Source organism: Erythrolamprus reginae, chromosome 8, assembly GCF_031021105.1.
Source record: "Erythrolamprus reginae isolate rEryReg1 chromosome 8, rEryReg1.hap1, whole genome shotgun sequence".
NCBI lineage: Eukaryota > Metazoa > Chordata > Lepidosauria > Squamata > Dipsadidae > Erythrolamprus > Erythrolamprus reginae.
In genome coordinates this window covers 45986024-46130202 of record NC_091957.1, presented here as the reverse complement: position 1 = coordinate 46130202, position 144179 = coordinate 45986024, and the positions used below count along the sequence as shown (strand labels likewise).

Here is a 144179-nt window from a genome sequence, read left to right as displayed (position 1 = left end):
GCCACTGAAGCTGACTGTAGATCTGTAGGTCAGTGGTTCAAATCTCATCACCGCTCAAGGTTGACTCAGCCTTCCATCCTTCCGAGGTGGGTAAAATGAGGACCCGGATTGTGGGGGCAATAGGCCGGCTCTGTTTAAAAAGTGATCTTGCTAACATGTTGTAAGCTGCCCTGGGTCTAAGGAGAAGGGCGGCATAAAAGTCAAGTAAATAAATAAAATATTCTGTATATAATTTTTTCATCAAATTTACAGTACACAAACATCCATCATATACCATATTATCAAGACATCCCCAATTATATATTTCTATCCAAAATGTCATGAGTTGATATTTTGATTTCCTTGGTTTGCTCCGTTTATATTTTTATCTCCAGTCTGCTTTCCTTCTATACTTCTTTCATACTTTCATAGTAATAGTAATAGTGGTACTCATTTTCGTCTAAGCTGCAGTTTTCTAAAAGGCAGGTTCAGCATTCTTCCAGCCAGAGTAGTGCTGAGACCAGAATAAGGATGCTGTAAAAATGTTTATTTTGATTTACAGGTTTACAGGTTAATTATTGATAGGGAATCGATAGCTGCAGCGAAGACATCTCAATGGTGTTACTTCCAGCAACCCCCCCTGAACTCATTCTCAGCACAGCAAAATGCAAACTCTGTTGACTGTAAAGTCCAGAAGGCTAAAAACAAAAAGGGAGCTATTTTGGGAAGAAAATTAGAGGCAGAAGAGGCGGAAGCTGCACTCTCATTCATTCCCCTCGTCGTAATTGTGTTCTCACTGCTACTTTCTGTAAAGGAAGCGAGACTTGTTTTCGATTTTGCTAGCGTGTCGTCTTTAGAATCCGCGACCAATAATTTAATGTCTCATCCGTGCCTGGGAAGAGCTCCTGGCATTCCATTGATTGGATGGCTTTAGGAAAATGGATTTCTTTCTGCAAATTCATTTCCCATAGCCATAGCACTTAAATGTATATACCGCTTCACAGTGCTTTACAGCCCTTCCTAAGCGTTTGACATAGTCACTCTATTGACTCTAACAATCTGGGTTCTCATTTTATCAACCTTGGAAGGATGGAAGGCTGAATCAATTATTTATTTTATTTTATTTTATTATTTTATTTTATTTTATTTTATTTTATTTTATTTTATTTTATTTTATTTTATTTTATTTTATTTTATTTTATTTTATTTTATTTTATTTTATTTTATTTTATTTTATTTTATTTTATTTTATTTTATTTTATTTTATTTTATTTTATTATTTTATTTTATTTTATTTTATTTTATTTTTTTTATTTATTCATTCATTCATTCATTCATTCATTTATTTATTTATTAGATTTGTATGCCGCCCCTCTCTGTAGACTAACCTTGAGCCAGGCAGAATCGAACTGCTGGCAATTGGCAGAATTGTCCTGCAATATGGCATTCTAGACTCTATGCCACTATGCCACCATGCTACTACCTTAATCATTATCCATTATCCATTTCCCACAACAGTTCATAAATTTTGAGGCGCAGTGGTGCAGTGGTTAGAACGCAGTACTGCAGGCTGTGTTTGCTGCCTGCCAGCTGCCTGCAATTTAGCAGATCAAATCTCACCAGGCTCAAGGTTGACTCAGCCTTCCATCCTTTCGAGGTGCTTAAAATGAGGACCCAAATTGTTGGGGGCAATAGGCTGACTCTGTAAACCACTTAGAGAGGGCTGTAACAAGTATTGTGAAGAGATATATAAGTGCTAATGCTAAATTTCACCTTACACAAAGTCATTTTTCCTTTTGGCATTTAGGTCTTCTTCCCAGATTATCAGAAAGAACCTGCAAAGTTCAAGCAACTCTAAGCAGAACATAATACTGTAATAATAATAATAATAATTATTATTATTATTAGTAGTAGTAGTAGTAGTAGTAGTAGTATTAGTATTAGTATTAGTATTAGTATTAGTATTAGTATTAGTATTTATTAGATTTGTATGCCACCCCTCTCCGAGGACTTGGAGCCTCTCAGAGATAGGAACCTTATGTAGCCCATCAACTCAATGTTTGGCCTTAACTAACGTTGGATATTCATGCTGCCTTATTCCAACATCTCACATGACTGCTGGGAAGTAGTTAAAAGCTTTCCAAAGTCTGATTGACTATCCTCAAGTGGTGCACCATTAATAGTGTATCGTGGGGCCACACCTAAGGGGAAAGTCCAGAACAAGGTGCAACGTCGGGTTGGAAATTCCCTAGAAAAGGACAGAAAGGTGGAGGAAAAATCCACAAGGAAGTTTCTTTCAACTTCCTTCTTAAAATGATGAGCCGGGGTGGCGCAGCAGGTAGAGTGCTGAACTGCAGGCCACTGAAGCTGACTGTAGATCTGTAGGTCAGCGATTCAAATTTCACCACCGGCTCAAGGTTGACTCAGCCTTCCATCCTTCCAAGGTGGGTAAAATCAGGTCCCAGATTGTGGGGGTCATATACTGGCTCTGTTAAAAAGTTCTATTGCTAACATGTTTTAAGCTGCCCTGAGTCTAAGGAGAAAGGGCAGCATAAAAATTGAATGGATGGATGGATGGATGGATGGATGGATGGATGGATGGATGGATGGATGGATGGATGGATGGATGGATGGATAGATAGATAGATAGAATAGAATAGGATAGAATTTTATTGGCCAAGTGTGATTGGACACACAAGGAATTTGTCTTGGTGCATATGCTCTCAACGTACATAACATAAAATATACAGTTAAAAATAGATAGATAGATAGATAGATAGATAGATAGATAGATAGATAGATAGATAGATAGATAGATAGATAATGCTGGGGGGTTTTGTCTTTATCATGGCATTGCTAAACCACCTGAAAATAGGACAAGAAGCAATGGATAGAACTAATCAAGGAGACAATCAATCTAGAAATAAGGAGAAATTCCTGACAATGAGAACAATTAATCAGTGGAATGTCTTGACTTCAGAAGTTATGGCTTCTCCATCACTGGAGATTTTTAAGAAGAGAATGGATACAGTAGTCCCTCGCTATATCGCGCTTCACCTGCCGCGGCTTCACTTCATCGCGGGTTTTGAAGTCAGCTTCATTTGAATGATTTTGCCATACAAACAAGCGCTAGAATCCCCCAGCGGGACTCCCAAATGATGAGCGGGGCAGGGACTGAGCTCCGGCGGAGGCCCGTCCCCTTGTTCAATCCCCCTCGCCAGTGCCGAAAGGAAAAAAAAGAAAGGAACGCGACGCGGCGGGGATTTCCAGACTGGGCTCGAGGGCGGGGCAAGGCAAAAAACACAACATTTGGCCAAACTGCTGCAAAGAACAGAGTAAGTAGTAGTGGGGGGGAAAGGTTAGCCGGCCGTTGCTCGCCTCCAGGCATCCGGAGCTGGTGGGAAGGAGGATAAATTCCCCATCGCGGATTTCACCTATCGCGGCAAGGTCTGGAACGTAACTCCCGCGATAGGTGAGGGATTACTGTATATATTTCTCTTAAATGGTATAGGTCTCCTGTTTAAGCAGGGAGATGGACTCAACCTTTCTAATGCCACAACCCCTTAATACAGTTCCTCATGTTGTGGTGACCCCCAGCCATAAGTCTAGTGCCAATTCTCCCAACAGAGCTTGACGCTGATTGGCAGGAAGGTCAGAGGGACAACCCCACTGTAAACGCCTGATTGGTCGGATTGTAAAAATAGGTTCCAAGGCGCCAGAATGGAAGCTTTAATTCTTAACACCATGGGAGATTTGTCTTTTTTCATAGTCTTTGGTGATCCCTGTGAAACAGTCGTTCGACCCCCAAAGGGATCCCGACTCCCAGGTTGAGAACCACTGGACTAGAAGATCTCCAAGATCCTTTCCAAATCTGTTATTCTGAAAAACCATCATTTCATCTGTGATTTACGCTGTTAACCGTTGTGCCGCGTGACTTACTGTTATCATTCATGACTTATTTATATATAGTCTTGCCGGAAAAGAGAGCCAACTAAGTCCACAGGGTAGGGGGTGGGGGGTTATTTTCTCTGCAAAACTCAAATCCGATGCATAGATCAAGATCAAGTTATTGCAACATGATATCTGCTGGAAAATATCGATTGGTTTCCTTGTAAGGCCATTCAGAACACGACAGAATTGTCATTAGTGCTGTTTTTATTTGACAAACGAGCGGCTCGTAGAAAAAGAAGAAAAAGAAAATAATTTGTCTTCTGCCTCATGTATCCCAGCGGCCGGTCAGGTCACACAGAATCGGCCTTCTCTACGTACCGTCAGCCAGACAATGCCATCTGGCAGGCCCTGGGGAAGAGCCTTCTCTGTGGTGGCCCCTGCCCTTTGGAATCAACTCCCCCCGGAGATTCATATCACCCACACTCTCGTAGCCTTCCCTAAGGCCTTAAAAACGCACCTCTGCCGACAGGCCTGAGGCCACTGAATTTTAACGTCTATGATTGAATGTGGATGATTGGTTTTTAAATGAATTGGGATTTTAGAATATAAATTAAGTCAGATTTTTCATATGCTTTTAGTATTGAGGTTTTTGGAGTATTTTAATATTAGATTTCTCCTATGTTTTGTATTTGCTTTGAGGAGAAGGGCGGCATAGAAATCTAATAATAATAATAAATAATTAGCTGTTCTGTCTTTTGCAATAGAGAAGATAATACACCCAAACCTGACTTTGGGGAGCCACCAGCCAGAATGTTGTCGTTGTTAGTTGCGAAGTCATATCCTACCCATCACGACCCCATGGACAATGTTCCTCCAGGCCTTCCTGTCCTCTAGCACAGTGTTTCCCAACCTTGGCAAATTGAAGATATTTGGACTTCAACTCCCAGAATTCCCCAGCCAGCATTCGCTGGCTGGGGAATTCTGGAAGTTAGAATCCAAATATCTTCAAGTTGCCAAGGTTGGGAAACACTGCTCTAGCATTATTGGATCAGGAATTCAAGTCATAGAAGAGCCAACTTTGCCTACCTCTGGTCTAGGCCTTCTTGTCTTCTATCATCCTCTGGAGTCCATTTAATCTCACGCCGATGGCTTCAGTGACTCCATCCAACCACCTCGTTCTCTGTCCTCCCCTTCTTCTTTTGCCCTCAATCGTTCCCAGCATCAGGATCTTCTCCAGTGAGTCCTTCCTTCTCATTAGGTGTCTCATTAAGTCTTTGAGTTTCATCTTTAGGAGCTGGCCTTCTAAAGAGCAGTCAGGGTTGATCTCCTCTAGGACTGACTAGAGGCTATGCCGCCTCCGAACTGATTTAACTGTTGTTCATAAAATCATACATCACAATGTACAGTGTTCCCTCGATTTTCGCGGGTTCAAACTTCGCAAATAGCCTATACTGTACCACGGTTTTTCAAAAAATATTAATTAAAAAATATTTCGCGACTTTTTTTTCTATACCACGGTTTTTCCCGCCCGATGATGTCATACGTCATCGCCAAACTAATAATTTTTGCAAATAAATAACAAAAAAAATATTATTAATAAATAATGTTTATAAATATCAGGATCACTAAGTGTTTTATTCAATGGTGAGTACCAGTAATAATGGTGAGTAAATGGTTGTTAAGGGAATGGGAAATGGTAATTTAGGGGTTTAAAGTGTTAAGGGATGGCTTGTGATACTGTCCATAGCCAAAAATGGTGTATTTACTTCCGCATCTCTACTTCACGGAAATTCGACTTTCGCGGGCGGTCTTGGAAGGCATCCCCTGCAAAAATCGAGAGAACACTGTACTCCCTGTCAGCGACTACTTCACCTCTAACAACAACAACACAAGAGCAGGCAACAGATACAAACTAAATGTAAATCACTTCAAACCAGACTGCAGAAAATACGATTTCAGCAATAGAGTGGTCAACGGACTCTGTTGTTTCTTCCCCCAGTCCCAAAATCTTCAATCTTACATTATCTACAATAGACCTCTCCAATGTCTTTTTTATCTTTTCTATCTCTATTTTATTCTTACATTATGTTAAACATACAATACAATACTATATTTATTTTATTTATTTATTACATTTGTATGCCGCCCCTCTCCGCAGACTCAGGGCAGCTCACAACAGCAACAGAAAACAATATATAATACAAATTCAATCATTAGAAAGCTAAAAACCCATAATTTAAAAACCATGCAAACAACATACCCTACATAAACAGTATAGGCCTGGGGAAAATATTTCAGTTCCCCCATGCCTGACGGCAGAGGTGGGTTTTAAGGAGTTTGCGGAAGGCAAGGAGGGTGGGGGCAGTTCTAATCTCAGGGGGGGAGCTGGTTCCAGATGGTCGGGGCCGCCACAGAGAAAGCTCTTCCCCTGGGACCCGCCAAATGGCATTGTTTAGTCGACGGGACCCAGAGAAGGCCAACTCTGTGGGATCTAATCGGTCACTGGGATTCGTGGGGCAGAAGGCGGTCCCGGAGATATTTGTATGACTCTTCGGAGAGGGGCGGCATACAAATCTAATATATTATTATTATTATTATTATTATTATTATTATTATTATTATTATAAACAAACAAACAAACAAACAAACAAATAAATAAATAAATAAATAAATAAATATTATCTTGCAGTCCATGGGACTCACAGGAGTGTTCTCCAGCCCCATAATTCAAAGACCTCAATTCTTTGGCGCTCAGCCTTCCTTATGGTCAAGCCTTCACAGCCATATATTGCAACTGGGAAAACCAGCCAGAAAATAAAATTGCTAAAAAGATAATGACATGATGAAGGGAAGCAAATTCCTGGACTATCCCCAAAATATCATACAGGGAGTCTGTATTAAATGTATATGTATCTTGCAAAAAAACCAAACAAACTCAACTTTTACTTTTAAAAGCATTTTGTTTCATTGAGGAGTTTTATAAATAGCTTAATGATAGGTACAATGCCAGTCAAATTGGACACCCAAAAGACAATGGTCAAATTTAAAATCAAAGTTACAGTTAACGTTGTTGACTGGTCTCTATTCCACAGAAGGATCTAAATGGATCCTCACAGTACTCCAGGATCACTGGGAATGTGGAGAAATCTAGAAGATAAGAACATAAGAAGAGCCATGCTGAATCGGGCCGAAGCCCATCAAGTCCAGCATTCTGTGTCACACAGTGGCCCACCAATTGTCCATGGGGATCTTGAGTAGAAAGAGAAGGCAAGACCCTCCCTTTCCCCTGACCCTCAACAAATGGTACTCAAGGGAATCCTGCCTGCCTCAATCAACATAGAGGCGGCACATGGACATCCATTTCAATAGCTACCGATACACTTGGCATCCATGAATCTATCTAATCCTGCCTTGAAGCTACCCAGGCTGACAGCTGTCACAACCTCTTCTGGAAGTGAATTCCATAAACCAACGACCCTCTGGGTGAAGAAATATTTCCCTTTATTTGTCCTCGCTTTCTTACCTATGAGTTTAAGGGAGTGCCCCCTCGTCCTCGTATTGTGTGATAGACAAAATAATTTTTCTCTATCCACTTTTTCTATCCCATGCATGATTTTATACACTTCGATCAAGTCCCCTCTTAAGTGCCATCTTTCAGGGCAGAAGAGACCAAGGCATTGCCTACCAGAACTACAATTTGAAATCTTGCGAATAATCATTCCATCTTCTACCTCTGAAGGCTCATGAAGCTAAGATGAAAAGGAGATAGGCAATGCCTAAGGGAATCTATAAAGAAATGGGAATATCCAGTGAGTAAAATTTGGGTATTTGCTTAGCTTACGATCAATTCCTTATGTTGAGGAAAACAGGCTCCTTATGTAAATCAAGCCAGCAGTGAAAAGGAGTGTACTGTATTTGATAAAAGTTACAAGCCTCAGTTTTTCTCAGATCTTTGGATAAAAATTTTTTGCTAAGCATTTGTCTGCCACCTGCTGTTCAATTAAGTGCTTAAATTAAATACAGTACTAAGAATTCAATTGCCAGTCTAAATGCCTTCGTTAGTAAATCAAACCCAGTTGAGTAAACTTTGTAAATGATTTTATGCAGTACTGCAAGCTTAATTTTAAGAGACCTCAAAAATTTTGCTTTCTTCAAAAGCAGCAAGTGTTTAGTAAGCCTGACATTCTTTATCCTACTCTTGGATTTTTCTGCTTCAAGTACAATTGACTTACAATCCTTGCCTTACAACAACTCATTTAGCAACCAAAGTTACAAAGTTATGATTGTTTTTCACAGTTACAACCTTTGATGCATCCCCCATGATTATAATAATTAACATTAATATTTATTAGATTTGTATGCCACCTTCTCTGAAGACTCGGGGTGGCTCACAACAACAATAAACAACGCAGTGCAAATCCAGTAATTAAAACTATAGCTAAAAACCCACTATCATTAAAAAACAGTCAATACTACCCAATCATAACCACACATAAATCTTACCAGCCAAAAAGGGATAAAATTGCCCAGATTCCAAGTCACCAATCGTTTGATGTTTCCATTCATATCTCCTGTGATTACTGCTCGAAATTGAGTGCTATAAGGAATAGAATAGAATAGAATAGAATAGAATAGAAGTCCCACCTCTGCCGGCAGGCATGGGGGCCGTGAGTGTTGAGATGGTCTCCAGCTGATATTATGAATGATTGAATTGGATGAATGTGTATGACTGTATATGGGGTTTTTCTAACTTTTTTTTAGTAATTTTGTATAATTCTTTTGAACATAATTTAGATTTCTTTATATACACTGCTCAAAAAAAAATAAAGGGACAACACAATAAAACTCCAAGTAAATCAAACTTCTGTGAAATCAAACTGTCCACTTAGGAAACAACACTGATTGACAATCAATTTCACATGCTGTTGTGCACATTCAACTTCGTACAGAACAAAGCATTCAATGAGAATATTTCATTCATTCAGATCTAGGATATGTTCTTTGAATGTTCCCTTTATTTATTTATTTTGGAGCAGTATATATTGTTCCATTTATAATGTTGCACGCCGCCCTGAGTCGTTTCGACAAGGGCGGCATAGAAATCTAATTAATAATAATCTATACAATATTTTCCCCACCGTCTCTTCCGCTTCTATCCCTGCTCTTATATCTTAAATTGTATACTAATAACAAAAGATTTAAGTGCCAAAGCCCTCTGCAACAACATAGCCAAGAAGGCTTCTAGAGTTGTAAACCTAATCCTATGTAGCTTCTGCTCTGGCACTCTCACACTGCTTACCAGAGCTTACAAAACTTTTGCCAGAGCCATCCTCGAATACAGCTCATCTGTTTGGAACCTATATCGCACCTCAGACATTAACACCCTTGAAAATGTCCAAAGATACTAAACCAGAAGAGTCCTTCACTCCTCCACTCGAAACAGAATGCCTACAAGACTAGACTTTCAATCCTGGGTCTAGAAAGCCTAGAACTAAGACGCCTTAAACATGATCTAAGTATTGCCCACAAGATCATATGCTGCAACGCCCTGTCTGTCGGCGACTACTTCAGCTTCAACCACAACAACACAAGAGCACACGACAGATTTAAACTTAATATTAACCGCTCCAAACTTGACTGTAAAAAATATGACTTCAGTAACCGAGTTGTCGAAGCGTGGAACTCATTACCGGACTCCATAGTGTCATCTCCAAACCCCCAACACTTTACCCTTAGAATATCTATGGTTGACCTATCCAGATTCCTAAGAGGTCAATAAGGGGCAAGTACAAGTGCACTAGAGTGCCTTCCGTCCCCTGTCCTATTGCTCTCCTATATCTCCTATTCCTTTCTTCTATTCCAATATCTCTTCTTCTATTCTTTCATTGATATGTTCTATTACTATATCTTTTTTTCTATTCTTTCATAGATATATTTTACTATGAGTATCTCCTCTATAACCTTCATCATGTATTTTACTATGTGTGTGTATGTATATATAGATACATACATACGAAATAGATCTATCCTAGTCTCCCTTAATTGTGTATTGGACAAAATAAATAAATATAAATAAAAATAAATAAATATGGCAGATGTCACCTTGCCAACGGTGTGAAAAATAAAAGTAGGACACTAGGACCCAGAGGCGGCTGAGCCAAAGAGGCATCGCTGCTTTGTGTCAGCCTTCCGCTCCCCCCACTACCACCGTCTCCTTCCATGGTGAATGACTGACCATCCTTTGACATAGCCAAGGGACCATCGGACCAATTCGGGAAGCCGCAGCATCCTGATCCGAATGGCCTCCCCTCGAACCGTCACCATTGTTGCCCTTTCGGTGGCCCTGGGCCTCTTCTTTGTCTTCATGGGGGCCATCAAACTGACCCCCCGGCTCAGCAAGGATGCCTACAACGAAATGGTGAGTAAATACAGTTGTGGTAGTGGGGAGACATCTTTGCCAGCCCTGTTATTGTGGGAGATTGGGCACAAAAGAAAGCAACGATTAGGAGTGGTGCAAAAATTAAAAAAAGGAATATACCACCCAACCTTCCCTTTCGTCTTCCTTGGCTCAGGAATCTTTTCCCGTCTTCCATTTGCGAGGTTTTTCTTTTGGCGTTCCCTTCTTCCTTTCTTTAAAAAATTAATTTTTAATTATAACAACAGATACACACTACACAAAGGACACAGTGATGTGGGCTCCCACCACCCAACGTCATTCATTCAGACCCCTCCACCGAAATGAGGGTGCACTGATTTATATTATTTTAAACCAAGAACATTACCATGTTTACAAATTATAGGATGATTCCAGTTTATTCTTTAGAACTCGGTCTCGAATGCTACTAACCCTAAAACCTCTAGCCCCGTCCCATCTTCCCATCAGTTTTTTTTCATGCATCGTATTCATTTTTGTATCCATAATTTCAAACCGAATGTGTTCAATCATGTACCGGTACCAATTTTGTATTGTCCATTTTGTTGCATCCTTCCAGCCTAAGATTATTACTGCTTGGGCACTTTCTATAGCTGCTTCCTTAATTTCTCTGAATTCACTCATATCATCCCTTATTACTAATACTGCTATTTCCTTTTGTAATCACCCGTTTTATGTTTAACGTCCTATTAATTTCGTCTTGCACCTCTCTCCAGAATTTCTGCACCACCAAACACTCCCAAAACATTTGCACAAACACCCCTCTCTCCTGACATCCACGCCAACTGGCAGCCTTAACATTTCGATAAATATACGCAAGTTGTGCAGGTGTGTGATGCCACTTATGTAAAATTTTTCTCCTCGGTTCTCTAACCCTTGTAATCCTAAGGCAATTTCTCCCCTGCTCTCCGATGAAGAGGGAGATATAACTGGTAGACTGCAAAAAAAGAAGGGAAGGAGAGAAAGCAGTCGCAGAAGGCTAGAAAGGCAGAAAGGACCTCCTTATTACTTATTTCCAAGAGGAAGCAAGGTAGATATCTCCGCGACCGCCTTCTGCCGCACGAATCCCAGTGACCGGTTAGGTCCCACAGAGTTGCCCTTCTCCGGGTCCCATCGACTAAGCAATGTCGTTTGGCGGGAACCAGGAGAAGAGCCTCCTCTGTGGTGGCCCCGACCCTCTGGAACCAGCTCCCTCCAGATATCAGAGTTGCCCCCACCCTCCTTGCCTTTCGCAAGCTCCTTAAAACCCACCTCTGTCGTCAGGCATGGGGGGATTGAAATTTCTCTTCCCCCTAGGCTTATAGAATTTATACATGGTATTCTTGTATGTATGAGTGGTTTTTTTAAATTGGGGTTTTTTAGATTGTTTTTAATATTAGATTTGTTTACATTGTCTTTTTACATTGTTGTTAGCTGCCCCGAGTCTTCGGAGAGGGACGGCATACAAATCTAAATAATAATAATAATAATAATAATAATAATAATAATAATAATAATAATAATAGACATGATTTATTAACGGTTTTGGGGTCGGAAGGGGACGAGGCAGCACTGGGCTAGTGATGGATGGTTTTACCAGATGCAGAAGAGGTCTTCCACACTTAAGTTGTTGCTTATTAGGGTGAGGAATAGGGGCCCCACAGCAATGTAAAAAGATCCCTCCACCCCAACCACCTCCCAGTGTTGTTGCGACAGACTCACAAATATAGTCCCCATTATTTGGCTTCAGTGTTCCTGAGAACCTGTTACAGGCAACCACATGGCTCAGGTTGCCTTGCAGCTCAACGGCATTGTAACGTTCTCCCTCAGAGAAGCTTCTAGAAAATGACAAATCAGGGTCTCTCGTCAGCTCTGGACTATGGAGCTGAAAGGAAGAGGCATTCTTTTGTTTTTTCAATCAGAAAGTAACTCTATTGCCAGCTATTACTATGTATTTTTTTTAAGGAATCAGGTGAGGGGATTCAGTTGTGTAAAAATGCAGATAGTCAAGCCCCAAAGGGGGGGGGGGGTGTTCGGTCTCTTCCAAGAGGTCGTTCATAATGCAGTGGTGTTCACTCATATGACATTATCAGAATGGCCAGACTTGTAATTTCTGGGAATGAACAATAGTACAACTTTCTAGCATTGTCATCTCATCTCATCTCATTTCATTTCATCTCATCTCATCTCTCCTCTCCTCTCTTCTCCTCTCCTCTCTTCTCTTCTTCTCTTCTCTCCTCTCCTCTTCTTCTCTCCTCTTCAATTCTCTTCCCTTCCCTTACATCCATTCTCTCTTATTTTCTCTCCTTCTCTTCTCTTCCCTTCCATTCTATTCTATTTTCTTCTCTTCTCTTCTCCTCTCTTCCTCTCCTCTCCCCTCTTCTCCATTCTCCATTCTATTTTCTCATCTCCTCTCCTCTTCCATTCTCTCCTCTTCTATTTTATCTTCTCTATTCTCTATTACTCTTTACTCTCCTCTCCTCTTGTTGGTCTTAAACATCACATAAATGACTCTTTGTCAAAGCTTGTAAACTTCAGGTCCTCTAGCATGGTCATCTCTTCTCTTTTCTTCTCTTCTCTTCTCTTCCCTTCCCTTCCCTCCTCTCCTCTCCTCTCCTCCCTTCCCTTCCATTACATCCATTCTCTCTTATTTTCTCTCCTTCTCTTCTCTTCTCCTCTCTTCCCTTCCTTTCTCTTCTATTTTCTCCTCTTCTCTTCTCCTCTCTTCCTCTCCCCTCCCCTCTTCTCCATTCTCCATTCTATTTGCTCATCTCCTCTCCTCTTCAATTCTCTCCTCTTCTATTTTATCTTCTCTATTCTCTATTACTCTTTACTCTCCTCTCCTCTTGTTGGTCTTAAACATCACATAAATGACTCTTTGTCAAAGCTTGTAAACTTCAGGTCCTCTAGCATGGTCATCATTTCTCTTCTCTTCTCTTCTCTTCTCTTCTCTTCTCTCCTCTCCTCTCCTCCCTTCCCTTCCCTTACATCCATTCTCTCTTATTTTCTCTCCTTTTCTTCTCTTCTCCTCTCTTCCCTTCCATTCTATTCTATTTTCTCCTCTTCTCTTCTCCTCTCTTCCTCTCCCCTCCCCTCTTCTCCATTCTCCATTCTATTTGCTCATCTCCTCTCCTCTTCAATTCTCTCCTCTTCTATTTTATCTTCTCTATTCTCTATTACTCTTTACTCTCCTCTCCTCTTGTTGGTCTTAAACATCACATAAATGACTCTTTGTCAAAGCTTGTAAACTTCAGGTCCTCTAGCATGGTCATCTCTTCTCTTTTCTTCTCTTCTCTTCTCTTCCCTTCCCTTCCCTCCTCTCCTCTCCTCTCCTCCCTTCCCTTCCATTACATCCATTCTCTCTTATTTTCTCTCCTTCTCTTCTCTTCCCTTCCATTCTATTCTATTTTCTTCTCTTCTTCTCTCCTCTCTTCCTCTCCCCTCCCCTCTCCTCTTCTCCATTCTATTTTATCCTCTCCTCTCCTCTTCTATTCTCTCCTCTTCTATTTTATCTTCTCTATTCTCTATTCTCTTTTACTCTTTACTCTCCTCTCCCCTTTCCTCTTGTTGGTCTTAAACATCGCATGAATGACTCTTTGTCAAAGCTTGTAAACTTCAGGTCCTCCAGCATGGTAATCTCTCCCCTCCTCCCCTCCCCTCCTCTTGTTACAGTCTTAAATATCACATGAATGACTTGTAAACTTCAGATCCTCCTTGGGTTGTCCCCCTCCCCCTTTAACTGATAAGTGTTACCTTTATTTGTATATCCAAGACCTTGATACCATGGGTCAGCTGAACTGCTTTTTTTTTTAAATTTTAATTAATCATATTTGCGCTGGTGTTATAACAAATATTCCTTTCCCTAATGGTTGTAGGCATCCGATTCAGACCACGTAGTATGGTTCGGTTTTGAGTTATGTGGCATAATCTCTCCATGATTTGCAAAACCATGTTTGGAAGCATAATGCGATGTAGGGGTTCAGTGGTGGCTAAACTCTCAAATGATGGGCTTGGCACATGGTATAAATCTGGTCATTGGGGCCAACAGAACGACGGAACAAATTGTTGGCTTCTGTGATGAATAAATGCCTCTTGGGCAGGTCCATACCTCATTTCAGCTAAGATACTAGTGCTTGTTTGAGATTGAGTCAGTGATGGGCTCCTAAAGGTATGGTCAGATATGCAGTACCAATAGCAAAATTTTGATCAGGTACATAGTACCAGTAGCAAAAAAATGATTTTTTTTCTCTTTCTCCCTTCTGGGCTCTGGGTATGTTTTTCCTATCGCAGTAAATGAGGTTGAATGTGTATAATTTTAGAAGAGTTGTATGTGCGTGTGTGTACATATACTTTATGTACAGATTACCTCCGGAACCGCCTGCTACCGCACGAATCCCAGTGACCAATAAGGTCCCACAGAGTTGGCCTTCTCCGGGTCCTGTCAACTAAACAATGTCGTTTGGTGGGCCTCAAGGGAAGAGCCTTCTCTGTGGCGGCCCCAGCCCTCTGGAACCAACTCCCCCCGGAGATTAGAATTGCCCCCACCCTCCCTGTCTTTCGTAAACTACTCAAGACTCATTTATACCGCCAGGCATGGGGGAGTTGAGATATTCCTTCCCCCTAGGCCATTACAAGTTATGCATGGTATGTTTGTGTGTATGTTTGGTTTTTATAAATAAGGGGTTTTAGCTGTTTTATTATTGGATTGTCACATGCTGTTTTTATCATTGTTGTTAGCCGCCCCGAGTCTGCGGAGAGGGGCTGCATACAAATCCAATAAATTATTATTATTATTATTATTATTATTATTATTTTATTTTTTTATATATATATAGTAGATAATCAGGGTTGGGCTATTGCCCAGACGGGGGGGGGGGGGCGTAGTGGGGCAGCAAAAATGGAGCACCACCCCGGAGCACTCAATTTGCATTGAAAGATGTTGAAACAAAATGCATAAGCCACGCCCACAGTGTGGTAGTAAACATTTTGGTAGCCCATCCCTGGATTGAGGGTACAATATTACATGCCACTGTGATTTGAAAGGCTTCAATTTACTGCGTGAAAACAGTGTGCTATAATACTCACTAAACCATAGTTAAGGGTATCATAGCTTAGCATGTTACATGAGCACGATGATACAGTGGTTTTTTCAGTGCCTTGCTTATAAAAGGAGGATGTTTACCACTGCAGATTTTCAGATGAAACTTAATGGCTCTGTTTTCTTCATTTTCCAACTCCTTATCTGGAAAAAAAAAGTGTTTTACAGCTTTAAGAAGTCCGGGTTGCTTTTCCATATTTATAGCTGTGCATCATTTTTTAAAAATGGGTACAAGAATTCCTCTCTGCAGTTGCTTTACAGACACAAACACACAGAGAGAGACAAAGACAGAGACAGGGACAGAGAGAAATTGATTTGCCCACCTAATCCGATTTGTTTTAGAAACATAGAAACATAGAAGACTGATGCCAGAAAAAGATCTCATGATCCATCTAGTCTGCCCTTATACTATTTTCTGTATTTTATCTTAGGATGGATCTATGTTTGTCCCAGGCATGTTTAAATTCAGTTACTGTGGATTTATCTACCACGTCTGCTGGAAGTTTGTTCCAAGGATCTACTACTCTTTCAATAAAATAATATTTTCTCATGTTTATTTATTTATTTGTTTGTTTGTTTATTGTTAGAGTTGAAAGGGACCATGAAGGTCATCAAGTTGATCTTTCCCCCAACTAATTTCAGATTGTGTCCCCTTGTTCTTGTGTTCCCTTTCCTATTAAAAACACTTCCCTCATGGACCTTATTTAACCCTTTAACATATTTAAATGTTTTCTTGGGATTTGATGAATTAGGTTTTGTTTTTATCCCATTTCCATTCTTTAAACTGTACACTGCTTGGTCAAGGACTGTAATAACAAGAGCCTGTTCACAACCTTAGATTCTTTTAGATTGGAAGCTGGGGGCCTCTCAGAATATAGGGCATTTATTGCTGTAGACAAATCCCGAGTGAAGGCAAAGATGAATCATCTCCAGGCAGTTCTCAGGAAAGCCGCCTACCAATGAAGTCAGAATCTCAGCTACATTCAAAACAGATCTTTCTTTCAAAAAAAACAACTGATAGTAGCACAGCTATCTGGCCTTTTGGTTTCTCTGGGCTGCATTGAGTGAAGAGAAATCATTTGGGTCACATATAAAATACAGTTAACAAATTTACCTCTTTTTTTGTCTATTTCTTATCTCATGGAGCCAATTACTAGCAGTCCAGGGCCACCTGCCATGAGCTGTGGGTTGGACACACCTGCTCTATGTGCTCCGCATAAATAGTCCAAGTGGTTTTCAGTAGCTCATATATTTGACAAAGGTTGTTCATAAACCATCCTTGGGAGCTGAAGAAATTATTTTATTACTGGTATTAGCTCATTCATCTATCCATCCATTCAGGATTATCTTCTGACTATACCAATGCAAGCGTCCATCCAACCATCCATCTATCCAGCCACCCAATCATCCATTCCAAGATTGTATACTTATACCAATGCAAAAGTTCATCCATCCATCCAAAGATTGTCTACTGACTATATCAATGCAAGAGTCCATCTAACCATCCATCCTTCTATCCATCCATCCTTCTATCCATCCATCTGTTCTTCTATCCACCCATCTATCCACCCATTCATCCATCCATTCCAATATTATCTACTTATACCAATTTAAGAGTCTGGGTGTCTGTCCGTCTGTCCATCCATCCACCCATCCATCCTTTTATCCATCCATCCATTCCAAGACTGTCTACTTATACCAATGCAAGAGTCTGTATGTCTGTCCATCCATCCATCCACCCACCCATTCCAAGATTGTCTACTGACCACACCAATGCAAGAGTTAAGTAGGGGAAGTTCTCCATCCGGTGAAGCTAGAATCTAAGACCTCCTTCATCTAGACTAGGCCTTCTACCACTGAGCTATGGTCCTCTTCTCCAACCTTATCATGCAAAATACTAACGGAAGATCACTTTGTTCATTACTGTCCATTATCTCATAATGTTTCCTGTTTGACTGGATCCAAGCTGATCCAAACTGTGCCCCCTCTACTTCCCAAGGGTGACATAATAAAACTATAACTCGGGCCCAAACCAGTCACAAATGCTGTGCTCGTATTCTTTTGCTTGCAGAAGCGGGCCTACAAGACCTACGTGAGGGCGCTGCCCATGCTGAAGAAGTTGGGGGTCAGCTCCATCATTCTCCGCAAGAGCATTGGAGCCCTGGAGGTGGCCTGCGGGATTGTCATGACCCTGGTCCCGGGCCGCCCCAAAGACGTGGCCAACTTTGTGCTGCTGCTACTTGTGTTGGCCGTGCTCTTCTTTCACCAACTGGTGGGCGACCCACTCAAGCGTTATGCCCACGCCTTGGTCTTTGGCATCCTGCTCACCTGCCGCCTGCTGATTGCACGCCAGCCCGAAGACCAGCCGCCGGAGAAGAGGACCATGACGGTGAATGGGGAAGAGCAGCAGTTGTTGGCCGACGTAGCCCCAGAGAAGAGCAAAATCAAAGTCTCCTAGTTGGGTGCATGGGACCTACGGACCCACTTTGACAAGCTCTCTGTGCAGAATAACTACAGCAGAACCAACCTGTTTCCTTTTTTTTGTCCTTGATTGATTGGTTGGTTGGTTGGTGGGTTGGTTGATTGGTTTTGGAAAGGGTTCCGTTTTGGAGCATGGGGAAAATCCTTCAAGGGGCCGGTTAAATTTCGACCTGGCTTACGCACTCTTCCGAACCTTCGAGAGCTGCCCTCTGCTATATAGCCCTCCGCCACTTCCCACACACCAGTGTGTCATCGTCACGTTATTGGATCTAAAACAAAAAAAATCAGAAATAAGTGTCTCTTTGTATTGAGTGTGTAAGTGTCCACATGCATCGGTGTTTGTGTGTGCATGGGTGTGAAAGAGATGGACAGCTGAATTGCTTTGCCTAAATTGCTTCCGTGCCAAAATGCCGTCCTTTGGAGTCAGAAAGCCCGGTGGGGTGTTAGGAAGGTTGGGTATTCCCAGTGTGGATTTTGCTCATTCACTTTCCTGGTTCATCTACGCCAGAAGTAGGCAAAGTTGGCTCTTCTATGACTTGTGGACTTCAATTCCCAGAATTCCTGAGCCAATCATGCTAGCTGAGCAATTCTGGGAGTTGAAGTCCACATGTCATAGAAGAGCCAACTTTGCCTACCCCGACCTACGCCAAGCAATGCATGTCTCCACCCTTTCTCGGTTGATAGTAAAAGATCTTGCAGAGACAAGAATCAATCCACCAGGCCTCTTCTCTCCCAAATCTTGTCTGTTGGTTGTTGGCAAAAGATCAGGGGCTACAGTGGTACCTCTGCTTATGAACTTAATTCATTCCAGCACCAGGTTCTTAAATAGAAAAGTTTGTAAGAAGAAGCAATTTTTCCCATAGGAATCAATGTAAAAGCAAATAATGCGTGCGATTGGGGAAACCACAGGGAGGGTGGAGGCCCTGTTTCCTCCCAGGAGATTCCTAGAGAGGCCCTATGGAGGCTTCTTCCTGTCTTTTCCGGTCCTGTTTACTCCCAGGAGATTCCTAGAGAGGCCCCATGGCAGCATCTTCCTGCCTTTTCCGGTTACAGTTTTGGAGGCTCGGGTTTGTAAGTGGAAAATGGTTCTTGAGAAGAGGCAAAAAAATCTTGAACACCTGGTTCTTATCTAGAAAGGTTTGTAAGTAGAGGCATTCTTAGGTAGAGGTACCACTGTATATTCATATCTGTCCCCCATGTAAATTTGCTTCTGTAGCCATCCACTCTTACTCACAATAAACACAGATTAAAGCAGCGTTTTGCAACCACGGTGGCTTTAAGATGTGTGGACTTCAAGTCCCAGAATTCCCCAGCCAGTCCAGAGTTGAGCCACAATGCTTCCAGGTGATGCTAAGAGCACGATCAATTTTTTCTCTTCTGCGAAGGTCTCTCTTCTTAAGCCAAGACATTGTGAACTCTCTGGGAAGGAGAGGTTTTTTTATTGTTCAGCTTGGGAGGAACACGAAAGGCGAGTCTCAGCTATCAAGAGAAATATACAGTTTTAAAAGCTATATATATATATAAATATAAATATATGTGTTGCTTTCTTCATATTGTCTGGTTTGCATACCCCGACCTCCCAGCCCTTGTCCAATTTATAAAAAATAAAGTTTTGGAAATTTGGAGGAAATTTGCTTTTTAAAAAATAAAATATGGGACGTTGCAATTCTTCACGTATATATTGGCACCACCACAAAAATGGTGGGTTGCTACTGGTTCACTTCAGTTCAGGTAAACTGGTAGTGGTAATGGTGGGAGGCTGCACCCACCTATCCAGACATCATCATGATGATCTGTGCAAGCGCAGAAGCAGTGCAAGAGAGAGCGAGAGAGCGAAGCGAGCACAGGTGTGCAAGAGCACATCTCCGAACAGGTAGCAAAGGTAAGTGAAACCCATGACTGCACCATATGTATTTATCATGCCTTGTATTGTTTTTTGAATGACAGGAAGTAGAGTCGAGAACCCCGACAGGTAGCTGTTCTCAATTCTGTTTGAACATATTGAAATCTGTTGAAGTGAGATCTGAGAAGATCTGAGAATAAGCCCTAAAAGCAATGTCTCTAAATGAAAAACAGCCATAGTCCAAGGTGTTTGGAAGAATATGACGTATCCATTATGTATGGCAGTGTTTCCCAACCTTGAAGTCCCAACCTTGAAGTCCAAGGTTTTTTTTTGTCCTTGATTGATTGGTTGGTTGGTGGGTTGGTTGATTGGTTTTGGAAAGGGTTCCGTTTTGGAGCATGGGGAAAATCCTTCAAGGGGCCGGTTAAATTTCGACCTGGCTTACGCACTCTTCCGAACCTTCGAGAGCTGCCCTCTGCTATATAGCCCTCCGCCACTTCCCACACACCAGTGTGTCATCGTCACGTTATTGGATCTAAAACAAAAAAAATCAAAAATAAGTGTCTCTTTGTATTGAGTGTGTAAGTGTCCACATGCATCGGTGTTTGTGTGTGCATGGGTGTGAAAGAGATGGACAGCTGAATTGCTTTGCCTAAATTGCTTCCGTGCCAAAATGCCGTCCTTTGGAGTCAGAAAGCCCGGTGGGGTGTTAGGAAGGTTGGGTATTCCCAGTGTGGATTTTGCTCATTCACTTTCCTGGTTCATCTACGCCAGAAGTAGGCAAAGTTGGCTCTTCTATGACTTGTGGACTTCAATTCCCAGAATTCCTGAGCCAATCATGCTAGCTGAGCAATTCTGGGAGTTGAAGTCCACATGTCATAGAAGAGCCAACTTTGCCTACCCCTGACCTACGCCAAGCAATGCATGTCTCCACCCTTTCTCGGTTGATAGTAAAAGATCTTGCAGAGACAAGAATCAATCCACCAGGCCTCTTCTCTCCCAAATCTTGTCTGTTGGTTGTTGGCAAAAGATCAGGGGCTACAGTGGTACCTCTGCTTATGAACTTAATTCATTCCAGCACCAGGTTCTTAAATAGAAAAGTTTGTAAGAAGAAGCAATTTTTCCCATAGGAATCAATGTAAAAGCAAATAATGCGTGCGATTGGGGAAACCACAGGGAGGGTGGAGGCCCTGTTTCCTCCCAGGAGATTCCTAGAGAGGCCCTATGGAGGCTTCTTCCTGTCTTTTCCGGTCCTGTTTACTCCCAGGAGATTCCTAGAGAGGCCCCATGGCAGCATCTTCCTGCCTTTTCCGGTTACAGTTTTGGAGGCTCGGGTTTGTAAGTGGAAAATGGTTCTTGAGAAGAGGCAAAAAAATCTTGAACATCTGGTTCTTATCTAGAAAGGTTTGTAAGTAGAGGCATTCTTAGGTAGAGGTACCACTGTATATTCATATCTGTCCCCCATGTAAATTTGCTTCTGTAGCCATCCACTCTTACTCACAATAAACACAGATTAAAGCAGTGTTTTGCAACCACGGTGGCTTTAAGATGTGTGGACTTCAAGTCCCAGAATTCCCCAGCCAGTCCAGAGTTGAGCCACAATGCTTCCAGGTGATGCTAAGAGCACGATCAATTTTTTCTCTTCTGCGAAGGTCTCTCTTCTTAAGCCAAGACATTGTGAACTCTCTGGGAAGGAGAGGTTTTTTTTATTGTTCAGCTTGGGAGGAACACGAAAGGCGAGTCTCAGCTATCAAGAGAAATATACAGTTTTAAAAGCTATATATATATATAAATATAAATATATGTGTTGCTTTCTTCATATTGTCTGGTTTGCATACCCCGTCCTCCCAGCCCTTGTCCAATTTATAAAAAATAAAGTTTTGGAAATTTGGAGGAAATTTGCTTTTTAAAAAATAAAATATGGGACGTTGCAATTCTTCACGTATATATTGGCACCACCACAAAAATGGTGGGTTGCTACTGGTTTACTTCAGTTCAGGTAAACTGGTAGTGGTAATGGTGGGAGGCTGCACCCACCTATCCAGACATCATCATGATGATCTGTGCAAGCGCAGAAGCAGTGCAAGAGAGAGCGAGAGAGCGAAGCGAGCACAGGTGTGCAAGAGCACATCTCCGAACAGGTAGCAAAGGTAAGTGAAACCCATGACTGCACCATATGTATTTATCATGCCTTGTATTGGTTTTTGAATGACAGGAAGTAGAGTCGAGAACCCCGACAGGTAGCTGCTCTCAATTCAGTTTGAACATATTGAAATCTGTTGAAGTGAGATCTGAGAAGATCTGAGAATAAGCCCTAAAAGCAATGTCTCTAAATGAAAAACAGCCATAGTCCAAGGTGTTTGGAAGAATATGACATATCCATTATGTATGGCAGTGTTTCCCAACCTTGAAGTCCAAATGAAGTCATTTGGACTTCAACTCCCAGAATTCCCTAGCCAGCAAATGCTGGCTAGGGAATTCTGGGAGTTGAAGTCCAGATATCTCCAAGTTACCAAGGTTGGGAAACACTGATGTATGGTATATAATTTGTAACATATGCTCATGACATCACGAGGCACATGAGGCCACTGGAGGCCTGTGACCAGTAATGGGCTCCTACAGGTATGGTCAGGTACACAGAACCTGCAGAAAAATTTTGCATTTTTTTTTCTTTTTTCCCTTCTGGGCATGTTTTTCCTATCGCAGTAAATGAGGTTGAACATGTATAATTTTAGAAGAACTGTGCGTGCGTGTGTATGTGTACATACACATACAGTTTATATAGTAGATAATGTGCATTTTTGTGTGCCCGTGTGTAATATGTATGTACACATATAGCATACATACATAGAATTAAATAGTACATTTTGGATGTTCAGTAATAGTAAATGGATAGGGAAATTGTATCTCTTTGACGCGAGGAGAGGCCAGGCACCCTAACCCTAAACCAAACCCTTGACATGAGTGATATCAAGTTGGCCACCTTTAAGATAGTCACATGACCTTTAAGCCACTCCCACCTGGCCACATGGCTGGCAAGCCACACCCACAAAATAAGCCACACCCACAGTGTGGTAGCAAAAAAAAAAATCAGCCCTACACTGCCTGGACCATAGAGGTATGTAAAAATATGGGGCTAGATTGCCGGTTATCCCAATGAACGAGATTGGCAAATATTCCTTCCAGGAAATCACTGTAAAAATGACTTTGTGATCCTTGGTCACGTTGTCATGCATCAAAGATATAAGATTCTGTGCAAGCATCAGATATTTTTCCACATTAAGATTGAATAATATTCTCTGTGGATATGTGAAACAAGGCTGCCACTTCTTTCCACTAAATACTGATGTATGTTCATATCAAGATTAAGAAGGAAAAGCAAGTCTGAATTTTTCAATTCCATCTAAAGAATATTGCCCAATATCTCAAGAGATTCAAACAACTTCATCTACAGAAATAAATTCATATATTGTCTCAGTCATCACAAAATAATCAATTTTCTGTGGTGAGTTCATGTCATTCAGGATAACAAAGGTTAGACAATATCACAGAAATGTAGAGAAGAATATTTGGCCAAAAGTTGTGATGGCTTTTATTCACAATGTTTTTGAGACATGCTGGACAAGATTGCTGTCCAATGTACTGAAAAGTTTGCCCTTGTATGCAGATAAGCATTTGCTATAGTTTAGGCCTAAAAGCAATTGAATTGCATAATTTCAGTCTTAAATCAAATTGAACCTGACACACCAGGTATAAAATATAGAACAGAATTATATTCAGAGAGTGCTAGCCAATATTTAATGAATGTTTGGTCATTTAAAAAAACCGATTAATAATATTTTAAATGTTCAGCGTATAGAATATTTTCTGCATTTTGGGGGAAAAAAGACATTTTAGTGTATTCTCGTAAAAAGATCTCATGTATTGCAATCCTATATATGTTTTCTCATAAGTAAACTTCACTGGATCTAATGGGGTTTGTTTCTATACTCCTGCGTTACTCTTTCAGTGTCCAAAAGCTTGCTTTTTGAGGATAACCCAAGATTTAAGTAAAATTGGAATTTGGGATTAGAGAATTAAAGCAAATTGGTCTTTAGCAGATTCTCTGTGGATTTCTGTAAAAAAGCCCAGCTTGGTAATCCTGCTTATGAAATCTCAATACAGAGAGTCCTCAACTTGGGGACAATTGAGCCCCAAATTTTTGTTGCTAAACAAGACATTTGTTAAGTGATTTTTGCCCCATTTTATGACTTTTCTTGTCACAGTTGTTAAGTGAACCACTGCAGTTCTTAAATGAGTAATATAGTTGTTAAATGAATCTGACTTCCCCATTTACTTTGCTTGTCAGTAGGTCACAAAAGGTGATCACACGACCCCAAAGGTACTGCTAACCGTCATAAATATGAACCAATTGCCAAACATCTGAATTTTGACCACATGATTATAAGGATAACGGGTGAGAAATTAGGTTTTCTGTCTCTAATGAGAGAGATTAAAAAACAGTTTTACTTGGTGTTGTGGTTAGCTCTGGCCCAGCCCCTGCCCCAAGGACTGTGGATGTGGGGGAGACATCCACATACTGCAGGCCTGTTTTGCCCCCGGTGGAATCTGCTGATGAAGACTCCTCTGACCAAGAAGACATGAGTGACAGCGAGGAGGAGAGTCTGGCAAACAGCTCAGAAGGAGATCAATTATCTAGCTCCTCCTTGGATTCGGAAAAAGAGTTAATGATACAGCCACGCATGAGGAGAGCGATGCATAGGCAACAACAACTGAGAGATTATTATAAAAGAAAATGAGGCCATCTGTGGTTGGGTGGGGCTGTGGTAATTAGTGAGGCTGCTATAAGTGGCAGCCTGTGGGTTTGGCCATTGTGGAGGATTATCTGATCATTGTGTTTCATGCCTGCTTTGCTGACTTTGATCTTTGTGTGCTGATTTTTTCCTGCTTTGAAACTAAACCAGAGCAAAGTGTGTTTCACTTTGTGAAAGAAGAAGGACTGTGAATTGCCTCACAGCTGCAAGCTAAGTATCACAGAACTGATAAGGGACTTGTACAAATTACCAATTTGTTTGGAGACAAGTGCTCTTTGCTATACAAAAAGAGTGCTCTGTTTATTTGCATTTTTCAGTATAAAGAACATTGTTTTGAATTTTCAAACGTGTGTGTGTCTGAAATTGTAGCTGTGCATTTTTGGGAGGATTCTACCAGAGAGCTCGACAGAACACTTGGCCTCAGATCCAGCTATTTTGAATTAAAAATGTCTTTCTCCTCTAATAACCTGGATGTGTTGACTGGACAGGAGGAGCTGTTATCCATCATATTTGGTGAGTATCAAGTGGCTGCGGTGATGAAAACTTGTTGGATTGCAATGACCCTAATCTCGAGCCATACGCCAGAGATTAATACATATCTGTTGGAGCATCTGGTTGGGGAAAGCTGCTTACAAAGAATGTTCCTCCTAGAGCTTGATTATTTCACTTTTTATTCCCCTTTTGTCTCAGAGCTTCCAAATTCTAAGCTTTTTGGAAAGAGAAAAGAAGGAATGAAGAAGCCGGTGTCCTGTATTACTATTACAATATAGCCACAGATAACACCAATCTGATACAAACAGTCCGGAAAATACAGCTGAATACAGCTCATCTGTCTGGAACACACAACACTAGAAAATGTCCAAAGATACTTTACTAGTTGCTCCTCTACTCGCAACATTATACCCTATGCAATTAGACATACAATGCTAGGTTTAGAAAGTTTAGAACTACATCGCCTTAAACACGACCTAAGCATAGCTCATAAAATCATCTGCTACAATGTCCTTCCTGTCGATGACTACTTCAGCTTCAACCACAGCGATACATGAGCACACAACAGATACAAACTTAAAGTAAACCACTCTAAACTCATATTTAGTAAACAAATAGTTGATTCATGGAACTCACTACATGACTCTGTGGTAGCGGTCCCCAAAGTACGGCCCACTGAGACCATTTGTCCGGCCAGCAGGTGAGTGACACAACACAGTGTTCCATCTAATTTTCTATGAATAAAATGTGGTATTTTGTTAGTAACTAATATCAATCATCAAAAAAGTTGCAAAAGTTTTTTTTCCTAATTTTGTCATCCAGTTACATTCATTTTCTTTTAATTAAATTTCCTCCTTAATGATCCTTCAAAAAGTACACCAATTATATTTCTAACTTATTAACCATTATGCCAAAGTGCTTCCGTCTTTCTTTATTCATTTTTCTATAAGCCAAGAAAACCTACAATCAGATGTTAACAAAAGAAAATTAAAAACAAAACATAAATATACATCAATTTCATACTTCTTCCCCCCCCTCTAAATAGTACGCTCCCATTTTGTTTTTTACTTTAAAATAAGGTATGTGCAGTGTGCATAGGGATTTGTTCAGGGTTTTTTTATAGTCCGGCCCTCCAACAATCCGAGGGACAGTGAACTGGCCCCCTGTGTAAAATGTTTGGGGACCCCTGCTCTGTAGTATCATCACCTATTACCCCCCAAAACTTTATCCTTAGACTATCCACTATTGACCTCTCCCGATTCCTAAGAGGTCAGTAAGGGGCGTGCATAAGTGCACCAGTGTGCCTTCCGTCCCCGGTCCTAATGTTTCTCTCTTAGTAGTATCATGTATATAAACATTGTTATATCTTTGTATACTACCAATATGTACTTGACAAAATAAATAAATATGTTGAAAAGGTTTCAAACTTTATCTCTTATGTACTGTAACGAACATAACGGTGACTCTTAGTCATGAAATAAAAATAAATCTATTTGGGAGACAAATGACGGGTCTAGCAAAAATAAGAAAAAGACATCCACACTGACAATAAAGGTGAATATTGGCATACCATGATTTTTCCACTTCTAACATGACCATGAAATCTGTAGACCATCAGAAAGAAGGAAAAAACTAGGCTTTTGAAAGGCTGGGAATGATTGAGGGCAAAAGAAGGAAGGAACAACAGAGAATGAGGTGGCTGGATGGAGTAACTGAAGCAGTAGGTGTGAGATTAATTGGATTCCGGGGGATAGCAGAGGACAGGAAGGCCTAGAGCAGTGTTTCCCAACCTTGGCAACTTGAAGATATTTGGACTTCAACTCCCAGAATTCCCCAGCCAGCATTCACTGGCTGGGGAATTCTGGGAGTTGAAGTCCAAATATCTTCAAGTTGCCAAGGTTGGGAAACACTGGCCTAGAGGAATGTTATCCATGGGATCGCAATGGATCAGACACCACTTCGCAACTAACAACTGCAGAAAATTGGGGAGAATACCTTACAGCACCAAAAGCTGTTGCAAAAAAAAAAAAAAAAAAGCATTTAGAATATTTGAATAACACCAGGCTGCCCACCGAAGCATTGAATAGATTTTTTTTTTATTGGCCAAGTGTGATTGGACACACAAGGAATTTGTCTTGGTGCATATGCTCTCAGCGTACATAAAATAAAATATACATTTGTCAAGAATCATGTGGTATGACACTTAATGATTGTCATAGGGATCAAATAAGCAATGAAGAAGCAATATTAATAAAAATCTTAGGATATAAGCAACAAGTTACAATCATACAGTCAACATGGGAGGAAATGGGTGAAAGGAATGATGAGAAAAACTAGTAGAATAGAAGTGCAGATTTAGTAGAAAGTCTGACAGTGTTGAGGGAATTATTTGTTTAGTAGAGTGATGGCGTTTGGAAAAAAACTGTTTTTGTGTCTAGTTATCTTGGTGTGCAGTGCTCTGTAGCGACGTTTTGAGGGTAGGAGTTGAAACAGTTTGTGTCCAAGATGTGAGGGGTCAGTACATATTTTCCCCACCCTCTTTTTGACTCGTGCAGTATACAGGTCCTCAGTGGAAGGCAGGTTGGCGGCAATTGTTTTTTCTGCAGTTCTGATTGTCCTCTGAAGTCTGTCGGTCCTGTTGGGTTACAGCACCAAAACAGACAGTTATAGAGGTGCAGATGACAGACTCAATGCATTGATAAAACAGGTAAGTCCTCAATTTACAAATATAACTGAGCCCAACATTTCCATTACTAAGCAAGGCAGTTGTTAAATGAATTTTGCCCTGTTTTACAATCTTACTTGCTACCCGCTTTAAAGGAAACCCTGCACAGTTAAGCAAATCTGGCTTCCTCATTGGCTTGGTCAGAAAGTCACTAAAGGTGGTCACATAACCCGACACCACAATCATCATAAGCACACACCAGTACTCAAGCCTCTGAATTTTGATCACATGAGAGCTAATACTATCATATCCTAAGGGCTACTTCTTAATCCCATCCCATCACACTGGAGTCGTTATGTAGAATAGACTGGCCCATTAATTAATTTTTTCCTGAGTGCTTATTTGATCCCATGACAATCCTTAAGTATTGTACCTCATGATTCTTGACAAAATTTTTTTAATGTTCACTGAGAGCATCTGAACTAAAGACACATTTCTTGTGTGCCCAATCACACTTGGCCAAAAAGAATTCTATTCTATTCTATTGGAAAATGGTGGGGGGCTGAATTCCTTCCTTCTAAGGGAAATATTCTGCCCATTTAATATTTCCTAAAATATTTCATTTTTCTAGGAGAGGGGTAAAGTTATTCCTACAATAACTTTAACCCAGAGGTCTTCAAACTTAGCAATTTTAAGACTTGTAGACTTCAACTCCCACAATTCTCCAGCCAACGGTCTAAAAGTTGCCAAGTTTGAGGACTTCTGTTTATCCCCTTATTAAACGAATGGGTGCAAGTCGAATTGTATCTCTTGTGTACTTGTGGGGGGTGGAAAGGCGCCATCACCGAAGTTTGCAAAATATTCAAACTCAGCAATTGCTACTGACGCCCATACAGTCACTAAGAGCCAAACGCGGCAAGAATTCCCAATTAGCCATAGACCAGTGTTCCGCATGCGCACTTTCCCGTCCAGATTCCGCCAGGCTCTTTTAACATCTCCGAAGGCTCGGGTGACGTCAGACCCTTCTCCTTAGGCGTCTGAAATTGAGTCTAGACAGAAAGCGCGCCTGCGCATGCTCACGGCGAATTAATGACGCTCCGGGGGACAGCCGGCCATTTAAACCAATGTCAAGCGGTTCTGGCCGCACGGCCCCGCCCCTTCTGGTGTCAGGACGACGACGTGCGCCTGCGCGCGGGAGGCGGGGAAAAAAATTTGAACGTGAGAGCGGTTAAAGAGAGAAATTGGCCGCGGCGGTTGCTGTGACAGCGGAACGGCCTAGGTAGGCCCTAAGGTAAACCGGACGGCGGGAGTTGGTCGAGGAGGGCCCGAGGCCTGGCGGGAAGACTGTTTGAGCTCCGAAGGACCGGTCCCCGCGTGGGTTGTCTGAGGCGACGCTCCTTCTGCACGGTTAATTCTCAGCGTTCAGACGATAGAGCCTTCTGCGCCCAGGTAACGTTGGCCCAGGTTAGATTCTAGGTCTCAACCCCAGTATCGAAAACCTGTTGACTGGCTTTGTCTGAAGTAGTGTAGGCTCTCCTTGCCCAAGCAGGAGGTTGGAATGATGATATTTTATTATTTTTATTTATTGTTTATTGATTTTGTCCGTTGCACAATGAGAGTTATATTGGGTATACATATAGTAAATATATAATGAAGGTTATAGAGAATATACTCATACGGTAGTAAAGTATATCTAAGAAGGAATAGAAGAGAAGAAATAGGAATAAAACATATCAGTGAAAGAATAGAATAAATACAGTACAGGAAAGAAGAATGGTATAGGAGATATAGGAGAGCAATAGGACAGGGGAGGGAAGGCACTCTAGTGCACTTATGCACACCCTTTTAATAATAATAATAATAATAGTAATGGCAATTAATAATAATGATTAATAATAACAACAACAACAATAATGATGATAATAATACATTTGTGTGAGGAAAGTATATTGATGGATGCAAAGCAAGAGATTCTTATTGTAAAAATGGAATTGTACCCATATATGTTTGTCTGTCTCGTTTGTATTTTATGTGTATATACAGTAATTAAAAAATTCAACAATCAGCAACAATAACAATAACAACAACAGGGTTGGAAGGGGACGTTGGAGGTCTTCTAGTCCAACCTCTGCATAGGCAGGAAACCCTACACTACTTGGGTCAAGACAGATAGTTATCCAACATCTGCTTAAAAACTTCCAGTGTTGGAACATTCACAACTTCTAGAGGCAAGTGGTTCCATTGATTAATTGTTCTAACTGTCTCCTTAGTTCTAAGTTGTTTCCTTGTTCAGTTTCTACCTATTGCTTCTTGTCCTCCCCTCAGGTGCTTTGGAGAATAGCTTGACTCTCTCTTCTTTGTGGCAACCTCTGAGATATTGGAACACTGCTATCATGTCTCCCCTGGTCCTTCTTTTCATTAAACTAGCCATGCCCAGTTCCTGCAACCGTTCTTCATATGTTTTAGCCTCCAGTCCCCTCATCATCTTTGTTGCTCTTCTCTGCACTTTTTCTAGAAGACTAGAAGACCTCCAAGGTCCCTTCCCTTGTTGTTATTGTTAAGTTCTGGTTTGATTATGGGGTTTTGTGGGGGAGGGGGCGTTCCTTTACATTCGACCTCACCGGACTCCTAAAATCTGCCCCCTCCAAATATAGGAAAGAAACCTTGGAAGGCAGCCCAGGCCCCCCTTTTTTCCTCCTCTCTCTTGCAACCTTTTCCAGCCTGGTGCCTCTCTAGGCAGAGTGTGTACTACAATACCTATCATCCAGTTTTTGCCTTGTTGCGTGTTTTTTTTATTGTATGTCTTATGCAGATAACTCCTGTGGAGTGTTTTCTCAACCCCCCTTCTAGGGTTGCTGGGTCAATAGCAATAGGAAATAATAATAATAATAATAATAATAATAATAATAATAATAATAATAATAATAATCTAGAGAAATTTGCAGAATATGAAGATCTGAAAATCGAGCTGCAATGACTCTGGCATAAGCCAGTGAAAGTGGTCCCAGTAGTCCTTGGCACGGTAGGCGCAGTGCCAAAAGATCTCAGTGGACATTTGAAAACCACTGGAATTGAAAAAATCTCCATCTGTTAATTGCAAAAGGCTGTTTTACTGGGATCTGCGGCTACATCACACAGTCCTAGGTGCTTGGGAAGCACCTGACTGGTGATGAAATACGAAATCCAGCATAGTGATCTTGTTTGCTTTGTTGTATTGTTGATAATAATAATAATCGTATCAGGAACCAGCCAATGTAAATCCTAAGTATATAAATAACAAAGTTACAGTCATACAATCATTAGTATGAAGGAGGAGATGGGTGGTAGGAACAATGAGAAGATTAATAGTAGTGCAGACTTAGTGAATAATTTGACAGTGTTGAAGGAATTATATGTTTAGCAGAGTGCTGGCATTCAGGAAAAAAATGTACTTGTGTTTAATTGTCTTGGTTTGCAATGCTCTATAGTGTCGTTTTGAGGGTAGAAGTTGAAGCAATTTATGTCCAGGATGTGAGAGATCTGTAGATGTTTTCACAGCCCTCTTTTTGACTCATGCAGTATACAGGTCCTCAATAGAAGGCAGGTTGGTAAGCAATGGTTTTTTCTGCAGTTTAATTATCTTCTCAAGTCTGTATGCCTTGTTGAGTTGCAGAACCAAACCAGATAGTTATAGAGGTGCAGGTGACAGACTCAATGATTCCTCTGTAGAACTATCAGCATCAGACAGAAAAAACATTCTTTGTTGTGCTTTTTTTGATGACGTTTTTGATGTTTAGGTGTCCATTTTGAGATATGATAGAACTTAGACATTTGAAGGTCTGTTGTTATTGTTGTTGTTGTTATTATTATTATTATTTTATTCACACAAAAACAGCAATACACAGCAAATGAGATTTATATGCTGGATTTCGTATCACAATACCACAAGTCATTATTATTATTATTATTAGTTTAATTTATTTGCCGCCCAACTCCCCAAGGACTGTGGGCCGCTCACAACAAAGAGAACAACATCTAAAATAGAACAATTTTAAAAGACAGTTTAAAACCGATAATAAAACCATGCATATATTTTGTGGCCAGATCTAGATGTTGCATCATTTGATCAATGGCCCCAGGTGTGCCAGCAAAGCCAGGTCTTTACAGCTTTCCGGAAGGCCAGTAAGGTGGGGGCAGTACGGATCTCAGCAGGTAGTTGGTCCAGAGAACCGGAGCTGCCACAGAGAAGGCCCTCCCCTGTGGCCCCGGCAACTGACACTGTTTGCTGACTGGGCCCAGAGAAGGCCAACCCTGTGGGCCCTTATCAGTCCTTGGGAGCTATGCAGTAGAAGGCGGCCCTAAGCCATGTAGGGCTTTGTAGGTAATGACCAACACCTTGAATTGCGTCTGGAGACTGATTGGGAGTCAGTGCAGGTCGCGGAGAGTTGGTGTGATGTGGGTGTACCTAGGTGCACCCACAACTGCTTGTGCTACTGCATTCTGGACCATTTCTAGTCTCCAAATGCTTTTCAGGGTAGCCCCATGTAGAGCGTGTTGCGATAGTCTAACCATCAGGTGATAAGGGCATGAGTGACCGTGAGAAGAACCTCCTGATCCAGGTAGGGTCGCTATTAGTGCACCAGGCAAACCTGTGCAGAGGTCCCCTTAGCTACAGGTGTTGATCCAATCTCAGCTGAGAATCTAGAAGGACAAATTGGAAGCCCATTCTGTGGGGGGTAATTTTTCCCCTCCCAGAACCAAGGACCGACAGTCGGTATAGTCCTTCGGGAGCAATACCCACAGTCACTCAGTCTTGTCAGGGTTAAGTTTGAGCCTGTTAATTCCCATCCAGACCCTCACAGCCTCCAGGCCCTGGCACATCAGACCTTCCACTTCACCGTTGATAGTGTGTTTTCTAGTATTATAAGAGGTGATAGCATGGGAGAGTTTCTCGTAAGTCTACAATTTTGAAGTGTGTTCAGTTCCAGATTTTTCTGGTCACTCCACTATTTTTATTTATTTTTTTATTTTATTCATTTGTCCAATACATAAATACATAGGAAGAAAAATAGACATGTGATAATATAAAAGAGGATGAAAGTGAACTTAGAGGAGAGGATATATGAAAGGAAGAGAATATATATGATAGGTGAAAGAAAGGAAAGACAATTGGACAGGGGACGAAAGGCACACCAGTGCACTTATGTACGCCCCTTACTGGCCTCTTAGGAACCTGGAGAGGTCAATCATGGAGAGTCTAAGGGAGAAGTGTTGGGGTTAGGGGTTGACACAATTGAGTCAGGTAATGAGTTCCACGCTTCGATAACTCGATTGTTGAAATCATATTTTTTACAGTCAAGTTTGGCGCGGTTCGTATTAAGTTTGAATCTGCTGCATGCTCTTGTGTTATTGCGGTTGAAGCTGAAGTAGTCATTGACTGGTAAGACATTGCAGCATATGATCTTGTGGGCAATACTCAGTTTGTGTTTTAGGCGCCGTAGTTCTAGGCTTTCTAGGCCCAGGATTGTTAGTCTATTTTCGTAGGATATTCTGTTTCGAGTGGAGGAGTGAAGGGCTCTTCTGGTGAAATATCTTTGGACATTTTCAAGGGTGTTGATGTCTGAGATGTGGTATGGGTTCCAGACAGATGAGCATTAGTCTAGGATGGGTCTGGCAAAAGTTTTGTAGGCTCTTGTGAGTAGAGTGAGGTTGCCTGAGCAGAAGCTGCGTAGGATCAGGTTAACAACTAAGCTGGTTGTTCAACCTCCCATCTGTATGCGGATTCATCATGGGCTTGAATGAGTCCAATCATTATTGTATCATCTGAAAACTTAAGTAGTTCAACAGATAGATCGTTTAAGATGCAGTCCTTGATACATAGAGAGAAGTGTAGAGAGCACAGATCCTTGGGGGGCTCTTATGCTAATTGTACAGGTATCTGATGTGCTTCTGTTTAGCTTCACCTGCTGCTTCCTGTCTGTTAGGAAGCTTGTGATCCACTTACAAGTGTGTTTAGGTTCCACTAGCTGATTTAGTTTAGTTGGAAGTATGTCTGGTATGACGGTATTAAATACTGAACTGAAGTCTACAAAGAGGACTCTTGTGTAGGTCTTTGGAGATTCAAGATGTTATAGAATGTAGTTCAGAGCCGTATTAACACCATCATCTATTGATCTATTTGCTCAGTATGCAAATTGCAGGGGGTCTAATAGCAGATCCATGATGGTTTTCCGGTGGGACATCATTAGCCTTTCATGATGGCCTTTAGTTGGCTTTTGTGCTAGCAGGATGAGTAACCTGCCCCTAAAGATGGAAGGAGCTGGGAATCAGCATTAGCAGCAGGAAATAAAAAAATCCTTGGCGGGAGTCTATTGATTTATTTTATTTATAATATCATATTTCCCTGACAATAATAGTTGTCCACCTTCTGGCTAATAAAATCTACCTTTGTATTTAGCTGTGTTTGGCAATGAGCTTGTAGTTGTTAATGCTGTCATATATTGAATAAACGGATCATTTGTGCCTGTACCTATAAAATTACTCTTCAAAGCTTCTTGCTTTGCCTGTATGATTTGTTGATTTATATTTTCAAATGGGGGGGGGGAGCCAATTTTGCAAAGCTTGAAAAGTGTTTTTCTCTTCCAAATTCAGGGAATAGGGGCCTGAGTTTCTAGGCAACTTGCTAATCAGAAGGAAGTGAAATAATTTTGCACCCCAAAACAGAGGAAAGACTGGACTAGGGGAAATGTATGTATAACTTAACTTAATTTACAAACTTTATTGTCACTTGTGGATTAATTGCTATACAGTGATACCTCGTCTTACAAACGCCTTGTCATACAAACTTTTTGAGATACAAACCCAGGGTTTAAGATTTTTTTGCCTCTTCTTACAAACTATTTTCACCTTACAAACCCACCGCTGCTGCTGGGATGCCCTGCCTCTGGACTTCCGTTGCCAGCGAAGCACCCGTTTTTGTGCTGGTGGGATTTCCCTGAGGCTCCCCTCCATGGGAAACCCCACCTCCGGACTTCCGTGTTTTTGTGATGCTGCAGGGGAATCCCAGCAGCGCAAAAACGGGCACTTCGCTGGCAACGGAAGTCTGGAGGTGGGGTTTCCCAGCAAGGGGAGCCTCAGTGAAATCGCAGCATCGCAAAAACACAGAGGTCCGGAGGTGGGGTTTCAAGGACTTCGGTGGTTTTGCGATGCTGCAATTTCACTGATGCTCCCTTCGCTGGGAAACCCACCTCCGGACTTCCGGAGAAATCCAGAGGTGGGGTTTCCCATGGAGGGGAGCCTCAGGGAAATCCCAGCAACGCAAAAACGGGCACTTCAGCTGGCAAAAGGGGTGAATTTTGGGCTTGCACGAATTAATCGCTTTTCCATTGATTCCTATGGGAAACATTGTTTTGTCTTACAAACTTTTCACCTTAAGAACCTCGTCCTGGAACCAATTAAGTTTGTAAGCCAAGGTATCACTGTACTTTATTTATTTATTTATTATTTTTTATTCGGATGTGTATGCCATCCAATTCCCAAAGGACTCTGGGCAGCTTAAGCATTTTTATCTCCAGTTGTTGTTCTTAAGTTTATTCAGGAATGCATTCACATACAGTGATCCCTCGATTTTCGCGATCTCATTTTTCGCGAAACACTATATCGTGATTTTTCCCACCCGATGACGTCACTCTCTTCCTTCCTTTCTCATCTTTCTTTCTCTCTCTCTTTCTCTCTCTTGCTTCTTCCTCTCTCACACTCTCTTCCTCCCTCTCTCATCTCTTTCTTACCTTCTCTCTCTTTCTCTATCTCTCCCCCTCTTGCTGGCGGGCGGGCGAGCGGGGGCATCAGCGAGGAAGACCCAGGGAAGGTTCCTTCGGCCGCCCAGCAGCTGATCTGCTCGGTAGCGCAGCAGCAGCAAGGAGCCAAATCGGGGTTTCCCCTTTGCGTGGGCGGCGGGGAAACCCCGATCTTCGTCTGCTCGCTGCTGCTGCGCTACCGAGCAGATCAGCTGCTGGGCGGCCGCAGCAGCAGCGAGCAGACGAAGATCGGGGTTTCCCCGCTGCCCACGCAAAGGGGAAACCCCGATCTTTGTCTGCTCGCTGCTGCTGCGCTACGGAGCAGATTAGCTGCTGGGCGGCAGAAGGAACCTTCCCTGGGTCTTCCCCGCGGCCCACGCAAACTCCACCATCTGCGCATGCACGGCCATGAAAAAAAGGGCGCGCATGCGCAGATGGTGTTTTTACTTCCGCAACCCTACATCGCGAAAAATCGATTATCGCGAGGGGTCTTGGAACGGAACCCTCGCGATACTCGAGGGATCACTGTAGTTTGATTTCATCATAGCATTATTGTGAATTTATACCCTTCTTATGGTGGCTTTCTGTCTTTTCCAGGTAGTTCTTTCATGTGGATGCCACACTGTAATACGGTTGGACACAGCATTATTTCAGGCAAATGAAAATAACAGGCCCTATTGGCATTTCTATGTTTGAAAAGGATGAAGAGAGGAGTAGCGGCTAAAAAGGAAAAGCAGAATTTACTAGTGACTTCAAGTAAACAAACTGATATATCCGCATGGATAGCAAATGGCGGCCAAAGTACCCAGGAACATAAAGACCATAACATACCTTCCAGTGAAGAGACACAAAACACAGAGGATCCTCTTGAAGAAGCACTGACCTTTTTGACAAAAAGTAAGGATATTAGCGGGGCTAGGCGTTTAATGCTCTCAAACAAAGAGAACCCAAGCGTCTAAATAAATGCCAGGTGCCTTTCAGGATCAAAAAAGGAGACTATGAACCTGATAATGAATCTGAGTGTCACTACAGCCTTTCAGCAGGGCATTGTTTTCAACAGGACACAATTTTACTGTGTGCATCTTAGCGTAATGATCATCTGTTTTAATTAATGTTAAATAGGTTGCTTTATTCAAATACAATAACAATGATAAAGTATCTAATCTTGGATTAGCAACAGGTTTATGCCTACGGTAAATTGTGGCTGTTTTCAAATACAGTACAGTGTTCCCTCGATTTTCACGGGTTCGAACTTCACGAAAAGTCTATACCGCGGTTTTTCAAAAATATTAATTAAAAAATACTTCACGGGTTTTTCCCCTATACCACAGTTTTTCCCGCCTGATGACATCATATGTCATCGACAAACTTTCATCTGCCTTTAATAAATATTTTTTTATAAATAAACATGGTGAGTAATAATCTGAATGGTTGCTAAGGGAATGGGAAATTGTAATTTAGGGGTTTAAAGTGTTAAGGGAAGGCTTGTGATACTGTTCATAGTCAAAAATAGTGTATTTACTTCCGCATCTCTACTTCGCGGAAATTCGACTTTCGCTGGCAGTCTCGGAATGCATCCCCCGCGGAAATTGAGGGAACACTGTATTTGATTTTGATAGCATATATAAGAATGCAAATACATTAAAAAACACCTTACTACAGCATACATATTAAGCATATAGTCTTAATTAGAATAGATGTATAAGTTTTAATGTTCACTCAATAAAGTCCTTGCAAAAGGTTAATTTTTCCAATGGAGGTTCACTTTATAGGATATATTTTAGAAAGGTGTTTTTTTTAAATTGAGTTAAACTGGTCAATTCTGAGCTTTTGTATATGTGTTGTTTTTCTCTTGTGAAGTGCTCAGAGTCAATAAACATCTGGGTGGCCTCAAAATTGAATGAAATGAATAAATATGTTGGAGGGTAAAGCTTGATAGTGAAATAAGCAAGTGGGCAGATTCTTCTATGAGATGCCTGGTGCTCACGAAGAGCACTTTTATCTCACGTTTTGAATTTTTTTTTCTAGTTAAAGATCGTACTTCCCTGAAGAATGCAGCTTTGCAGAAACACTTATCAAGCGTTGAAAAGATTGCCCAAGAAAGAGGTTTGACTTCAGAAGAAATTGATGTCTTGCTGAATATAGCGCTCAGCGGCAAGTTTGGTAAAAGAAACAAGACAATTATATTCTCTCTCTCTCTCCCTCCCTCCCTCTCTCTCTCTCTCTCTCTCTCTCTCTCTCTCTCTCTCCCTCTCTAATGTGTTTCTACATTTTACTTGGGCATTTCAGTACTTAAACCTGATGAAAAATTAATATATTCCAGCTGAAATGATCAGCATTCGACTATTGAAGAACCTTATTCCCATTTCAACAATAACAGAAGACTCAATTGTTTCAGCTGTTTCATGGCTTTGTGTTGGCAAATGTTCTCGCAATACTCAGGTAACTTGGAAAGCATGTCCTGATATCTTGGGTCTTAATATTATTTTTACCAGTATGGCGTATCCTGTTGACATCTGCTGTTCTTTTACATCTTTCTGCTTTAAAAACTAATTGCATATGTACTATGAATCACATGAATACTAATTAATCAATTCCTGTTTTCTTTCCATTAGGTTCTTTTCTTAAAATGGCTGATAGCAATGTATGATTTGATTGATCATAAAGAAAAGATTAATGCGCTCTATGGATTCTTCTTCACCTTTTTACAGGATGAAAAATTGGTAAGATAAAAATTAATATGGGCTTTTAAAAAAAATAAGATTTCCTAGATACTGTAAAATGCAGAGCATTTCAGCTTTAGATGGAGTCTACATTGATAAGCCAACAAACTTTTTTGTCCTGCGATCCAAAGAACTACTATGTAAAGCCTAACTCCTTTCTTGGATTGTAATCAAAGATTTGGTTCTTAGCTGTTCAAAAAAGAATATAATTGTTAGGCTTAGCAAGGGAATTAATAGGCATTCTGTCTCCTTTTAGTGTGCTAGCCTAGTCATATGATTTAGCGCTTGCTACAACCCCTTAAGATGATTTTTTAAGGTACTGAAAGTCAAATTGTCCAATATAATGCCACTAATGTGTCTTAATTCTTTTTTTTTAAACGTGCTGACTCCTTATGTTGTTTCGGAGAAGTGTAAAGCATAGACTGTGCCCAATTATGTATTTATGTGATACTTTTTTTTTCTGTAGTGCCCCTTCGTCTGCCATGTGCTATATTTGCTGACCAGAAGAGAAAATGGTGAGATGATAATTAGAATCAGAATGTGTAATTTGCTTTCAAAGTATTTTTTCCTTAAAGCCTTTGAGTTACTACAGCTATTTTTTAAATTTTCATTGCTAGCTATTGACTTCTATTACCTGCAAAAGGTGTTCAACTCTCTATGATTATAACACATAGAATAAGGGAAGGTAGTCAATTTTGCTTGTATATGCTGTCCTAGCCTGAGTCTAGAATGTTCATCTTTTAGAATAAAAGTCCTTTTTCCTTTTTATATATAGCCTCGTCAAGGCCAGAATATAAAATCTTGAAACACCAAATAATTAGACAATGTTTATCTTTCTTCCTAGTGAAACCTTTCCGTGTGCGACGGCTCTTAGATTTAATAGCCAAGATGGTGAGTCATTTGAAACTAATGTCATGTGAAGTACAATTTATAAAATTTCAATTCATGTCTATGACGGGATAGCTTTTGTACAGGGCAAAAACTAATCAATATCCAATATGCACAACACTATCCATCTATCCCAATACCAAACTCATAGATATTTAAAAATCTAGTGAAAACAATAGATATGTTAAAGTCACTGGCATTATTATTATTATTATTATTTATTGGATTTGCATGCCGCCCCTCTCCGCAGACTCGGGGCAGCTAACAACAACAGTAAAACAGTACAACAAAATCCAATACTAAAAAAACAGTTAAAAACCCATTATATAAAAACCAATCATACATACAAACATACCATACATAAAATTGTGAAGGCCTAGGGGGAAAGTGTATCTTAGTTCCCCCATGCCTGGCGGCAGAGGTGGGTTTTAAGGAGCTTACAAAAGGCAAGGAGGGTGGGGGCAATTCTAATCTCTGGGGGGAGTTGGTTCCAGAGGGCCGGGGCCGCCACAGAGAAGGCTCTTTACCTGGGTCTCACCAAACGGCATTGTTTAGTTGACGGGACCCGGAGAAGACCCACTCTGTGGGACCTAACTGGTCGCTGGGATTCGTGCGGCAGAAGGCGGTCCCTGAGATATTTTGGCCCGGTGCCATGAAGGGCTTTATAGGTCATAACCAACACTTTGAATTGTGACCGGAAACTGATCGGCAACCAATGCAGACTGCGGAGTGTTGGTGTAACATGGGCATACCTTGGGAAGCCCATGATTGCTCTCGCAGCTGCATTCTACATGATCTGAAGTTTCCGAACACTTTTCAAAGGTAGCCCCATGTAGAGAGATTTACAGTAGTCGAGCCTCGAGGTGATGAGGGCATGAGTGACTGTGAGCAGTGACTTCCGGTCCAGATAGGGCCGCAACTGGTGCACCAGGCGAACCTGGGCGAACGCCCCCCTCGCCACAGCTGAAAGGTGTTTCTCTAATGTGAGCTGTGGATCGAGGACGACGCCCAAGTTGCGAACCCTCTCTGAGGGGGTCAATGATTCTCCCCCCAGGGTAATGGACGGACAGATGGAATTGTCCTTGGGAGGCAGGACCCACAGCCACTCCGTCTTGTCTGAGTTGAGTTTGAGTTTGTTGACACCCATCCAGGCCCCAACAGCCTCCAGGCACCAGCACATCACTTCCATTATCGTTACATGATTAGTAAATTACATTCTAAGAAATGTGATATAGCAATATAGAAAGCTAATGTTCTCGTGTCGTGGGTTATAATAGGAGGGCTTTACCTTCATCCTTTTCCAGCAATTAATTTTGGACTTGTTTTTGTTCTTATTTTTATTCAGGGATCAGAAGCTCCATTGGAAGCTCTTCTCTTAATGTATAAAAGCTTTGCTCCAAGCATGGTGCCTTCAAATTTGTTCCAAAGCACAAAGGTGAGAGAAAGGATGACTGAATGGAAGGGCTATCCTTTGATTTCTCTGAGAGAGGACTACTCCCAAGTTCATATGTTCTTGATGATTACAAGAAGGAATATATAAAGCAGTGTTCATTTATGTGTAGTTATAGCCTGAAGACCCAGGGAAGAGTAGTGATCAAACTTTGAAAGAGATGAAGACTCTTCCTGTACAATCCTTTCTGAAATAATCTCATATCCTAGTACCAAAGAGTTGGTAAATTGAGTACCATCATGTAAATTACTTCAAGGCACATCACTGCTTCACTAAATTGACGTGGGGTGGAGATATATAACTGGGCATCATCCACATATTGCTGATACTTCACCCCAAATTGTCAGATGACCTCGCCCAGTGTTTTCTTGTAGATAGTAAATAGGAGTGGGGAGAGGACCGAGCCCTGAGGCACCCTACAGACAAGGGGTCTAGGGGTCAATCTCTGTCCTCCTACTAACACCAATTGAGATTGACCAGAGAGGTAGGAAGAGAACCACCATAGGAATACACATGCATAGACATACAATGTTCCCTCGATTTTCCCAGGTTCAAACTTCACAAAAAGTCTATACCACGGTTTTTCAAAAATATTAATTAAAAAATACGGTTTTTCCCCCTATGCCACGGTTTTCCCCGCCCAATAACGTCATATGTCATCACCAAACTTTCATCCACCTTTAATAAATATTTTTTTAAAATAAACTTTAATAAATAAACATGGTGAGTAATAATCTAAATGGTTGCTAAGGGAATGGGAAATTGTAATTTAGGGGTTTAAAGTGTTAAGGGAAGGCTTGTGACACTGTTCATAGCCAAAAATAGTACACAGTGGTACCTCGGTACTCGAACGCTTTGGTTGTCGTACATTTCGGATACCGAACAAAATTTTCGGCAAAAATTTGCTTCGGTATCTGAACAAAAATTCAGATACCGAACAGCCACAGAAAAGTTTGTTTATTATCCGAAATGAAGGGACGGGGTGGGAAGGAATGGGAGTCGGAATCCGACACGCCCATCCTGGCCGCCCACTAAACAGCCTCCCAGTCGTGCTCCAAGCTGTAGGAAGGGGGGGGACTGCAATACCGGCAGTTTTGGGGGGCCTCCTTTCTTCAGTGGTTCGTCTTGTTCCCTTTAAGCAGCTACACCAACTTTCTCCTTCCCAACAGCGGCAGAGGCTTTCCTTCGAGCAGCAACAGCGCCGGGAACGTCAGCAGCTTCCCTTTCTCATGTCACGTTCCCGGCGCTGCTGCTGCTCTAAGGAAAGCCACCGTCGCCACCCCCGGGAAGGAGAAAGTTGGTGTAACTGCTTAAAGGGAAGAAGACGAACCACTGAGGAAAGGAGCCCCCCACGAAACTGCCGGTATTGCAGCTGCCCCCACCCTTACTACAGCTTGGAGTGCTTAGACCTCAGATCTTTATCCCATAGGAAATAAAGGAAATAGGGGCTGGAAACCAATTAAACCCATTTCCATTATTTCCTATGGGATAAATTAATTCGGTATTCGACCAAATCGGTTCTCGACCACACTTCTGGAACGAATTATGGTCGAGAACCGAGGTACCACTGTATTTACTTCCGCATCTCTACTTCACGGAAATTCGACTTTCGCGGGCGGTCTCGGAACGCATCCCCCGCGAAAATCGAGGGAACACTGTATACACAAACACACCCTGTTTAACACACTCTTGCTCATTTTCATGGACAACAGCAACTTTCATGTTCACCTCTTCTCAGATGCGATTTAAGAACACAGAAAACCTGTGGAAAACTGCAATTGGTAACATAAAGCAACGGAGTTGTGGCATTTCACCTACATTGCAACCAGTTATAACATTTCAGCCCCCAAAGAAAGTAAGTTACTTTAGATTGTATAAATGCAGTTAAATGTTATTGTGTGTCCATTTTTCATTGACGCTTTTGGTTTTATTGATAGTCGTTACCTTCTAGGCTATTCCTTAGATTGATTATAATTCACAATCAGTTTCTTTATTATTTGCCAAATCATGGTCCATTACAGTAGTAATTAATTTCTTCATGCTTCATCTTCCTCCCCGTTTCTCATCTTTTAATATTTACACAGATATTGGGCGGCATACAAATCTAAATTCTTTTTAATATGTTTGTGAGTGACATAGGGGAAGGTTTGGTAGGGAAGGTTTGCCTATTTGCCGATGCCTCTAAAGTGTGCAATAGGGTGGATATTCCTGGAGGCGTCTGTAATATGGTAAATGATTTAGCTTTACTAGATAAATGGTCAAAGCAATGGAAACTGCAGTTTAATGTTTCCAAATGTAAAATAATGCACTTGGGGAAAAGGAATCCTCAATCTGAGTATTGCATTGGCAGTTCTGTGTTAGCAAAAACTTCAGAAGAGAAGGATTTAGGGGTAGTGATTTCTGACAGTCTCAAAACTGGGTGAGCAGTGTGGTCGGGCGGTAGGGAAAGCAAGTAGGATGCTTGGCTACATAGCTAGAGGTATAACAAGCAGGAAGAGGGAGATTGTGATCCCCTTATATAGAGCGCTGGTGAGACCACATTTGGAATACTGTGTTCAGTTCTGGAGACCTCACCTACAAAAAGATATTGACAAAATTGAACGGGTCCAAAGACGGGCTACAAGAATGGTGGAAGGTCTTAAGCATAAAACGTATCAGGAAAGACTTAATGAACTCCATCTGTATAGTCTGGAGGACAGAAGGAAAAGGGGGGACAGGATCGAAACATTTAAAAGGGTTAAATAAGGTTCAGGAGGGAAGTGTTTTTAATAGGAAAGTGAACACAAGAACAAGAGGACACAATCTGAAGTCAGTTGGGGGAAAGATCAAAAGCAACGTGAGAAAATATTATTTTACTGAAAGAGTAGTAGATCCTTGGAACAAACTTCCAGCAGACGTAGTTGGTAAATCCACAGTAACTGAATTTAAACATGCCTGGGATAAACATATATCCATTGTAAGAAATAGTATAAGGGCAGACTAGATGGACCATGAGGTCTTTTTCTGCCGTCAGTCTTCTATGTTTCATAATAATAATAATAATAATAATAATAATAATAATAATAATAATATTATTATTGTTTAATTTTTTTAAATTTCTTCTGATTTTTTTCTAATTCATGCAAAAGCTCTGAAATTTTCTCTCCTGTTTTGTTCCTACTTTGAATTTCCATATGGAATCTCTTTCAGTCTCCCTCCCTTTCTCTCCATGTGTAAGGATGGAGATTACCCATTAAAGAAATCCTATTTAGAAAAGAGTAACTGAATTGAAGATGTACACATGTTGCATCACAGATTTAATACCTATGAATTGCTAGTGTTGGATTTCTGCTTTTTGTAGAAATGGAATTCAAAATTGATGATACCTGCGATTAACAGCAACTCCAATTGGTCAGCTGAGAGTTCAAAGGCCAATTGTATTGATTTCAATAGTCCTCCAAAATTCTTCCCAGTGCAGCATTTGCAGACTTTTCCCCAGCTTTTGGAAAACATCCATTGTTTAGAAGTAAGTGGCTGACATCAAAGTGAACAGAAACTATAAGGGATAGGAGTGCAAGTGATTGGGTTAACCCCCTGAAGCTTGTTAATACGCTACAATTATAAATGCCCGTCTAATGCAAATCAAATAATTCTAAAATGGATCACAGTTTTTAAAAGACTTGAAAGTCCATGCTAGATACAATGTACAGTGATACCTCGTCTTACAAACTTAATTGGTTCCGGGACGAGGTTCTTAAGGTGAAAAGTTTGTAAGACGAAACAATGTTTCCCATAGGAATCAATGGAAATGCGATTAATGCGTGCAAGCCCAAAATTCACCCCTTTTGCCAGCCGAAGCGCCCGTTTTTATGCTGCTGGGATTCTCCTGAGGCTCCCCTCCATGGGAAACCCCACCTCCGGACTTCTGTGTTTTTGCGATGCTGCAGGGGAATCCCAGCAGGAGAATTCCAGCATCGCAAAAACGAGTGCTTCGCTGGTAACGGAAATTCGGAGGTGGGGTTTCCCAGTGAAGGGAGCATCAGTGAAATCGCAGCATTGCAAAAACACCGAAGTCCTCGAAACCCCACCTCCGGACCTCTGTGTTTTTGCGATGCTGCAATTTCACTGAGGCTCCCCTCACTGGGAAACCCCACCTCCGGACTTCCGTTGCCAGCGAAGCGCCCGTTTTTGCGCTGCTGGGATTCCCCTGCAGCATCACAAAAACGGAATTCCGGAGGCAAGGCATCCGAGTGGCGGCGGTGGGTTTGTAAGGTGAAAATAGTTTGTAAGAAGAGGCAAAAAAAATCTTAAGCCCCGGGTTTGTATCTGGAAAAGTTTGTATGACGAGGCGTTTGTAAGACGAGGTATCTGTGAAAACGTGAACTTCTGTTAAGGATTATTTCAATGTGTATTCTCAGGTGTCTTTCTTATCTTAGGCAAGTTTTCTTTTTAATTCAAGCCAGAGCATGGGAAATATTTTCTAAACAGAACTGAAAAAGTAAATACCATTATGTTACTGTGGCAATTAAAGCAGCTTCTGAGTGGGTATTTAAAAACAACCAGGAAACAAAGTAGTATTAGCTCAACAAGGTTTATGGTGCCGTATTAATTGACAGTGTCGTCTTCTCCCGATTGCTTTCATAGCTTCCTTCCCAAATAGGCTCAGTGTTAGGAAATCACCTGTTGCTCCACTACATTAATTGTGTCAGAGACGATGTCGTTTACCAGAGGATGTACTATTGGCTTGGCCAAACCTTCAGGGAAGGTAAGAGAACTCATTCTTGTGGCTGCTGCTGTCTTAAGTGAAGTTAAATTACAAATGGCCCTCAACTTAACCATTAATTTAGTGACTGTTCAAAGTTACAACAGCAACGAGGAAAGTGACCTATGACCTTTTCCTACCCTTATGACCATGGCAGCATCCCTGTGGTTGCATCATCAGTATTCAGACACTTGGCAACTGACTGGTATTTATGACAGTTTCAGTGTCCCAGAGTCATGCGATTAGCTTTGGTGACCTGACAAGCAAAGTCGATGGGGAATGCAGATTCAATTAACAACCAAGTTACTAACTTAACAACTCTATTGATTCATTTAAGTGTGTGAAGAAAGGTAGTAAAAGGGGGTAAAATTCACTTAATGTGTTTCACTTAGCAATGGAAATTTGGGGCCCAATTGTTGTAAGTTGAGTACTATCTTGTATCAGGGTGTCCAGCAAACCTGGAAAACAGGGAAATCAGGGAATTATCAGGGAAATTGGCGGTTCGGGAAATATCGGAATTATCAGGGAATTTGTTAAAAAATGGAATAAATCAGGGGGGAAACCAAACTATTAAAATGTTTAAAAGTCAGGGGGAAATCGTGTTTTTTTTTTTAAAAAAAAAACCTGATCGCACTGCTTGGCAGAGTGAAGCAAAAATGAGCATGACTGTGGCAACAACTTGCTTCCTCAGCTACCGATATTTCTCCATGGCTTAGCCATTGGTATGACGTCACCTATGGCCGCACCTTAACTAGATCGCAAGTTACAGGGAAATATCAGGGAATTTCAAAATGCGTTCCCCCTGGATACCCTGTGTATGCTAAAACACATACTGTTGCTTGCACACATAATGGCTTGTTATTTCTCAGAGAGGGCAGAGAAGAAGAAAGGATTCTATTCAAAGAAGTGTTTGTTTCTGTTTCTCACTTGTAACGCAGAATGTCCTTGGACGAAAATTGAAAACCAGAAATATGAGCTCGAATTCAAAGAATTCTTGAACACAGTTTTGGAAGCTGAGTGCTTCTTGCAGGTTAGTTTAAGCCTTTCCCTACCGTCACTCCCAAAAGAATATTGTTGTCCTTGGCACCACCAGGGTATGTATTGGAATGGAAGCATGATCGAAACATTTAAATATGTTAAAGGGTTAAGGGCAGACTAGATGGACCATGAGGTCTTTTTCTGCCGTCAGACTTCTATGTTTCTATGTTTCTATTCTAGAGGGCACAGGATGGGGGCACGTAGAAACCTCAGCAGAATTGGGGGCAGTTGGGAAGGTTATGAAGGATATAGGAAGATATGACGGGAGACTGGGGTTGGACCACATGTAGCAAAGGCGGGCCAGGTGTTATACCAGTTCTTCATTCCAACTCCAGCCCTTTCCTTTCCTCTGATCTGGCTGCCCTTCTAGAAACATAGAAACATAGAAGACTGACGGCAGAAAAAGACCTCATGGTCCATCTAGTCTGCCCTTATACTATTTCCTGTATTTCATCTTACAATGGATATATGCTTATCCCAGGCATGTTTAAATTCAGTTACTGTGGATTTACCAACCACGTCTGCTGGAAGTTTGTTCCAAGGATCTACTCTTTCAGTCAAATAATATTTTCTCACATTGCTTTTGATCTTTCCCCCAACTAACTTCAGATTGTGCCCCCTTGTTCTTGTGTTCACTTTCCTATTAAAAACACTTCCCTCCTGAACCTTATTTAACCCTTTAACATATTTAAATGTTTCGATCATGTCCCCCCTTTTCCTTCTGTCCTCCAGACTATACAGATTGAGTTCATTAAGTCTTTCCTGATACGTTTTATGCTTAAGACCTTCCACCATTCTTGTAGCCCGTCTTTGGACCCGTTCAATTTTGTCAATATCTTTTTGTAGGTGAGGTCTCCAGAACTGAGAGGCTGAGTTCAGAGCAGAAGGTTCCCCTGTTGGAAATATGCCCAGCTTTGGTTTGGGTGGGGCATTAGCTGAGACTCCACAGTCAGTGTCGGCTGAGAATAAAAGCCCCCCCCCCCCCCCCCCCCATATCCCTATTATGTGGGGTCCTGTAAGAAATGGGTACTCTTTGCACTCCTATTTAACATCCCTAGGAAGCCACTGGGTGGGATTATTCATCACCATGGGGTAAGCTATCATCATGGAGATACCTCACCCCATGGCGTTGAATAATCTCCATGTTAGGTATCTCCTTCCCTGCCCAATGAAGTGATGCTGTTGATGTCTTGTCCCAGAGTGGACGATTAAGAACCTGCTGCCCAGGAGAAAGTAAGAAAATCTGGGTTTCCCTGATCAGAGTTTGTGCTTTCTCAGGAGGGCTTCTCGTCTTGTGAAGAGTTTTTGTACCGAAGCCTGCCCTTCTGGGATGGCTGCTGCTGTAGGTCACAAGTCCTGCAGATGATCAGTTGGATTCCCCTCAGCACCTTCTCAGGTACGTGATGCAGACTCAACCAATCTCGCCCTGTTCTGTAGTCGAGAACAGCTGGCTTCAAAATCACTCTTTTCCCCCCTTCCTTTTCAGAAATGAAGCCTTATCTCTGCAAGCCGTTGACACAGCTGTTTTTCACCTCATCACTTTATTTTAAGGTAAATGAAGGTTCCCCTGAACAGACATTTTGACACAACAAACGTCATGTATGCCACACTAAGGAAATATGCTGACTATAATTTTTCCGAACCATTAACAATTTTTTATCCAACCTGCAGGAAGCAATATTTGGGTTCACTGATTAACGCAGGGCTACTTATGCCAAAAGAAGCATGCAGTTTTCTCTTACATACATTTATGCAATGAGATAAAATCTCATGGGAGGGGAAGGGGAGAGAAATGGAAACAAATTGCCAATAGCAACAGCAAAAATACAAATCTAGTATCATTTAACTGAAACATTCCCTTTTTAAAAAATCTACCTGCTTTTATCATTTTACTGACCTTGCAAAAATGCTCTGTTTCTCTCTTTCTCCCTCTCCAAACTCCTTCCCATTCCTTAGTCTAGTCTAGTCTAGTCTAATGATAGCAAAGTTCCTTAAGATTGAATTGCAGTTATTCAATAGGTGGGTTTTTGTGTCCTTTTCCTTCTTCTATAGTGTGGTGTTCTTGAAAGCCTGAGGGACCTGCTGCTGAACTGGCTGAATTGGCACTTCTTGCAAGCGGACATGACATCTGAGTTAACTGCAGACGTCCTGTAAGTAATGTAATCTTTTAAAGAGGTTGTCCCACCTGCTTTGCACTGTTATTTCCAGCTGGGGTGGGAGGTGGAACACTCTTTCCAAGGTGAATGCTCATGCTTGTGTCTCATTCTGCTGCAGGAACACTTCAATTTCAAGCCTGGTTAATTCTACAAGAGAACTCATCCACTTTGTTGGCCGTCTCTCAACCATTGCCCTGCACTTGGAGAACAACTCTGCTTTTTTAATGCACTTTGTTCTGGATTTCTATGAAATAGTATGTAAGCTAGTCTCGCTGTAATTTTGTTCCTAGCGTTAAGATTCTAATAGATGTGTTGGATGTGTTTGTTGCCTTGAATTATTTGTAAAAATAATAAAAGGAAGGAGAGGGAGGGAGAAGGTGGAGAGAGAGATAGATAGATAGATAGATAGATAGATAGATAGATAGATAGATAGATAGATAGATAGATAGATAGATAGATAGATAGATAGAAAGAAAGGTAGGTAGGTAGGTAGGTAGATAGATAGAAAGGTAGATAGATAGATAGGTAGGTAGGTAGGTAGGTAGGTAGATAGGTAGATGGAAAGGTAGATAGATGGAAAGGTAGATAGATGGAAAGGTAGATGGATGGATGGATGGATAGATAGAAAGGTAGGTAGATAGATAGATAGATAGATAGATAGATAGAAAGGTAGGTAGATAGATAGATAGATAGATAGATAGATAGATAGATAGATAGATAGATAGATAGATAGATAGATAGATAGAGTGAAAAGGAAGGAAGGAATTTAAAGAGATTCAATCCCTTTTGTTCATGCAAACCCCATTATTTTTCCTTACGACAATGCTGCTGCAATTTCAGAACGATTGGATCCAAGGGAGCCTCAACAAAAAAGTTAATCTGTTTAGCATAGCAGTAAAAGCAACTAAGACATAACAACCAAACTATTACAAGCAACTATGGTTTAAAACTTTACTAAATTTCAAGCAAATAAAGTATCACACTTCATACATTTAGTATCTTGTGAGTGTTTTAAAAGATTCACACTATTAAGTAGCACCAACTGGAACGATCTACTCCAATAAGTAGATGGGGAAAAAGAACCTTCTAAAAGTTTCTGTACAGGAGAAAGCCCAATAGTAGTAGGCAATGTTCCCTCTAATTTTTTTCCGGTGTGGGCGGAAAAAGATAGTGTCTGAGCGACAGTCCCTTTGGGACTGGGCGGCATAGAAGTATAAATAGATAGATAGATAGATAGATAGATAGATAGATAGATAGATAGATAGATAGATAGATAGATAGATAGATAGATAGACAGACAGACAGACAGACAGACAGACAGACAGACAGACAGACAGACAGACAGACAGACAGACAGACAAGACAGACAAGACAGACAGACAGATAGATAGATAGAAAAAAATTCCCTTCTTTTTTTATTAAAAGAAATTAATAATAAAACAAAACCAAAATCTATTACTATTATTACTATCTTCTCTTTCCTCCTACTGCCGGCACCTCCCCGCACACACACACCCGCGGGCTGGCAGGGGGATGGGGAGTGCGCGCCCGTGGAAAAGGGTGCGCGCAGCTTACGGGAAACGCTGGTAATAGGCAATCTCATTACCCTATATATTTTTTAAAAGCTGTAGTAAATCTGTATTAAGTTTTGCTTCATGCTCAGAGCCCAGTGTGAATAGGTGGAGGACAAAGATATGACACACACTCTATTTTTATATGTAAATACTGTACTGAAATCCCTTCCCTATTCTAGGTATGTGACATGTTTCAGAAGTACAAGGTCCCTTTGGTTGTGATCCCTCCTGCAGGAGTTTTCTATCCAGCACTTCTCAGCATGGATTCTGTCACAGTGGATCAGCTATGCCACATTATGTTCAGGTACTGACAAGTGCCTTTGCTTTGCTTCGCTATGCTATTTTTATCTTTCAAGCCATCTGGGAGGCCATAAACTCTATGGTTAGGCCATAATCTCTATGGTAAAGCAGTGCAGGTAGTCCTCGACGTTACGACCCCACTTAAACCCAGAATTCATGTTTCATGAGAAATTTGTCAAGTGAGTTTTGCCCCATTTTGCCACTTCTCTTAACACAATTGTTAAATGGAGTCACTGCAGTGGTTAAATTAGTAACATGGTCGTTAAGTGAATCTGATTCCCCATTGACTGCTTGTGGGAAGGCCGCAACAGGGGATCACATGACTCTGCGACTCCGCAGCCATCCTAAATATGAGTCAGTTGCCAAGCGGTCAAATTTTGATCATGTGACCGAGGGGACTCTGGAACATAAGTGTGAAAAACAGTCACAAGTCACTTTTTTTAATACTGTTGTAACTTTCAACGGTCTCTGTTCTGTCGGGCTCTCTGGTAGACTCCTCCCAAAAATTCACAGGTACAAATTTCAGACAAATTCAAAACAATGTTCTTTATAATGAAAATTCACTTAAACTAAGACCTCTTTTGGTATAGCAAAGAGCACTGGTCTCCAACCAAACTGGTAATTTGTACAAGTCCCTTATCAGTTCTGTGATACTTAGCTTGCAGCTGTGAGGCAATTCACACTCCTTCTTTCACAAAGTGAAACACACTTTGCTCTGGTTTAGTTTCAAAGTGGGGGGAAAATCAGCACACAAAAAGTCAAAGTCAGTAAAGCAGTCACGAAACACAACGATCAGATAATCCTCCACAATGGCCAAACCCACAGGCTGCTATTTATAGCAGCCTCACTAATTACCACAGCCCCACCCAATCACAGGTGGCCTCATTTTCTTTGATAATAATCTCTCAGTTGTTGTTGCCTATGCATCGCTCTCCGCATGCGTGGCTGTATCATTAATTCTTGTTCTGAATCCAAGGAGGAGCTACATAATTGATCTCCTTCTGAGCTGTCTGCCAGACTCTCCTCCTCCCTGTCACTCATGTCTTCTTCGTCAGAGGAGCCTTCATCAGCAGATTCCACCGAGGGCAAAACAGGCCTGCAGCATGTGGATGTCTCCCTCACATCCACAGTCCTTGGGGCAGGAGCTGGGCCAGAGTTAACCACAACAGGTCTCTAAGCAAATTGTTTTAAGTTGAGGACTTCAGTTGGGCTGAGGTTGTGGAATACAGTGAGTTCTGTTCTGATGAAATCCATTTAGTTGTGTGAAGAGAGAATGCCATACATGAATGCATATCACTTAGCTAATTTAAGCAAAAGTCACAAACACATAGGCTGTGAATTATTCTGATTTTTCTTCAGTAGAGGAAGAGTATGCACGAGCTTTATGGTTGGCTTGTGAGACTACTCTCCGCCGGCCTCTCCAGCAGCCGAATCAGATGAACTGGCTTGGGAGTCAGGACCAGCATTAAGGCAACCTGATAGCTTCGAGGGGGAAGAGGGAATGGAGCTGCCAGAGATAGATACAGAGGCAGTGCCTGGGCCATCCATCAACCCTCAGATGGAGAGTCAAGAGCCCCCAGGTCTGGAGTTGCTGATGAGAAAGAGGAAGAACAGTGCCTGACGCACGGATGCGCACAAGGCAGAGGAGAGGAGAGCAGCGGAAATCTATGGGCTGATCCTCGGGATGGAAGAGCCACCGCTGCTAGTAAAGCTCCAGTGTAGGTCAGGATAAAAGGCAAGGGGTGGAGGTGAATAGGTGTGGCGGACAACTATCCATATCTCTGCCAGACAGATTTGTTAGCCTGCTGTGTGTGTGTGAGAGAGAGATTTTTTGCCAGGGCTGCTGGCCCTCCTAATAAAGGGAACATTTATTTAACTACAGAGGGCTGGTTGTGTTTGAGAGCCAGGTTAGAACAACTGTTACAATCCTACAGGCTCTCCAGGTATGGTGGGGCAATGAGAAAGGATGGATCTTCTAGACGTGGCGGAACAGTGAGGAAGTTGTTGTTTGTTTGTTTGTTTGTTTGTTTGTTTATTGGACTTATATGCCGCCCTTCTCCGTGGACTCGGGGCGACTTACAACATTTTGATAAAAAGATACAATATATAAAACATTTCTAAGCCAATTAATAGAATAATTAATTTTAAAATTATCTTAAAAACTAAACATTTAAAATCAAAGAGTCACATACATACTATCACATCGAATACATTCATTATTATTATTATTATTATTATTATTATTATTATTATTATTATTAATTATTCAATTTTTTTATGCCGCCCTTCTCCTTAGGCTCAGGGCGGCTTACAACATGTTAGCAATAGCACTTTTTAACAGAGCCAGCCTATTGCCCCCACAATCTGGGTCCTCATTTTACCCACCTCGGAAGGATGGAAGGCTGAGTCAACCTTGAGCCGGTGATGAGATTTGAACTGCTGACCTGCAGGTATACAGTCAGCTTTAGTGGCCTGCAGTACTGCACTGTACCTGCTGCACCATCTCGTTTCCACCCGACAGTGGGCCCTGTAGCCCATGACAGTTTGCCCATGCTTCCCTCCACCCTTGAGGAACCTCTGCACAATAATTTAACAATTCCCCACATTGCTTAGCAACCAACAAGTGGGAGAGCTGAAATTACAGTTGATGACTAAAGTGTTGATGTGGGCATCTCCCTTAGTGACCACTTCACTCAACAACAGAGTCTTCAGTCCCAGTTATGACCTTAGGTTGAGGGGCTATCTAAAGATATAAGAATTCTGCCTGCATGAGAAAGAAGCAAATTCTGCTTCAGAAGAGAAGGATTTAGGGGTAGTGATTTCTGACGGTCTCAAAATGGGTGAGCAGTGTGGTCAGGTGGTAGGAAAAGCAAGTAGGATGCTTGGCTGCATAGCTAGAGGTATAACAAGCAGGAAGAGGGAGATTGTGATCCCCTTATATAGAGCGCTGGTGAGACCACATTTGGAATACTGTGTTCAGTTCTGGAGGCCTCACCTACAAAAAGATATTGACAAAATTGAACGGGTCCAAAGACGGGCTACAAGAATGGTGGAAGGTCTTAAGCATAAAACGTATCAGGAAAGACTTAATGAACTCAATCTGTATAGTCTGGAGGACAGAAGGAAAAGGGGGGACATGATCGAAACATTTAAATATGTTAAAGGGTTAAATAAGGTTCATGAGGGAAGTGTTTTTAATAGGAAAGTGAACACAAGAACAAGGGGACACAATCTGAAGTTAGTTGGGGGAAAGATCAAAGGCAACATGAGAAAATATTATTTTACTGAAAGAGTAGTAGATCCTTGGAACAAACTTCCAGCAGACGTGGTTGGGAAATCCACAGTAACTGAATTTAAACATGCCTGGGATAAACACATATCCATTGTAAGATAAAATACAGGAAATAGTATAAGGGCAGACTAGATGGACCATGAGGTCTTTTTCTGCCGTCAGTCTTCTATGTTTCTCTATTAAAAAGAGCTTGAGGTCAAATGCCAATGGGCACAGCTTGCATTTTAAATATTGGAGTTTGAAAGAAACTTGTTGACTTAACTTGAGAATGACTCTTTGCAACCTATGCACTTGTTATTTTATACCCAGATATGATCTTTTCATTGCCTCCTCTTTTCCTTCCCTAAAATATTGTGCCAAGATCTGCTTTCTTTGGCCAAGAATCCTGGTCTCTCAAATTTGATAAACAGGATGGTTATAAAAATGAATTCCCAGTTGATGACTTACTTCTCTTAAAAACCTACTGTTGCCTTGGTTACTTGCTTTCGTGCTTTTTCCCCACAAAGAGGGACTGAAAGGGACAGCGTTGTCTCAGACAGTGATTTCGTACGCGTGTCTAAGCGATCTCTGCAGCCACCCTGTGAAATTAAGGGTCAACTTTTTAATATTAAACAGCCCTTGACAAACATCACGCTCATCAAATCCGATGTGATTTGATGGACAGATAACTGTCATAAAATTACAAGAATCGTCTTGGTGAAGCTTAAATCATTTGGACTCCAGTTTTAATTGTGTAGAACATAGTAATGTTAATTGGGGACACTGTGCCCTGTTTGTTAGTGGTCAGCAGAGAACTGAGTTTATTGAGGCCAACTGTGAATCTGGATTTGTTTTTACAAGGCTGGCTGCTCAACAATGTTGTTTTTCAGCAGTTTTTGCTTCTAGTACTTGGTGCCTGAGAATTCACCAGTTGCTGAATACTATGTTAGGATTCTTTAGCTTAGTTTCCGACATGGCATTGGACCAGAGTACCTCCGGAACCGCCTGCTACCGCACGAATCCCAGCTGCCGATAAGGTCCCACAGAGTTGGCCTTCTCCGTGTCCCGTCGACTAAACAATGTCTTCTGGCGGGCCCCAGTGGAAGAGCCTTCTCTGTGGCAGCCCCGGCCCTCTGGAATCAACTCCCCCCAGAGATTAGAACTGCTCCCACCCTCCTTGTCTTCCGTAAACTACTTAAGACTCACCCATACCGCCAGGCATGGGCGATTTGAAGCATCTTTCCCCCAGGCTTATTATAATTTATGTTTGGTATGTATGTGCTGTTTGGTTTTTAATTATGATAGGGTTTTTAGTTTTTTAATATTAGATTTGTGCCATTATTATATTGTTTTTATCGTTATTGTGAGCCGCCCAAGTCTTCGGAGAGGGGCGGAATACAAATCTAATTTTTTATTATTATTATTATTATTATTATTATTATTATTATTATTATTATTATTATTATTCCTCCCCGTCAAAAGCTGCATATAGTTCACCTGGAAAGAAGCATTCTGGGAGTTATGCAGAAAATTATATTCATTATATGGAGAAATAGATGGTGGATTTCCAGTTTCTATAGTGACAGAATGACGTACTGTTCCTCCATATGAGTACATCCTGCCTTCTGCATTAGATGCATAGACTGTTGGGTTTCACGGTTGTCTTATACATGGTGGCAAAGTGAATTACAAGTAGATGTGCAAGAGATGAAGAATAGAGTGGAGAATATAAGGAAAATAAAGAATACAAGGGTTAGGGAAATGAGAAGGAAAATTTATTTATTTATTTATTCATTTATTTATTGGGTTTGTATGCCGCCCCTCTCCGCAGACTCGGGGCGGCTAACAACAGTAACAAAACAGTATGATCCAATACTAAAAACAGTTAAAACCCATTATATAAAAACCAATCATACATACAGACATACCATGCATAAAATTGTAAAGGCCTAGGGGGAAAGTGTATCTCAATTCCCCCATGCCTGGCGGCAGAGGTGGGTTTTAAGCAGCTTACGAAAGGTAAGGAGGGTGGGGGCAATTCTAATCTCTGGGGGGAGTTGGTTCCAGAGGGCCGGGGCCACCACAGAGAAGGCTCTTCCCCTGGGTCTCGCCAAGCGACATTGGTTGACGGGACCCGGAGAAGATCCACTCTGTGGGACCTAACTGGTCGCTGGGATTCGTGCAGCAGAAGGCGGTCCCTGAGGTAATCTGGTCCGGTGCCATGAAGGGCTTTATAGGTCATAACCAACACTTTGAATTGTGACCGGAAACTGATCGGCAACCAGTGCAGACTGCGGAGTGTTGGTGTAACATGGGCATATTTGGGAAAGCCCATGATTGCTCTCGCAGCTGCATTCTGCACGATCTGAAGTTTCAAAGGTAGCCCCATGTAGAGAGCGTTACAATAGTCGAGCCTCGAGGTGATGAGGGCATGAGTGACTGAGCAGTGACTCCCAGTCCAAATAGGGCTGCAACTGGTGCACCAAGTGAACCTGGGCAAACGCCCCCCTCGCCACAGCTGAAAGGTGTTTGTCTAATGTGAGCTGTGGATCGAGGAGGAACCCTCCTCTGAGGGGGTCAATGATTCTCCCCCCAGGGTGATGGACGGACAGATGGAATTATCCTTGGGAGGCAAGACCCACAGCCACTCCGTCTTGTCTACATAAGTGGTATCACACACAACTTGCATACTTTCAGCAGAATGTTAATACTTGTTGGCACGTGTGTCAAGATAAGGGAGTTTTTATGCATATGTTTTGGGAATGTCCGGTAGTGCAGAACTTTTGAAACTTCTGCACTACCTAGAAGTGCAAGAGGACACTAATAGGATGTTAAACATAGGATGGATAATTACAAAGAAAATGGCGATACTAGTCAAAAGGAACGAGATGGGAGAATTTAGAGAAATAAAAGAAGCAGCGATAGAAAGCGCTCAGGTGGTAATAGTCCTAGGTTGGAAGGATGCAACAAAATGGACAGTACAAAATTGGTATCGGTATTATGGTGGAGCACACTCAGTTTGAGATTATGGGTGGATTTGGCCAGTGAAACTAATCTGCGGGAACTGATAGGACGATGGGACGTGAGGATATGTGGTGAATAGAATTCGAGACCAAGCTATAAAGAATTAGAGTTACTTTATAATATGTAAATAGATATATTGCTCTTGAGTTAAAACGGTATATAGAAAATATGCCCCCATTGTGGTGGAGGGATATGAATGTTGTCTGGTGGCAGGCACTTTGAACACTGAGCACATCGTTGTATGTTATGTGCATGTTATTGGTAATGTCCAGCCAACGAAGCAGTGGAAGTGATGGGCCGGTGCCTGGAGGATGTTAGGGCCTGGATGAGTGTCAACAAGCTCAAACTCAACCCAGACAAGACGGAGTGGCTGTGGATCTTACCTCCCAAGGACAACTCCATCTGTCCGTCCATTACCCTGGGGGGAGAATCATTGGCCCCCTCAGAGAAGGTTCGCAACTTGGGCGACCTCCTCAATCCACAGCTCACATTAGAGAAACATCTTTCAGCTGTGGCTAGGGGGACGTTTGCCCAGGTTCGCCTTGTGCACCAGTTGCGACCCTACTTGGACCGGGAGTCACTGCTCACAGTCACTCATGCCCTCATCACCTCGAGGCTTGACTACTGTAACGCTCTCTACATGGGGCTACCTTTGAAAAATGTTCGGAAACTTCAGATCGTGCAGAATGCAGCTGCGAGAGCAATCATGGGCTTTCCCAAATATGCCCATGTTACACCAACACTCCACAGTCTGCATTGGTTGCCGATCAGTTTCCGGTCACAATTCAAAGTGTTGGTTATGACCTATAAAGCCCTTCATGACACTGGACCAGATTATCTCAGGGACCGCCTTCTGCTGCACGAATCCCAGCGACCAGTTAGGTCCCACAGAGTGGATCTTCTCCGGGTCCCGTCAACTAAGCAATGTCGCCTGGCGGGACCCAGGGGAAGAGCCTTCTCTGTGGCGGCCCCAGCCCTCTGGAACCAATTCTCCCCAGAGATTAGAACTGCCCCCACCCTCCTTGCCTTTCGTAAACAACTTAAAACCCACCTCTGCCGCCAGGCATGGGGGAATTGAGATCCTCTTTCCCCCTAGGCCTTTACAATTCTATGCATGGTATGTATGTATGTATGTTTGGTTTTTGTATTAATAGATTTTTAATAATCAATACCAAATTACTATTGTACACTGTTTTATTGTCACTGTTAGCCGCCCCGAGTCTCTGGAGAGGGGCGGCATACAAACAAACAAACAAACAAACAAATAAATTAATAAATAAATAAATAAATATAAAAATCAATTAAAATATATATTTTTTAAAAAATGTTGTTTTATACAGTCCTCGACTTTCAACCATTCATTTGGTGATCTGCTCAAAGTTGCAACGGCACTGGACAGAGGATACTTTTTCCCACTTACAACATTGCAATAACCTCAGATCATGTGATCAAAATTCAGTCGCTTGGCAACTGATTCATGTTTATGGTCGGTTGCAGTGTCCTATCGGATCGCCTTTTGTGACCTTCTGACAAGCAAAGTCCCTTAACAACTTTCCATAAAGCCAGACAGGAAAAATTTCTTGATGCCTGAAAATGTTGGGAATGGGGACCAGCAATACAAGTAGCCAAGAAATCAACTATCTTTCTTTAGCTAACGCTTATGGGTTGGAATTTTAGCAGCCCCGTTTGGAGTTTAAAAAAATAGTCAAACCCCTTTTTCTTTGTTTCTATTTTAGGTATCGAACCAATTTGATAGCTGCAAAAAAATACCGACACTCCAAAAAGGTACAATAAAACAAGGCACAACTCTTGCTATGTCACTACCACAATATGATCATTAGCTTTTCTTGGTCTTACTTTTCAAATTTGTTCTCCGAAATTACTGTACCTGTTCAAAGATTCCATTCTTTTTTTTCCCCCTGACTTGGGCTGAGAAAGCAATTTCTGTCTTTTGCCTTTTCATACAATCTGTTATTTCTGTAGGTAATGCAAACAGTTGCTTTTAGGAAGGGTGAAAGAGCTATTGCAAACCTTGTCTTCCTTGATCCTCTCAGGCAATGCTGCAGATTAAGTATAGCAACCAGATTTGCCAAGAATACAACCAGTGTATAACAAGCATGGTCGGATGCCTATGGACCTCAAACGTCTTCGACACAGATGCCCACCCTCAGGGGATTTATATGGAGCCCAGAGTGCTAGAGAAGACCTTGGTGCAGGAATACAGAAAGGCCTTGAACATAGTGTACCATCCGGCCTTCACAGGTTATGCTATGCTCTTCATGCAGCAGGTAAATGGAGATTTGATGTTTGAGGACCATCCTCCCAATTTTGTTTGCACCTAAACCTTTGTTGTGTCCTTCACTAGTCTTCGTTGGGTCACACTTTATTCATTGGCATATTGTGGTTGAACTGCAACTATGTTATATAATCTCAAACTTTCATGTACTAAAGAATGAGTTTGACTTTCTCTTTATAGTTTATGTATGTGTTTGTGTGTGCTCATGCGTGCAAGATAGATATAGGAGTAGGCTCCTGGGGGTTCAGGCAATCCTCTAACCAAGGATTGCCAGGGTTCAGCGAACTCCCAAATGCCACCCTGGTTGGCCATGCCCACCCTGCCCTCCCAATAGTTGCCACACAGCCTGTTCATCATTCCAGGTAAGGGCAGGGTCCATGCGGAGGATCTCGGAGGGTAAAAATGGGCCTACGAGAGATCTGGAAACTGGCCCGTTTCCGTCCTCAGGAGTCTGGGAGAAGCTGTTTTCATCCTCCTGGAGGCTTGAGGAAAGCCTGGAACCTCGGGAGGTAAAAAAACACCCTATCCTCCCAGCTGTGGTGCAGGTGGCCGACTAGGTCACATTCGCCATGACCATGCCCACCCAGCAATGCTAAAAGATCTGAAGTCCACCCCTGGATATATGGATGGATGGATGGATGGATAGACAGACAGACACAGAGAGAGAGAGTGATGCAGTAGCCTAGAGATGGAGCTCTCACTTCACAATCAGGTGGCTGTGAGTTAGATCTTAGGTGGAGGCCGATATTTATCTCTCCGGGCACAATGAGAAGAAATTCCACACTGGCGACAGGAAGGGCAATGGGCCATTAAACACTCTGCTAGCTCCATTCAGTTGCCCAGACTCCAACCCACAAGGGATTATGGGGTTGTTAAAAGATTATACACACACAGACACACACACCTACAGCTCTATGTTTATATATATATATATGTATATATATTTATATAGATTTCTGAACTACCCATCTCCTATAAAGAGTTAGATTCAACTCCCAGGGTAGCTGTAGAAGCTCACTGGCAAAACATTGGCTAGTTAAGGCACAACAAGTCTCTTGATTCCTTTTGTCCAGTACCCTATTAATGTTACTTTGTGTCTTTGGGGCTTGGACTTAAAAAGCACTTTTCTTAATGCTTTGATTACAGTCAAATATTCTATTTACAGTTAAGGACTAAGCCCAATATGATACATACTCTGTATAATTTATCTTTATTCCTTTAAAAAAAAGATTTCTAGTTTTTTAAGTTTAACTTTTATAGCAATGCTTAAAGAAATGTACAAGCTGTGAAGTTTTCTCCATAGAGGTGCTTTGGTTCCCTCCAAGATCATTGTTTCTTCTTTTTCCTAACTAGTAAGAAACAGAATTGGAGATTAATGAATATTAATCTCCAATTCGGCATCACTTTTAGGCAAGGCATCAAAATCATTACTTGTTTTCCTACATAACAGAATAATTATGCTAATTCGTCCATGCTGATCTCTCATCTATCTATCTGATCTTAATATATAGGACCAGCCCTTATTTAGGGAGAAAAGATGGTAGGGGAAAAATGTCACACAATGTTTGTTTACCTCCACTGGGGGAGCCTCACATCTCCAGGAGACAAACCGCAGTCACTCCTTTCACAGAGCTCAACATAGTTCAGGGACTACGGCCCTCAAGAACAATTTTTGTTTTGTTTTTCTGGAGAACATTATTTTCATTCCTGTCTGTCATTCTATCTCCCCATGGTATCTATAATAACATCAGGGCTCTGCAACAGAGATCTCATCTCTTAGGAGCACTATAGAAAGCTAACAATTTGATCCTTCTTTGTAAGCGCCTCGGTGAAAGCAGATTTGTCATGAATAAGCATTCCCCTTCAATTGCTAAAGACAAAGCAGCCCTTTGGAGGGGGGTGGGATCTTTGGCAATCGCTAACTTCAATGACTGGTAGGCATATTCAGTTTTCTGACAAGAGAGAGAAACTGCCTTATGCCGATAATGACCAATGCTGATCATTAGAATATGAAATAGAGATTATCCTGCACAAAAGGTGGAAGAATAAGGTGAGGAGCACCATTGAAGACAGAAAAAGCAAGAAGTTCATTGCAGAGAATTAAATATCCCCAGCAATTAAGTCAACTACCAGTTTGTTTATTTATTGATTGATTGATTGGATTTGTATGCCGCCCCTCCCCTCAGTTAATAGTAGAACGGCAATAGTGGCAGTAAGAGCTATCGGTTCTGCAGGTCGGCCTTTTTTTTAAAAAAAAATTTATGGAACTTCCTCATGTTGAATTCAAGGAGACCCAGGTATTTTCTTAAATCGGTGTAATACAGAGGTGTCAAACTCAAGGTCCGGCGTCTGGATCCGGCCCATGGGATGCTTACATCTGGCCCACAGGCATTGCCCTGGAAACAGTGAAGGGTCGGCCCACAGTGCCTCTTCCATCAAAAATTGAGCTATAGGGGGCTTCCCTCCTGAGCCCTGTTTTCGCTGGCAGAGGGTTATAGGAGGCCATTGCAGCCAAACATGGAGTTTGTGAGGGTCAAGGGTAGCACTTCCAAGCTCCATTTTTGCTAGCGGATGGCTGCAGGTGGTGGTTGCGGCTGAAACGGAACACAGGAACCAGTTTTCTCTCGCAGAGCACTCAGGCACCCCCAACATGGGTGATGTCAAGCTGGGCACACCCACCTGGCTCTCCAAGGTCAAACAGAATCCTGATGCAGTCCTCTATGAAATCTAATTTGACAGCCCTGGTCTAATACAAGCCAACTGATATAGGACTATTATTATCCCAGGGTTTGCATTAATGTATCCTAATTTCATGACGTGGCTTAGAGATACCAATACACCTGATTTTGGTACCTTTTGTCCTTTAGCAGTATTCTGTTCTCAAAAAGGGCACATTTTTGATGTCGTTTCTGGACCGTGTTAACCAATAACTTTAATATCTGTTCAAGGCTCGCAAAACAATTTTTTTAATTGTCCCTTTCTTTTTAGATGCAATCGAAACACAAAGTCACAGATATCAAGCTAATTCAGGTAAAAAGTCATGCATTTTGAAAACGACTAAATTCCTTGGGAAGTTTGCTATATTCTAACCAGTTGTGCATTGTTTCTGAGAATAAGACTGTACAGTGATATAGATAGATAGATAGATAGATAGATAGATAGATAGATAGATAGATAGATAGATAGATAGATAGATAGATAGTTTTTATCCCCGCTCTCCACATCTCTGAAATATTCCAATATTAACCTACTCAGGCTTTATGCTCTGGGGAATCCAGAACATGATACCAGGGTCTTTCAAGACTGAAGGATGCCAGATTGTTTTTATATGCCGCTCATTCCAAAACTGACTCGGAGCAGCTAACAGCAGTCATAAATACAACAATAAGCAATAAAAATACAACAGTAAAATCAACAGCATAATAAAAACAATAATATCATTAAAAAAAAACATGCATACATTTCAATCAATCTAATTCCAGGCCTGCGAGAAAAGCCAAGATTTAACAGTTTTCCCGGAAGCTGTTAAGATTATAAATGATTCCACATGGCCAGGTGTGAGTTACAAAATATTAGTACTTCTGGCCTCATGCTTTTGAAAATTGATATGAGAATTAAGAGGCTGCACAGAAAAAATGAGTGGATACCGTATGGCAAAGGAGAGTGGCGCAGGGGCTGAGAGGTCTCATCTTACAATCAGGAGGCTGTATCCTACGTAGCAGCCGTTTTTTCTCCTTCTGTGTGCAGCAAGTTATTGTCTGCTGCAAACTCCATGTAGGTGTCAGGAAGGGCATCCAGCCAGTAAATGCTCAAACTCCGTTCAGTCACCCTGACTCCCCCTTGATGCAAGGGATTATAGGGTCATTAAAAAATTGTATGGCTGTCATTTTTTAAATATTTTTATTGAATTTTTTAAAAAAGACAAAGACATACAACACTAAACATTTAAGGAGCTACCATTGCTCCACTTGTCGTAGAAGTCTATCTAATACAGACATGTAAAAAATCCTGACTGTAATCAGATCTAAGCAGAAATACCACACATGTAAGTTACATTCTTGTTAAATTCAACTCTATATTTTTAATATTAAACTTATTCATTAAATTTCTTTATATTTTAAAATGTTCTATACTTATACAAAAAGAGGAAAAAAAGAGGGGAAAAAAAGTTTATTAGTAATACTATTTACCATTTCATTCTATATTATAATTAATTATTAATACCATTTTTAAAATTCCACCAATCGTATACTTTGTCCCACATCTTATAATATTCTGTTTCAGTTTGATTATTTAAACGTTTTAGTCATCATATCTAGTTCTGCACATTCTATAATTTTTTTAAATACTTCAGTATCTTTTGGTATTGTTTTTTCTTTCCATTTCTGTGCAAATACAATTCGGGCCGCAGCCAATATATGTATTATTAAATAATAAGTTTCTTTTTTATTTTAAAAAAAAATTGTATGGCAAAGGAGAATTTCTATACCTGGAGACGTAAACTAATGTTTTATCTGCAGGGGAGGAGATGGGATTGGTACTTGGAATTTTTGTACTGCCAAGAATTACAAGGGTTGAAAGACTTCATTGAAAGTAGCGTCAAGCGTTCATCAACCTTCTCAAAACCAGGCAACGACCAGTAAATGGGTATTGAAGATTGACTCTTGTGAATGAATTCCTTCCCACCTTCTCCTGTGGTAGCTAACCATGGATTCTAATGGACTCCTGTTTCTGGAAAGAGGATCCAGTCAGTGCCTCAGTACTGATATCTGTACAGATAATACTTTGTAACAATAATGGCACACATACAGATTTCGCCCAGCTGATCTTTGTGACATTAAACCTTTCCTCTTTGGGTTATGGGCTCTTTGGCCTCGAGAGTACAAACTTACTCTCACAAAAGAAATAGAGCATGCCTAATTTCTGTGGCTAACTTTTTGCTTTGTTTTGGAATGAAGCAACCTGATTCAATTCATTATTTGGAAACATTCAAGCAAATGACGGCAGGATTTTCCAGTCTTTGACCACTTTTGGACAGCTAAATTACCATCTTTCGCTGATTAAACCATAAAGCCCTCTCAATGGATCGAACAATAGTCTAAAGCAGGGTTTTTTCTTGTAACTTGTAGATAAATTGTAAATAATTGTAAAGAACGTATTTATGCATAAAATGCTCGGTGTAATATAAATAAAATAGTGTTTGGCTTTGGTTTGTTACAGTGAAACCTCAATTTTATGGGGTTTGGTTTTCTGAATATTATATGTTGTGGGTGAAATTATGTTGCAGTTTATGGAATGACTTCATTTGTATGAAGACTTTCTGAAAAAGATACAAATCAGTTTGTTGGTCTGATGTACGCCTATTCTTAACCAAGATCTTTGTTTTTGCTATACAGTATTTACTTTTAAACCAGATAATGCAACAAAGTCTTCAATTTCTTCTTTAGGTGTTCAATACTATTCTGAGGCTGTGTAAAATAATAAAACCTTCACCATTAGTAAAAGTCCTAGAATTATAAGTCGCTTTAACTTTTCAAACCAATTATTTTCTCCTCCTGTCTAATGTCTGAAACGAACTTAAAAAGCAAAGAAATACCGTTGCTTTGATCTCCTCTGTATTTCACATGGTTTCATTAAATCACTATTAATAATATGCACTTTCTGAAATATGGACATTGATTTAATCCTTCGAATAAAATTCTCCCAAAAGTCTACGTCCTTCCAACACCGTAAACATAAAAGAGCAAATCAAATTGTCACAAGTCTTTTCTGCATCCAGAAAAATCAGTGCGACTTACATGTCATTATGATATTCCAGATGCTCTTATTATATTTAATATAATTCTCACATCTCTCTTTTTTTTTTGCGGTTGCAACGGTTAGTCTTCAAAACATAGTGTGAATTTTGTATTCCATCAGACCTTGTTTTGGGTATTCTATGGTGCTTTCTCTATTTTGATTTTTTTTTATGTATTCCAGGATTTCAAAAGTTGTTATATTGTGTTTCATATTCATAAAATTTGTTTCTAGATTGTACAAGCTTTGGTAAATTCTTCTCTTTTCCCCCCAAATATTCATCACTGTTTTTTTTTTCCAGGGAGACCTATCTTTTCTACAAATTTGCATAAAAATTATGGAGGGCTTTCTGAATACTCCCATTATCTGTTAATACAGTGTCACCTTACTGAATGTTTAATTTTCTTTTCTCCTGGTAGACCAACCATTGCTTCTCTCCCTTCCTCTCTGACTGGTAAAATGGCTTGCTGAGTATTCCAGCTGTGCTCATTCTGGCCCACTTGTATTTGTGCTCTGCAATCCCTAATGGCTTTGATTTATGAATAAATCAGGAATCTCTGATTTAAGAAAAGTGCAGCTGGATCTATTTGGAAAACCGAACAGTTTAAAGCAAAGCTTGACAGTGGGTGGCTTCCTAAGGTTTTAAATTTCTCATATCTCGCATAAGAAGAAAAATGGCTTTAAACAAATTGGTTACAGTTACCGCCTCTCAACTTCTTCTGCAACCAGCCCCAAATCAGATTTTGATAACAAGTCTAGTCTGACTTGTAGGTCTGCCTCAACATACAATATTGTTTCTTTTCATATCTTGTGGTTCGCTTTTATCTTTAGGCAATTTGAGCTCCCTGCTCCGACAGCGATTCTTGTAAGAGTCTTCAAAGTGAAGGGTGGATAGTTATCACAAAAAGAAGATAAGGTAGGCAGCTTAGCTCTGGGATGTGCCTCTTCCTTTGAAGTTCTTCCATGCACAAGTTATCCTGCATATATAACATGTCAAGTTAATGTGCAGTCATCCAAATGTTGGAGCTCCAATTACAAGAAGTCCTATCTCAGCCAGTAGGAACGGATCAGCTGCTACGATCCAGTAACAGCTGGCAGGCTCGAGGTTGCCAGCTCATGGGCCAGAAGCCAACCTTCTCTCCAAGAAATTGAATTTTTTACGTGCATGGAGAAGTCATAATTCTGGGTGGCATTGAAGGCTTGAGTGGGCATTTTTCTAAGTTAAGAAAATCCTCCAATAAATGAATGTGTTTCAATTTTCAAGCCTCAGTGGTTCTCACACACAGCTTTTCTGAAATCATTTCTGAATTAAAGAAATCTTCGCAGAGATGTGTTGAGAACAAGACTGCAGTTCCAGCTCTTTGTTGGTGCTCACCAAAAATGTAATTGTGCTTTTATAGGATTGCTGTGGTTCTTCTTGCTCATTACAGTAGTCCCTCGCTATACTGCGCTTCACCTACTGCGGCTTCACTTCATCGCGGGTTTCTGAGGAAGTCGATCGGCAGATTTAAACAGCCCGCCGAACTCGATCGGCAGGTTTTTTAAAAATATATATATATCTAAAATTGTAAATACTGTATTTAAATACTGTATCTAAAATAAATACTGTGTGGGAAGGGTTTATAAACACTTAAAACAATGAAAATTTACTAAACAATTACAATATAAATACTTAAATAAGTACTATCAGTCGATAAATTCCCCATCGCGGATTTCACCTATCGCGGCCAGGTCTGGAACGTAACACCAGCGATAGGTGAGGGACTACTGTACTTACAGGCAGGAGAGGAGAATCTGAGATTTGCAGGGAGATTTGAAGTTCTGGAAGTTCAGCAGACATTTCTAAACAGGTCGTCTTGAGTTGAACGTATGACGTTGGGTGGTGAGGTGCCCAAAAGGCCACAGGAAAACTGACTAAAGAGGATGGGAGCAATTCAGCTACCATTCAGGCCAATTTGGAGCAAAGTGCATGGACATATCCAATTTCACTCCATCTTGTTCAAGGGCTATAATAAAGTGATTTCAAACAGGCTATAACTGGAAATTTTCAATGATCTACCTCTATCCCAATGAGACAGTTTGAAGAGTTGACAGCAAAGAAAGAGCGAATTTACGCTGGAAACTCGGAATGACATATGAATGGTCATATTTGCCTTGACCGGACAGGAACAAAAATTACAGAATATTGGGGTGAATTCATCTCACCAAATTTTTTTTAATGTTCCATACTTATCCAGTTCTTTTTAAAATCATGTTACTTTTTTCTTGACTTTCTGGCAACCTTAGGAGGAAGTCAAACCAGAGTTCTGCCTCAAAGAACAAAGGACCAAGTTCAAATTATCCTACTTCGTAAACATCTCCCTGGAGAATGTTGGATAAGGTGGGCGGGAAGAGCAGGAGAGCGCAAGGCGAATGGACTCCATTACAGCAACCATGGTGCTCCCTTAGAAGTTCTGAAGATGTTCTGTCTGGGATAGAATATCACAGACAAAATCTATTGGGTTGTGAAGAATTGAGACTAACTTGATACATCATGAATCAATTGGGAGAAACTCCCAAGGACACCAGGTTACATGTTTCAACTGCTGTTTTGATCTAATTTTGAAACCATCTTTAAATATCCTTCAATCATAAATGGGTTATAGGTTGAAATAACCTTTAATTAAATAACAAGCACATTCTCCTAGCAGTATTGATGGCACAACCCTTTCTAGCTGCTGGTTTTTCTTTGGGCCGGTGATGGCTAACTTTTTCTTATCACGTGCCAAAAGTTTGTGTGTGTGCCAGCACCCATAATGCAATGTGCATGTGACACACGCACTATGCATTCTCCTGCCCTCCTGTGCATGACTCCCCCCCCCAAGCACATGGGAAGGCACATGTGCAGTGAATATGAGCTGGTTCGCATGCCCATAGAGTGGGCTCTGCGTGTCACCGGTGGCACACGTACCATAGGTTTGCCATCATGGCATCGGACCAGAATATCTCCGGGACCACCTTCTGCTGCACGAATCCCAGTGACCAGTTAGGTCCCACAGAGTGGGCCTTCTCCGGGTCCCGTCAACTAAACAATGTCGTTTGGCGGACCCCAGGGGAAGAGCCTTCTCTGTGACGGCCCCGGCCTTCAGGAACCAACTCCCCCCAGAGATCAGAATTGCCCCCACCCTCCTTGCCTTTCGTAAGCTCCTTAAAACCCACCTCTGTCGTCAGGCATGGAGGAATTGAGATATACCTTCCCCCTAGGCCTATACAATTTATGCATGGTATGTTTGTGTGTATGTTTGGTTTTTAATAAGAGTTTTTAGTAATTTAAATATTAGATTTGTTATATGCTGTTTTTATTGTTGTTAGCCGCCCCGAGTCTATGGAGAGGGGCGGCATACAAATCTAAAAAATAAATAAATAAATCATGGCTGTAGACCAGTGGTTCTCAACCTTTCTAATGCCGCGACCCTCTAGTACTGTTTCTCATGTTGTGGTGACCCCCAACCATAAGTCTAGCATCAATTCTCCCAACAGAGATTTCAGCTGATTGGCAGGAAGGCCAGAGAGACGCTGCAAACGCCTGATTGGTCGGATTGTAAAAATAGGTTCCAACGCGCCAGAATAGAATCTTTAGTTCCTAACACCATAGGAAATTTGTCTTTTCCCATGGTCTTTAGGCAACCCTGGGAAACAGTCGTTCGACCCCAAAAGGGGTCCCGACCCCCAGGTTGTGAACTGTTAGTGAGGCACTTTTGTGACTGACTGGGGCTATTCACATAAATTTCCACCAGCCAAGGGCTTAAGTTTTAAATTTGGGATTATTCATTTATGTTTTAGTTTTTAAAGCCTGCAATTTGCACCTGCCGGTGGGTTTTTTTAAAAAAAATAAAAAGTATATATTTTTTTAATTTTAAAAAAGTGGTTCTCAGTGTCCAAATAATTTTCCAGCCAACTTATGTGCCCAATAAGACAATCTTTGCTCTTATCGCCGAAATGAAAAGCAGGAGCTAGAAGCAAGAGCATCTTTTGGTGCGTCGATTCCTTTTTATGCCCCTAAAACGCTGTCTCCTAACTTACACGCCGATTATCTAATTCCCCCGGGTGTCCCCCAGTTAATTCTTCTGCTATAAACGTCCATTTTATTTATCTGCCCCATTTACAATCTGCCACTTTCGGGAGAACGGTAAAAAACTTGACCCATAAATCACGGCCCAAGCCGAAAATAATAAATACCAACCAACCCATTTGGCTTGGCTAGAAAATGCAAAAAGAGACATCAACAACCTGGACAAGGGGGGGAAGAAGGCAGTTTGTTTGGTTAGGTTAGGTTAGGTAGTTAGTTAGGTTAGTTAGTTAGTTAGTTAGTTAGTTAGTTAGTTAGTTAGTTAGTTAGTTAGTTAGTTGATTTCTGTGCCGTTCTTTTCGAGGCGATTCAGGACGGCGTACAACATTAGAAATCTAATAACTATAAAAATATGACATTTTTACTAAAACATTTTAAAAGACCCCATGTACACTCACACGCATTCATCCAGTCTAATCATATCTCCTATCGGCCGGAGACAGTCTCATCACTCAGGGGCCCCATGCCCACCGGCAAAGGTAGGTTTTTAAGGCTTTGCGAAAGACCAGGAGGGAGGGGGCGGTACGTATCTCCGGAGGGAGTTTGTTCCAGAGGGCCGGGGCCGCCACAGAGAAGGCTCCTCCCCTAGGCCCCGCCAGACGACATTGTCTGGCCGACAAGACCTGGAGAAGGCCAATTCTGTGGGACCTAACTGGCCGCTGGGATACATGAGGCAGAAGACAGTCCTAAAGATCCTAAAGATCCCGAAGTTCCTAAAGCAGTGGGGGCCACCACTGAGATGGCCACAGTCTCCAGGCCCACAGCCCACCAGTGGGATTGGGGTGGGGAGAGAATCCACCCTGGGAAGATTTTTTCCTCCTTGTTGCCAGAGCCATTCTGGTGTCCCCCAAAAGTTGCCAGATCCTCTCCTTTCCTTCTGCCCCCCCTCGGGGTAACTCCCGATCCTTTTGATCCCCCTCCCTTGCTCCAAGCAGGAAACACCCCCCCCCTCCCTTCCCCTCGCAGCCTTCCTCCAAGCTTGGGTCGGGCGGCGCCTGGACTCACCCGGAGGAGGCGCGCCTTGAACGGCACGCCTCGATTTTGCCCGCTCGGCGCCCCCTCCACCCGATTCCAGTCGGTCCCGCGCCGGAGAAGAGGATCCCGCAGCGGCAGGGGGGCGATCTCCACCCGCCCCCTGCAAGATCGGTCCCTCCTCCTCCTCGCCCTGGTGGGCGGACGCGCCCCGCTCGCTGCCGCCTTTTGCAAAAGAGCCATTTCTCCCTCCTCCTCCTCCTCCTCCCGCCGCTTCCTTGCCGACCGGCTCCGGGCGCAGCAGCAACGAGCTTGCTGGATCTCCGCTTCGTCCTTCGGGGCGATGCGATCGCCTGGCCGGGCTCTGGACGCTGCTGTGGTCCCCCAAGAGCATCAGCAGCTGCCGCGTTCTTCCCTCGCCGCCGGGCAACCCCTGCAGGTAGGCCGGCTTGGGTTTGGAGGGGACCATCATCCTCTCCCTCCTCCTCCCTCCCTCCTCATCATCTTCATCCCCACCGCTGCCTGCCACCATCCTATCCAGCCTCTGGGCTTCCCCGCCATCCTCTTCCTCCTCCTTCCTCCGGGCATCCTTGCCAGAAGCAGCCCCCCAATTTCATGGCTGGATTTTCCAAGATGTTCTACAATTCCGGCAGAGCTTTTAGCCCAATGCACCTAGCTTTTTTTTTTTAGCAGCAGCCCCGTTAGATGGAGCCCCTTCCTCCAAACGCTGTCGGGGTGAGCCCCCTATCTCTTCCCTGCACCCCCCCCCCCCCTCTTCAAATCTTCCCAGAGGTACCCAGGAAAAAAATCGATCCCAGTGACATCTTTCTGGAGATAAAGGGGATGTAAGAAAGGGCCTGAACTTTGCTCAGATGTGATGGGGACACACAGCAGGAGGCAACACCCTAAAAATGCTTGGATGCCGGGCTCTACAAGAAAGAAGGGCACTCGGCTCTATGAGAAGAGGGGGGCACCTAAAGATAGCCCACCTTTGGGGGGAGAAAGAGATCCAGATTTAGCCCTTACCTTGGAAAAGGTGTCCGAAAACCAATGCTGTGCTCTTGAGCTGGGTGACTTTTACGGGGCTCCCATGCCCTTGTTCTAGGATGTGGTCACCCAGCCAAGGATTCAGAAAATGTGGGAACCGGGAGACATGTTAGTACAAATCTCAGGGCAGCCTGGCAAGAATCCGAAGAGAAACCTGGCAAAAGGACGCCTTACGTTTTATTTTTAAAATCACCATCCCAACAAGGCACTTCCAAGTAGAGGTACTTCCCATCATGCATGCCAGGTCTTTTTGCTTTAAAATATTTAAAATAAAAAAAACCACACACACAAACACACACCAGACTGCTTGACCCAAGTCTATACTGCAGTCCCAGCGATGAGTTATGAACAGGGAATCAAGCAACTAGAGCTTGAAAATCAGCCACTTTGGGAGATCTGGCAAAACTAGGGGATGCGTGAATACGCATTTATTGTGGTTGATTTCAGGGGCTTCCCAATCATTTCAGTGAGGTTAGCGCTGGGTCAGCTGGATTTTTAATTTTGTACGAAACGGGACACCCGTCACCCTGCAGATACAAATAGTAAAATTGGGCCAAGAAGCTGGGTTCACACATTGCTTGAAGCTCGGGGTTGTGCACACCTCTCCAAGTTCTGGGTGCAGCTTCCAAGCCCCTCTAGAAGTTTCCTACAAATCAAAATATTTCACAGGACAGAAGAAGGGAATTATTTAAAAGGCTGGGAAACGTTGTCAAAGATGTTCGGAGAATGTGATTCAAACACGAACCTTGGGTTTTCCTTTATTCTGGCACCATATTACTGTGTCACAAATATGGTTGATATTTATTTATTTATTGGATTTGTATGCCTCCCCTCTCCGAAGACTCGGGGCAGCTAACAGCAATAATAAGACAGCATATAATAATAATCCAATACTAAAAACAATTAAAAACCCATTAGAATAAAAACCAAACAGACATACAGACATTCCATGCATAAAATTGTAACGGCCTAGGGGGAAAGAGTATCTCAGTTACCCCATGCCTGGCGGCAGAGGTGGGTTTTAAGTAGCTTACGAAAGGCAGGGAGAGTGGAGGCAATTCTAATCTCTGGGGGGAGTTGGTTCCAGAGGGCCAGGGCCGCCAAAGAGAAGGCTCTTCCCCTGGGTCCCGCCAAGCGGCATTGTTTAGTTGACGAGACCCGGAGAAGACCCACTCTGTGGGACCTAACTAATTGCTGGGATTCGTGTAGCAGAAGGCTATGGGTTGTTGCCATCGTCCTAGGTATCAACCAAGTATCTTCTTAAGATATATGATGTTCCAAGTAGCACAGTTTTTTTGCAGTTCTGCTGGTGTTATTGCAGGAAGCTGCAATTTCTTGATGTGTTCTGTGAAATTCCTGGACATGGTATCAAGTGCCCCAGTGACAATGGGTATCACGGTCACATGTTGTTTTGTTGTTGTTGTTGTTGTTGTTGTTGTTGTTGTTATTATTATTATTATTATTATTATTATTATTGTATCAACTTACAACACAGCAAACTATGCTGGATTCTGTATTTCATCACCAGTCGGATGCTTCCCAAACACCTAGGACTGCGTGATGTAGCGGCGAATTATGTGTGCCAATCCCAGCAAAGTGGCCTTTTGCAATTGACAGATTGATATCTTGTCAATTCCGATGGTTTTCAAATGTCCACTGAGGTCCTTTGACACTGCGCCCAGCGTGCCAAGTACCACTGGGACCACTTTCACTGGCTTATGCCAGAGTCGTTGCAGTTCAATTTTCAGATCTTCGAATTTCGCAAATTTCTCTAGCTGCTTCTCCTCAATTCTGTTGTTTCCTGGGATTGCGATGTCGATGATCCATACTTTCTTTTGCTCCACAATCATGATGTCTGGTGTATTATGTTCCAAAATTCAGTCAGTTGGAAGTCCCATAATAGTTTTGTTTGCTCATTTCCGACCACTTTTTCAGGATTATGATCCCATCAGTTCTTTGCCACAGGTATATGGTAGTTCTGGCACAAGTTCCAGTAGATCATCTTTGCCACAACATCATGTCTATGCTTGTAGTTAGTCTGTTCCGCAGCTGAGTATGTGATCGATTGTTTCATCTGTTTCTTTACAAAGTCTGCAATTATTATTATTATTATTATTGTTATTATTATTATTATTATTATTATTATTATTATTATTATTATTATTATTATTATTATTATTAGAAACATAGAAGACTGGTGGCAGAAAAAGACCTCATGGTCCATCTTGTCTGCCCTTATACTATTTCCTGTATTTTATTTTACAATGGATATAAGTTTATCCCAGGCATGTTTAAATTCAGTTATTGTGGATTTACCAACCATGTCTGCTGGAAGTTTGTTCCAAGGATCTACTACTCTTTCAGTAAAATAATATTTTCTCATGTTGCTTTTCATCTTTCCCCCAACTAACTTCAGATTGTGTCCCCTTGTTCTTGTGTTCACTTTCCTATTAAAAATTATTATTGTTATTGTTATTATTATTATTATTATTATTATTATTATTATTATTATTATCATCATCATCATTATTATTTATTCCCCTTTAGAACACCACTCCAGAATCAAGAGATTCTCAGCTTCAACAGTGTTTTCCAGCCAAGCCCTATGCTAAACCTGGCTTCTTGTATAAATCATTCTTAACTTTACAGTATTTGCAAAACCAATTTAGATTATTTTCTGAATCTGATCTACCTTTCATAGCAGGAGAAATTTTTTGACATAGAAGAACATTTCTTTCTGAAGCGGAGACTTTGATATCTTGACATACAACGAATTAAACAGATTGATTGATCCATTCCACCAACTAGCATTCAAAATATTCCATAGAATCCTGAGGTTCCATTCACTTCCATTCGCTTTCCAAGCTTTGGAAAAAAATGACACTAAACCTCCAAATGCATAACTATGCAATCTTCTGTTTGCTTCCTTTTTAATTTTAAAAAAAATGGACCAGAAATTATAATAATTGAAAGTGCAAAGGCTAAAGAAAATTATCTTGTAACAATTGGAAGCACTGGTTAGAAAGTAGAAATATTTTCTAGCTCGTGAGATAGATAGGGCAGTAAAAGTTCAAAAGCACTTGAATTGCACACTAATCTACCTGACTTTAAAGAATTCAATAAAAATAGTGTAGATGTATCAGGGCAGGAGCCCAGAATGATTCTTTAGTTAGCAAAAGGTTGCCCAAAGTGTTGGAATTTCTGCATGGCATAGTATTACGGTATTCTCACCACACGAAACCTCACCAATTAGCCAAGCGTATTTAATCTTAGTGTATTATTCATGTGTAGTAAGTTGGATGGTCAAAGATGGTTGAGTGAAAGGAGGAAACTGAGTTATTAAGGTGAGCTAGTTGAGTGAACTCAAGGTATATAGGTAGAGTGGAGTCCTTCCATTTTTCTGATCTTCTGGGTTGTTCGCAAGAGATTCAACTGACTCTCTTATTTATAAATCAATCAGACTTGCTTTGTCATCTCTCTTTAAACTTTCCTTTTTAAAACATCCCTCTTTTATCCTTTGGGGTAAATTATGATTTAATTATGATGCAGGTTGGAATAAATTACAATGACTGGTCTTATATAGCACTTTCTGTCAATAAGGTGGCTTCAAAGAATCTGATAGTTCTTTAACTCGTATGATTTGGTCTCGTTCTGTTATAGCTTTCTTCTATTTTCACATTAATACATATGTTAACATAATCTTAGAGAAAATATGTTTAGGATCACACTATAATAGAAACATAGAAACATAGAAGTCTGACGGCAGAAAAAGACCTCATGGTCCATCTAGTCTGCCCTTATACTATTTTCTGTATTTTATCTTAGGATGGATATATGTTTATCCCAGGCATGTTTAAATTCAGTTACTGTGGATTTATCTACCACGTCTGCTGGAAGTTTGTTCCAAGTATCTACTACTCTTTCAGTAAAATAATATTTTCTCATGTTGCTTTTGATCTTTCCCCCAACTAACTTCAGATTGTGTCCCCTTGTTCTTGTGTTCACTTTCCTATTAAAAATACTTCCCTCCTGGACCTTATTTAACCCGTTAATATATTTAAATGTTTCAATCATGTCCCCCCCTTTTCCTTCTGTCCTAATAATATTTCCTTATGCTCTTGATATAATGTTGGATGTGTCATTTTATGGATTGCTTCAACTTTATCAATAGCAATAGCATTCAAGTTTGGGGTACAGCAAACACGATAATTTTAATCACGGGGAAAGACATTTTATGCCTTCTGATTTTAAGGAATAGGTCCAAGGTTTAAGTGTGTTATGTTTTTTATTTTTTTTAACAATCTTTTAATTTTTTTTTTTAAGGCTTCATGGTTAAAAAATAAAAAGGGTGATGTAATGTATAGCTGCATAGTCCAGATTTAATGTTTAAGAATTACATTTATTTCACGTAACTATTAATATTTTTATATATTTTTAGTTTTTGTTGTGTTCAGTTCATTTAATCACCATGTTCAGCTAAACACTTTGTTCTTTTTCTTTCCCATGTCACCGTTATTTGATCTAAACCTTTTACTTACATTTCATGATTGTAGTACGAAAAGCCCTGTTTCAAAAATAGCATTTTGAACAAACCCACTAAACAAATTCTAGTGAAATCTTTAATGCAAAAAAGCTTCAGTGGTTTTTTTTACAAAAGATGGAGCTCACCTAAGTCCTGGCAGTGCCTAGAAAATGCCTTGTACACTTTATCTTTGTCGGTGTCACTAACAATTGGAAAAGCAAAGTACAGTACTGAAAGGGAAAAGAGATCTATTACACACAAATCGTGCTTCTCAGAGTATGCTATGGTACCCGGAAAAGAGATGCTTGCAGCCCAAGCAGAATAATAGTAGTTATTATGTCAATACAACACAGCAAACAGGATCACTATGCTGGATTTTGTATTTTATCACCAGTCGGGCGCTTCCCAAGCACCTAAGACTGAGTGATGTAGCGGCGAATTATGTTTGCCGATCCCAGTAAAGGGGCCTTTTACAATTGACAGATGGAGATTTTGTCAATTTCAATGGTTTTCAAACATCCGCTGAAATCCTTTGGCGCCGCACCCAGTGTGCCAAGTACCACTGGGACCACTTTCACTGGTTTATGCCAGAGTCGTTGCAGCTCGATTTTTAGATCTTCGTATTTCACTAATTTCTCTAGCTGCTTCTCCTCAATTCTGCTGTCTCCTGGGATTGCGATGTCGATGATCCATACTTTCTTTTTCTCCACAATCAGGATGTCTGGTGTGTTATGCTTCAGAATTCGGTCAGTCTGAAGTCGGAAGTCCCATAGTAGTTTTGCTTGCTCATTTTCGACCACTTTTTCGGGCTTATGATCCCACCAGTTCTTTGCCACTGGTAAAAGGTAGTTCCGGCACAAGTTCCAGTGGATCATCTGTGCCACAGCATCATGTCTATGCTTGTAGTCAGTCTGTGTGATCTATTATTATTATTATTATTATTATTATTATTATTATTATTATTATTATTATTGTAGTTATTGTAGTTATTATAGTTATTATTATTATTATTATTATTATTATTATTATTATTAATAATAATAATAAATTAGATTTGTATGCCGCCCCTCTCCGGAGACTCGGAACTGCTTACAACAACAATACATAGTACAAATCTAATGGTTAAAAAACAGTTTAAAACCCTTATTATAAAAAAAACAGTCATGCATCCCAAACAAACCATACATAAAATGAAACGGCCCAGGGGAATCAATTTCCCCATGCCTGATGGCAGAGGTGGGTTTTTAGGAGTTTGCGAAAGGCAAGGAGGGTGGGGGCAGTTCTGATCTCCAGAGGGAGTTGGTTCCAGAGGGTCGGGGCCACCACAGAGAAGGCTCTTCCCCTGGGCCCCGCCAGACGACATTGTTTCATCGACAGGACCCGGAGAAGGCCAACTCTATGGGACCTAATCGGTCACTGGGATTCGTATGGCAGAAGGCAGTCCCGGAGATATTCTGGTCCGATGCCACGAAAGGCTTTATAGGTTATACTAACAATTGGAACTGTGGTTTTACAAGCAAAGCCATAAAAGTTGCAAAATGCAGTGAAATTCATTCTTTTGTTCCGTGATGCTGTTACTAGCTCATTTAATCTCCCTCTCGATCACAAAGCAGGATCTAGCCAGCATACTGCACGTAGTTGGATTAATACTAATGATAAAAACACCCCCAGATTTAACTACTGTTGATAAAAACAAGACAGAAAAAGTATGTATAGTGGACGTTGGCAGTGCATGGAGACAGCAGAATGAAAGAGAAAGAACTGAGAAAGAGAAAAGAGAATACAAAACCCTGCAAATAGGAGTAGAATGAGACCATACATTTCTAAAATCTTACCCAGAAAACTACCCAAAGTAGTCCCAGTTGTCACGAATCAACACTGACTCAAACATGCACAAACAACCATCACACTCACACATTGATAGTGAGACCACACTTGGAGTACTGTGTACAGTTCTGGTCACCTCACCTCAAGAAGGATATAATGGAACTGGAAAAGGTGCAAAAAAGGGCAACAGGAATGATCAAGGAAATGAAGCACCTCCCTTATGAGACCAGGTTGCAATGCCTTGGCCTCTTCAGCCTTGGAAGACGGCGTTTAAGGGGTGACTTGATCAAAGTGTATAAAATCATGCATGGGATAGAAAAGGTGGATAGAGAAAAGTTATTTTCTCTATAATACAATACTAGGACAAGGGGGCCCTCCCTAAAGCTCCTAGGTAAGAAAGCGAGGACAAATAAAGGGAAATATTTCTTCACCCAGAGGGTCGTTGGTTTATGGAATTCCCTTCCAGAAGAGGTCGTGACAGCTGTCCACCTTGATAGCTTCAAGGCAGGATTAGACAGATTCATGGATGCCAAGTGTGTCAGTGGTTATTGAAACGGATGTCCATGTGCCGCCTCTATGTTGCTTGAGGCAGGCAGGATTCCCTTGAGTACCATTTGTTGAGGGTCAAGGGAAAGGGAGGGTCTTGCCTTCTCTTTCTGTTCAAGATCCCTATAGACAATTGGTGGGCCACTGTGTGACGCAGAATGCTGGACTCGATGGGCTTTGGCCTGATTCAGAATGGCTCTTCTTAGGTTCTGATGTTCTTACATTGACACACAGATGCACAAAGTTGCTCTACACCCAATCTCCAGGGAGTGGCACTCCAAGGTTTGCTCTGCTTGATTTGATGTCACTTCCTAGAATCTTTCAAAACTTTCAGAACTTTCCATTCGTTTCTCCTTCTTCATCCGATGGCTTTTTAGCCTTCTTTTCGGTCTCCCATGAATCGCCTGTTGGGGTGGAGATGGGGGAGACCCCAAAGAAACATAGAAGTCTGACGGCAGAAAAAGACCTCATGGTCCATCCAGTCTGCCCTTACACCATTCTCCGTATTTCATCTTAGGATGGATATACCGTGTTTCCCCGATAGTAAGGCAGTGTCTTACTATCTTTTTACCCCCAAAAGCCCCACTGTGTCTTACTTTGGGGGTATGTCTTATATTGTCCCTGGCACCGAGGCCGGCTCGTCTTCGGGCTTTGGCCCGGGCGAGGCCTCTTCTCCTCCGGGCGGGCGGCGTTAGGCGTCCACCCCCCCCCAGCCCCATACCGCTTTACGGGCCGGACGATTGGGGGGGCGGTGGGCGCAAGGCAAAGGAAGTGAAGGGAACTACGGGCGCCGGGAAGGCGCGGAGCCAGGTGCGAGCGTCGCGGCGCGCGTGTCCTTTCAGACCCCCCCCCCCGCCGTTTCCCGCCTCCACTCACACCGCTGTCAAAGCGAAGGCCGGATAAATGCCTCCCGGGCGGATCTATGCCTCCCGGGCGCTCCGCATCCACTTGCGCTTCTCCTTCTTCCCTCTCACCTCGCTGAGTCAGGCGCAGAAGGCTTAGCGGGGACCAGCGCCATCCTTCGCTTTGCCAAGCCGGGGAAGAGGCGGTGGCGCCGTGGCAAGGCGAAGGACGGCGCTGGTCCGAAGCGAGCCGAGCGGAGGGGAGCGCCGTCCTTCGCCTCGCCGCCACCGCCTCTTCCCCGGCTTGGCAAAGCGAAGGATGGCGCTGGTCCCCGCTAAGCCTTCTGCGCCTGACTCAGCGAGGTGAGAGGGAAGAAGGAGAAGCGCAAGTGGATGCGGAGCGCCCGGGAGGCATTGATCTGCCCGGGAGGCATTTATCCGTCCTTCGCTTTGACGGTGGATCAATGCCTCCCGGGCGCTCCGCATCCACTTGCGCTTCTCCTTCTTCCCTCTTGCCTCGCCGAGTCAGGCGCAGAAGGCTTAGCGGGGACCAGCGCCGTCCTTCGCTTTGCCAAGCCGAGGAAGAGGCAGTGGCACCGCGGCGAGGCGAAGGACGGCGCTGGTCCGAAGCGAGCCGAGCGGAGGGGAGCGCCGTCCTTCGCCTCGCCGCCACCGCCTCTTCCCCAGCTTGGCAAAGCGAAGGATGGCGCTGGTCCGAAGTTTTAGAACTTCCATTTTTCCGAGTGACCCCACATTTCCAGGTTGGCAAGCCTGGATTGTTCTTCCCGACGTCATCGGGCTCCCCCCCCCCCCCCCCGCAATACCGTGTTTCCCCGAAAGTAAGACATATGTCTTACTTTCGGGGTATGGCTTATATTAGCCGACCCCCCTGAAACCCCCCATATGTCTTACAATCGGGGGGGTCTTACTATCGGGGAAACACGGTATGTTTATCCCAGGCATGTTTAAATTCAGTTACTGTGGATTTATCTACCACATCTGCTGGAAGTTTGTTCCAAGGATCTACTACTCTTTCAGTAAAATAATATTTTCTCATGTTGCTTTTCATCTTTCCCCCAACTAACTTCAGATTGTGTCCCCTTGTCCTTGTGTTCACTTTCCTATTAAAAACACTTCCCTCCTGGACCTTATTTAACCCTTTAATATATTTAAATGTTTTGATCATGTCCCCCGTTTTCCTTCTGTCCTCCACACTATACAGATTGAGTTCATTAAGTCTTTCCTGATACGTTTTATGCTTAAGACCTTCCACCATTCTTGTAGCCCGTCTTTGGACCCGTTCAATTTTGTCAATATCTTTTTGTAGGTGAGGTCTCCAGAACTGAACACAGTATTCCAAATGTGGTCTCACCAGCATTCTATATAGCGGGATCATAATCTCCCTCTTCCTGCTTGTTATACCTCTACCTATGCAGCCAAGCATCCTACTTGCTTTCCCTACCGCCTGACTGCACTGTTCACCCATTTTGAGACTGTCAGAAATCACTACCCCTAAATCCTTTTCTTCTGAAGTATTTGCTAACACAGAGATGATTCTTCCAGTATGTGCCTATTCTAAATAATTCCCACCCGAAGAGCGAGTGAGCAATTTGGCTTTGTAGTATTTGAGGGGAAGTTTCCAAACAGCAAAGAGGTGATATAGGTTTCCTACAATAACGACCGTGGTCGTGGCGCAGTGGTTAGAATGCATTACTGCAGGCTACTTCTGCTGGCTGCCTGCAATTTGGCAGTTCGAATCTCACCAGGCTCAAAGTTGACTTAGCCTTCCATCCTTCCAAAGTCGGTAAAATGAGGAGCCATATAGTTGGGGGCCAATATGCTGAGCCTGAGTCTAGAATCTAGAATTCTTTATTGGCCAAATGTGATTGGACACACAAGGAATTTGTCTTAGGTGTATATGCTCTCAGTATACATAGGGAGAATAAAATATATTCATCAAGAATTCAAAAATGCCACAGTCTCAAAATGGATGAACAGTGCAGCCAAGCGGTAGGAAAAGCAAGTAGGATGCTTGGCTGCATAGCTAGAGGTATAACAAGCAGGAAGAGTGAGATTGTGATCCCGCTATATAGAGTGCTGGTGAGACCACATTTGGAATACTGTACTGTGTTCAGTTCTGGAGTCCTCACCTACAAAAAGATATTGACAAAATTGAACGGGTCCAAAGACGGGCTACAAGAATGGTGGAAGGTCTTAAGCATAAAACGTATCAGGAAAGACTTCATGAACTCAATCTGTATAGTCTGGAGGACAGAAGGAAAACGGGGGACATGATCAAAACATTTAAATATGTTAAAGGGTTAAATAAGGTCCAGGAGGGAAGTATTTTTAATAGGAAAGTGAACACAGGAACAAGGGGACACAATCTGAAGTTAGTTGGGGGAAAGATCAAAAGCAACATGAGAGAATATTATTTTACTGAAAGAGTAGTAGATCCTTGGAACAAACTTCCAGCAGACGTGGTAGATAAATCCACAGTAACTGAATTTAAACATTCCTGGAATAAACATATATCCATCCTAAGATAAAATACAGAAAATAGTATAAGGGCAGACTAGATGGACCATGAGGTCTTTTTCTGCCGTCAATCTTCTATGTTTCTATGTTTCTATGTGATAGTCAAGGTTACTAATAAGCCATCAAATCGTACTAGGAAACATAATAAAAGCAATATAATTGTAAGATACAAGCAAAATGGTTATAGTAATAAGTGGGAAAAGATAGATACTAGTAAGGAAGAGAAGAATAATGGAATACAATCTTAGTAAATTATTTGACAGAGTTCTGGGAATTAGTTGCTAAGCAGAGTGATGACATTTGGAGGGGAAAAACTGCCCTTCTGTCTAATTGTTCTGATCTGCAGTGCTCTATATAGTGTAGTATAGTATACCACTGGTGGGTGGCTTATAAACTGAACTAATAAATAAATCCTGGGACCTCTGACTGGGATCCGGGGAATTCTGGGAGTTGAAGTCCATACATCACCTCGAGGTTCGATTACTGCAACGTTCTCTACATGGGGCTACCTTTGAAAAGTGTTCGGAAACTTCAGATCGTGCAGAATGCAGCCGCGAGAGCCATCGTGGGGCTTCCCAGATTCACCCACGTATGTTCAACACTCCGTGGCTTGCATTGGCTGCCGATCGGCTTCCGGTCACAATTCAAAGTGTTGGTCATTACCTTTAAAGCCTTACACGGCATTGGACCAGAGTACCTCCAGAACCGCCTGCTACCGCATGAATCCCAGCGACTGATAAGGTCCCACAGAGTTGGCCCTGTCCGGGTCCCGTCGACTAAACAATGTCATTTGGCGGGCCCCAGGGGAAGAGCCTTCTCTGTGGTGGCCCCGGCCCTCTGGAACCAACTCCCCCTGGAGATTAGAATTGCCCCCACCCTTCCTCTCTTTCATAAACAAGACTCACTTATACTGCCAGGCATGGGGGAGTTGAGACACCTTTCCCCCAGGCTTTTTTTCTATACTTTGTTTTATGTTTGGTATGAATGTGCTGTTTGTTTTTTTAAATAATGATAGGTTTTTATATGTTTTTAATATTAGATTTGTTCCACTGCTATATTGTTTTTATTGCTGTTGTGAGCCGCCCTGAATCTTCGGAGAGGGGCGGCATACAAATCTAATAAATAAAATAAATAAAATAAAAATACATAAAATGGCCAAGTTTGAGCTGCTGCTGTAAATCCTATGGAAAGATGGACTAACCCTTCGTCCTTCATCTTCCTTCCAGTTGCCGCTGCTCAGCCCAGGGTTGGTCCTCATGAGCACCTGTTCTAATGCAGCCCATGGTCATGCAGGGATGCTCATTCACCCTCCCCAGATGTCGTGAATGGCACAACGCCGGGGCATCCCGTCGCAACAGCACCTCCTACCCTCAATCTCAGGTAAGACTTTTAGAATAGAATAGAGTTGTAGAATAGAATTGTGGAATACAAAAATAGAAGGGAATGGAATGGAGAGTAGAGGAATGGAGTGGAATGGAATGGAATGCATTAGAATAGGTGGAATGGAGTGGAATAGAATGGGATTTTTATATACATAAAGAGAGAAGGGACTTGGGGCTACCTACAATGGAAGAATGGATGGTGAAGTTGATGAAATTGGGGAAATTGAAATGGAATGGGAATAGAATAGAATAGAATGTGAAGTGGAATGGAATGGAATTTTTTATTGGTCAAGTGTGATTGGACACACAAGGAATTAGTCTTGGTGGTGCATATACTCTCAGTGTACATAGAAGAAAAGACAAGTTCACCAAGAATCATAAGATGCAGACTTAGTAAATAGTTTGAGTGTTGAGGGAAGTATTTGTTTTAGCAGAGGGATGGCGTTTGGGAAAACACTGTTCTTGAGTCTAGTTGTTTTGGTTGTGCAGTGCCCTGTAGCATTGTTTTGAGAGTAGGAGTTGAAACAATTTATGTCCAGGATGTGAAGGGTTTGTAAATATTTTCTTCTACACTCCCTATTTTTCCACATAATCTCCGTCCTGTTCTATGGCCTTCCTCCAGCGAGACACAAGGGCGTATATGCCCTGTCGGTACCACTCCTTGTTCTAGTCACTAAGCCCTTTCTGCACTGTACGAATCGCCTCTTTAAGCTCACCCTCTGTGCCCAGCGACTAACCGTACTTCTGTCGACTGCAGATTCTCCATAAACTGTACACAAACATTGGTGAATGTTCCAAACAGTTTCTTTCTCTGCAGTGAGAAATTAAATGACGGCATGCTGTTTGTACCGTACATCACTTACAGACGCCATTTCGAAACACTGCTGTAGCTACGCTATCTGTCTGGAGAAACACAAAATTTACACACGCACTCCTGACAATTGAAATAATGTATATCTAAAGTTTTGCATCTGTACCATTACTGTAGGCTGAGAAAAAAAATATGGTGCATTCCTTTCTGGGCGACCCTCATATTCCATTCTATAAAACAGAGGTGCTGAGTAGCACATCAGGCTGGTTGATGGAAGAAGAAAGAGGCAGGGCTGGAACAGAAGCGAGAAGGGACTTTTAATCCCATGCTTGTAGGCGAGTTGGAGCAAGGAAATGCCCTTTGAAGCAAAAATCCGTGGGAGGCCCAGATGGTTGATGGGAATGGAATCCTCTTGGTGAAAACAATGCATGTTTTCCTTCTTCGGTGCTAAGGCTTGGGTGCCAGCCATAAATTCCAGAGACTCCTTAAGAATTCCACAGGCCAGTGTCAGAAGGATAACTTGGGGTTCCAACTCCAGCCGGAGCTGCACAAGAATAAATAAAAACGAGATTCTATTTATTCCTAAAAACAAAAGAGTTTGCCTTTAAAGGTGGGCTACAGAGAAAGGGGGACAGCAGGAGATTTTTATAGGGGGAGTTTGTTGAGGCTGAAGTGTCTACGTGCTGATTCTAGGGTCACCTTTGAGGGGCGTTGCACTTACTAGCTGCTACCGGGACTGTCGCGGGCACACACACATCCAATGGGCACATATGCGCCCATTACTGTGAGATTTGGCTCCTGCGCATTATCTTGTGATGGATCTATGTTTATCCCAGGCATGTTTAAATTCAGTTACTGTGGATTTACCAACCACGTCTGCTGGAAGTTTGTTCCAACGATCTACTACTCTTTCAGTCAAATAATATTTTCTCACGTTGCTTCTGATCTTTCCCCCCAACTAACCTCAGATTGTGTTCCCTTGTTCTTGTTCACTTTCCTATTAAAAACACTTCCCTCCTGAACCTTATTTAACCCTTTAACACATTTAAATGTTTCGATCATGTCCCCCCTTTCCCTTCTGTCCTCCAGACTATACAGATTGAGTTCATTCAGTCTTTCCTGATAAGTTTTATGCTTAAGATCTTCCACCATTCTTGTAGCCCGTCTTTGGACCCGTTCAATTTTATCAATATCTTTCTGTAGGTGAGGTCTCCAGAACTGAACACAGGATTCCAAATGTGGTCTCACCAGTGCTCTATATAGCGGGATCACAATCTCCCTCTTCCTGCTTGTTATACCTCTAGCTATGCAGCCAAGCAGACAATTTTGTGTACTAAAACTTCTGCAGAGCTACGTAAAATGTGATGTGGGATCTTCATTCTAAGCCCATTTTCCAGCAGAGACCCTGCCCCACTTCCCCTCCCTCTCCTCATGTCTAAAAACATAGAAATATAGAAAACTAACGGCAGAAAAAGACCTCATGATCCATCGAGTCTGCCCTTATACTATTTTCTGTATTTTATATTAGGGTGGATATATGTTTATCCCAGGCATGTTTAAATTCATTTACTGTGGATTTACCAACCACGTCTGCTGGAAGTTTGCTCCAAGCATCTACTACTCTTTCAGTCAAATAATATTTTCTCACGTTGCTTCTGATCTTTTCCCCAACTAACCTCAGATAGTGCCCCCTTGTTCTTGGGTTCACTTTCCTATTAGAAACACTTCTCTCCTGAACCTTATTTAACCCTTTAACACATTTAAATGTTTCAATCATGTCCTCCCCTTTCCCTTCTGTCCTCCAGACTATACAGATTGAGTTCATGAAGTCTTTCCTGATAAGTTTTATGCTTAAGACCTTCCACCATTCTTGCAGCCCGTCTTTGGACCCGTTCAATTTTATCAATATCTTTGTGTAGGTGAGGTCTCCAGAACTGAACACAGGAGTCCAAACGTGGTCTTACCAGCACGCTATATAGCGGGATCATAATCTCCCTCTTCCTGCTTGTTATACCTCTAGCTATGCAGCCAAGCAGACAATTTTGTGTACTAAAGCTTCTGCAGAGCTACGTAAAATGTGATGTGGGATCTTCATTCTAAGCCCATTTTCCAGCAGAGACCCTGCCCCACTTCCCCTCCCTTTCCCCATGTCTAGAAGATCTCATCCCAAAGGCCAGTTCCAACCCCGGTTGACCAAGCTTCCTTTTGCCTGAGTAATGAAAAGTTGAGCGTGACTGTCACACTGTTCCATGCTTGGGGGAGTTCAAGAGCCTCGCCCGTAACATTTAAGCCTTCCTCGCCCATAAGCAGTTCTACGTTCCCTCTTGTTGTCACCCTCCCCCGCCCCTCCAGAGTCAACAATGGCTTGGAATTCCACCTAGACAAAGCCCCAATTCACGGAGAGAACGGTTGGTTGTCACTCTGCCACCACCACCTCCTGCAGATTCCAAGGGGGTCACAGTCTCAAGGCATCAAGCAACGTCTCTGGGTCCTCCCTTTTATGTCGCTTCTCCCTTCCCCTTTTCTTCTCTTCTCTTCTTTTTTTGGGAGGTGGTTGGGGAGGTAGAGAGCTGTCAGCCAGGCAAGGAATTCCCCATGGAGCTCTTTCCAAATTCTGAATAGGTAAGCCATGGTCCACGTATAGATCTGGTGCGCGGATGGGGGGATCGAGAGAGGGGTGAGTGGATCGGCCAGACAGACTTTTTTGTAGCAGTAATTATTATTGTTGTTGTTGTTGTTGTTGTTATTGTTATTGTTATTATTATCATCATCATCATCATTATTATTATTATTTATTAGATTTATATGCCGCCCCTCTCCGGACACAGTAATGGACTGATAGTTTGGGTACTAAAGCTGGAAAATAGCTTACGCATAATTCAATAATTTTTGATTGCAAATAGAAGTTGATGGAGTGGGTTGAAATGACAAAACTGACATAAGTGCACTGATGTGCCTAATGTCCCCTGTCCAATTACCTTTCCTTTTCTCATATATCCTATATATTCTCTCCCTCTCATCCACTCCTCTTCTTTTTTACTTACTATCCCTATATATACTACTTAATGTCTATTTCATTCCATATGTATTGTATATTGGACAAAGAATAAATAAATAAATAACTTTGATTAAAGAAAAGAAAACAGAAGTACTTGTGTTTCCACTGGGAAACCACTTCTGAACTTCATGCCCAATGTAGAAAAAAATGAAACTTTGATTTGGGGTTTCCCAGATTAGACTGATAGATTTCTGTAGAAATGAACTGCCTCGTACTGTTACGGTAAAAGAAAAAGTTGTGATTTGTTGTTAACGCCTTATTCTACTGCAACAGGTAGAGTCCTCCGTCAATGCTTTCTTTTTTCTCTTTCTTTCCCTACCCTTCCACACTTTTCTTTCCCTTCCCTCCTCCTGTAATCTTCTTTGCTTCTTTGTATTTTATATTACTTTATAACCTGATTTTAAAAATGCATTGATTTACTGGGCATGGCTAGTTCAATGAAAAGGAGGACCAGGGGAGTCATAACAGCAGTGTTCCTGTATCTCAGGGGTGGCCACAAAGAAGAGGGAGTCAACTTATAAGATCACTTGAAGTGTTAATACCACTTTATAAGGCCTTGGTAAGGCCACACTTGGAATACTGCATTCAGTTTGGGTTGCCACGATGCAAAAAGGATGTTGAGACTCAAAGTGCAGAGAAGAGCGACAAAGATGTTGAGGGGATTGGAGGCTAAAACATATGAAAAACAGTTGCAAGAACTGGGCATGGCTAGTTTAATGAAAAGAAGGACTAGGGGAGAAATGATAGCAATCTTCGGTTGTGGTTAGCTCTGGCCCAGCTCCTGCCCCAAGGAATGTGCAGGTGGATGTGGGGGAAACATCCACATGCTGCAGGCCTGTTTTGCTCCCAATGGAATCTGCCAACGAAGCCTCATCTGACCAAGGAAGCGTGAGTGACAGGGAAGATGGGAGTTTGGCAGACAGCCCAGGAGGAGATCAATCATCTGTATCTTCCCTGGATTCTGAACAAGAATTAATGACACATCCACGCATGCGTAGAGTGATGCATAGGAGACAACAACTGAAGGATTATTACAAGAGAAAATGAGGCCACCTGTGGTTGGGTGGGGCTGCTGTAATTAGTGCTACAGATAAAAGTGCAGCCTGGTGTTTTAGCCTCATGGCAGTTTATCTGATTCATTGTTTCGTCAAGATCGTGGTTTTTGTGCTGTTCAAGATTGTGTGTGGACTCTCTGGACTTTAGAATTGGACTCAATTTCCCAGTTATTGGGTGAGCAATTGGATTGCATTTCACCTGTGCCTTGTGTGTACCAGAAAATCCCTTTGACATTTAAAAAGGGAGCTGTTTCTGTTTTTCTGTTTATAAAAACTTTTGGGGTTTCCTTTTATCATGTGGTGTGTATCTTCCTGGACTAATTACCCCGTAATTACAGGCGGTTGAAACACGCCGGCAGAACATCTTCCAATATCTCAGGGGTTGCCACAAAAAAGAAAGAGTCAAGCTATTCTCCAAAGCACCTAAAGGTAGAACAAGAAGCAATGGGTGGAAACTAAACAAGGAGAAAAGTAACTTAGAACTAAGGAGAAATTTCCTGGCAGTTAGAACAATTAATCCAGAAGTTGTGAATGCTCCAACACTGGAGGTTTTTCAGAAGATGTTGGATAACCCTCTGTCTGAAGTAATGTAGGGTTTCCTGCCTAAGCAGGGGGTTGGACTAGAAGACCTCCAAGGTCCCTTCCAACTCTGTTGTTGTTGTTGTTGATTCCAAGTGAAGAAGGGGGGAACCTCCTCTGGCGTTGCTGCACAAATGGTGAATCCCTTTTGTGGGTTTCCTACCCCGTCAGGTTCTTTGCCAGCCTGGCCCATGAGGTTGCTTGAGATGTCCTTCTTTAAAGAATTTGGATTCGGATAAGAGTTCCCCCCACTTGGGTTTTGGGGAGCTACAATGGTTACAGAGCAGGTCGTTAGTCTGCTTGGGCATGTGGAAAATCCCAAGCGACCACAGCAAGATGCACCACAGCTTTGATGTGAATGATTTATAAAGGGCATCGTTTTAAGCTGGAGCCGCCAGTATTCTCTCTCTCTCTCTCTCTCTTTCAGAAATCTGTACTGTATTGCTTTTGATGTTGTGATGTATTAGGAGAGAAAAGCCTGTCAAATTAAGCCTAGCTTGAAATGGGCACAGCCGGGCAAATTCTGACAAGGCTAGGCTGTTTTGGCTGTATTCCGGGTATATATTCAGGATATATCTCAATGGAATAAGAAGGAAATGTTTTATTTGTTACAAATGGGGCAAAGGTTTTGCTACCCAAAATTAGAATAGAGGCTCTGTTGATTTCTGGAATGTAGAAAAACTCTTCGGAAGAGCCCTTTTGCCATCTCTATCACCAGCTCCACTTCTCTTTCTCCCTCCCTCTTTCTCTCTCTCTCACTCTCTTGTCTGTCTGTCTGTCTGTCTGTCTGTCTTTCTATCAATCTATCTATCTATCTCTATATTCTATCTCTATATTCTATCATCTCTATCATTTATCTATATTATCTACTATATCTACAGTAACTATCATCTTTCTATTTATCATTTTTCTGTCCGTCCATCCATCTATCCATCTATCCATCTGTTGTGATTCAGCCTGAGGCTCCTCAGGGACTGGCTGGATCTCTGCCGGATCCATGCCCAGGGGAGGAGGACAGTGAACAGGAGGGGGAGGACCAGGCAGACAGGGGAGAGGAACATCAGGAATAGGAGGAGGGAGAGCAGCCTGAGACCCCCGGGGGGGGGGACTCTCCCCAGCTAGTAGCCTGGATTCATTGGATGAAGACGCACAGGCTATAATAGACATGAGGCAGCGACGAGCAGCTCAAAGACGGGGCCAATTAGAAAGGTATTTCCATCCCTGAATTGGCAACAGCTGGGTTTGGGTGTGGTTCTCCTCAGCAGGGTTGAAAAGGCAGGCCCGCCCTTACAGTCTTGTGGAGAGTTATCAATTGGGAGTCCTGTGACCTTGCTTCGATTCTCGGCGTCTCTGATCTTGGCTTGTGGCCTAGAAGTCTGGAAGACTTGGGGGAGGCGTGGGTTTTATTATCTCCAGCATTGTTTTTGCCAGCAAGAATCCTGTTTTATTGCCTGGCCTTCGTGAAACCTCTGTGAAGCTTCATAGTGTTCCTGTCTGTAAGAACAGTTTTTGTTACCTTTGTTTGCTTTGAATTATATAAACTGCCTTTGCTTTTTACCAGTGTGTCTGGCTACTCTTTTTGGTTGGTTTTGGCGTCTGGGGGGACCCAGACAGAACACCATCTATCCATCTATCCATCTATCCATCTATCCCTCTATCTGTTGTGGTTGGCTCTGGCCCAGCTCCTGCCCCAAGGAATGTGGAGGTGGATGCAGGGGAAACATCAACATGTCATAGGCCTGTTTTATTGCCGACAGAGGCAGGTAGTGCAGTTTCCTCGGACGAAGAAGAAGGTGGGGGTGACTTGGAAGAGGGGGGTTTGGCACACAGCCCAGGAAACCAATCTCCATTATCTTCGGTCGATTCGGATGCGGAACTCTTGGACCCACGCAGGTGCAGAGTTATGCGTAGAAGAGACCAATTGAGGACATATTACAGGAGATAAGAGAGGCCACCTGTGTTTGGGTGGGGCTCCAGTAATTAGAGATGCTGATATAAATAGCAGCATGTTGGTTTGGCCGTTGTGAAAGATTATCTGATCACAGTTCTTCAGGACGGTGTTTTGCTGTTTTCCGGACTTTGTTGATTTTTCACGCCTTTGAAACCAAAGCAGAGCAAAGTGTGTGTGTCTCACTTCGTTGGAAGAAGGAGGGCTGTGACATTTCTTCACAGCTGCTAGCTAAGTACTTATGGACTGATTAAGGGAATTGTACAGCCTACATGGTTGTTTTGGGATGAGTGCTCTTTGCAATACAAAACAGTGATTTGTTTCTTTTGAATTTTGTGATAAAGAACATTGTTTTGAATTTTCAAACGTGTGTGTGTGTGTGTCTGAAATTTGTACCCTTGAATTTTTGGGAGGCGCATACCAGAGAGCCCGGCAGAACACTATCTATCTGTATATTCTATCATCTCTATCATTTATCTATCCTATCTACTGTATCTATATATATATATATATATCTTTCTATTTATCATTTTTCTGTCTGTCTGTATACCTATCATCTATCTACCAACTATCTATCTATTATCTATCATTATCTTCAGTCTCTCTAATCTTGTTTCTTTAATCTGTTATATCTATTTATCATCTCCCCCCCCTATTCCCTTTCTCTTGCTCTCTCTCTCTCTCTCTCTTTGCATAAAACTATTTCAGGTCTCCAGTTAGTAACCATTAATTTGCTGAGTGCAATTGTTCATTTCCCCCTTTCTCCCTAAATTTCTTTCCCCGATAAAATAATTTCTTAATGGCCTGTGATAGAAGCATAATGTAAAATGTGACAAGGCCTAATTTGAACCAGTTGTGTTTTTTTTAACAAGTCCTTGGTAGGAGACTGTGTTCGAGAAACCCTCCATCCAGCTACCTGCCAGGTTTCTAACTGGATTTGGGCTTTGTAAGAGCCCAGTTCCTGCAGACTATGGAATATTAGGATAGATAAGGCTGCTCTCAGAAGTAAACCTTCCATGAAGAAGTTGATGATGCTTAAATGTAGCTGAAACACTTGGGACAAAAGAACTGCAGATGGAAGCAGCGCTAAAGTATTCCATTTTCTGTGTCAGTGGTATTTGCTCTGCAGTAATAATGTCTTTGTAGTGAAATCTTTGTTTAATTGCCGGGGGGGGGTAGAGCCATTGCAATTCTCATTGGGAATCAAATCAGGATCTTCATTGAAGCCGACATAGGGTTGTCTGAATAATGCAGGTTGATCTCCACCATTTATTCTTCTGCCGCACAAATCCCAGCGACCAGTTAGGTCCCACAGAGTGGCCCTTCTCTGGGTCCCATCAACTAAACAATGTCATTTGGCGGGGCCCAGGGGAAGAGCCTTCTCTGTGGCGGCCCCAGCCCTCTGGAACTAACTTCCCCCAGAGATTAGGACAGCCCCCACCCTCCTTGCCTTTCGTAAGCTCCTCAAAACCCACCTCTGCCGTCAGGCATGGGGGAACTAAGATATTCTTTTCCCCCTAGGCTTCTACAATTTATGCATGGTATGTTTGTATGTGTGATTGGTTTTATAACAAGGGTTTTTAGCTGTTTTAGTATTGGATTTTTACATTCTGTTTTTATCACTGTTGTTAGCCGCCCCGAGTCCACGGAGAGGGGCAGCACACAAATCCAATAAATAAAATAAATTCCTGAGCCCCATTTTTCTCTCTGACATCTTTGATTCCCCCCCCCACTTCCCCCAGCAAATTAAAAAAACCAAATACAAGCAGGTAACAGGGAATGAAATGGTTTGTTATGCAGTCAGCCAGAAATTCAGATTGGATTTGACATTTTTATTCAGCTGTTTACTGTTGTAGGATGTAAGCTGTTTCCAGTGACGCTGCCTTTGGCAATTGACTGGTGATGGTTCTGTCAATGCTGATGGTATTCAAGTGATACTCCTGTTGTTTTGGGATTGTACCAAAGGCACCATGGCTATGGGTACTATTATTACCGGTATCATTATTGTTGGGGTGGTGATGGTGGTCAACAAATTTATTTATTTTATTTTATTTATTTATTGGATTTGTATGCCGCCCCTCTCCGCAGACTCAGGGCGGCTAACAACAGTAATAAAAACAGCATATAACAATCCAATATTAAAACAGTTAAAAAACCTTTATTATAAAACCAAACATACATACAGACATGAATGAATGAATTTATTTATTTATTTATTGGATTTGTATGCCGCCCCTTTCCGCAGACTCGGGGCGGCTAACAACAGTAATGAAAACAGCATATAACAATCCAATATTAAAACAGTTAAAAAACCTTTATTATAAAACCAAACATACATGCAGACATACCATGCATAAAATTGTAAAGGCCTAGGGGGAAAGAGTATCTCAGTTCCCCCATGCCTGGCGGCAGAAGTGGGTTTTAAGAAGCTTACGAAAGGCAAGGAGGGTGGGGGCAATTCTAATCTCTGGGGGGAGTTGGTTCCAAAGGGCCGGGGCCACCACAGAGAAGTCTCTTCCCCTGGGTCCTGCCAAGCGACATTGTTTAGTTGACGGGACCCGGAGAAGACCCACTCTGTGGGACCTAACCAGTCGCTGGGATTCATGCGGCAGAAGGCAGTCTCGTAGATACTCTGGTCCGGTGCCATGAAGGGCTTTATAGGTTTTGGGATTGTACCAAAGGCACCATGGCTATGGGTACTATTATTACCGGTATCATTATTGTTGGGGTGGTGATGGTGGTCAACAAATTTATTGCTGCCCAACTCACGATTCAAGGCAATTCTGAGCTAGGAATAGCTAACATACAAAACCAACAGTGGAAACAGTAGCCCCGACTTTAGCTTTTATAAAAAAATATAATTGAAATAAAATGTTTGGGGAAAGCAGCAGCTCCTTAAGAACAAACTGACAAATGTGTTGCGTCTCTTTTGGTGCTGTTTGCTTGTAAACCTCCTTAGTTCGAGAAGAAATGAGCTACTTTGCTTAAGGAAAAAATGATTCAAAGTGTTGGTCATGACCTTTAAAGCCCTACATGGCTTTGGACCAGACTACCTCCGGAACCGCCTGCTACCACACGAATCCCAGCGACCGATAAGATCCCACAGAGTTGGCCTTCTCCGGGTCCCATCGACTAAACAATGTCGTTTGGCGGGCCCCAGGGGAAGAGCCTTCTCTGTGGCGGCCCCGGCCCTCTGGAACCAACTCCCCCCGGAGATTAGAATTGCCCCCACCCTCCCTGTCTTTCGTAAACTACACAAGACTCATCATTTATACCGCCAAGCATGGGAGAGTTGAGATATTCCTTCCCCCCTAGGCCATTACAAGTTATGCATGGTATGTCTGTGTGTATGTTTGGTTTTATTATAAGGGTTTTTAGTTGTTTTATTATTGGATTGTCACATGCTGTTTTTATCATTGTTGTTAGCCGCCCCGAGTCTACGGAGAGTGGCAGCATACAAATCCAATAAATAATAATAATAATAATTATTATTATTATATTATTATTATTATTATTATTATTATTATTATTATTATTATTATTATTATTATTATTATTGTCTGCAGTGATTTGATTTTGGGTTCTTCTGCTTGTGATTGCTAAAACTTATGGAAATCAAAAGTGGGCATTTTAGGGCACATGTGCCCCTGAAAGAACATGGTGCTGTAAAATGCACCAAGCTGAAACGGGGAAATGGTGCTGTTTGGTGTTTATGTTGCCAGACTTGCTCCATGTTGATCAGGCACAAGGGAGCCTTCTGAGAGGGAAGGCAACTCGGATTTGATAAAAGACAGTGCAGGAACCCAACACTGGGGCAGACAGATAGTGAAATTGCCCTCCTGAGGTGCCCTTCTCCAGTTTTAAATGCCTACAACACGTTCTGGCAAGCTTTGAGTGAATGGAAAATATGCAAAAATCCGTTTGGAGCATCTTGGTTTACGACAGTCTGTGTCGAAGCTTCAGAATACAAACCATGACCTGGGTCAGAAAAAAACAACAGCAATAAGAGAAAACAAGTCACTCGAAATGTATGTGTTTTATAACTGAGCAGCAACAAGCTGAACAGAAAATGTGGGCAAAGGTAAAAGTCTCCCTTGAGTTAAAGTCAACTGCAGCTGGCTTCATGGATGGATCTTTCTTGGTAAATGGTATATGGAACCTAGAAGTAGTTTTCTGGTGTTTCCTTCTGGGTTATTTTAGCCTTCAGCCAGAGGTGGCCTTTCCATTTAGCCTTCCCATTTTAGCCTTCAGCCAGTCTTGCTCCATTGTGTGACACCAGCCAAAGACAGCTAAGACACAATAGCTTCCCATATCTTGTTATTTTTCATTAAAAGGACTTTCCTTTTTGTCAGATAAGTTAGATAAGCATAATGCAAATTCAGGCATAGTGGGATCCACAAGTTCCATAATTGAAGGCCGATAGTCAAGACATTGATTCCAGAATTTGAATTGGAAAAGAAGCAATAGATGACTAATCTTAGCCAGATAGGGATAGTGGTAAATTTGATGTTGATGTTGATGTTGATGTCAACATTGACATTGATATTGATGTTGACATTGATAATGTTGTGGTTGATGACAGTGTTGACATAGACATTGTTGATGTTGATGTTGACATTGACAGTGTTGATGCTGACAACAATGTTGACATTGATGTTGACAGTGTTGATGTTGACAATGTTGATGTTGGCATTGATAATGTTGACATTGATGTTGCCATTGACAATGTTGACCTTGACAATGTTGATGTTGTTGATGACAGTGTTGACATTGATGTTGATGCGGCAATGTTGATGTTGATATTGACAAAGTTGATGATGATAGTGTTGACATTGACATGGTTGATGTTGATGTTGATACTGACATTGTCGATGTTAATGTTGACATTGAGGATGTTGACGATGATGTTGACAATGACAATGTTGATGAGTAGAGCTTCTCCTGAGGCAGGCTACCATTCACTGTGTGGAAAGGAATCTATATTTTGAAAATTACTATGATCTGGGTAGCATGGTCATCTCCTGCTATGTACAATTCCTTCCTACATTTTTGTGAGTGAGCTTTACTCCAAGCAAATGTTTGCCATGAGCTGATGACTCTCCATGAAGTATACTCCCCCCCCCTTCAAGCACAATTTTGGTTACTAATATTATTCTACCTTTCTGCCCATGGGATACCCAAAGTAACAAGTAACTAACACTCAAAGATCTAAATAATCATCAAACGCAGGAGGGAGCCTGCAAGGTGCTTATATTAGAGGAGTTGATTGGTATTCTCTCGCAATCTTGGCTTTTCAATTTTTTAAAAATTTTAATTTGTGCGTCGGTGTTTTAATACCCGTCATACTGTTTTAACTGTCCCTGAGGTTCCGCAACAACCAGTGTCATGTTCTATGAGAGTCGTGGCTACATAAATCTGCTAAATAAATGAATAGCAATGTATTTAGTTGGAGTGGGTGGATGCTTGAATCAAATTCCTTTTGGGCTTCCCTTCCTTGATCCACGTCCTTGACCTTGACCCTTAGGTTAAAACATCTCGTGATGGCACCATACCAGCCAGTCTGAACAAGAAGCCTCCCAACGGTGCTGTTGGGCCCCAGATGACCCTGGAAATGAACCTATGCTGGAATGAGATTAAGAAGAAATCACACAGCCTTCGGTAAGCAGGCTCCAAAAGTCTTGAGTGCGCCCTTTGCTTCAATGTCTTCCCTCTTCGGTTCTTTCGGGGTCCGTTCGATCTCTTCTTTCTCTTCCCAGGGCTCGCCTAGAGGCCTTCTCCGATCACAGTGGCAAGCTGCAGATTCCTTTGCAGGAGATCATTGACTGGCTTAGCCAAAAAGATGAGGAAATTTCTGCTCAGCTACCGCTCCGTGGGGACGTTCCCCTGGTGCAGCAGGAGAAAGAGAGGCATACGGTAGGCGCCAACAGTCCATACTATTTGCCTATTTGGCGATGACTGTGCAATAGGGTTGATATTCCTGGAGGGGTCTGTAATATGGTAAATGATTTAGCTTTACTAGATAAATGGTCAAAGCAATGGAAACTGCAGTTTAATGTTTCCAAATGTAAAATAATGCACTTGGGGAAAAGGAATCCTCAATCTGAGTATTGCATTGGCCAAGGAATGTGTTAGCAAAAACTTCAGAAGAGAAGGATTTAGGGGTAGTGATTTCTGACAGTCTCAAAATGGGTGAGCAGTGTGGTCGGGCAGTAGGAAAAGCAAGTAGGATGCTTGGCTGCATAGCTAGAGGTATAACAAGCAGGAAGAGGGAGATTGTGATCCCCTTATATAGAGCGCTGGTGAGACCACATTTGGAGTACTGTGTTCAGTTCTGGAGACCTCACCTACAAAAAATATTGACAAAATTGAACGGGTCCAAAGACGGGCTACAAGAATGGTGGAAGATCTTAAGTATAAAACGTATCAGGAAAGACTTCATGAACTCAATCTGTATAGTCTGGAGGACAGAAGGAAAAGGAGGGACATGATCGAAACATTTAAATATGTTAAAGGGTTAAATAAGGTTCAGGAGGGAAGTGTTTTTAATAGGAAAGTGAACACAAGAACAAGGGGACACAATCTGAAGTTAGTTGGGGGAAAGATCAAAGGCAACATGAGAAAATATTATTTTACTGAAAGAGTAGTAGATCCTTGGAACAAACTTCCAGCAGACGTGGTTGGTAAATCCACAGTAACTGCATTTAAACATGCCTGGGATAAACATATATCCATTGTAAGATAAAATACAGGAAATAGTATAAGGGCAGACTAGATGTACCATGAGGTCTTTTTCTGCCGTCAGTCTTCTATGTTTCTATGTTTCTATACTAACGTAGTATTCAGCCGGTTCTCTCTGGATCAGGTAAATCGATAGAGGTGGCTCCACCCCACATGCCCGGACATACAGTGTTCCCTCGCCACTTCGCAGTTCACCTTTCGCGGACATGGTGCATCACAGGTTTTTATAAAATATTAATGGGGTGGCGCAGCAGGTAGAGTGCTGTACTGCAGGCCACTGAAGCTGACTTGTAGATCTGAAGGTCAGCGGTTCAAATCTCATCACCGGCTCAAGGTTGACTCAGCCTTCCATCCTTCCGAGGTGGGTCAAATGAGGACCCGGATTGTGGGGGCAATAGCCTAGCTCTGTTAAAAAAAGTGCTATTGCTAACATATTGTAAACCGCCCTGAGTCTAAGGAAAAGAGCGGCATAAAAATCAAATAAATAAATAAACAAACAAACAAACATCGCGTATTTTCACTACTTCGCGGGTTTTCTGCGGAACTCGCTCGCCTGAGACGCTACTTGCCTATATGAGATTGTAAACAGCACACGATTGGTTGATTGGTGGAGAAGTAACCAACCAGAGAGTGCTGCTTTGTATCCCAGAGCCTGATTGGTTAAGTACAGTAGCTCGTTGTTTAATTTTCATCTGTGCGCAACTTTCCCATCTCTGAGTCTGCTCCTACACCGGGCCATTTCACGTGGAGCATCATTTCAGTGCATAGGTTTAGGAATTCAAAACATTTTACAGTAAGTGTAAAGGTACAATACATGCACAAAACAGTGTGGGGATTGTTATTAAGGGAATTGGAAAGGTTTATGTAGCGTAAAAGTGTTGGGGAGCATTGATAAAGCCTTAAAATAGTATATAAATACATAAATAAATATAGTGTCCCTGCATTGCAGATTTTCATTTATCGTGGGTGATCCTGGAACGTAACACCCGCGATAAATGAGGGAACACTGCAATCACGTCTTGTTTATCCACGTTTTAGAGCAGTCGTCTTCTAACTTGACTCAAACTCAACCCGAATAAGACGGAGTGGCTGTGGGCTCTGCCTCCCAAGGACAATTCCATCTGTCCGTCCATCACCCTGGGGGGGGAATTATTGACTCCCTCAGAGAGGGTCCGCAACTTGGGCGTCACAGCTCACATTAGAGAAACATCTTTCAGCTGTGGTGAGGGGGGCGTTTGCCCAGGTTCGCCTGGTGCACCAGTTGCGGCCCTATCTGGACCGGGACTCACTGCTCACAGTCACTCATGCCCTCATCACCTCGAGGCTCGACTACTGTAATACTCTCTACATGGGGCTACCTTTGAAAAGTGTTCGGAAACTCCATATCGTGCAGAATGCAGCTGCGAGAGCAATCATGGGCTTTCCTAAATATGCCCATGTTACACCAACACTCCGCAGTCTGCATTGGCTGCCGATCAATTTCCAGTCACAATTCAAAGTGTTGGTTATGACCTATAAAGCCCTTCATGGCATCGGACCAGAATATCTCCGGGACCTCCTTCTGCCGTACGAATCCCAGCGACCAGTTAGGTCCCACAGAGTTGGCCTTCTCCGGGTCCCGTCGACTAAGCAATGTTGTTTAGTGGGACCCAGGAGAAGAGTCTTCTCTGTGGCAGCCCCGACTCTCTGGAACCAGCTCCCCCCAGAGATTAGAACTGCCCCTAGCCTCCTTGCCTTTCGTAAACTCCTCAAAACCCACCTCTGCCGTCAGGCATGGGGGAATTGAGACCCTCTTCCCCCTAGGCCTTTACAATTCTATGCATGGTATGTCTGTATGTATGTTTGGTTTTTATATTAATGGGTTTTTAATTATTTCTAACATCAAACTACTATTGTACACTGCTTTATTGTTGCTGTTAGCCGCCCCAAGTCTCCTGAGAGGGGCGGCATACAAATCCAATCAATCAATCAATCAATCACATCCTGTTTTTTGTTTGTTTTTAAAAAAAATTTATTTACATATAAACAATTGCACAGATAAACATTTACACCTTACAGTACAGAGGAGATATATTACATACTCGTCTTTTAATTTTTTGTCTGTACTGTAAATATTGTACTGTAAGTAATCACATCCCGTTTATCCACGTTTTAGAGCAGTCGTCTTCTAACTTGGCAACTTTTAAGTCTTGTCTTGTTTCCCCGATGTAGGCCTTCATGGAAGAAGTGAAGTCTCGGGGACCCTACATTTATTCCGTTTTGGAATCGGCTCAAGTGTTCCTTACTCAGCACCCGTTTGAAGAAGTGGAAGATGTAAATCTTGACAGCAAAGGTTTGGCAGATCTTGCTCACTTTCTCCATCCTTCTGGTCTTGCACTTCCCAAACGTTTCCCTTTTCTTCTGGATTCCTTCAGAACTTACAAAGGTTGCCAGCTTAGCTGGTGGAGTGTATCGGCTCGTAGATTTCTCATCTTGAAAAATAATCTCTCCGGAACGATATTGGTGCAAACAGTAATGCCCTCCTGCTTTTCTTAGGGAGATCTTTATCAACCGCCTGTGGCTTAAAAGCCCAGCCCAGGAAATGTCCTTTGATAGGGAAAGGTTACCCAGAAGAAATGAGTTCCTTTCTGAAGGAACTGGGAATATCAAATACAGTGGTACCTCTACCTAAGAACGCCTCTACTTATGAGCCTTTCTAGATAAGAACCGGGTGTTCAAGATTTTTTTGCCTCTTCTCAAGAACCAATTTCCATTTACAAACCCATGCCTCTAAAACTGTAACCGGAAAAGGCAGGGAGAAGCCTCCGTGGGGCCTCTCTAGGAATCTCATGAAAGGAAATGGGGCTGGAAAAGGCGAGGAGAAGCCTCTGTGGGGCCTCTCTAGGAATCTTCTGGGAGGAAACAGGGCCGGAAAAGGCGAGGAGAAGCCTCCCTGGGGCCTCTCTAGGAATCTCCTGAAAGGAAACAGGGCCGGAAAAGGCGACGAGAAGCCTCCGTGGGGCCTCTCTAGGAATCTCCTGAAAGGAAACAGGGCCGGAAAAGGTGACGAGAAGCCTCTGTGGGGCCTCTCTAGGAATTTTCTGGGAAGAAACAGGGGCAGAAAAGGCAGGGAGAAGCCTCCGTGGGGCCTCTCTAGAAATCTCCTGGGAGGAAACGGGGCCGGAAAAGGTGAGGAGAAGCCTCTGTGGGGCCTCTCTAGGAATCTCCTTGGAGGAAACAGGGCCTCCTCCCTCCCTATGGTTTCCCCAATCGTATGCATTATTTGCTTTTACATTGATTCCTACGGGAAAAATGGCTTCTTCTTACAAACTTTTCTACTTAAGAAACTGGTCACGGAACGAATTAAGTTCGTGAGTAGAGGTACCGCTGTATTCAGAATTAGGAAGCCTAATGGACCCAAATGATTGATAGCCAGTTACTCCAAGTGTTGTCTCTTGACTGGGATGCCAGCCATCTAGCCATGATCTTCCCATGGATATCATTCCATTCCATTCCTCTTCTCCAAACCATCATCTCCCAATCTACTCCTGCCGAGTGTGCTCTGTCTTCACAGAATGTTCTTTTTTGCTCTTTGCCCAAATATTTTTACCCCATTTCCCTTAAATACACTTTTATCCTTATTCACTTTTGAACCTGAAAATTATTTGCACGGGAAGTTTCTTCTGTATCCATAATACAGACTTCCTGGAAAACTTAAAAAACGTAGGCAATCTCACTATCCATGTAGAGGAAAAGTGTACAAAAGTGTCAAGAGCCGGTGTGGTCCAGTGGTTAGAGTGCAGCACTGCAGAGGCTACTTCAGCTAACTGCTAGCTGTAGTTCACCAGTTCAAATCTCACCACCGACTCAAGGTTGACTCAGCCTTCCATCCTTAAGAGATGGGTAAAATGAGGATCCACATTGTTGGGGGCAATATGCTTATTCTGTAAACCGCTTAGAGAGGGCTGTAAAAGCACTATGAAGTGGTATATAACTCTAAACGCCATTGCTACATTTGTGGATGTTAACCTGGAACCACGGCGAAAACAATGCTATCCAACTTTCCTTCCCTCCCATCTCCTCCTCCTTCCTTTTCTTCCCAAAACCTGTTTGCCTTCTATTTTTATCTCCTGCTAATTTGTTGATCACTAAAATATGTACAGCCTCCTGAATCATAAGCAGCATAAAATAAATGCCAGCTGATGATTATCACAGAGGTGATATTTAGCCAGTTCTGACTGGTTCGGGCGAACTAGTGGCGGCCATTTTGAGCAGTTTGGAAAACCAGCAAATACCACCTCTGGTTGGCTCCGCCCCCACCATTCCCTCTCCTATATTCCCCCTCCTTTTTTACCTCAGCTGAGTCGCGTGGCAGAGTGGATTGCCGCTCTTCAGCTGAGCTAAACAGCAGCTCAGCTCACCAGTCTTAGAGCAGCCTTTGAATTCTGCCACATTTTTAAACCACGTGTGTGAGCCAAACCCATGAGTGGAAAGTTGTGCGTATGCTCACATTTTTGGTGCTGCTGGGCAAACCGTTAAGTAAATTATATGAATCCCACCCCTGCTTAACACAAGCGGAAGAGAGTAATCACCTTTCTGTCCATACTGATTGTTGTGATTCCGTCTGAGGCCCCTCAGGGAACGGCTGATCTTCTGTCAGTTTCCTGCTCAGAGGGGGAGGATGAGGAACAGGAGGTTCAGGCAGACGAGGAGGAGGAATCTCAGGCTGAGGAAGAGGGGGAACAGCCAGAGGCCCCCGAGAGGGAGCTCTCCCCAGCAAGCAGCCTGGATTCCTTAGAGGAAAATGCACAAGCAATAATCGATCTGCGACAGAGAAGAGCAACACAAAGAAGGGACCAATTAGCTAGGTACTTTCAGCACTAAAGAGGCAACAGCTGGGTTTGGGTGTGGTGCTCTCTGGAAAGGCTAAAAGGCAGACCCACCCTTCCTGGCTTGTGGAGTATTATCTTTGGGAGTCCTGGGACCTGGCTGTGATCTTTGGCGTCTTGGAATTCTGGTTTGTGACTTTGACTACTGAAACCTTGGGGAAAAAAGGTGGGGGTCTTATGCTCTACAGTGGTGGGTGTGCCAGCAAGAAGTTTGCTGTATTGTCTGGACATCAGGACTCTGCTGTAAAATCTCCTAGCCTGCCTGTTGGGAAGAACAGGTTTTTCTCTGTGTTTATTTTTCAAGCTATAAAGTACTTTTGCTTTTACCAGCGTGTCTGGCTGTTTTTTCCAGTTGGTGTTGAAGTCTGGGGGAACCCAGACAGAACACTGATGAGTTTCCAGTCACAGAATGTTGAACTAGATGACCGTTGGTCTCATCCTAGAAGCTTCTCCTAATGTTCTGCTCTCCACTTTGACTTAGGGTTTTCTTTTCTTTTTTCAATATATATTTATTAAATTTTTCCATTTTTTTAAAAAAGTACATAATCATATTTACAGATGAATCTACATCATATATACATTCCTATCGACATTGTCTTCTAATTACTTTTAGATTTCTTGATATTTTATTTCGATGTTTCTTTTGAGTTTCTTTTTTTTGTCCATTGGTACCATTTTGTCCAGGTTTCATAATAGTCCGATTCTTTTCGATTATTAAGTTCCATTGTCAATCTGTCCATCTCTGCACAGTCGTATATTTTCTTGATGATCTCATTGTCTTCAGGTATTTGCGTATTTTTCCAGTTCTGTGCAAATACAATCCTTGCAGCTGTTGTAATATGCAAGCTTAGATATTTTGACTTAGGGTTTTCTGACGACTCAGTTGCATTACTGGAAATCCACCCTGAGCCGCCCTGAGTCTCAGGAGAAAGGTGGCATAGAAATCAAATTACTGTATTTTTCAGAGTATAAGATGCACCTTAGCTTTTGGGGAGGAAAATAGGGAAAAGAATCTGTTTACCAGATATGCATCTGGCTAGCGTCGTTAGTCTGGTCAGTTTCATTCAGTACATTATTTTATCCCCTGGTTACGGCTTTAAAAAAACCTTATTTGGAGAGAGTAACGATGAGAGAGTTTGCAAGCCAGTAAGAGCTGGGAACATTGTTGGAACCTGGTTAGGGCTGGAAAGAAACATTTGGAACAAGCTGGAGCAATGAAAAAAAACCTGCAGAGACTTAGGGCTTGGAAAACATTCTTAGCAGAGAGTAAAATGAAAGATCTTGCAAGTTGGTAAGAGCTGGGGACATTGTTAGCACCAGATTAGGCCTGGAAAGAAAGATTTGGAGCAAGTAGAACAATAAAAAAACGTAGAAAGACAGGCTTGGGAAAACATTATTCACAGAGAGTAACAGTGAAAGAGCTTGCAACCGGGTAAGAGCTGAAAACATCACTAGCACCTTGTTAGGGCTGGAAAAAACCCTACTTGGAGCAAGTTACAGTAATGAAAAAACCACTTAGAGCTTGGAAAACATTCTTCACAGACAGTAACAATGAAAGAACCTGCAAGATAAGAGCTAGGAGGGTCGTTAGCACCTAGTTAGGGGGAAAAGCTTCCCCAAAAAGCTACATTCAGAGTATTTATTTATTTATTGGATTTGTATGCCGCCCCTCTCCGGAGACTCGGGGCGGCTAACAGCGACAATAAAACAGTGTACAATAGTAATTTGGTATTAGAAATGATTAAAAATCCATTAATATAAAAACCAAACATACATGCATACATACCATGCATAGAATTGTAAAGGCCTAGGGGGAAAGAGGATCTCAATTCCCCCATGCCTGGCGGCAGAGGTGGGTTTTAAGTTGTTTACGAAAGGCAAGGAGGGTGGGGGCAGTTCTAATCTCTGGGGGGAGTTGGTTCCAGAGGGCCGGGGCCGCCACAGAGAAGGCTCTTCCCCTGGGTCCCGCCAGGCGACATTGCTTAGAGAAGATCCACTATAATATGCACCTAAATTTTCAGCCTCTTTTAGGGATTAAAAAGGTGTGTCCTATACTCCGAAAAATACAGTAATAAATCGATTTAATAAATCCCACATCGGCTCTTCTCTCTCCTCGATGCTCTCTTTTTAGACGTCTCCCCAAGACACCGAATCCAGAATATCAGCCGTTTTGTCTGGAAACAGGCCACAGTGGCCAGCGAACTGTGGGAGAAGCTGACTGCCCGCTGTGTTGACCAGCACCGTCATATTGAGAGGACCCTAGAGCAGCTGCTGGAGATCAAAGCGACCATGGAAGAACTGAGCACCACCCTCAACCAAGCTGAAAGTGTGCAAGAGACCTGGGAACCCATCGGAGACCTCTTCATCGATTCTTTGCCGGAACACATCCAGGCCACCAAGGTAATCTTTGGTCACTCACCCTGGACTTGTCTGAAAGATCTGGAGGGAAGATTATTAGAGCAGGGGTCGGCAACGCACGGCTCTGGAGCCGCATGTGGCTCTTTCAGCCCTGTGCTGCAGCTTCCTGGTAAAAGCAAAATGATGTCAGAAGCTTGGCAGAAACCAAGATGGTATCTATGACAGATTGGCCTAGGTTACTAGTTTAATGGGGAAAAAGGGACTAGGGGAGACATGATAGAAGTGTTCCAATATCTCAGGGATGCCACAAAGAAGAGGGAGTCAAACTGTTTTCCAAAGCACCTGAGAGCAGGACAAGAAGCAATGGGTGGGAATTAATCAAGAAGAGAAGCAACTTAGAACTAAGGAGACATTTCCTGGCAGTGAAAACAATTAATCTGCCCACATTTCAACATCACTCCATGGGCTGCATTGGTTGCTGATTGGTCTCCAGGCACAATTCAAAGTGTTGGTTATGACCTATAAAGCCCTACATGGCTTAGGACCAGACTACCTACGGGACTGTCTTCTGCCTCATGCATCCCAGCAGCTGCTCAGGTCCCACAGAGTCGGCCTTCTCCAGGTCCTGTCGGCCAGACAGTATAGTCTGGTGGGACCTAGTGGAATAGCCTTCTCTGTGGTGGCCCCAGCCCTTTGGAACGAACTCCTTCCGGAGATACGTACCTCCCCCTCCCTCCTGGTCTTTTGCAAAGCTTTGAAGACCTATCACAGCCGGCGAGCATGGGGGCTGTGAGCGGTGGGATTGGCCCCAGCTGTGAGTGACTTGATTGGATGAATGTGGACAAGTATATTGGGATAGATGGGGTTTTTTAGAAATGTTTTAGCTTTGTAGTATTTTTTTTAAATTAGATTTCTATGCATTGTATTGCATTTATTTTGTTGTACGCTGCCCTGAGTTGGTTGAGAAGGGTGGCATAAAAGTCAAATAGGTAGGTAGATAGGTAGGTAGATAGGTAGATAGATAGATAGGTAGATAGACAGACAGACAGACAGACAGACAGACAGACAGACAGATAGATAGATAGATAGATAAAAAGAAAGAAAGAAAGAAAGATAGATAGATAGATTGATAGATAGATAGATAGATAGATAGATAGATAGATAGATAGATAGATAGATAGATAGATAGATAGATAGATAGATATGGAGGGATGGAGGGAGGGGTCGGTGGAGGGATGGGTGGATGGGTGGATAGGTAGATAATCAATCAGTGGAACAGTTTGCCTCCAGAAGTTGTGAATGCTCCAACACTGGAAGTTTTAAAGAAGATGCTTGTCTGAAGTGTTGTAGGGTTTCCTACCTAGGCAGGGGGTTGGACTAGAAGACCTCCAAGGTCCCTTCCAACTTTTGTTGTTGTTATTATTGCTGTTGTTGTTGATTATTTGCTTTCTTTCTGTCTCTGTCTCTTCCCCTCCCCGCTTTGATCTCTCCTGCTTTTTCTCGGGCCGGTGTGGCTCCACAGTTGTTCCAAGAAGAGCTCTCCCCCATGAAAGACGGGGTGAAACTTGTGAATGACCTTGCGCATCAGCTGGCTATCTCCGATGTTCATCTGTCCATGGAGAATTCCCGCGCTCTGGAACAGATCAACACACGTTGGAAACAACTACAGGTGAGACTTCTTGCCCAAGGCTTGGAGCAGCCTGGTGCCTAGTCTTGTCTGTTTTGACCCAGGTCCTCCTTCCCTTCCTGTCTTCCCAAAATATAGACAAGCGGACTTGGAAGCTACCTGCTTCATATGTTTTTATTGATACCCCATTTAAGCTTATCCCTGTGACTGGGCACATTGGGGTTGTGCTGAACTACAACTCCCATCCTCCCTACTGTCAGGATCAGGGAGCTGTAGTTCAGCACAACTTTGCATAGGTGTGGTTTATGGCTTGTGGCTTGTGAATTAGAGTGGCTTGTGGTGGCTGATTATTGTGGAAGGATATCGTAACTGAGTATTGTAACTGAGAATAGTAGATAGAAATTTGTGAGTATTTTGTATAGCAGTGTTTCCCAACCTTGGCAACTTGAAGATATCTGGACTTCAACTCCCAGAATTCCCCAGCCAGCGTTTGCTGGCTGGGGAATTCTGGGAGTCGAAGTCCAAATATCTTCAAGTTGCCAAGGTTGGGAAACACTGTTGTATACAGTGTTCCCTCGATTTTCGCAGGGGATGCATTCCGAGACCGCCCGCGAAAGTCGAATTTCCGTGAAGTAGAGATGCAGAAGTAAATACACCATTTTTGGCTATGGACAGTATCACAAGCCTTCCCTTAACACTTTAAACCCCTAAATTACCATTTCCCATTCCCTTAACAACAATTTACTCACCATTATTACTGGTACTCACCATTGAATAAGACACTTAGTAATCCTGACATTTATAAACATAGTTATTTATTAACAATAATTTTTTTTTGGTTATTTATTTGCAAAAATTATTAGTTTGGCAATGTATGACGTCTCAGGAAAAACCGTTGTATAGAAAAAAACCCGCAAAGTATTTTTTTAATTAATATTTTTTGAAAAACCGTGGTATAGGCTATTCGCGAAGTTCGAAACCGCGAAAATCGAGGGAACACTGTAGTATCTTTTGGAGAGAGATAGCTACAGTGTAAATTGTTAGTGCAGGTTTGCTACCAAAGAAGTAAATATTTTCCTAAAAAACGTGTCTTCAATTATCTTCAAGATTACTGTTCCTGATATCCTGGTCTGAGGCAGGCTGATTGGCTGCTTTGGCTATCTGGGTGGGCTAACTTCTGCAAAATACTACTCCAACACCTACTCTGGGGAGGATTCGGGGGTAGAACAGCCGGTTTTCAAAAGCCTCTAGATGTGCTCAGTCATGAACTGTTTGATCAGACCGAAACTTTTCACACAACTTAGTTTGACGGGTCCATCTTCTGCACAGGTCTCCATCAATGATCGTCTGAAACACCTCCAAGATGCCCACCGGGACTTTGGGCCAGGATCTCAACACTTCCTTTCGAGTAGGTACACAGTACTTTTTTTTTGTAAATGGGGAATTGCTCTCATTTTATATGTGCGTGGCATTTTATATCCTGGTGGCATAAAATGAGAGCAAACCCCACTTCCTTCTAGCACGGATGATATTTTATTTATTTTATATATTTATTTATTGGATTTGTATGCCGCCCCTCTCCGTAGATGGCTAACAACAGTAATAAAAAACATCATATAAATCCAATACTAAAACAACATGGGGGATTTGAGACACCTTTCCCCCAGGCTTATTATAATTTATGTTTGGTATGTATGTGCTGTTTGGTTTTTAATTATGATAGGGTTTTTAGTTTTTTTCATATTAGATGTGTGCCAGTATAATATTGTTTTTATCGTTGTTGTGAGCGGCCCCGAGTTTTCGGAGAGGGGCGGCATACAAATCTAATAAATTATTATTATTATTATTATTATTATTATTATTATTATTATTATTATTATTAACTAAAAAAAACCACCCTTATTGTAAAATCAAACATCCCTACAAACAAACATAACATGCATAAATTGTAAAGGCCTAGGGGGAAAGAATATCTCAGTTCCCCCATGCCTGACGGCAGAGGTGGGTTTTAAGGAGCTTACGAAAGGCAAGGAGGGTGGGGGCAATTCTAATTTCCAGGGGGAGTTGGTTCCAGAAGGCTGGGGCCACCACAGAGAAGGCTTTTATCTAGTAGGGTAAAGAAGGATGTTATCTAGTAGGGTAATGAAACATCTGCAAGAAAACAACCAAGCTCAGAGAGCACCAAGGACCCCACAGTCCTTTTCCTTTTCCTCCTCCTCCTCCTCCTCCTCCTCCTCCTCCTCCTCCTCCTCCTCCTCCCTTTCAATACTGGTAATGTTACCTAGTAAGGTAATGAAACATCTGCAAGAAAATAACGAAGCTCAGAGAACACCAAGGACCCCATAGTCCTCCTCCATCCCCTTCTAGCACTGATGAGGTTACCTAGTAAGGTAATGAAACGTCTCCAAGAAAACAGACAAGCTGTAGTTCAGCCTTGAGCTAACAAACCTTCTCTTGTTTTTCCCTTGCAGCCTCAGTCCAGGTCCCGTGGGAGCGAGCCATTTCTCCCAATAAAGTCCCTTACTACATCAAGTGAGTAGCACTTTATGTCTTACAAAGCTTTCTCTTTTATCCAGACCTTTATTATTCTTAGCAACCTTCAGCCTTGCTATATCCTTTTCTTCAAACCTTCATTCTACACCTTTTTAGAAATCAATATCATGAATTTTGTTTCCCCCTGTACTAATCCGTTATGTTCTCAATGCAGGAGCCCAAGTGTATTTCTGTATTATTTTTATGAGCCTTGGATTCATGTTATTTCTTTCCATCCAAGCGTCCAATATAAGTAATAATAATAATAATAATAATAATAATAATAATAATAATAATAATTTATTAGATTTGTATGCCGCCCCTTTCTGAAGACTCGGGGCGGCTCACAACAATGATAAAAACAATATTATACTGGCACAAATCTACACTCCCATCCTCCCTACTGTCAGGATCATGGTGTTGTAGTTCAGTACACCTTTGCAAAAGGTGTGGCTTATGGCGTGTGGCTTGTGAATTAGAGTGGCTTGTGGTGGCTGGTTATTGTGGAAGGATATCGTGGCTGAAGACTTGTAGCTATTATAACTGAAAATAGTAGATAGAGATTTGTGAGTATTTTGTATAGCAATGTTTCTTAACCTTGGCAACTTGAAGATATCTGGACTTCAATTCCCAGAATTCCCCACTGCTCAAAAAAATAAATAAAGGGAACACTCATATAACACATCCTAAGATCTGAATGAATGAAATATTCCCATTTAATACTTGATTCTGCACAAAGTTGAATGTGCTGATAACATGTGAAATTGATTGTCAATCAATGTTGCTTCCTAAGTGGACAGTTTGATTTCACAGAAGTTTGATTTACTTGGAGTTATATTGTCCTGTTTAAGTGTCCCCCCCTTTTTTTGAGCAGTATTTATTATTATTATTATTATTATTATTATTATTATTATTATTATTATTATCAAAATTCAGTAAGCGAGTTATTATGGGAGATTTTTCTGGACACTCCTTTTTCCCATCCGAGAGGTACTCCAGTTTGTATCTTTGCAACTATGTGATAAATATACTGTATTTTTTGGAGTATAAGACACACTGTATAAGACGCAACCGACTTTTGGTGGAGGAAAATAGGGGGGGGGGATCTGCCTACCAGGTAGTCATCTGGTTAGTGTACTTAGTCTGTTCAGCTTCAACACATCATTTTATCCCCTGGCTAGAGCTGAAAATAAATATTCTTTGGAGGGAGTAGCAATGAAAAAAAGCCTGCAAAGACTTAAGGCTGGAAAAAAAAACTTTGAGTAGCAATGAAAAAATCTTGCAAGCTGGGAAGATTGTTAGCATCTCATTAGGGCTGAAAAAAAACTTTTCCAGAGGGAGTAGTAATTAAAACAAGCCTGCAAAGACTTAGGGATGGGGAAAAATACTTCTACAGAGTAGCAATGAAAAAGTCCTGCAAGCTGCAAAAATCGTTAGCACCTCGTTAGGGCTGAAAAAAACCTTTTCCAGAGGGAGTAGTAATGAAAACAAGCCTGCAAAGACTTAGGGATGGGGGGAAAAACTTCTTCAGAGTAGCAATGAAAAAGTCCTGCAAGCCAGGAAGATCGTTAGCTCCTCGTTAGAGCTGAAAAAACATTTTTAGGAGGGTGTAGCAATGAAAAAAAATCTTACAAGCAGGGAAGATCTTTAGTACCTTGTTAGGGCTGGGGGAACAAAAGCTTTGAAAAGCTACATTTGGAGTATAAGACGCACCCAAATTTTCAGCTTCTTTTAGGGGGAGGAAAGGTACATCTTATACTCTGAAAAATACGGTAATTAAAGTTGCCTTATGAGTTAATTTATTATACTTTTTTCCTAGCCACCAAGCCCAGACAACCTGTTGGGACCATCCAAAGATGATTGAGTTATACCAAACGTTGGGTAAGGAAAATAATAATCCTCGACCTATGCTCCACAATGGAGCCCACTGGGTTAGGGTAGGGTGCCTGGCCTCTCCTCGCCTCAAGGAGATACAATTTCCGTATCTATTTACTATTACTGAACATCCAAAATATACTATTTAATTCTATGTATATATGCCATATGTGTACAGACTTATTATCCACAGGCACACAAAAATATACATTATCTGCTATATAAACTGTATGTGTATGTACAACTCTTCTAAAAGTGTACACATTCAACCTCATTTAGTGCGATAGGATAAACAAACCCAGAGCCGAGAAGGCGGAAAAAAGAAAAAAAATCAAAATTTTTCTACTGGTTCTGTGTATCTGACTGGCTACACATCTGCTAAATTCAGGCTCAATGCAGTAAACTCTAGAACTGTGAAGGTGGACCTATGGCACACCTGCCAGAGGTGGAACGCAGAGCCCTCTCTGTGGGCACATGCGCAGTTTGTTTGTTTGTTTGTTTGTTTGTTTATTGATTTATTGATTGATTGATTGATTGATTGATTGATTGATTGATTGATTGATTGATTGATTGATTGATTGATTGATTGATTGATTGATTTGATTTGATTTGATTTGATTTGATTTGATTTGATTTGATTTGATTTGATTTGATTTGATTTGATTTGATTTGATTTGATTTGTATGCCGCCCCTCTCCGCAGACTCGGGGCGGCTACCAACAGCAATAAAACAGTATATAACAAAATCCAATACTAAAAACAGTTAAAAACCCATTATATAAAAACCAATCATACATACAGACATACCATGCATAAAATTGTAAAGGCCTAGGAGGAAAGAATATCTCAGTTCCCCCATGCCTGGCGGCAGAGGTGGGTTTTAAGCAACTTTCGAAAGGCAAGGAAGGTGGGGGCAATTCTAATCTCTGGGGGGAGTTGGTTCCAGAGGGCCGGGGCCGCCACAGAGAAGGTTCTTCCTCTGGGTCCCGCCAAGCGACATTGTTTGGTTGACAGGACCCGGAGAAGTCCCACTCTGTGGGACCTGACTGGTCACTGGGATTCGTGCAGCAGAAGTTTGCCAGCTGATGTTCTGGTTTTCTGTGCACATGTGGTCAGTTGGTTTTCACAAATGCTGGAGCGCCGGAAAACAGCCTGAAAAAAAGGGCCAAAAATCAGAGCATTTTGGGGGGCATTTTCTGGGCTTTTTCCAGGCCATTTTTGGCCCTCCCAAAATGACCTGAAAACGGTGCAAAAAAATGGCCTAGGAACAGCCAAAAAACCCAGCCAAAATGTCCCCAAAACAGGCATCCATCCACCAGCCAGTTTGTTTTCAGGTTTCTGGTGCTCCAGCACATTTGTTTCTTTGTTTGTTAATTAATTAATTCGATTTATATGCATGCACGTAGGGGCGGCATACAAATCTAATAAATAATAATAATTATTATTATTATTCCAGTTTGGCTACTCGGTGGTGAAAACCGTCACTCCCCAATGTTCTGTCGAGCTCTCTGGTAGACTCCTCCCAAAAATGCACAGATACAATTTCAGACACACACACGTTTGAAAATTCAAAACAATGTTCTTTATACCGAAAAATGCAAATAAACAGAGCACTCTTTTTGTATAGCAAAGAGCACTCATCTCCAAACAAACTGGTAATTTGTACAAGTCCCTTATCAGTTCTGAGATACTTAGCTTGCAGCTGGGAGGCAATTCACAGTCCTTCTTCTTTCACAAAGTGAAACACGCTTTGCTCTGGATTAGTTTCAAAGCGGGGGAAAATCAGCACACAAAGATCAAAGTCAGCAAAGCAGGCACGAAACACAAGGATCAGATAATCCTCCACAATGGCCAAACCCACAGGCTGCTATTTATAGCAGCCTCACTAATTACCACAGCCCCACCCAACCTCAGGTGGCCTCATTTTCTTTGATAACAATCTCTCAGTTGTTGTTGCCTATGCATCGCTCTCCGCATGCGTGGCTGTATCATTAACTCTTGTTCCGAATCCAAGGAGGAGCTAGATAATTGATCTCCTTCTGAGCTGTCTGCCACACACTCCTCCTCCCTGTCACTCACGTCTTCTTGGTCAGAGGAGCCTTCATCATCAGATTCCACCGGGGGGCAAAACAGGCCTGCAGCATGTGGATGTCTCCCCCACATCCACAGTCCTTGGGGCAGGAGCTGGGCCAGAGCTAACCACAACACCCAATAGGTTACAGCTACAATTCCCAGGCAGCATACCTCTGAGAAAACCCAGGAGCTTCAGTCCTAACACGTTTTGGGTGGTCCTAAAAAGGGAAAGGGATTATTCTGGGGAGCAAAGAATCTCCAGTTGTCAAGGGAAAGGATATGAAATTGATACGCTTCTTTCCCTTTTCTCCTTTTCAGCCGACTTAAACAACATCAAGTATTCTGCTTACCGTACGGCCATGAAGCTACGCCGGGTGCAAAAGGCATTGAGATGTAAGCCTTGTCCTTCCTTGGGTCTTTCTTTCTCCGTCCATGCAATTTGTCTCCGGTAGAATTCAGATCTGTCTGCCCCATGAGTTTCATATGTTGTCATTGAAAGAGACGTGTGTGCATGTTTTGCGTCGGATGTGGAATAAGCATATGGACCACAGAGCGGGGTTTTAGGGGTCACTTTATTTATTTAAATCTGGACATGAAGAGGAAGCCAGTGGGGCAGAACTTCCATTCCAAACATCCTTGGGCAACTAAGGGCAAAAGCTCCTTGCCAAGCAAGGGAAGGTCGCCCTTGTTCTGCCAGGCCCTCTGCCTCCCGAAAATTCAAGGGTACAAATTTCAGACACACACACGTTTGAAAATTCAAAACAATGTTCTTTATCCCAAAATTCAAAATAAACTAAGCACTCTTTTTGGATTGCAAAGAGCACTCGTCCCAAAACAACCGGGTAGTCTGTACAATTAGCCTTAAGCAGTCATTAAGTACTTAGCTAGCAGCTGTGAAGAAACTTCACACCCCTTCTTCTTCCAACGAAGTGAGACACACACACACATTGCTCCGCTTTGTTTTCAAAGGCATGAAAAATCAACAAACAAAGTCCAGAAACCAGCAACACAGGATTCCTGACGAACTGCGATCCACAACGGCCAAACCCACATGCTGCTATTTATAGCAGCAGCCCTAATTACTGGAGCCCCTTCCAAACACAGGTGGCCGCTCTTATCTCCTGTAATATGTCGTTACTTGGTCTCTTCTACACATAATTCTGTGCTTGCGTGGGTCCAAAACATCTTCATCCGAATCAATGGAAGATAAGGGAGATTGACTGTCTGGGCTGTGTGCCAAGCCCCCCTCTGCCGAGTCACTCCCATCTTCTTCTTCATCTGAGGAAACTAAACTCTGAACTGACTCTGTCGGCAATAACACAGGCCTGTGACATGTTGAAGTTTCCCCTGTATCCACCTCCACATTCCCTGGGGCAGGAGTTGGGCCAGAGCCAACCCCAACATTGACCTTGGCCTTGACCTTCCCTTGCCCTCTGCCATGCCCAAGGCATGTGGGAAGGTTCACCCCCATTTGTGGGCTCGCGGCGAGTGAGTCCCAAGGACACCCCTTTCCCAACACTCAGGCGGATTCTGCCCAGAGCTTCTCATGAGAGGGAGCCCATGGCCATTCATTCATTCATTCAAGTACGTATTGGTAGTATACAAAGATATAACAATGTTTATATACATGATACTAGTAAGAGAGAAACATGAGGACAGGGGACGGAAGGCACGCTGGTGCACTTATGCACGCCCCTTACTGACCTCTTAGGAATCAGGAGAGGTCAACAGTGGATAGTCTAAGGGTAACGTTTTAGGGGTCAGGTGGTGATACTACAGAGTTTGGTAGTGAGTTCTACGCATCAACTACTCGGTTGTATTTCATGCAGTCGAGTTTAGAGCGGTTTACTTTAAGTTTGTATCTGTTGTGTGCTCATGTGTTGTTGTGGTTGAAGCTGAAGTAGTCATTGACAGGAAGGACATTGTAGCAGATAATTTTATGGGCTATGCTTAGGTCATGTTTAAGGCGATATAGTTCTATGCTTTCTAAACCTAGGATTGTAAGTCTAGGTTTAGTTGTGTAGGGTATTCTGTTGTGAGTGGAGGAGTGGAAGGCTTTTCTAGTAAAGTATTTCTGGACATTTTCTAAAGTGTTTATGTCCGAAATGAGGTGTGGGTTCTGCCCCAGCTTAGCAAAACACTGTTTGTTCGGACTTATTCTTAATCAATAACCGACCACTAATAACTGTCTTAGTAGAGGTCACACACACATAAAACTTAAAAGCAGTCTTTTCTTGCAAAAAGCCCAACTGTTAATTAGTCAATGCCAATTAACAGGTGGTTTAAGTTCAGAAAGTTTTAAATCATAGAATAGCAATTAGTCTTTGATAGCTCACAAAGTTTGGCAAAATGCCTAGAAGTTGTCTTCAGGAAACAAACCAAAGCAGATAAGCAGAGCAGAGATTTTCCAGACACGAGTCCACACAACGCACAAACGAATTTCAAGCGTTGTAAGTCTTAAGTGCTATTGCTATTGAGTTGTGTTGTGCCTGCTTTTTTGTTGTTGTTGTTCATTTGTTTCCCGCAATGATCTCCTGGTTTTGACCCTCCTTTTCCCCCCTACCCCACAGTGGATATGGTGACGTTGTCAACAGCCTTGGAGGTGTTTAATGAGCATGAGCTCCAGCCCAGCGACCACGTGATGGACGTGGTGGAAGTCATCCATTGCTTGACCGCTCTGTATGAGCGGCTTGAGGAGGAAAGAGGCATCCTGGTCAACGTCCCTCTCTGCGTGGACATGAGCTTGAATTGGCTGCTGAACGTTTTTGACAGGTATTGGGAACGGACACTCATGCAGAGAACAAACGCTTGCTAAACTGCTCTCTCTCTCTCTCTCTCTGGGATTGTTACTTCAGACAAAATCAGTCATTTCCTCATTCGTCCCTCGGTCATGCACCTGTGCCCCTGTGTGAGATATGGCTTCTGCACATGTGCAGAAAACGAAATCTTGTTTGAGGACGCTCGCGCAAGTGCGATTCGGGCGGGTTTCACTTTTTTTTTTTTTGCTTCTGCGCATGCGCATAAACAAAAATATCAATGAACATCGCTGAAACCTCACTCGCGCCCGCACCATGTAATTTCACTTGCTGTGCATACCCCGAAGCCAAATCTCACTCAAGGGCATGGATACATGTGTTGGGGATGCGCAGCTCTGGGATTTTCCTACTGACTAGAGGCAAGAAATGTTGCAGGTCCCGTCTCCTATGGAGGCACAACTATGGTGGAACCCAGAAGAAGGGCCTTCTCTGTGGTGGCTCCCCCACTTTGCAATATCAACCTTGCAGAAAGTAGACAAGCCTTCAATTTGACATTCTTTTATGAAGACTTGGTTTTGCCAATGGGCCTGGGGAATTCAGAATGATATTCGGCTCACCAAATAACTTCTTTGGTTGTATTTTGTTGCCTGAGAGAGGTAGGGGGTTCTTTCTTTTTCTTTCTTTCTTTCTTTCTTTCTTTCTTTCTTTCTTTCTTTCTTTCTTTCTTTCTTTCTTTCTTCTTTCTTTCTTTCTTTCCTTCCTTCCTTCCATCCATCCATCCATCCATCCATCCATCCATCCATCTATCTATCTATCTATCTATCTCTATAACAGATTTTACTGCTTGTAAGCCACCCAAAGTCACTGTCAGCAAGTTGTCGGCCATGTAGATTTTCCAAATACATTACTAAAATTAATCGTTTTGCATTGTCTACAAAACAAAATCTTCCCCCATGCTCTTCCTTCCAAGACTGTAAGGAGATAATCGAAGGGGTTCAAACCTAGGATTTAAATTAAATCAATGGGTTTTTTTTTATATTAGAGAAAAATTAAGACTGTAGCCCAGGAATTTCACCAGATACTTCTCCTTAAAAAATGGGACAGCTTTAAGACCCAGGTGGGCTCTTACAGGACCTGTTCATTGTTTGGGTTGCTGCTATTTTCTTTTATCAGTGTGGGAAATCTCCGGCAAAGTTCAGACTTGCAAGGGGGTGGGTGGGGGAGATGGGAATTTGAACTGAACTGGAATTCATTAGCTTCTCCAGGCCTCTCCGCTCTAACTCCGGAGGGAAGGCTTAGAACTATATGGTGTTATAAAAAAAATATTCCAATAAAGGAACCGGGAGACAGCAGCACAAGTCATAAATCTTACTTTAAGATTCAGAGGTTTATTTCATGAGCCATTTGGAACATGAACAGCCAGTCATAACATTACTTACATCAATAACCCATTGCAATGAGGTTCACTGGCACGGTTGAGTCCGGCAAGGATTAACTATGGCCAGTGGCCACAATCTGAAACCCATCTCCTCCTTTTATAGTTTTCTTCTGAATGCCCCCCCACCCTCACCCCCAGTAAATGGAATTGTACTGGGGTTGCTTCCTTGTTCTATCCTACAGACACATACATGGTGAACCCCTTCACCATGTGTTATTTTCAGTTCCCTATTTCCTAAAATCAATCTTTCTTTCTTTCCTTCCTTCCTTCCTTCCTTTCTTCCTTCCTTCCTTCCTTCCTTTTATTTAATAATAATAATAATAATAATAATAATAATAATAATAATTTATTAGACTTGTATGTCGCCCCTCTCCAAAGACTCTTTCTTTCTTTCTTTCTGTCTTTCTTTTTTTTCCTTTCATTCTTTCCATCTTTTTTCAGGCATGTATTAGATAACAGATATAAAAACATAATTATGAATACATGACCATCAGTTAACACAGTCCTACTAACTGTCAGTTAACACATACATGAGTTCACTGGAATTCCTCCTCCATTTTTCAGTTATTTTCAGTTCCCAATTTCCTTCCATCCTTCCTTTCCTTCCTTCCTTCCCTTCCTTCTTTCCTTCCTTCCTTCCTTCCTTTCCTTCCTTCCTTCCTTCCCTTCCTTCCCTTCCTTCCTTCCTTCCTTTCCTTCCTTCCTTCCTTCCTTCCATCCTTCCTTCCTTCCTTTCCTTCCTTCCTTTCTTTCCTTCCTTTCCTTCCTTCCTTTCCTTCCTTCCTTCTTTCCTTCCTTTCTTTCTCTTTTTTCTGGCATGTATTAGATAACAGATATAAAAATCATAATTATGAATACATGAAACGGATACAAATAAAGGGGAGCATTAGGACAGGGGATGGTAGGCACATTGGTGCATTTATGCACAGCCCTGAAAAATAACTTCTAAAACTACCTACTTTGCAGATTAAAATTGCAATATTGCGCTAGCACAGCAACTTACAAATGTTACATTATCCTTAGGAATTCATTCTGGCTGGTACTTTGTTAGAGAGCAATTAATTTGAGTCCTGCTAGCTTTTCGAGGCCTATGCATATATTTGGGTTCAAATTCATGGCCTAGTGGTTGTCTTCTCTCAATGGAAACGATAAGGAAGCAGATGGCGACGAAATTAAAAGGAGCTTTGTAAAAAGACGGGCTCCCCTTCTTCTGGCAAGCTGGCAAAAGACTGGAGCTTTGCTCAGAGGACAAAACGTTTCTCACCCCGCTCCTTTTCTTTCAGTGGGCGCAGCGGGAAGATGCGGGCGCTCTCCTTCAAGACGGGCATCGCGTGTCTCTGCGGCACAGAGGTGAAGGAGAAATTCCAGTGTGAGTCACTCGGCAGAAGGCAGCTGGTGGAATCCGAGGGGGCGGCTGCCCGATTTAGCAAGGACGGAGGGAGAGTCGCGGGCAGCTGCATCCAAGAAACGGTCCTTAGTCTGGAGAGCAGCATTGTTAAATATTTATTTATCTATTGATTTTGTCCATTGCACAATGAGAGTTATATTGGGTATACATGTAGTAAATATATAATGAAGGTTATAGAGGATATACTCATAGTAAAATATTTATTTATTTATTTACTTATTTATTTACTTATTTATTTACTTATTTACTTATTTAATTATTTACTTATTTACTTATTTATTTACTTATTTACTTACGTATTTACTTACGTATTTACGTATTTACTTACGTATTTACTTACGTATTTACTTACTTACTTACTTACTTACTTACTTACTTACTTACTTACTTACTTATTTACTTATTTATTTATTTATTTATTCAATTTTTATGCCGCCCTTCTCCTTAGACTCAGGGCGGCTTACAACATGTTAGCAATAGCCCTTTTTAACAGAGCCAGCCTATTGCCCCCACAATCCGGGTCCTCATTTTACCCACGTCGGAAGGATGGAAGGCTGAGTCAACCTTGAGCCGGGGATGAGATTTGAACTGCTGATCTACAGTCAGCTTCAGTGGCCTGCAGTACAGCACTCTACCTGCTGCGCCATCCCGGCTCATATATATCTAAGAAAGAAAAGAGAAGAAATAGGAATAAAATATACCAGTGAAAGAATAGAATAAATATAGGAAAGAAGAATGGTATAGGACAGTGTTTCCCAACCTTGACAACTTGCAGATATTTGGACTTCAACTCCCAGAATCCCCCAGCCAGCGGATGCTGGCTGGGGAATTCTGGGAGTTGAAGTCCAAATATCTCCAAGTTGCCAAGGTTGGGAAACACTGGTATAGGAGATATAGGAGAGCAATAGGACAGGGGACGGAAGGCACTCTAGTGCATTTATGCATGCCCCTTACTGACCTCTTACGAATCTGGAGAGGTCAACCGTGGATAATCCAAGGGTAAAGTGTTAGGGGTTTAGGGATGACACTATGGAGTCCGGTAATGAGTTCCACGCTTTAACAACTCGGTTACTGAAGTCGTATTTTTTACAGTTAAGTTTGGAGCGGTTAATATAATATATAAACAGTGATCCCTCGATTTTCACGGGTTCGAACTTCGCGAAAAGTCTATACCACGTTTTTTCAACAATATTAATTAAAAAATACCCCTATACCACAGTTTTTCCCGCCCGATGACGTCATATGTCATCGCCAAACTTTCGTCCGCCTTTAATAAATATATATTTTTAATAAACTTTAATAAATAAACATGGTGAAGAATAATCTAAATGGCTGCTAAGGGAATGGGAAATTGTAATTTAAGTGTTAAGGGAAGGCTTGTGATACTGTTCATAGCCAAAAATAATGTATTTACTTCCGCAGCTCTACTTCGCGGAAATTCGACTTTTGTGGCCGGTCTCAGAACGCATCCCCTGCGAAAGTCGAGGGAACACTGTAATATATAATAGCTCAGCAGTGGAGGAAAACCTCTGCACTGACAGACAAGAGCTGTAGGGAATGACTTGGGATGGGCAAGATCCGACAAGACAGAGTGGCTGTGGGTTCTGCCTCCCAAGGACACTTCCATCCATGAGCAGAAGCAAAAAATTGCCGAAATCTCTCTCGCACACATGTCCCCTGACCAAATTTTGCTTCCTGTGCATGCGCAGAAGCAAAACCTCACTGGGATGTGTGCATGTGCATGCCGGAAACTCATAGCTGTGTGCGCAACTCCATTTTTTCTACTGGTGCGCAATGTGGCTGGTTCCGTGAGAGTACAGTGTTCCCTTGACTTTCGCGGGGGATGCGTTCCAAGACCCACCTGAAAAACTCAAATTTCCGCAAAGTAGAGATGCGGAAGTAATTACACTATTTTTGGCTGTGAACAGTATCGCCGGACATCTCTTAACACTTTACATAGAAACATAGAAGACTGACGGCAGAAAAAGACCTCATGATCCATCTAGTCTGCCCTTATACTATTTCCTGTATTTTATCTTACAATGGATATATGTTTATCCCAGGCATGTTTAAATTCAGTTACTGTGGATTTACCAACCACGTCTACTGGAAGTTTTTCCCAAGGATCTACTACTCTTTCAGTAAAATAATATTTTCTCATGTTGCTTTTGATCTTTCCTCCAACTAACTTCAGATTATGTCCCCTTGTTCTTGTGTTCACTTTCCTATTAAAAACACTTCCCTCCTGAACCTTATTTAACCGTTTAACCTATTTAAATGTTTCGATCATGTCCCCACTTTTCCTTCTGTCCTCCAGACTATACAGATTGAGTTCATTAAGTCTTTCCTGATACTTTTTATGCTTAAGACCTTCCACCATTCTTGTAGCCCGTCTTTGGACCCCTTTCAATTTTGTCAATATCTTTTTGTAGGTGAGGTCTCCAGAACTGAACACAGTATTCTAAATGTGGTCTCACTAGCGCTCTATATAGCAGGATCACAGTCTCCCTCTTCCTGCTTGTTATACCTCTAGCTATGCAGCCAAGCATCCTATTTGCTTTTCCTACCGCCCGACCACATTGCTCACCCATTTTGAGACTGTCAGGAATCACTACCCCTAAATCCTTCTCTCCTGAATTTTTTGCTAACACAGAACTGCCAATACAATACTCAGATTGAGGATTCTCTTTAAACCCTTAAGTTACAATTTCCCATTCCCTTAACAACCTTTAGATTATTACTCACCAATCACCATTATTATTGGTACTCACCATTGAAGAAGATACTTAATGATCCTGATATTTATTAACATAATTATTTATTAACAATAATTTGGCGATGATGTATGATGTCAAGAGTGGAAAAAAACATGTAGGAAAAAACCCACAAAGTATTTTTTAATTAATATTTTTTGAAAAACCGTGGTACAGTGTTCCCTCAATTTTCGCGGGAGATGCGTTCCGAGACCGCCCACGAAAGTCGAATTTCCGCGAAGTAGAGACACGGAAGTAAATACTGTACACTATTTTTGGCTATGAACAGTATCCCAAGCCTTCCCTTAACACTTTAAACCCCTAAGTTGCAATTTCCCATCCCCTTAGCAACCATTTAGAGTCCCTTAGCAACCATTTAGATTATTACTCACCATGTTTATTTATTAAAGTTTATTAAAAAAATTATTAAAGGCAGACGAAAGTTTGGTGATGACACATGATGTCGTTGGGTAGGAAAAACCGTGGTACAGTATAGGGAAAAAACCCACGAAGTATTTTTTAATTAATATTTTTGAAAAAACGTAGTATAGACTTTTCGCAAAGTTCGAACCCGCGAAAATCGAGGGAACACTGTATAAAGAATTGGAGCCTTCACAGAAGTAACATGTCTCCTCTGCATTTTTAACAGTTCAAACAATACTTTGAGTCGAGTTTATTTTCTTCCTATGGGGCCGGAAGGATGGCGTGAGGAAGGCTGTGATTTCGGCCGCTCTTCCTCTTCTCTCTCCTCCTGGTCATCTATGGCATGCCTTTCTTTCCTTCCTTCCTGCTTTCAGACCTCTTCAGCCAGGTGGCCAACTCCAGCGGGCTCTGCGACCAGAGGCATCTTGGCGTCTTGCTCCACGAAGCCATCCAAGTCCCGCGACAGCTGGGGGAAGTGGCGGCCTTCGGCGGGAGCAATGTGGAGCCCAGCGTGCGCAGCTGCTTCCGCTTTGTAAGTGAAGTTCTTTCCACTTTGCCACTGAAGGGCTGCCCGACGCCGGCACTACCGGTGTGCTCTCAGCGGCATGTGCAGGTGTGCACATTGACGCAAAATTTGGCTTCGTGCACATAATTCTTGACAAATTTATATTTTATTTTATGTACGTTGAGAGCATATGCAGCAAGACAAATTCCTTGTGTGTCCAATCACACTTGGCCAATAAAAATTCTATTCTATTCTATTCTGTTCTATATGTAGAAGCTGAATCTCACATGCACGAGATTTTGCCGGAAATTTATTAGCTTCTCCAAGTCTCTCTGCTCTAACTCCGTGTTATAAAAAATACCCCAATAAAGGAAACCGGGAGAGAGCAGCACAAGTCATAAATCTTACTTTAAGATTCAGAGGTTTATTTCATGAGCAATTTGGAACATGAACAGCCATCGTAACATTACTTACATCAATTGCAATGAGGTTCGCTGGCATAGCTGAGTCCAGCAAGGATTAGCTACAGCCAGTGGCCACGATCTGAGACCCTTCTCCTTCTTCTATAGCTTTCTTCTGAAAGCCCCCACACCCCCAGTAAATTTGAATTTTACTGGGGTTGCTTCCTTGTTCTCTCCTACTGACACATACATGGGAAGCCCTTCACCATGTGTTATTTTCAGTTCCCTATTTCCTAAAATCAATCTTTCTTTCTTTCCTTCCTTCTTTCCTTCCTTCTTTCCTTCCTTCTTTCCTTCCTTCTTTCCTTCCTTCTTTCCTTCCTTCCTTCCTTCTTTCCTTCCTTTTTTCCTTCCTTCCTTCCTTCCTTCTTTCCTTCCTTCTTTCCTTCCTTCCTTCCTTCCTTCTTTCCTCCCCTCCTTCGTTCCTTCTAGTTCCTTCTAGTTCTTTCTTTTTGTCTTTCCGTCCTTTCTTTCTTTCTTTCCTTCCTTCCTTCCTTCTTTCCTCCCCTCCTTCGTTCCTTCTAGTTCCTTCTAGTTCTTTCTTTTTGTCTTTCCGTCCTTTCTTTCTTTCTTTCTTTCTTTCCTTCCTTCCTTCTAGTTCTTTCTTTGTGTCTTTCCGTCCTTTCTTTCTTTCTCTTTCTTTCTTTCCGTCGCCGGCACTACCATTGTGCTCTCAGCCGCATGTGCGTCTGGCATGGGTGGATATCCACGTTGACGCAAAATTTGGCTTCGTGCACATGTGCAGAAGCTGAATCTCACATGCACGGGATTTTTCCCAGAAAAAAATATGAAAATTAGTTAAATCTTGTGCATGTGAGCATCCTTGCAAAGATCTGGCTTTATTCTGCATGTGCAGAAGCCAAATCTTGCACCGACATGTATGCACACCCGCCAGACAGCTGGAGCTGCATGCTCATCTCCATTTGCCCACCTGGGACGGCACACCTGACCACACCGACTGCAACCCATTACTGCACCTTTCACAGAGGTGTTTGTGGGGGGTTGGGGAGTTTAGAAAAATCATAATGGCAGGTAGAGGCCCTGTTACACTTTTTAATGCGGCAAGCGTGCAACACACAAGGGAGTAAGACTTTGATCAGATCACTGCAGTTGTCATCTTTATTTTTTTTTGACAAACATGTCATCCCAGGACACCGCCTTCTGCCGCACGAATCCCAGAGGCCGATTAGGTCCCACAGAGTTGGCCTTCTCCAGGTCCCGTCGACGAAACAATGTCGTCTGGCGGGACCTAGGGGAAGAGCCTTCTCTGTGGTGGCCCCGGTCTCCTGGAATCAACTCAACTCCCCCCTGAGATTCAAATTGCCCCCACCCTCCTCGCCTTCCGCAAGATGTTGAAGATCCATCTATGCCGCCAAGCATGGTGGGATTAATTCCCCGCCTCACCTTTTCTGACTTAAACATTTGAGATTGGTGTGACTGTTTTAGAATGGCTAGTTTTTAATAATACAGGTTTTCTAATATAGTTTATAATGGATTTGTATTCTATTGTATTTTATTGTTGCTGTGAGCTGCTCCGAGTTCTCGGACAGGGGCAACATACAAATCTAATAAATTATTATTATTACTATTATTATTATTATTATTATTATTATTATTATTATTATTACTATTATGTCAATATAACACAGCAAACGAGATCACTATGCTGGATTTCATATTTCATCACTAGTTGGGCACTTCCCAAGCACCTAGGACTGCGTGATGTAGCGGCGAATTATGTTTGCCGATCCCAGTAAAGCGGCCTTTGGCAATTGACAGATGGAGATTTTGTCAATTCCGATGGTTTTCAAATGTCCGCTGAGATCCTTTGGCACTGCGCCCAGCGTGCCAAGTACCACTGGGACCACTTTCACGGGCTTATGCCAGAGTCGTTGCAGCTCGATTTTTAGATCTTCATATTTCACTAATTTCTCTAGCTGCTTCTCCTCAATTCTGCTGTCTCCTGGGATTGTGATGTCAATGATCCATACTTTCTTTTTCTCCACGATCACAATGTCTATTATTATTATTACTATTACTATTATTATTATTATTATTATTTCGATTTGTATGCCACCCCTCCCTGTTGATATTCTTAATAGGACCCAGTTCCATCCAGTCGCTCCAACTCTATCCTGAATTTAGGGAGTTACAGGGTCCTAAATGGGGGAGCTTTACAGATTCAGAGGGGGGAAATGTACAGCGTCTCAGAAGTTGTGGGATTTGATTGTCTCTTTTCCTTCTTCTAGGGAAATGGCAAAGCATCCATTGAAGCAGCTCAGTTCCTGGAATGGGCAAACTTGGAGCCACAGTCAATGGTGTGGCTGGCCGTCCTTCACCGAGTAGCCATAGCTGAGCAAGTGAAACACCAGACTAAGTGCTCCATCTGCAGGCAATGTCCCATCAAAGGTTTCAGGTATGGAAAGTTAATACAGAGGTATCCTTCTGCTAGAGGGTTGATGGGTGCAGACTGATCCTTTGAACAGAATGACAACTCAGTTGGAAGGGACCTTGTTTGTCATCTATTCCAACCCCTTCGTGCCATTTCTGACAAGTGGCTCTCCAGCCTCTTCTTGAAAGCTCCCAGTAATGAAGACGGAGGGAGGGAGGAAGAGGGAGATTGTAACCCCACTGTATAGAGCGTTGGTGAGACCACATTTGGAATCCTGTGTTCCGTTCTGGAGACTTCACCTATAAAAAGATATTGATAAAATTGAACGGGTCCAAAGACGGGCTACAAGAATGGTGGAAGGTCTTAAGCATAAAACTTATCAGGAAAGACTTAATGAACTCAATCTGTATAGTCTGGAGAACAGAAGAAGCCCTAACCAGGTTGCTAAGGACGCCAAGGTGATCACTTCTTGGATTCCATGGAATCCAGGAACTGATCACCTTGGCATCCTTAGTAACCTCCCGGTGACGTCAAAGCTCCGCCCCCGGAATCTCTTCGTGGGAGGGATTCCCCATTCGGGTTCGGGTTCGGTTCGGGTTCAGCCGAATTTTGCGTAAAGTTCGTGCGAACTTGCCGAACCCGAACACCGTTGGGTTCGCCCATCACTAAAGATGAGGTCACATGTCATAGACTACATTTTATTTATTTATCGTTTATTTATTAATTAGATTACTATGCTGCCCTTCTCCGCAGACTCAGGGTGGCTCACAGCAAAATACATAGGTACAAAAATACAATGTATAAGAAATCTGATTTAAAATCAATTCTAAAACTCAATTCTTACCCAGAATGCAATCTGTTACTACATTCCCCTAATGCAGTGTTTCCCAACCTTGGCAACTTGAAGATGTCTGGACTTCAATTCCCAGAATCATCCAGCCAGCAAATGCTGGCTGGGGGCTTCTGGGAGTTGAAGTCCAGATATCTTCAAGTTGTCAAGGTTGGGAAACACTGCTATAGGTAGTTCTGTCTAATTTAATTTAATTTAATTTAATTATTTAATTTAATTTATTTAATTTGCTTCTATGCCACCCATTCCCAATGGGACTCAATGGAGATTCTCAATCATCCGGGTCACGCTTTGTCCCAAAGGTTCTTTATTTTTACAAGAGGCAGCTGGACTTTCTGGCTTTTTTCTTTGAAGACGTTTCGCTTCTCCTCCAAGGAGCTTCTTCAGCTCTGACCCGGATGGTGGAGAACAGAAGAATGTCTTCAAGGGGCATAAATCCTTTGATCTTTCCCTACCGTCCAGTCAGAGTTGATGGAGCTTCTCAGATGAGAAGCGAAATGTCTTCAAAGCAGAGAACCGGAAAATCGAGTTGCCTCTTTGTAAAAAATAAAGCACCCTGGGGATATACTTATTTATTTATTTATGGGACTTTTATGCCGTCCCTATCCGAGGACTCGGGGCAGCTTACAACATATAATGTACAATATACAATATCTTAGATCCAATGAATTAATTTAAAAGTCTAAAAAACCCTGGCTGGGTAATTCTGGGAGTTGAAGTCCAGACATCTTCAAGTTACCAAATTTGGGAAACACTGCGAAATGCAATCTCTTAAAAAAACAGCTAATAAAAGCTGTTTTTATTTTTTTTTAAAAATATACTTTATTAGGTTATATAAAAAAACAGGAGAAGGGGGGATGGGAATACAAAAAAGAGAAGTAGGAGGGGGATGGGGTAAACAGTATTTTTATACAGCAGCTTATATATATTGTTGTATATACATTCCAAATATTTGTCTATATGTAATTATTTTGTATTCAATATTCTTATTTGGATAATCTTATAACCGTAGTATTTAATAGTCCAGGGGTGACGTGGAAAGGAAAGGTAGTTGGAGGTGGGATAGAAAAGAAAAGAAGAAGGAAAGGAAAGAAGGAGAAAGAAAGAAAAGAGAGAATAAGAGGGGGGGTAAAAACAGCTTTTAAAGTGAGCTAAATATTCCTTTAGTCTATCAGCAAAAAACTCGATCACTCAAAGCTGTCGATTTCGCCAATTTCATCAACCTCAACATCCATTCTTCCTTTGTAGGTATCCCTAAATCCCTTCCTTCTTTGTGCGTATAAAAATCACCGCGGCAACCAGGCATAAAAGCAAAATTCCAGCCAAAAGACCAATCCACTGTTTACGTGATAAACTGTACCTTTACTTAAGCACGCCTCGAACGCTGCGCACAAAGTGATTGGAAATTTACACGCCAAATATATTCATTGCACCTCGGAGTCCAACTCTGATTTATGAACTGACAGTATCTCAGGTCACTCCAAAGCGTGGCCATCGTAAGCCATTAGCAGTGTGAAACTGTGCGCTCTTTTAGTTCAAATAGCCCTGGCTGAATCAATCATTTCGATATATGGCTAAACTGTTCGTCAGCTAAGAAATTTATAAGCCCTAAGTGGCCAGTCTGGATTTAGTGCTTCTGATGTCACTTTTCAGGTAGCCAGATTAAAAAGGGTTTGGTTTGAGCCTGACTTGGCAATAAACGGGCAAACAAAAGGATGAAGTTTTTAAAAGAGATGAGGTTTGAAAGGTTTCTTTTAAAGAACTTTTTAAGATTGGAGACTCAATAAGGCCAAACAGTGCGTGGGGTTTTGGTTGGGTTTTTTTTTTGTCCTTTCTGTCCTCCAGACCAGTAATTTTCTCTGATGAGCCGCGGCACATTTTTTACATTTACAAAATCCTGGGGCACACCACCAACCAAAATGACACAAAATGGCATGCTAAGACAGTACATATTATACATATTATCCCCCCCCCTTGTGTGTGTGTGTGTATACACACTCTTGAACCATTTCCAAAAACAGGTGAGGACTGGTTTTTTTTACTTTCTTATTCTTTCCAAAAACGGGAGTTTTCCTCTCTTATTCTTTGGGTGCTTTTTATCATATGCTTTAAATCAAGAGTCACTTCTCTCTCTGTTTTGTTTCTCTCTCTTTCCTCTCATTCTCTGCCTCAATCAATCATTTTCTCATTTCTCTTTTTTTTCTACCCTTTCGTTCATTTCTCTCTCTCCCTTCCTCTCCTTCTCTCTCTCTTGCTTTCTTTCTCTCTTGCTTTCTTTCTCTCTTTCTCTTGCTTTCTTTTTCTCTTTCTCTCACTTTCTTTCTCTCTCTTTCTTTCTTTCTTTCTCTCTTTCTCTTGCTTTCTTTCTCTCTCTCTTGCTTTCTTTTTCTTTCTTTCTCTCTCTCTCTCTTTCTCTCTCTCTTGCTTTCTTTCTCCTTCTCTTTCTCTTTCTCTCTCCCCTCTCGCGGCACACCTGACCATGTTCTGTGGCACACTGGTTGAAAAACACTGCTCCAGACTATACAGATTGAGTTCATTAAGTCTTTCCTGGTAAGTTTTATGCTTAAGACCTTCCACCATTTTTTTTTTAATTCCACCAGATACCGCAGCCTCAAGCAGTTCAACGTGGACATCTGCCAGGCTTGTTTCTTGACGGGACGAGCCAGCAAAGGGAACAAGCTACATTATCCCATCATGGAATATTATACAATGGTAAGAGGAGGAAGGCATCGCATGCAAAGAACTATGCACAGTAGTTGGGTGCTGCTTAAGCGATGCTCTGCTTAGCATGGGGCAGGTTGTACAGTCCCGCATAGATAGGCCTGAGCGTACAACAATTTCCTACCTACTACTGATCTTCTCTCTCTTTTTTTAAATGAAAAAAAAGAATAAGGATTGGAGAATCCAGGGAAGCATACTTCAGATAATTGCATTTCTCTCTGCATTTCAAAATTGACCAATCAAATCAACAGTTACCATATTTTTCAGAGTATAAGACGCACATTTTTCCTCCCTAAAAGAGGCTGATAATTTTTAATAGCTTTTTGAGTGTGTTTTTATAGCTTTTTTTTCAGCCTTAACTAGCTGCTAATGATCTTTCCAGCTCTTACCTTGCAGGCTCTTTCATTGTTTCTCTCTGCCAAGAATGTTTTCCAACCCCTAAGTCTTTCCAGAGTTTTTTTCATTGCGAATAAATTTCTTTCCAGCCCTAACCAGGTGCTAACAATATTCCCAGCTCTTTACCGGCTTGCAAGCTCTTTCATTGTTACTCCCTGCGAAGAATGTTTTCCAAAAAAACCTTTGTAGGTTTTTTTTTTTCATTCTCTACTTCCTCCGAATGTTTCTTTCCAGCCCTAACCAGGTGCTAACAATGTTCCCAGTTCTTACCGGCTTGCAAGCTTTTTCATTGTTACTCTCTATGAAGAATGTTTTCCAAGCCCTAAGTCTTTGTAGATTTTTTTCCATTGCTCTAACTTGCTCTGAATGTTTCTTTCCAGCCCTAAGCAGGTGCTAATGATTTTCCCAGCTCTTACTGGCTTGCAAACTCTTTCATTGTTACTCTCTGCGAAGAATGTTTTCCAAGCCCTAAGTCTTTGCAGGTTTTTTCATTGCACTACTTTCTCCAAATGTTTCTTTCCAGCCCTAACCAGGTGCTAATGATTTTCCCAGCTCTTACTTGCTTGCAAGCTCTTTCATTGTTACTCTCTCTGAATAAGGGTTTTTTTAAAGCCCTAACCAGGGGATAAAATAATGTGCTGAAGCTGACCAGACTAAGGATGCTAGCCAGATGAATACCTAGTAAGCAGATACATTTCCCTATTTTCCTCCCCAAAACTAAGGTGCGTCTTATACTCCGGTGTGTCATATACATTGAAAAATACAGTAGTTCATTTCTCTGGGGCTGTTTGTAATAATGGTCCTTGGGAATGACTTTGGCAGACAGGGGAAAGAGCTGCAGCCAAGGCCATGGTTGGATAAGGGTCAACTTAGCCTACAAAAGGAACGAGGGCATGACAAACATCATAGAAGGGACCCTCCCTAGTTTATTCAGCTGTAAAGGGAAGGGGGTGGGTAGGGAGAGAGAAATACTTGCAAGATTCAACTAATGTAGCTGTACAATAAAGCAGAGCTACTGCTTCTACATGTGCTTCTTCTCTGGGCTACCTACCAGGTTTATACTATTCGTCAGGGTTCAGAATAACTCAGCAACGTCTTGTCTTCCGTGTCCTGATTATAATCTTCCAAATGATCTGTCCTGCTCCCATCGGGATCAGCCAAGCGCTGGATTGAAGGTGTCGCTGGCTCTTAATCCCTTTCTTTGCAGACCACGTCCAGCGAGAACATGAGGGATTTTGCTACCACCTTGAAAAACAAATTCCGTTCCAAGCAGTACTTCAGCAAGCACCCCCAGAGAGGATACCTGCCGGTCCAATCCGTGCTGGAGGCAGATGTCGTTGAAACGTGAGTTGAAAGTGGGGAGACGGCTGTGTGAAATAAGTTTGTTTGTTGGTTGGTTGGTTGGTTGGTTGGTTGGTTGGTTGGTTGGTTGGTTGGTTGGTTGGTTGGTTTATAAATGGATTTATATGCCACCCCTCTCCGAGGACTCGAAGCAGCTTACAATATCTTACAAGTCACTCATGCCCTCATCACCTCGAGGTTCGACTACTGTAATGCTCTCTACATGGGGCTACCTTTAAAGAGCGTTCGGAAACTTCATATCGTGCAGAATGCAGCTGCGAGAGCAATCATGGGCTTCCCTAGGTATGCCCATGTTACACCAACACTCCGCAGTCTGCATTGGTTGCCGATCAGTTTCCGGTCACAATTCAAAGAGTTGGTTATGACCTATAAAGCCCTTCATGGCATCGGACCAGAATACCTCCGTGACCGCCTTCTGCCGCACGAATCCCAGCGACCGATTAGGTCCCACAGAGTTGGCCTTCTCCGGGTCCTGTCGACGAAACAATGTCGTCTGGCAGGACCCAGGGGAAGAGCCTTTGCTGTGGTGGCCCCGACCCTCTGGAATCAACTCCCCCCAGAGATTAGGATTGCCCCCATCCTCCTTGCCTTTCGCAAACTCCTCAAAACCCACCTCTGCCGTCAGACATGGGGAAATTGATTCCCCTGGGCCGTTTCCCGTTTGACGCAAGGTTTGTCTGAGATGTATGATTGTTTTTTATATATAGGGTTTTAAATTGCTTTTTAATTGTTGGATTTGTATCATGCTTTTTTTGTGTTGTGAGCTGCTCCGAGTCTCCGGAGAGGGGTGGCATATAAATCGAAATAATAATAATAATAATAATAATAATAATAATAATAATAATAATAATAATAATATCATATATAATATACATATCTAAAAATCCAATTATTTGTTTGTTTGTTTGTTTGTTTGTTTGTTTATTTATTGGATTTGTATGCCACCCTTCTCCATGGACTCAGGGCGGCTCACAACATGTCAACAATAAAACAGCATACAAAATACAATTGGATCCAATTAATATAAATAGTCTAAAACATTATAAAAGTTAAATATCAAAAACCATTCACTCAAATACAAACCAAGCATACTGAGCATTCAGTGGCCAGTGGCCATCTAATGACTCCAAGCTTGGTGGCGTAAGAAAGTTTTCATGTTTTTACGAAAGGCGAGAAGGGTGGGGACAGTATGAATCTCTGGGTTTAGCTGGTTCCAGAGGGCTGGGGCCCCCACAGAGAAGGCTCTTCCCCTAGGTCCCGTCAAGCGACATTGTCTAGTTGACGGGACCTGGTAAAGGGTGACTCTGTGGGACCTAACCGGACGCTGGGATTCATGTCGCATAGGTAATCTGGTCCAATACCATATAGGGCTTTATAGGTTGCCCTTTCCATAATTTAACTAATAGCTCTAAAAACCCTAGTAGCATTTAAAAATCATTCATTCGCATTTGCACCATAGACATACCTTACACTTGTCAGCCAGGGGGCTATGATCTAATGGCCCCAAGCCTGTTGGCGTAGATCTGTTTCCCAACCTTGACAACTTGAAGATATCTGGACTTCAACTCCCAGAATCCCCCAGCCAGCATTCGCTGGCTGGGGAATTCTGGGAGTTGAAGTCCGGATATCTTCAAGTTGCCGAGGTTGGGAAACACTGGCATAGATGAGTCATCAGGCTCTTGCTGAAGGCAAGGAGGGTGGAAGCAGTACAAATCTCCGGGGGGAGCTTGGGGGTCACCACAACAGGAGGAACTGTATGAAGAGATTGTGGCATTAGAAAGATTAGATTAGATTAGATTTATTGGATTTATATGCCACCCCTCTCCGCAGACTCGGGGCGGCTCGCAACAATGGTAAAAAACAGTACATAGAAACAGATCTAATATTTAGCAATCTAAATTACAGTTTTAGGTTAAAAAGTTCAACACCCCACCCCCCCACCCCAATATAGAAAACAAGCAAGGTTGAGAACCATTGGTTTACAAGGCCATTATAATTTTTTTTAAAGGAGAGGGGGTAAATATGAGCAGGAAGGAAGCCGATTGTGTCTATTCAACTCTTTTCTTTATCTTTTTAATTCAATATTGTTTTGTGTTTATCTTTCAACTTTGTAAAAACTTTCTTGAATTAAAAAAATATATATGTAAACACATTGGGCACAGCTCCTCAGAGATCTTTTTCCTTGTCCAACTGGAATCTCCCACTAATGCAGTGGATGTTTTCATCGATGTACTAGTTGGCTTTTTAAAATTTTACGCTTCTTCTTGTGTGTGGTTTTTTTCCAGGCCAGCCTCTTCCCCGATGTTACCACATGCTGACACCCATTCTCGGATTGAGCACTTTGCTAGCAGGTGAGATTTCGAAGGAAGGAACCAGGACTGGGCAAGGAAGGTCTAAGGCCAACTGTCTGATAGCTCTCTCACCACCCAAATCAGGGGTGGGGAAAAAAGAGCACAAACTAAAAATCCATATTAATAATCATCACAAAAACCTTAAGGATGCAAACCTTAGATAACAAGGGGGCTAATCGTTGTCGGTTGACTCTGTTTTCTTCTCATGCAGGCTTGCAGAGATGGAAAGCCAGACGTCTTCGTTTTACAACGACAACCTTTCTCCGGATGATAGCTTGTGAGTTGCAACTTTTCACCTTTCACCAACCCCATCACCACCCCCACCCCTTTTCTTCTCTTATTTTTTTGCCTATCAATTCATTGTCATCCTGGATCTCTCAGCCTGTAGACCTAATCTAGCCCACCCACTGAGCTCCTCTTGCAAGGATGGAAAATGAGGAGGCCAGAAGACACCAGACAGAAGGACATTGTTCATCAGGCTAGATTGATTTGTCTGGTCTAATATAGGGTCTAAAATAAACCATCCCTCTTCGATTGGGTATCTTCTAAGTTTGAGAGGACTTTATCCTCTGGTGTAGGGGTCTCCAACCTTGGCAACCTTAAGACTTTGGACTTTAACTCCCACAAATTCTGGGAATTGAAATCCACAAGTGTTAAAGTTGCCAAGGTTGGAGACCCCTGTTCTAGTGGTCCATCTCCTCTGCCAGGTGTCCAGTTAGTCATGGAGAGCAACAGAATGCCCAGGACAATTGATCCTTCTGGTGCTACTTCTTTCTGACATTGCTGATCAAAGGAGGAAACTGTTCTGTCTGGGCCTGACCACAATCATAAATAAAGAGCTACTACATGCTGTTCAAAAGCTGATCATAAGCAAAATGTATTGGCAAAATGAAACATGCAATTCACTGGTTAATTCTAAAGAATGTCTTACTGACTTGCTCACTAATGAGCTGGAGATAACCACTCCTGAGCTGTTAGCCAAAGGGCTATAAATCTTAGTCTTTGAAAATGTCTCGGGAAGCTTGAACAAACTCAGTTCAGTAAAAATAGAGCGAAGCATATCACAGGCTTGAAGGAAAAGGATCTGAACTCAAAAATTCCTCTCTGCTTCGATCCTCTAGCATCCATTATGAGGAACATTATCAGACAAACCAACTTTCACTTCGGCTGTCCCTTGTATGCTGGCAAGGCGTGGCCAAGTGTCCCATAGATCTATTAATGCCAAGAACCCCTTCTTTTCAGATATTCATGCCTGGACCAAGTTCTCCTGACTCTTGCATCTAACGGGGGGGGGCTCCTCTAATTCCCCCTCATCCTTTGACTCACTAAGTCCCATAACTGGGGGTGCTACAGTCTCTGGTGATTCCTCAGTCTCCAATTCCCCTTCACTCTCACTCTCAGACTCAGATGGCAAGAACATTGGCCTGCGATGCCAGTACTCATCTGTCTCCTGATTCTCAAAATCTGTGACCAGATGAACTGGATGTGGACTACTCACAACAAAAAACAGTGGTGGATTGTAAATAATTTTGCTACCACTTTGCTTGCAGGCGGGCGCAATGCTTCTCTGCATGTGCAGAAGCGTCCTGAGGTAGTGTGGGTGGAGCCTCCTGCCACCAGTGCTAACAGTTCTAAGAATCTGTCCAAACTAGGAGCAAGCCACCGGTGGAGGAAACCCTTTAAATTAGGGATCTCCAACCTGTGCAACATTTAGACTTGTGGACTTTGGCTGAGGAATTCTGGGAGTTGAAGTCCACAAGTCTTAAAGTTGCCAAGGTTGGAGGTCCCTGCTTTAAAGGGAAAACTGGGGCAGATATGGTCCTTCTGGGGTTGATAGACCCTGGCAAACGCATGAACATCCAGACATTCCCACCTTGTGTCTTGTCTCTTGGAAGCTTTGGTCCCTTTCGCACCTCCATCTCTTCTCCCATCGATCCACCACCCTTTCTCACAACCCGGTTGCTCTTCTCTCCACTACCTCAACCTCATCATAGCTCTATTCACAACAGGGATGAAGATCAATATCTTTTGCGCCATTCCAGCCCTGTCACCGACGGAGAGCCTCTCTCCAGCCAAGAGGCCCAGAATGGCACCAGGACAGATGATAAAGGAGAACTGGAAAGAATTTTGGCCCACCTGGAAGATGAAAACAGGTAAGATGATTGGCTTCTGCTGGGGAAGCATGTGTTGTGTTTGGCTCGCAGCCAGGCCCTCTGGCAACAAACTTTGAGCCTGATGAACTGGGGCCATCTGGGCGTGGTCAGCCTGTGTGGCTGTCGGAGGAGTCAGACACCGAGCCGGAGGAGGAGGAAGAATCTGGGTGCGAGGAGCCTACAGAGGCTATAGAACCCCCAACTGGGGATTTGCAGCCTACAACTGGGGATTTGCCAAGGTCTGAGGAGGAGGAAGAGGAGATAAGGGACCCGACCCTAAATGTATGGGTAAGAAAGATGCAGGGGAGGCAGGAGCAGTTAAGGAAGCTCAGAAAGAGGAAGTGAGCACATCTGTGCATAGTCTGTACTCCCAGAGAGTATATAAATCATACAAATCTAAATAATAATAATAATAATAATAATAATAATAATAATAATAATAATAATAATAATAATAATAATAATAATGGAGGAGGAGGAGTTGGAAGATGCTCTTTGCAAAAAACCAACGTTTGTGCCTCCAGAGGAGAAGAGCATGTGAAAAGTGTTTTTGCCTGACAAACCTGGATACAGTACTGGACATTCACGGGGTTAATAATATTGTGAGTAAACTTTTGGCTGAGAAGCAACTGCGTGAGACTTTATCTTACCAACTTGGCCTTACGCCTGCATTTTATCAGGGGAAAAGACATTGTTTTGGTTTGCGTTTGTGCATTCAACAAACGTCTTTGTCAATAGACTCTTGTTCTTTGTGAAACCTTTATGTTTGAGTTTTAATTTGGAGCTAACAATCTTTTCTTTCCACAGGGTCCTTCAGGGAGAGCTGAAACGACTGAAATGGAAGCACGAAGAGGCAGCCGAGTCCGCCCAAGGAGCTCCGGAAACAGCCCAGGATCCACCCAGCGAAGAGCTCTTGGCCGAAGCCCGCATTCTCCGACAGCATAAGAGCCGCCTGGAGACCCGGATGCAAATCTTGGAGGACCACAACAAGCAGTTGGAATCTCAGCTGCAGCGCCTGAGGGAGCTGCTCCTTCAGGTAACTGCACACCGGTATTTATTCTGTTGGAGGGGACGGCTTTGTGGGCAGGAAGAAATGGAAAATAGCCAAAGGATCTGCTCTGGGTCACCTTAAACCTCATTTAGACTGACATTCGGTCAGAGATGGAGTCCTACCCGTGCGATCCAGTACATGTGCTCTGGTAGAAGCCCACCGATGATATAATTTTGGTGGGACGGCTGTCTTTCCCAGTCCGCGTGCGCTTTGTGAGTGGTTCACAACCAGGTCAGTTAGTGATGGATTCTGAGGAGGATGAATCGGACCCATCTTGGTACCCAAGGCGAGCGTTCGTGCCAGCTGAATCAGAGAGTGAGAAAGAGATGGAACCGGAGGAAACTCCAGAGACTGTAGAAACCCAAAGGATGTAATGTCTGAGTCAGAAGAGGAGAGGGACATGGGAGACCAGGAGTCCTATTAGATGCCCATATCAGAAGGTCAAGAAGCAGACAGGAATACAGTGGTATCTCATGATACGAACTTAATTGGTTCCAGGAGGAGGTTCGTAAGGTGAAAAGTTCGTTAGACGAAACAATGTTTCCCATAGGAATCAATGTAAAAACAAATAATGCGTGCAAATCCTTCAGGAAAATCCCAAACTTTAGAAGGGAGGCGAACAGAGGGCAGGGAGGAGCAGCTAAAGGGGGCGGGTGGAAGAAGCAAGGTTAGGCTAAAGGGTGAGTGGGAAGGAAGAAATGCAAGGGGGCCGCCCCTCCCTTTTCTTTCTTCAAAAGACACCCTTTGCTGTTCTCTGCAAAGTCTTTCCTCCTCCAAGCCGCCCCTCCCTTTTCTTTCTTCAAAAGACACCCTTTCAGTGCCTGCAAGCACGCTGTTCTACTTTTGTTAATGCAAAGTCTTTCCCCCTCCAAGCTGCCCCTCCCTTTTCTTTCTTCAAAAAAGGGGGGGGGGAAAGAAACCCCTTCATCCCAGCAGCAGCGGCTTGGGTTCGTAAGGTGAAAATAGTTCAGAAGAAGAGGCAAAAAAAAATCTTCAACACCGGGTTCGTATCTTGAAAAGTTCTTTACAAGAGGCGTTCGTAAGATGAGGTACCACTGTATCTATATGGGGAAAAGTTCAGAAAGTGAGTCTATGAAAGAAAGTCCAGTCAGTTATAACTCTAGGAAACAGTTGAACACACCCGGTCTGTATATAAGGGAGGGTTTATGGGTAAAGAGGCATGGAGTTTCAACGTTTGTCATGGTGGTGGTTCCAATCTACTTGTTCTCATTTCCTCCGGTAAATCCAATATTTCACAAGCAGAAAAAGAGAATCAAAGCACTTTTTTTAACACTTTCACTTCATCTTAATTTCCATCTCTCCCTGCGTTAACGGGTTTTGACATGTCACCATAATCATTTCTGTCTATGGAACGTTTCTTGTGCTGAGATTCATGAACACAGTTTGCAATCTCAGGCTCACACAGAGCCTTTAGCTTAATTTCAAAAGCTGCTGCAGGCCTTGGTTAATTTTCTTTGCTGTCTTCCCAGCCACCAGCCAATTGCAAAGAAGAAGGCTCTGTCCCTTCCACCGTGGCTTCCTCTCCTCAACCATCAGAAGAGAGTCAGCCGAGGGAAAAAGATGCGAGCACTCCAAATACGGAAATGGCAGGTGGGTTCTCTTTACGCTGTGACATTCCTCCTTCTCGGTAAAGTATCTTCTCCCAGAGTTCTTCATCTTGACGATAGGTGACTCACTAAAAAATGGGCCTCTTGGGGCACATGTTGAAGTCCACACCTCTTCAAATTGCCAAGGTTGTGGAACACTGACTTGATGTTTAACGTCATCTTTCTCAACTAGTAAGGGCCCATAGAGTTGGCTTTCCCCAGGTCCCATCCACCAAGCAGTGTCAGTGGCACCAAACGGGGCCGTGGGGAAGGGCCTTCTCTGTGGTGGCCCCAGTGCTCTGAAACCAACTGCTGCCGGAGATCCACACTATCCCTGCCTTACCAGCCTTCTGGAAAGCTGTTAAGACCTGGATTTTCTGGCAGGCCTGGGGCAGAACCATTCATTGGTTTGGCCATGAATGACTGAGAGTATGTATGGGGTATCAAATGTACTTTTATACTTTTAAAAAAACTTTTGATATGATTGTAATTTCTTTATTAAAAAGTATTTTTTATTAATTATTTACACTAAAACAAGACGAATACAATGCAAGGAAGAGAAAACAATAAAGCAATGCACACAATACACAAGAAAAGAAAAGAAAAAAAGGGAGAAAAAAACACACAATAAATAAAACAAAACATATTTTTGCCAGCCTGCAGGAAGGCATTGTTACTAGAGCTTTCACTATTATTTACTATGTTCATATTTTTACACGAATCTTGGTCATGTATATTTCACTCTTGTATCCAATATTTCATAACAATTATGATTGTAATTTCTATTTTATCTTGTTTTTGTTATTGTTAGCCCTCCAGAGTCCATTTGGAATTGGGCGGTATATAAATATTAATTTAAGTAATAAATAGATAGACAGACAGATAGATGATAGAAGATAAGGATAGATAGATAGATAGATAGATAGATAGATAGATAGATAGATAGATAGATAGATAGATAGATAGATAGAAGATGGATAATAGATAGATAGATAGATAGATAGATAGATAGATAGATAGATAGATAGATAGATAGATAGATAGATAGATAGAAGATAGATAGATAGATAGATAGTAGATAGATAGATAGATAGATAGAAAGAAGATGGATGATAGATAGATAGATAGATAGATAGATAGATAGATAGATAGATAGATAGATAGATAGTAGATAGATAGAAGATAGATAGATAGATAGAAGATGGATAATAGATAGATAGATAGATAGATAGATAGATAGATAGATAGATAGATAGATAGATAGATAGATAGAAGATGGATAATAGATAGATAGATAGATAGATAGATAGATAGATAGATAGATAGATAGATAGATAGAAGATAGATAGATAGATAGATAGAAGATAGATAGATAGATAGATAGATAGATAGATAGATAGAAGATAGATAGATAGATAGATAGATAGATAGATAGATAGATAGATAGATAGATAGATAGAAGATAGATAGATAGATAGATAGAAGATAGATAGATAGTAGATAGATAGATAGATAGATAGATAGATAGATAGATAGATAGATAGATAGATAGATAGATAGAAGATGGATAATAGATAGATGATAGATAGATAGATAGATAGATAGATAGATAGATAGATAGATAGATAGATAGATAGAAGATAGATAGATAGATAGATAGAAGATAGATAGATAGATAGATAGATAGAAGATAGATAGATAGATAGATAGATAGATAGATAGATAGATAGAAGATAGATAGATAGATAGAAGATAGATAGATAGATAGATAGATAGATAGATAGATAGATAGATAGATAGATAGATAGATAGATAGATAGATAGATACTGTCTGAGAGAGAACAATAACAAGGGGGGAAATTGCATGATAAATTTACATAAAGTACCGGTAAGTGCAAAAGTTAAAATACGCAGCAGCCAAGAAAAACAACACAGTCAACTATCTTGATAGAGGTAGGACTGGAGTCTTTGCAATGCCAGGTGGAGTAGTCTCACTTATATTGCCCCAGGAGGATTCGGGAGATAGATAAGAGAAATTCTGGATGCTTTTCTGGTCTCTTCTGCAGTGTTGACATGACCCCTTTCTTCTTCTTTCTCACAGATGAAGTAGTGGCAAAGTCCCAAGATGTCAACCTGTGTCTAGACGATATCATGGAGAAATTACGGAATGCTTTCCCCAATAACGGAGGTAGAGTAAAACAGTCTCAGAGTACTTAAGCATAAAACCTATCAGGAAAGACTTCATGAACTCAATCTGTATAGTCTGGAGGACAGAAGGAAAAGGGGGGACATGATCGAAACATTTAAATATGTTAAAGGGTTAAATAAGGTCCAGGAGGGAAGTGTTTTTAATAGGAAAGTGAACACAAGAACAAGGGGACACAATCTGAAGTTAGTTGGGGGAAAGATCAAAAGCAACCTGAGAAAATATTATTTTTCTGAAAGAGTAGTAGATCCTTGGAACAAACTTCCAGCAGATCCACAGTAACTGAATTTAAACATGCCTGGGATAAACATAGATCCATCCTAAGATAAAATACAGAAAATAGTATAAGGGCAGACTAGATGGACCATGAGGTCTTTTTCTCCTGTCAGACTTCTATGTTTCTATGTTTCTACGTTAAGTTAGTGGGATTTTCGGATGACCCGTATTTGACTTCCCCAGCAGCAAGGATGTGTCATCATTTTAAAAAAAATAGATCATGCTATCAGTTCATGTGGAAAGGCATAAAACAACTTTCACACGCATGTGATGTTGCGTAGATGTTTTCCCCAGTCAATTGTCCTAAGAAAGATTAGGATTAGCTACAAGAATGGTGGAAGGTCTTAAGCATAAAACGTATCAGGAAAGACTTCATGAACTCCATCTGTATAGTCTGGAGGACAGAAGGAAAAGGGGGGACATGATCGAAACATTTAAATATGTTAAAGGGTTAAATAAGGTCCAGGAGGGAAGGGTTTTTAATAGGAAAGTGAACACAAGAACAAGGGGACACAATCTGAAGTTAGTTGGGGGAAAGATCAAAAGCAACGTGAGAAAATATTATTTCACTGAAAGAGTAGTAGATCCTTGGAACAAACTGCCAGCAGACGTGGTTGGTAAATCCACAGTAACTGAATTTAAACATGCCTGGGATAAACATATATCCATTGTAAGATAAAATACAGGAAATAGTATAAGGGCAGACTAGATGGACCATGGGGTCTTTTTCTGCTGTCAGTCTTCTATGTTTCTATGTTTCTATGATTCTGGCTGGAAATCCTGAGAGCTGCAGTTGTTGCCACTTTGTTGGATGACATTGGTTTACAGCAGGAGTTTCCAAACTTGGCAGCTTTAAGACTTGGGGACTTCAACATTGGGAGTTGGAAGATCCAAAGTCTTAAAGTTGCCAAGGTTGGAGACCCCTGGTTTAGAGAAAGCTGGGCTAAGATAGGCTTTTGGTTGACACAAAAATCCATCAAGCGAAGAATAGAAGAAGGTACGAGGGTTTCCCAGAAAGTAACACACCACATTGTTTTTCTTCAACAATTATTTATTGAACACAATGAAACTTACATACAAGAAATAATGATGTTTTTCTACACTCCCTATTTTCCCACATAATCTCTGTCCCGTTCTATGGCCTTCCTCCAGCGAGACACAAGGGCGTGTATGCCCTGTCGGTACCACTCCTTGTTCTGGACACGAAGCCTTGGAGCTCTGCCGAACCATCTTCTAATGGCCTCATCCACTGTGCCCAGCAACTAACCGTACTTCTGTCAACTGCAGATTCTCCATAAACTTTGCACAAACGTTTGTGAATGTTCCCAACAGTTCCTTTCTCCGTAGTGAGAAATTCAATGACACTGTTCTGTCGAGCTCTCTGGTAGAATCCTCCCAAAAATGCACAGATACAATTTCAGACACACACACGTTTGAAAATTCAAAACAATGTTCTTTATAATGAAAATTCACTTAAACCAAGCCCTCTTTTGGTATAGCAAAGAGCACTCGTCTCCAAACAAACTGGTAATTTGTATAAGTCCCTTATCAGTTCTGTGATACTTAGCTTGCAGCTGTGAGGTAATTCACAGTCCTTCTTCTTTCACAAAGTGACACACACTTTGCTCTGGTTTAGTTTCAAAGCGGGGGGAAATCAGCACACAAAGATCAAAGTCAGCAAAGCAGGCATGAAACACAACGATCAGATAATCCTCCACAATAGCCAAACCCACAGGCTGCTCTTTATAGCAGCCTCACTAATTACCACAGCCCCACCCAACCACAGGTGGCCTCATTTTCTTTGATAGTAATCTCTCAGTTGTTGTTGCCTATGCATCACTCTCCGCATGCGTGGCTGTATCATTAACTCTTGTTCTGAATCCAAGGAGGAGCTAGATAATTGATCTCCTTCTGAGCTGTCTGCCACACTTTCCTCCTCTCTGTCACTCATGTCTTCTTGGTCAGAGGAGCCTTCATCATCAGATTCCACCGGGGGCAAAACAGGCCTGCAGCATGTGGATGTCTCCCCCACGTCCACAGTCCTTGGGGCAGGAGCTGGGCCAGAGCTAACCACAACAGACACGCTGCTTGTAACGCACATCACTTACAGACACCATTTCGAAACACTGCTGCAGCTACGCTATCTGTCTCAATAAAAGCAAAATTTACACACGCACTCCTGACAATTCAAATAATGTGTGTCTAAAGTTTTGCATTCGTACCATTACTGTAGGCTGAGAAAAAAAAATGGTGCATTAATTTCTGGGCAACCCTCGTATTTTGAACGAAGGGCGTAGACATTGGCTGGACTATGAACAGAAGAACCTCAAAACAACAGCACTTAGACTTATATACAGGGGTGAAATCCAGCAGGTTCTGAAGAACTGGAAGCAGAAATTTTGAGTAGTTTGAAGAACCGGTAGCGAAAATATTGAATAGTTTAGAGTAGTTCAGAGAACTGGCAAATACCATCTCTAGCCTGGCCCCAGAGTGGGGTAGGAATGGAGATTTTGTAGTATCCTTCCCCTGCTACACCCACCAAGCTACACCATGCCCACCAAGCCACGCCCACAGAACCAGTAGTAAAAAAAATTGGATTTCACCACTGCTTATAAAATGCTCAAAAAATAAAGGGAGCACTTAAACAACAGAATATAAATCCAACTTCTGTGAAATCAAACTGCCCAGGTAGGAAGCAACACTGATAGACAATCAATTTAATTTTGTTGTCAGCACATACAGCTTTGTACAGAACAAAGTATTCAATGAAAACATTTCATTCATTCAGATCTAGGATGTGTTCTTTGAGTGTTCCCTTGATTTATTTATTTATTTATTTATTTATTGAGCAGTGTACATATCTTCATAGTGCTTTACACACTGAGAGGTTTACACAGTCAGCATCTTACCCCCAACAATCCAGTTCCTTATTTTATTTATTTCACAATCTCAGAAGGATGAAAAGCTGAGTCCACCTTCAGCCGGTCAGGATCGAACTACTGACAGTCAGCAGAGTTATCCTGTAATCCTGCATTCTAACTACTGTGCCACACAGTAGTGAGACCCCATCCACATCCTCTCGTGTCAATATTTTAGCTAGTGAAGAATACCGTATTTTTCGGAGTACAGGACACATTGGAGTAGAAGACGCACCTTAGTTTTGGGGGAGCAAAATAGGGAGGGGGAGGTAAATCCATCTCTGGATAGCAGCCTTCGTAAGGTCAGTTTCAGCAGGTTATTTTATCCCCTGGTTAGAGCTTTAAAAACCCTTATTCGGAGCAAGTAGCAATGAAAAAAATCCTGCAAAAGTTAGGGCTGGAAAAAACACTCTTCGGAGAGAGTAACAATGAAAAAAAATCCTGCAAGTCAGGAAGATTGTTAGCGCCTCATTAGGGCTGAAAAAAAGCTTCGAAAAAGCTACATATAAGATGCACCCAAATTTCCAGCCTCTTTTTGAGTGGTAAGGATGCGTCTTATACTCCGAAAACTATGCTAATTTATGACAAGGGGCCAAAGATGTTCAAAATTGCTAGGTTTGTCCCATTCCGTTAGCAATGAAAAAGATCTAGGGTGGCGCAGCAGGTAGAGGGCTGTACTGCAGGCCACTGAAGCTGACTGTAGATCTGAAGGTCAGCAGTTCAAATCTCATCACCGGCTCAAGATTGACTCAGCCTTCCATCCTTCCGAGGTGGGTAAAATGAGGACCCGGATTGTGGGGGCAATATGCTGGCTCTGTCAAAAAGTGATATTGCTTACATGTTGTAAGCCGCCCTGAGTCTAAGGAGAAGGGCGGCATAAAAATCGAATAAATGAATGAATGAATGAATGAAGGAAGGAAGGAAGGAAGGAAGGAAGGAAGGAAGGAAGGAAGAAAAAGAAAGAAAGAAAGAACTTTGGATTCCCTGCAGAAATCCAAAAAGCAAGTAAACCAAACTTCATCCTTCAGCTGTGTCCTAAATGACCATCCCCTTTTCTCCTAACAGGACAAAGATCTAAGCCCTTGGCCTTGTGGAAGAAATCTCTCAAGTTCTCCTAGAGACCTAGAATTGGCAGCTGCTGGTATAAACCATCATTTTAGTAATTGCTTCCAGCTCATGATGCCTGCCATTCCCAGTCTCTAACTATTTGCTAATTGCTTGGCCAAGCTTGTTAATAGAAAAACCTGCTTTTGCTCAGCGGTGATGTCTTACACCAAGATGTATCCTTGCTCTTCGTAAAGCTGCTTCATCCTTTCTTAAAACCAGTGTAGGGTGTAGATACGTCCATCCCCATATAAGATGTGTAAATTCTTTGAATGCCATCTTGTTTTGTAGACATCCCTTAAATTCCTGACAAAAGACAATACAGTGGTACCTCTACCTACAAACGCCTTTACTTACGAATGTTTCTAGATAAGAACCGGGTGTTCAAGATTTTTTTGCCTCTTCTCAAGAAGCATTTTCCACATACAAACCTGAGCCTCCAAAACTGTAACCAGAAAAGGCAAGGAGAAGCCTCCGTGGGGCCTCTCTAGGAATCTCCTGGGAGGAAACGGGAAACATTGCTTCTTCCTACAAACATTTTTACTTAAGAACCTGGTCACGGAACAAATTAAGTTTGTAAGTAGAGGTACCACTGTACATGATCCTCATAAAAATAACTCAAATCTGTTACAAATTTCCAAAATGATTGGATCCAAATGTTTTTCATCTCCTGCCTCCCAACATAGTGTCTCTGCAGCGGTGGGTTGTAAAATATTTTCCCACTAGTTCGCTCGCGCACGATACTTCTGCGCATGTGCAGAAGTGTTCTGGGCGGGTGGATGGAGCCTCCTGCCACAGGTGCTACCGGCTCTAAGAACAGGTCCGAAACTGGGAGCAACCCACCACTGAACAGCCTCTGCCGTTCATTTAACTATTTAACATTTAAATATGCTAAAGGCTTAAATAAGGTTCAGGAGGGAAGTGTTTTTAATAGGAAAGTGAACACAAGATCAAGGGGCACAATCTGAGGTTAGTTGGGGGAAAGATCAGAAACAATGTGAGAAAATATTGTTTTACTGAAAGAGTCATAGATGC

General features: G+C 42.1%; 3 protein-coding genes across 4 annotated transcripts; all 3 read left to right on the top strand.

The window, feature by feature from the left end:
- Positions 1–10107: 10107 nt before the first annotated feature.
- TMEM35A (transmembrane protein 35A) lies at positions 10108–18278 on the top strand. The gene is made up of 2 exons (XM_070758327.1): positions 10108–10288; positions 17452–18278. The coding sequence occupies exons 1-2, from the start codon at positions 10169–10171 to the stop codon at positions 17836–17838; spliced, it is 507 nt and encodes a 168-aa protein (XP_070614428.1). The 5' UTR covers positions 10108–10168; the 3' UTR covers positions 17839–18278.
- Positions 18279–28818: 10540 nt separating this feature from the next.
- Positions 28819–64564, top strand: CENPI (centromere protein I). 2 transcript variants are annotated; one of them, XM_070759827.1, is made up of 22 exons: positions 28819–29124; positions 34306–34401; positions 36048–36347; positions 37479–37613; positions 37774–37892; positions 38066–38173; positions 38640–38688; positions 39018–39064; positions 40407–40496; positions 42250–42366; positions 43852–44016; positions 45135–45255; positions 46191–46282; positions 47569–47686; positions 47777–47841; positions 48343–48440; positions 48565–48700; positions 50200–50324; positions 58352–58400; positions 58670–58903; positions 61900–61941; positions 63432–64564. In XM_070759827.1, exons 3-22 carry the CDS (start codon positions 36152–36154, stop codon positions 63552–63554), a joined length of 2229 nt encoding a protein of 742 aa, XP_070615928.1. In that variant the 5' UTR covers positions 28819–29124; positions 34306–34401; positions 36048–36151; the 3' UTR covers positions 63555–64564. The 2 variants fall into 2 exon arrangements, with proteins under 2 accessions (XP_070615928.1, XP_070615930.1); XM_070759829.1 differs by having other exon boundaries at positions 28869–29139.
- Positions 64565–82381: 17817 nt separating this feature from the next.
- On the top strand, positions 82382–143194 carry DRP2 (dystrophin related protein 2). Its single transcript, XM_070759847.1, has 23 exons — positions 82382–82489; positions 95467–95600; positions 95699–95855; positions 98892–99012; positions 103680–103948; positions 105429–105575; positions 106863–106941; positions 108005–108065; positions 109885–109946; positions 112332–112406; positions 114584–114785; positions 117491–117576; positions 121166–121323; positions 124007–124173; positions 127600–127711; positions 129324–129460; positions 131764–131829; positions 132041–132106; positions 133839–133982; positions 134790–135018; positions 136524–136644; positions 138742–138828; positions 143106–143194. The coding sequence occupies exons 1-23, from the start codon at positions 82382–82384 to the stop codon at positions 143156–143158; spliced, it is 2841 nt and encodes a 946-aa protein (XP_070615948.1). The 3' UTR covers positions 143159–143194.
- The last annotated feature ends 985 nt before the right edge of the window (positions 143195–144179 follow it).

What these genes read in the sequence shown, in the direction of transcription:
- TMEM35A (XM_070758327.1), top strand. Translation starts at nt 10,169, where the DNA reads ATGGCCTCCCCTCGAACCGTCACCATTGTTGCCCTTTCGGTGGCCCTG. An exon ending in AGGATGCCTACAACGAAATG is followed by an intron (nt 10,289 to 17,451) that starts GTGAGTAAATAC and finishes TTTTGCTTGCAG; the next exon opens with AAGCGGGCCTACAAGACCTA.
- CENPI (XM_070759827.1), top strand. Translation starts at nt 36,152, where the DNA reads ATGAAGAGAGGAGTAGCGGCTAAAAAGGAAAAGCAGAATTTACTAGTG. An exon ending in CTATGCCACATTATGTTCAG is followed by an intron (nt 50,325 to 58,351) that starts GTACTGACAAGT and finishes TTTCTATTTTAG; the next exon opens with GTATCGAACCAATTTGATAG. An exon ending in AATACCGACACTCCAAAAAG is followed by an intron (nt 58,401 to 58,669) that starts GTACAATAAAAC and finishes TGATCCTCTCAG; the next exon opens with GCAATGCTGCAGATTAAGTA.
- DRP2 (XM_070759847.1), top strand. Translation starts at nt 82,382, where the DNA reads ATGCAGCCCATGGTCATGCAGGGATGCTCATTCACCCTCCCCAGATGT. An exon ending in ATCTCAACACTTCCTTTCGA is followed by an intron (nt 106,942 to 108,004) that starts GTAGGTACACAG and finishes TTTCCCTTGCAG; the next exon opens with CCTCAGTCCAGGTCCCGTGG. An exon ending in TGCGCAGCTGCTTCCGCTTT is followed by an intron (nt 121,324 to 124,006) that starts GTAAGTGAAGTT and finishes TCCTTCTTCTAG; the next exon opens with GGAAATGGCAAAGCATCCAT.